Source organism: Rhopalosiphum maidis, chromosome 4 (assembly GCF_003676215.2).
Source record: "Rhopalosiphum maidis isolate BTI-1 chromosome 4, ASM367621v3, whole genome shotgun sequence".
Classification (NCBI taxonomy): domain Eukaryota; kingdom Metazoa; phylum Arthropoda; class Insecta; order Hemiptera; family Aphididae; genus Rhopalosiphum; species Rhopalosiphum maidis.
The window spans coordinates 53384710-53528888 of record NC_040880.1 but is presented as its reverse complement, the minus strand read 5'-3'; the positions used below and the strand labels follow the sequence as shown (position 1 = coordinate 53528888).

The 144179-nt window shown below is 28.4% G+C and overlaps 4 protein-coding genes across 6 annotated transcripts; 2 read left to right on the top strand and 2 right to left on the bottom strand.

The window, feature by feature from the left end:
* Positions 1 to 6152: 6152 nt before the first annotated feature.
* Positions 6153 to 13312, top strand: LOC113558475 (SH3 domain-containing kinase-binding protein 1). Its single transcript, XM_026963934.1, has 11 exons — positions 6153 to 6295; positions 6405 to 6559; positions 6638 to 6674; positions 6745 to 6881; positions 8940 to 9054; positions 9188 to 9265; positions 9879 to 10066; positions 10158 to 10589; positions 10668 to 10935; positions 11026 to 11297; positions 11365 to 13312. Exons 1-11 carry the CDS (start codon positions 6292 to 6294, stop codon positions 11503 to 11505), a joined length of 1827 nt encoding a protein of 608 aa, XP_026819735.1. The 5' UTR covers positions 6153 to 6291; the 3' UTR covers positions 11506 to 13312.
* A 13685-nt stretch (positions 13313 to 26997) lies between these two features.
* LOC113559346 lies at positions 26998 to 74896 on the bottom strand. The gene is made up of 6 exons (XM_026965047.1): positions 74200 to 74896; positions 45569 to 45707; positions 41060 to 42463; positions 37776 to 37874; positions 36865 to 37683; positions 26998 to 27417 (listed from the first exon to the last, which is right to left on the bottom strand). Exons 2-6 carry the CDS (start codon positions 45677 to 45679, stop codon positions 27133 to 27135), a joined length of 2718 nt encoding a protein of 905 aa, XP_026820848.1. The 5' UTR covers positions 45680 to 45707; positions 74200 to 74896; the 3' UTR covers positions 26998 to 27132.
* Positions 74897 to 88157: 13261 nt separating this feature from the next.
* LOC113555552 (translation initiation factor eIF-2B subunit gamma) lies at positions 88158 to 93162 on the bottom strand. 3 transcript variants are annotated; one of them, XM_026959974.1, is made up of 9 exons: positions 92753 to 93162; positions 92505 to 92700; positions 91433 to 91587; positions 91124 to 91292; positions 90516 to 90711; positions 90142 to 90433; positions 89855 to 90081; positions 89148 to 89251; positions 88158 to 88303 (listed from the first exon to the last, which is right to left on the bottom strand). In XM_026959974.1, exons 2-9 carry the CDS (start codon positions 92662 to 92664, stop codon positions 88251 to 88253), a joined length of 1356 nt encoding a protein of 451 aa, XP_026815775.1. In that variant the 5' UTR covers positions 92665 to 92700; positions 92753 to 93162; the 3' UTR covers positions 88158 to 88250. The 3 variants fall into 3 exon arrangements, with proteins under 3 accessions (XP_026815775.1, XP_026815776.1, XP_026815774.1); XM_026959975.1 differs by having other exon boundaries at positions 92505 to 92680; XM_026959973.1 differs by having other exon boundaries at positions 92505 to 92683; positions 92753 to 93159.
* Positions 93163 to 93274: 112 nt separating this feature from the next.
* On the top strand, positions 93275 to 108229 carry LOC113555551 (zinc finger SWIM domain-containing protein 8-like). The gene is made up of 23 exons (XM_026959972.1): positions 93275 to 93619; positions 93828 to 94081; positions 100265 to 100680; positions 100824 to 100997; positions 101080 to 101216; positions 101298 to 101493; positions 101563 to 101796; positions 101861 to 102115; positions 102238 to 102383; positions 102453 to 102601; positions 102665 to 103137; positions 103221 to 103391; positions 104443 to 104762; positions 104843 to 105045; positions 105118 to 105262; positions 105330 to 105816; positions 105888 to 106016; positions 106081 to 106404; positions 106526 to 106648; positions 106723 to 106906; positions 107060 to 107225; positions 107336 to 107485; positions 107562 to 108229. The coding sequence occupies exons 2-23, from the start codon at positions 93928 to 93930 to the stop codon at positions 107620 to 107622; spliced, it is 4797 nt and encodes a 1598-aa protein (XP_026815773.1). The 5' UTR covers positions 93275 to 93619; positions 93828 to 93927; the 3' UTR covers positions 107623 to 108229.
* The last annotated feature ends 35950 nt before the right edge of the window (positions 108230 to 144179 follow it).

Genomic DNA, 144179 nt, shown 5'->3' with positions numbered 1-144179 from the left:
TTTTAGATCTGCATATTTATTTTGCATAGATTTGCATATTTGACTTTGTTGAGCGTATATATTGTATACATAATTATAGTTTCTAAATTTAGAATAGCATATTTCTAATTTTTCTATATTTTGTATATTTATGAGAACGCGATTAAGATAATATTAATATTATTATCGTTATTTTCGTTTACAGGTATGATATAATACAACGCGTAAAATCATTTTTGCGAATTTATATTTAAAACCCAGCGGATCTCAGCCACGAGTATATATAGGTACTATGATTAAATGTTTTTTAGTTACGCAATGCATTTTTCACATTTTAATATATTGTATATTTCCATTATTTATTTAAAAAAATTTAATATATACAATGCATTATTTTTAATTTGAAATAATATTTACATTTTTTTTACACAGATTTGTAGTAAAATAATCAATAATCATTAATAGTATTTAATACATTTAAAAAAAAATTGGATTAATATAATTAATATTTTAAAATGCATATTTTAATGAATTATTTAGTCATAAAATCTGAATTATGTTATTGATACAATTACGTTTTGGTTAACTTGAAAAATATTTATAAGTTGGAAAACCTATTTAATATACATTTTTTTCAGATGGAATTATTAGATGATAAACTTGAACAACAGTGAGTTTTTTTTTGTGTAATATATGCTTTGTATAAAATGAATGAAAAAACAAGAAACTTATAATAATACGTTATTGGGTACAGCGCTACTAAATTTAAGAAGACTCATCGTTGAAGGGCTATTGCAAACTTATTTTACAACTTGAGTGTGATGTCAATAATAAGGTTTCTTTCTTCGATAAGATTGATAGTTTTATTTTCTTAGCACATATATTTATTGTTATATTTTTGTATAGACAAATTAGTCTTGCAACCAGCATTTTTTTTTTTTTTAAAAAGGCTTATAACGGTTTAAAATTTGTTGGTTATATAATACGAAAAAGATATAGTTCCTCGAGTTTCCAATCTACACAGGTAAAGGTTGTGAATAAAATTCTAAACTTATAAAGCTGATGTTAATCTACATTCTACACCAATACATATAGTATACATTCAAGTTTTGTTTATAATAGAAGACAATTTTTTAATATTTTCACTTTTTTAATAGTACTTAAATTTCCGAAAAATTTATTTTTATACGTAAGTACACTTTATATTTATTATTTAATAGTTACTACCAATATTTGTTTATTCATGGCTCACAAAAGTGTTTATTTTATAAAATGTTGAAAACAACAAGAAAAAAAATTCTAGTATTTTTAGGTAGCTCTACAATTTCTGAAGAATTCAAATATACTAAATAATATTTCTTATTTAGATTCGCTAGGTAAGTGCTGATTCTGATTTCTGGTAAATATAGCAATTTAATTAGCAACCATACAAACTTTCGAACCTTAAATAAATATTTAATTATTTTTTCAATATTCTATTATATGTATAGATCCAAGACATAGATTAACACATCTATAACGCATAAGATTTTTTTATACTCGTAAATCATTAATCTAATAATTTTTTAAAAAAATATTTTGATAATATAAATCAAAAACACTGAGTTTAACATGTTATAAATTCGTTTAATTTTAATTTAAAAAAATTAATTCTTACAGGTTTCATAGTCTGATAATAGCTAGGTTAACATTATAAAAAGTCGCACTATATATACAACAGCACCTAACTTAACCTAAATATATTATTTGTGTATAGAAGTAAAATATAAAATATATTTTAAACCACCACGTATTGTGACGTACATGCAGTATATGAGTTATATTATTTAGTAATTAGTATGAAAGGATTTTCTTTCGACATTTTTTCTGCTGTTGTTAACAAACGGTCAAGGTTAATTCAATTGACCTAATAAACACATATATAGGCAAAGTGACAACAGGACGTTTACAAACAACATAATTATAATAAATTCAAAATATTAATAAATTAATTAATAAATCACCCAAATAGTCAACACAATTATTTGAATGATCAATATTACACAATATACGGTGAGGTTACATACATAAAATAACATAGGTTTAACACAGGGCGTATAGATATTATTAAAATAGATAATTTACATTATAAGCACTCCATAAATTTTGTATACATAGATTTAAGTCATAAGTATATGATAAATGGTATATTTAAAAGAAACAGTTTCATAAATTTGCCAAAACCTTTTTCTTATAAGTTTAAAAATACACCACGGGGAAAAGATATTTACTATTTAATATATATTATTTATACGAACACCTCCCAATGTGAACAAAGGTAGGAATTTCAATAATTAAAAAAAAAATATAATTGATAAACTCACAAATTAAAATCAAAAGCCGCTGCCATCACAGCACTAGACCAAGTCGAAATTATGCTTGCAAAAAAATACTGCAATATATTTACCAACTTTCGAAGTACCATTCGCAGAATACAAAATAATTAACATTTCAACGAATCCACAATAATAATAATTAACAAAATACAAAAATTAAAATCCATGAATATTAATAATAATATCCTAGTTTGGATAATAAACACTGAAATATCAGAAAAATTCAAAGAAACTGGCCGACAAACAACAAGTCAACAACCCCACATAACCTGTAATTTCAATTTCAAATATCAACAAAAATATAATTTTAAACGTACAAAACAATATTGAAAATAACTTAATTCGCTTAACACTCGGCAAAATCACTTAACGAATCCAACATCAAAACTAAATATAGTACCGTGGTACATTGGTACCTTTTACTGAAACATCTGGAAAAATAAGAACGATAATCAATAGATTGAGAATCGAATATATACTCGTACATTTACTTAATGATAAACAAAGAGCCGACAACTTGCACTTCGTGTTGAGTAACAATAACAGTCAAACACATTTTCACAAACTGCCAAGTTATCATCATATAAAGAACCAATACTAAAATGCAACATTCACTTAAACCTATATATGAAGCCACTAAGCCAGATATCTCGAACGACCTCATTCCTTCCTCAAAGATACCGGACTGGATAAAAAAAAATGTAACAATTACAATGAAACAATCTACTTAAATACTCCATTATATTATTTATTTAAACATATATAGTATATTTATGTCCTTAATTGCTGAAGTTGTAGATGATCAATAAAAAATAAGTAATATGTGTATGACTTTATGAGTATTGAGTATGTAATATATTGTATTGTGTAATGTATACCACGATGTAAATACCACATCACGCAGGTAAACACACACATAATATTATATAGTCATCATAATATATTAAAATAGGCATTCATATATTATGATAGTACTATATTATAGGTAGGACAGGTAAGTACATATTTTATATGTTTATTTTAATTTTTTACAATGAACGAGCCGTTTCTGCAATGAACAAGGTAATATTATAATAGTATTACGTATGTTGCTATTTCTTCTGCCGATGATGATGATGATATAGTCATATTTGAAAGCCGGAAAAAAAACCGTGAAAATCCTATAGTTTGTTAACACTGTATATTCATTATATGATATTAAAAATCATTTATGTATAATAATATCTTATTATTTAGTAAGTCGTAAGTGTTTTCCACGAATACAATATAAATTATTGTATTCTCCCAAACATTATTATTTGGTTTTATATATTTAAAATTTATATCATATCTAAAAAAATATTAATATATGAAGTATTGGCGATAATTTTAGGTTTACGATTTTTTTTCTCTAAATTACAATAAAAAAAAAAATTGATATGATCGAATAAAACTGGTATACTATAAATACTTCAGGTTTTTCATTTATCCATCGATAATTTATACCATTTACTTACAATTTTATATTTTCCTATTAATTTCTTAATGGTGAGATTACTTCTTAGTTCCCAATACATGTGTGTGACGTATACGTATCAATTAATACATTCTTAAAGTAGATGTACATATACAAAATATTACAGAATTGAACCATATTGATAAAAATTAAAAAGTATAAGTAGTACAACGTTCCCTAGGCTTGGACTATTTAGAGTGATGATAATAATATATTATAACTCACGTTACGTTTCTATATATCCCAGCACTGTAGCTGGACTCTATATAATATATAGGTATACGCACGATTTACTGTATAGGTATACCTATATTATATAGGTATTAAACATAATATAGACAACATAGTACGTCCCGTGAAGCAGTACTCGTATTCCAAGAAACGTGCAGCAGTAACCTATATAAATATACACCGGGCCGTCAACTGTGGCACACAAGAGACGGAACGTTCAAATTTTTTTCTCCCCTGTCGGTCCTGCGCAGTCATTCGAACGAATTACACATTTTTTACACCACATATTTATAATGTATATATATATATATATATATATACATTACACAATGATGCGCATGTAATTGTTATAATAGGTATACCTTCACACACACCCATTATAATTTATAATAGTATTTACGTAGAAAAAAGGGGTTGTCGTATGACATAATAATAAATGCGCATATTATATTGCGCTTAAATAATAAAAAAGAATGGAAGAAGCTCTTATATAACTCGATTTGAGAGCCTAACCTATATAGGTAAATAAATATCATAAGGAAATATAAAATAATAATAACATATATATATATATATATATGTACTCATATATAAGTAAGTACAATATCGACACACGACTTATACATACCCGGAATAGTGTAAATAAATTATGATATTCGAATATGTTGATAAGTATAATAACAGGTGAGTACGTCCTAAACGTATACTTCGATGGACACAAAATATAATAATAATACGAAACCGTACGGACGTGTCGATACTCAATAGTCTTGCACTTCAGCACTTGTGGTGAAAAACCATAGAATACTCTATGTGAAAAACGTAAGTAGGTGCGTTTCAATTTTATCAATTTATATTCATTTATTTAGGTTAATAATATACATTTTTTGAATATGTTTAAACATGTCAATTGTGCAGCACAATATTGCGCGATTATGTAGTATTCCGACTTGACGAACTTGAGTGATATAAATTTAAGCAATAGGTAACGCATTTTAACTTTTTTCCGGTAATGTGAACGAACGGAATACAGGAAAAAACAGCTGAAATATAAACCGAATATTATACGTATTATACGGGGATCACCTGTTCGGCAGGAGACGCGTGAGCAGCAGGTTGGAGCCGGTACACGACGTTTATTTATTGTATATGTATAGTATAATATTATTATATTATTTTTTTAGTCAAGACACGCGGCGGCGGCTTTACCGTTATCACGGAGAAAACGCGTTGCCATCGGTGTTGGTGGGGGGTGAGGGGGCGGGGAAAATTCGCGTCCTTGATGTGGCTACACGTCGCCGCCGCCGCAACAACAGCAGCTCCAGCGAGCGCAGAAGACGGGTGGATGGTCGGTGGGCGGGTGGTCCGCGTAAAATGGGAGTCGCGCGCGCCAGTCATTCGGTCGTCGTCGTCGGTCGTCAACGGCTCTAAACAGAAAAAAGAAAGAAGTCAAATCTTTATCATTATTCATTAATAATATTATCGTGGTTACGTCTTCAACGTGGACACGTCATTTCGTCACTCGTTCTTCGCTCGGTGCGCGAACATTATATTTTATTTATTATTACTGAATAACAATAATAATATTAGCTAATTGCGCTTGGCCGTTCGACGGAAACGAGTGAAACGATTTTTAAAACCCTAATTACTGACCACGACGATAAAGAGCGATTTGTCGATAAATTAAAAAACCCCGTGCGCAGTTTTGCATCGCGAATTCGATCGGCCAATGCCGTCGAGTGTCGATCGCCGTCGTCGTCGACTTCGCGGGAAAGTCGTATCGCCGGCGATTGCGCGTGGCGGCGCCGATAACGGGCGGTGATATAAACGCGCACGCACCTTGTACGATTGTAACACGACGGTGGCGGTTGTCGGTCGGTCGGACTGCGGCGACGACGGAAAGGCGAAAATCTTCTCAGAGTTATCACTACGATAACAATATAATATATATATATATAAGTAATAAAATAAACAAACGTAATAATAATAATAATATTTACGGATTATATTATGATCTCATCGCCGTAGGAAGACGTACCCATCGAATTGTAGAAACACCGCGCCACAAGCACCTTCCGAGAACGCACGTAGGTAGTCTTTCGCGTGCTCGTTCGTTCGGTCGACGTCATGACGTGCCATCGTCACCGCCACCGATGCGATAGATGAAAAACGCCATCGGCCGTTGCGTTTTACAGCAGCCGACGATCAAACATGGGTGAGTGATGTTGACATTTTGTTTGCTTGTTTCTATGTTGTGTCAGTTGTTTATTTTTCGTCTGACGTTGTTACTGCGTTATGTTTACCCGTTTGTTTTGGGTGCACAGAAGCCGTAGTCCAATTCGATTACGCTGCACGTGAACCCGACGAATTGACGTTGAAGAAGGGAGACGTCATCACCGATGTCAAACCCATGCCCGATGGTTGGATGGAAGGACACAAGGATGGAAAAAAAGGAATGTTCCCCGACAACTACGTTAAGGTGAGTACTATAAAACTGTTCATTGATTATAACCCAGAACCTTGCTCAAACTAACTGTGCTGTTACTGTACATTACAGATCGTTCATACTTCAGCCGGCGTTGTTTTGAGAAAAAGTGAGTTTACCTATAGAAGTTATTGATTTTATTGTATGATTTTTTTTTATAATACATTTCTTACTTTTAGAAAATGCAAGAAAGTGTAAGGTGTTGTTTAGTTACAAACCAGCAAACAGAGATGAACTGGAGTTGAACATAGACGATGTAATTGAAGTTCTTGGCGAAGTAGAGGAAGGTTGGTGGAAAGGAGAGCTTAGGAATGAAGTGAGTACTGAATTAATTATATCATTATATTACATTACACTCAAGTATTTTATCTTTATTCAAACTTGGAATACTTGTTGACCTCAATATCTCATTTTATTTTCCTTAAAAATCTGCTAAAAACCATTATCTAACTTAGCGGTTCCTAAACTGTGCTTCGCAGAGCCCTTGGTACTCTGCAATGGCTTATCAAGGGCTCCGTTTGTAATACCAAAATAAATGTACACAGAAGACAGACAGATAACAATTAACGTTAAATATTTCTTGGGGGACTTCACAACAAACTTCTACTTAAAAAAAGGCTCCGAGGCTAAGAAAGTTTGGGAACCGCTAATCTAACTTAACAAAAAAAAATAGCATTTTTTAAGTTGATATTAAAATTTAATGAGTGATATTATGTTTTTGGTATTATTAAAAATGGTCATCAGCAACATGTTTAATTTGTCAATCATTATACCTATAATTTGATATTAATTGTATTAGATGTAATTGTGTAAATAAATAATGTACATTGTACTATTGCAGTTTGAATACTATAAGGTTTAACAAGTGTTAATTGTTTTTAAACTAATAATTTACTGTATCAAACTATCAAACATTATGTAATCTTTTATCTTTAAAAAATTATACAGATATTAAATTTTTAACTTACGCCCAATATAATATTTACTGTTTTAAGGATTCAAATTTTATAACAATTATAGCTGCTAGATATTATTTGATAAATCACTTATTCAACTTTTTGAATTTGTTAGTGACTAAATAACATGTCTTCTATACATAGTTCTATACACTAAATTAATTTAATTCACATTAATTACATGTGAATAAATGAATAAATTGTTTCTTATTGTCTTGATAAATTAGTTTGGCAGAGTAATGGTACATTCTTTTCATTTAAAATTATTGATTAAGTTAGTCAATTTTTATTGAATTGTTTTAATTACTAATTATTACTTTCTTCCTAAAATATTAATATTGCTAGAATACTTTTTGATTAGTAATATTACTATCAAAGTTTTTATTTATCTAGTACAATAAAGAAAATTATTATATTTTTATTGCATAAATACATCTGTGTTTGTCAAGAATTAATAAATAAGTGACAAATACCGAATGATTAATATTTAGATAAATGATTATTTAGAAGGTGACACTGACATTTATATTCTTACTTTATTATGCTTTAATGGCTGTAGATAATAAGTATTATCTTTTTATATTTACCACAATTATTAAAATATATTCCCTAATAAACTAGTGTGAATAGTGAATATTATATCTAAAAACGATTCTTAAACATAGATTATCAAGAAAACAACTATAAACCTTAATATTAAATTTGTTCAACATTAATTATATTAAACTTGCCAGCTTATTAAATACTAGAAAAGAAAAATTAATTATTACATTTATGTAACAACTTTAACTTATAAATACCCCAAATATTTTAATATTATTTGACTGTAATTTAAATTTGAAAATTGAAAAATAATTTTTTTATCTATCCACATTTTGGACATTTTGGTTTTACTTTTTAATATATAATATATAAAAAATATTTGAGTTCCAATCTATGAGCAATGTTATTTGATTGTGTGCAGTAAATAAATAAATATATATATATATTTTAAATATGTATTATCATAATTTTTAATAGTTTCTCTTATGTTGCTTATTTGTTTAAAAGAAACATAAATAAACAATTCAAATGTTTATGTGTGCATATTTTAGTTAAAGCGTCTTTTATGTTACTTAACATTTTTACTAGATTAAAATATTATTATGCCCATGTAAAGTGCCTGACCCAATTAATGAATCTAGTTGTTATTTATAATTATTTGTGTGTGAAAGTCTAGGAAAGATATTCTTCAGACCTAATTTAAACAGTTTTGTATTTTGAAATCTTTGATAATTTCTTTTTGACTTTTAAGAAAAATAATTGTATTATTATCTAACTCTTATTCAAATATATATAATTATTTATTATTATTCATTATTCTAATATATCATAAATATTAAATGGATGTATACAATTATAAATTATTTTAAATTTAGATTGGTGTATTTCCATCTAACTATGTTACTGAAATATCAGACACTAAAAGTATCAGTAGAAGTGACTCCAAAACTTCTACTGGATCCCTTAAGAAAGAAGAAAACATTAAGAAAGGTAATTTTCATTATTTTTAATTATTTAATCTATGTAAATATTAACAACTTGAGTTTAAACTTTGAATTATTTTTCAATCTTAAAAAAATTATAAAAACACAATTTAAATTTTAATATAATTATTTGTATTTAGAAAAATCTGTTGTGGAACCAATCAAAATTGCTGATAATAATATAGAATCCAATGCTCCAGTTCTACCTCCAAAACCAGGTATGCTAATTCTACAATGCTAAATATAACAATTTTATTTTAATATATGTAACATATATGTGTTAAATACACATATATTTATGTAGTCTATAACATATTGAATTTAATAAATCATTATTTTACACCCACACAAATTGATAAAAATACATTAATGCAATACTGATTATTAATCACTTGAAAGATAAAGCATATGTCAATAACTCAAGTTTTAATTACATTATTTTAGTGATGTTTCAAACTTCAGTTATTCTTGTCATTAACAACTTTATTGATTTAAGTCCATTATTTATTAAATTGTGCATTTAATATTACTCGAGAATGTCCATAAATTATGAAATCGATCAAACAGAGATTGTCTCACTTATTTCATTGTAAGTGTTTTAAATATTTTAAATCCTATATGCATTAATCCATTTGTTGACATTATATTTAATCTAATTATGGACCAAATAATTATATTTAATCTAATTATGGACCAAATAATTTTAAAATACCAATTTTGTTAAGGTTAATACTCTCAATTCAATGTAAACATACTGCTAATTGCCATTCTTAATTTACGGCAATTACCCATTCTTATATTAATATTTTATCATTATTTGAATTTATACAGCTAAAGAAGTTTGTGTTGCACTTTTCCCCTATGAAGCTGTCAATAGTGATGAACTATCACTAGCTGAAGGCGATATAGTTACTATTTTATCACGTGAAGTAGAAGACAAGGGCTGGTGGAAAGGAGAGCTCAAAGGGAAAATTGGTGTGTTCCCTGATAATTTTGTTCAAATAATGAATCCAGATGAGGTATATATTATTGTTACTAATGTTATTAGTTTACCTATAGCTTACTTACCATAGTCACATGTTTTTTTTTTTTTTACTTTTGTTGACTCAGTTGGCAACTAAATCGGAAAAAACTGCCAGTAGTCCACGTAGCGGTACAACGGCTTCATTGCGCAAAGTTTTTCAGAGTCAAATGGAAAATAAATCTTTGGGACCAGTGGTGAGCAAAAAACCAGCTCTGCCACCACCACCACCTACGACCAAAAAACCACCCACTGCCAAAAGCTCTTCCACATCTTCCTTGTCAAAAACTATTAGTGGTATTAAATCCATGTTGAATTCCGAACAAAATTCTACGGATAAAATGAAACATATAACATCTGAAATTGGTGATTCTAAACAATACGGTTCTATAGCTGTAAAACGTTCAGAGTCTGTGGGTTCTATGAAGAAATCGTCTGATTCACCAGATGGATCAAGTATGAGTAGATCAATATACCATGTTACACCAGAATCGTCCCCTACATCATTAGTATTTACAAATGTATGTATATATTTAAAATATACTAAGTTTCCATATTATTCACTAATCTATTGTATAATAAATATTTTTTTTTCTTAGCATGATAATAGTTCTCCTGAGCCCAAGAGTCCTGATTTTGATCAAATAGAAAGAACTGCTATGCTTAGTCACCCAACAGCATCTCGAGCTAAAGCACCTAGAAGGAGACCACCATCTGCAGCGTTTAATGTATCCAGTGAGGATGATCCTTCATTGGATTCTCCGCCTATAAACGGAATACCGGGAGTGGATAAAGAAAAAGCCCCATGGGTTCAAGAGTTGAAAATGAATCAAGCAAAAAAATCATCAATTGCTAATTCTGTGATAGGTATGTTTTTTTTTGTAATTATTATACGTTGAACATTTAAATATTGATTGAAAAAAAAAACCAATTTTTTATTCAATGTTTGTAAATTAGGTGGTGGTAGAACACGAGTGATGATCAATCCGTCTACAACTACTATAACATCAGACAGTTCAGAAACCACAACAGTTACATCCAGATCAGGATTGACTTCAGTAGGCTTGGGCGGTGTTGTTTTTAAACCTCCTGGTTACGTGCCACCTCTTACCACACCCGAACCGGTAACAGTTAGCACACCAACCAGTCCTGTTGCATCTTTATCAACTGATTTTAATCTGTCAACGCCATCAGTAGAAGGAAATCTAATAGCAGTGTTAAATGAAAAAGTAATTATTGAATTGGTAAATAATTTATTTTTATTTTATTATAAATTGTTTAATATTTGGTAATTAGGTCAAACAATTGGAGTCCACTGTTCAACTGCAGAACAGTTTACTCGATAAGTTGTCAACAAAGTTGGAAGTGGAGATAGAAAAACGTACAGAGATGGAGAAGGAAATGAAAAAAATCATGGAACTCGTAACAAGAGTATGATTTGGACAACAGTATTTCCATATAAGTTAATAGTTATAATAATGAAAAGATAATCAAACAAGTACTTAAGACCATTACCAATTTGTTATTAATAATTTATTTATTTTACGTATAGCCATGCATTGAATATCATGATTATGTTAACTGTATGTACATTTTTAATCAATTAGTATTGATAATTGAAATTTATTCCAAGAGTCAATGCCAGAACTAATCTTGATACTGCGTTCTGTCTTATCGTAAAAAATTAGTATTAGTTATTATCTTATGTGTATACCTATACACATTAAACACATGTCCCTTGCACACAATTTATTTATTTTTTATTCTTCTAGTCTTTAGAGTCAAATTGTTCATCATCTTCATTAGTATTTTTAATTAAGTATTATTATTGTATTTTAATCATTCCTTGAATTTTAGTTCTTTTTGAACACTAAATGTGATAAACAGTTGTATTTCTGACAGTAAATAGTTAATTGAGTTTTCACACTATACTTATTTTACTACTAAATAGTACTAAATAAAAAAAATAACTTTAAAACAAAATTCTAAATCATTGGATAATCAATTAATTTTGTATTCTATTATAATATCTTAAAATAAACACATAAAAATAAGTTAAATTTTCAACTGTACTGGTGGCACCCAAGTTTATTTCCTAAATAAGAGGTTCCTAACCTTTTTTGACTGACGGCATCCTTAATCATTTTCTAAAAATCTGGAGACACCCTTTACCCTATGGCCTATATATTAAAAATATATTTCAAATAATTTCGCAGTACCCTATGGTGCTGCAACACCCTGGTTGGGAATCTATACTAAATCGATTGAAGTGATTTTTTATACCTACTTTTTTAACATTCCTTAGGGTTACATGTTATTATTCATTATAACTAAATAAAAAAATGTACTTACCCAGAATTGTTCTTAGTAATAGTATTCAATTAGTGTATTCTGTTAAGTTTCGTTATGTATATTTTTTAGACTGCCAGGAATGTGGTATCTATGGTGTTTGAAAATCAATGTATGGAAAAATTAATGTTGTTAATCGGATATTCAGTTGTAATTTTATAAAGAGGCTTACAAACTAATATTCATATACACACTCTATTATAATATAAATTATATTTTTATATATTTATTAATTTATTCCCTAGTCCAATTTTTATACTGCTAAATGTTTAATGTTCTAAAAAATTGATTTTTTTATTTTACACGTAAATTATTCAGTCGTGGCTAAACCATTTTCTACCATTATTATGTTAGACTATAATTTTATATTTTATATGAATCATATTAATTTTAATAGTTTTTATTTTATACTAATTTTTTTTTAGAAAATATTTAGTTTAATTCTTTTCCAACGAATCGTGTACATAAAATGTATTTGATTGTATGTTTTTAAGAAAAATTATGTGCTTAAAAAATAGGCAAATGACTGATTTTGCACACAATATGCTCTACACAACATAATGTCATGTTCTGCGAAATTAAACATATTATCCCCCTCCCAACGACTAACGCTCCAACGACCAGTAATATTTATTTAGTTAATTTTTTAATATATACCTATATTTTCATAAATAAAATCTTATAATAGTGATTATTCAAAAAAATAAAATCTATGAATATTTTGTTAACATTATTTTTCCAAAACGTGGAAAATGTGTAGTATCTGTTTAAGCTAATAACAATGTTATATAATTGTATATCATTGATTATTATTAATATTTTTATCATAGAAAAATGTTTAATTATCATTATTCAAATATTATTATTATTATTACTAATTATTGTAAGTTGTCCAACGGTGTCATATATATTTTATAAATTGTTAATTTTTATTTCCAATAAAAGTATTAAAAATATATTTGTATGTAATTATATTATGGTTATTATAATATAAATACCATATGGATTCTTTTTTTTTTATCTATAATCACTAAACGTATTATGGTAAACAAGCAGAAATAAGATTAAAAAAAAAAATGTTTTTACTTATAGCCTTATAGGCTACTTATTTTATATTTAGTGAACTATTATGGATTAGAGAAAGTGGTGCTATTTATAAATAATGTTTTTAATTATCGCAAATAGTAAAGGCCATCATGTATTCTTTCTACACATATTCTAAAAAAGTATACTATGCATCTTAAAAACAAGTTAGGTTATTATAATTATATTTAAAAGAGCTTAAGAACCAATCTCAATGTATTGATAATTAAAATTAAAGTAGCATAAATGAGAATCACCAATTTGTTTATTAACACAAATTTTTTAACTCAAATAATTCCAAAATGATTGTATCTTTTACTAAATTTATGAGGATTTACTAAAAAAAATGCCATTTACCTAGAAAATAAGTTTAATTTAAAAATATAAATCCTTCAGCCCATATATTTTGATACTAATATAAGTTTTAATAATAATAATGTAAACTTTTTAATAATCGGGCATTTTTTAAAGTGAATGCTCTACATATTTCGTAAAAATAAACAATAAATAATTGAATATTATTACTACCTACTTTATTTTACTAGCTAATATAGACAGATCTTTAATCGTGGTAATAAGTAACCATATTACATTGCATTATTGTCTACATTACTACATTGTATATTTTGTGTACACTCTTTTTATATCACCTATACGTCCTACCACTCGTGCCTGCGAGCTACAATAATAATATGTTTGGTACATGATAATAATACGAGTTCGGAGTTACCTCTTACCTATTTTAACGTACGATATTGTACAGGCACCTACACTTATAAAACTTTAAAGTGGGTATGTACATAATGTAAATAATAACTTTTTTTTTCTTTAATGTCATACAGTTATCGCGCATCTATACACAATTTTTTTTCCGTCCATCGATTTAACGGGATTTCGGTGATAATAAATTGGTAAACGTCAATAAACCATATAAACCGGTTCGTATAATCGTATAAATTTATACGCGTATAAAATGAGTAATATAAATATTGTAAGGTGCTAAATATATTTAACAGAAATTGTGATGATATCATTTAACATTACATTTTGCTGGTCTATCCGCGAGTAATGGGTATCGGGTAGGTAGTACCTAATTTTAAAAGAATTAAACGCGTGGGCCTATATACCCATATGCATGGAGTATTGCGTACATATTATTATAGACTCGTATGTAGTATCAACATTGTAGATATCCATTACACGGCGTTTGATTGCGGTAAGCGGAGGGAGGACGCTGGTGGACTGAGTATCTGGACCAAATGTTCAGATATGAGCTTATACCGTAGGTAACTCATCCTACTTTTTTTCTTCAATTAATCCGCATTGCATGGTATGGATTGCATTTAGATTTTTTTACGAAATGTACCTATATATTATTATTATCATAATAAACATTTAAAATAGAATATTATAATAATCAGTTGAATTAAAATATTTAAAGCTATATGTAGGTACCACGGTTATCTTTTAAACAGGCCAATTTTTAGAATATTAAAATTTAGCGGGCCAGAGTATTGAGAGCATAAAGTATAGGCGATTGACTTTGAAAGTGTGTGATGTAAATTTGAAAATGTAGCACGGGCCAGATAAAAAAAGGTTCGCGGGCCGCCAGTTGCCCACCCCTGGTCTATACCGCATAGGCAACCGTGGTAATTACTTTATTATTGATTCGTATTTTTAAAAATACCTATAATACTACCTCATTTGTTTGCAAGAATCTACCACACGCGGTCGTTTATGGTTGGAACTTTGAGTGCTTACAATAAATTTTAATAATGTCAGAGCCACCATTCGAAGATGTGTATTGGAAAGCCTATGGCCCGTGTAGGTGCAAAGTTCACTGCGGTTGTTACAGGTATTATACATGTCTTAGGTACGTATTAATCAGTCATGAATTATAATAATATAACAATTATCGTACTTAATGATATCATGATTTAAAAATTACACAGGAAGGGTTCACGCGTTCGCCGCAATGCTATAGCAGCGTTTAAATAATACAAATTTTAATGACGTCGTAAGTATATACAATGGTACGAATGTGGCATATTTTACATGCATAACACGCGTATATACACAGGTATTATGTGTGATAAATAATTTCGAGACTAATAAATATGCATATTAAATGTTATATTATTATATGGTCGTTTGCTAGTCTTAAAATATTGTATTATATACTTATATAGATCATATAATATATACTTACAACGTACCTACCAACGTATTTAAATATAATTATTGACGATCGGTCCGTGACTAGATAGTCTATGTTGGTATACTCATTCCAGCGACGAAGGCTAAAATATGTTATTTTAGTTTATACGCTAAAAGCAGATGAAAAAAAAAATTCACGGAATCCTATAATTTGTTTTGTTTTTTTCGGACCATAAATATATAGTATAATGCAATATAACCACGTTATACGTAAGTACGTACATATCTAATATAAATTAACGCCGTGCGCGACTCCCGACAGTGCGTTCCCAATAAGATAATGTATAATATATTGTATAGGTATATACTATAGTTTAACTACCCGGAACGGTCCTGCAAGTCGAGGTCGTAATAATTTTCATATTTTAATTGTTGCGGTCTGCGTCGTAAACATTTGAAACGTACCTATCGTAGGTACGGTCTATACGCATAAATATAATATGTCTAGGCGAGCATAAAATGCGTACTGTGTAGTTACGTAAAATACGTACATCCAGTGCCGCAACTTGGTATATATTGGTGGGTGTGCGAGCAAATATTATAGGGTCCATTTAGCCGAGGACCTAAATACCTAATAGATCCTTAAAAATATGACTTTCTGTTTGTAGCTATATACATTATTGTACATAGATGGATGAGGAATAAAATGACCAGTAGTTCCTAAAACAGTCTATTGGTTTTACAATTACATTAGGATAAAATCGGGAAATTGGGAAACATCAATAATGTTTTGTAAAAAACTATTGATATGAAAATATGTTTCTTGTACCATTATTTTTTTGTGCTTATTGTATTGTTGTTATAAATGTCACTACACAAAGTGATTTTTCAAATATGCTCAGTCCATTTCTATGCTTAAATTATACATATATTCAAATTTTGATTTTTTTTTTAAATTTTTAAATGTAATTATAGACGATATTTTCGAGTACTTATATTTTTCACAACATTTAAGGAGTATCCTGTATTCCTGTGGCGATACCAACTTTATTTTTTTAAATGAGAACATATTATATGTTTCATGTTTGAAAGCAAAGTGTGAATCAGGTAGTTTTTCTGAAAATGTTGACGTATTGTAATCGAAATTTGAACGAAAACTTTCGGAGTTATTTATTATACTTTAAATACTAAGGAATGAGGATAATAGTCCATGTTTTGAAAACTGTCAGGTGCAATATTAATCTATAAGCATTTAGTAATAAGTAGTAATTATTAACGAATAGTTTATATTGCATACCGAATTATAATTATCGAGCTCGTATCCATTTACAAATCATTTTTGTATAATAGATTATTATCCTTAATTCTTAGTATTTAAAGTAGAATAACTCCGGAAGTTTTCATTCAAATTTCGATTATAATACGTCAACATTTTCAGAAAAATCACTTAATTCACATTTTGCTTTAAAACATTATATATGTTCTCATTTGAAAAGCCAATGTTGTTATCGCCACAGAATACTTCTAAAATGTTGTTAAAAATCTAAGTACTCGAAACTATCGTCTTTAATTACATTTAAAAATTGCATAACTTAGAATTTGAAAGTGTACATAATTTAAGCATAAAAACGGGGTGATCATGCTTAAAAAATTACCTTATAATATATAGTATACTTTTATAAAACGTGTTGTGTCGGGTGGCGCGGTGCGATAAACTATTCGACATACATTAATTTTATACAAAACCCTTCTATTTTTAGATAATAAAAAATTAATTTAATTTCTAAATACACATAATTGTTATTATTAGCATTATTGAATAATAATGCTCCTATAGTCTAAACATTTTCTGATCAGACGTATAATAAATTGTAAATTTGTAACCATAATAATATTTAGAAAAAAAGTTCCAAATAGTTCAGCCATAGGCCTATTATTATGGATTAATTTAGGGCCCGGGGGTTTTGTGCACCCCTAGCACCCCTGGTAGTTGCGGCACTGCGTACATCGTTCTGTTTCTATAATCTTATTGTCGGAGATGTACAACGCAATACGCATAGATCGGGTATATTGAGTTTTAGCTATACGGGCCTTATGCCTATTATAGTAAAATAGATATACACTGTATATAAGGTATATATATATATATATACGGTCTATGACAGTATATGAATATTATTATTATTATTATTATTATTATTATTATATAGATAGTCAATAATCAATAAGGCTTGTACACTGCCCACTACCCTATGCGGTTCTCAAACTTTTTCTTTCTTTCTTTTTTTTTTTTTACTCAAAAAGGTTACAATCAAGTCACATCATCAAGATACATAATTTCCAATATATTACTCAATCTAAGTAAACAGATAAGAATAAAATATTTACGAGGCATGAAGGACGTGTGTAGAGAAGGAGAGTGTAATTTGTCATACCTCTTTAGAACATAATTCTTTTTATCTTTGCTCACACTAATAGCACAAGAATTGTTCACGAAGAGTACTTAACGCACATGATATTTATTATTTATATAATATGATTTCTTTATTCAAAATATTTTATCGCAGTAATCAGGTTATGGGACAATCACGTATAAATCGGCGATGAGTGTTGTAATGCATTGCTAAAAAGGATAATATGTTTTGGATTATAGACTATATATATATATCATTTATAGTCAACTCTAAGTTGAGGTGGTGGATTAGGGGTACTTTAACATAAACTAATTCATAATGTATCGATATAAATTTGACGACAGTTTAATCAGTTTATTATTGAAATTTGGACGCTATTTTATGTAAGGACGTGTTCTCTATGTTCCAAAGAGCGTCAGTGATAATTCTTAATGTGATAGATAGGAATTTGGAATGCTTGGAGAGAAAATCGTACCGATTATATATATACATTGTATCTGCTAGAGACTAAAAGCAAATTGATTAATACATTCTTGATATTCCGATCGTACAATGAAATTGTATACTATTTGAAGTATACGTTTAAGTATGTTTTTTTTTCTAAGATTTTTATGCATTATTGCCGAATAAATATGAACTGTTGAATAAATAAAGTTATTTGTTAACAAGAATAACTATTCCAGTTAAATTAAAATAAAATATTATATCACTCACACAGTCAGCGACTCGGCAATATGCCGATATAATTGGCAATTATTGAAAACAAATTCTGTCAAAAAAATAAAATGCTATTACAACATTCCGTTCCACTATTAATAGTCAACCGTACTGTTCGTACTGGCGTACTGCATCCTTCTGTGCACTGTTAACCTAATAATTTCAATTTTAAGAAAAAAATAAGAGATTTGCACCAAATTATGTACGTTATAACATTATTTAAATAATGAACGTTTTATAGTTACGTTAAATAACAGAAAAAATGATTGATATAATATATCTGCAGTAGTGCAGTGAATACTTAAAGGTTCAATGCAATGTATATAGGTGATTAATAAGACAATACGTAGCAAAAGTTAAGTTCCGACCGGAAATTAAAAACCTAACCCGTTCCAGCATCGTTATTCGTTTCGTATATTAAAATGAAAGTGTATATTATAATGTTATTTGAAATAGATTATTTAGCTATTATATTGCATATGTATTATATTAATATATTATGTTACGTTTGTGGCAGTTAAATGGTTTATATTAAGCTTGTTGGATTTCGTGAACGTAACTTATCTATGTCACAGTAGAAAAACCACTAAAACTGACTTCGCAGTTCACTGTGACTGATTACATCTTTAAATGGTTTTGGTGAACATTATGACAGAATTCACAAAGGTTGGTAAAAGTTCAAAGTTTTCGAGAAAATAAAAACATAAGCATATAATATAGGCAATAACTAATAAGTATACAGCATAGTATACAACACAAAAATCGTCTGTATCGTGCAAGTATATAATAAATCTGGTGCACATAAAATAAAAGGGGCAAATAAATGGGAGGAGACTTGACAAATGTCTATTATTTAAAATAATAACAAAGGCTTACAACACGCCTCTATAAATAGGTACCCACTACCCGATAAGTATAGACGTGGCTTGTTATGTGTTCGCGCCATATAAAGTTTATATTCATCGAAAGCGATTATGTTTATACAGAGCGATTCACCTATTAATTATTTTACAACGAACTCCTAATTTCTTATTTAATAACAAATTTATTCAAATTATGACATTTGGAATTTTTAAAAACACCTACTTAAAGACCAGAAAAAATTTTAAAATTCTTGAGATTGTTTTTATTATCAAAGAAGTGTTATGTAGTGAAACAAACTTATTCATCCTCCTCCCTCTTTTACTATAAATTATTTAGTGTATATTTTTTTTTGTGAAAATGTTGATTTACCAAGTTCAGAATTCAAATAAATAGTTTATAAGTTATTACAATTCTTAAATTAGGTGTTAAAGTTCTTTAAAAATTGGTTAGTATACAAAAATATAAATAGATATAATATCGAATCGTATGCCTATTATACTCGAACCTTTTTACAAATTTGAATTGTTGATAAATTATTAATTAATAATAGGTAGAGGTACTTACTACAATTTTTAAATGACTATATAGCCATAGATTCATAGAAATTTAGCATATATTGTCCCTGTATTTTCCAAAACTCATTATCATTGAATTATTACACACATTTTTTTTTGGTGGTGGGGGGGGGGGTGTTTTTGAAAATCAGTTATTGAAAAGTAGAATTTTTTTTGAATAAATACACAAAAAAAAATTCATGAAAATTATGTATACTTTCAATATTTCTTTTAAATACAACCGATGATATAACAAAATTAACATTAAAATTGAATAAGTAAATAACCATAAAAAAACCCAAATATTTTGGGGGTGTTTGAATACTCGAAACACTCCGCTGTGTACACGTGCCTGGTAATGAGCATACTTGGTGAATCACGCTGTATAACAAATAATATCACGCGCATGGAAGTAAAAAAAAAAAAAAATAAAATACGATATACATTTGTTTATAGAACTAAACTCACACGCATTATAATATTGTAAATATATAGTATATTATACTACCCAAACCTATTTACCCCCTGTTGTATTATTATCCATAAATAACGTATTTTTTTTAAATTTAGGCTTCTTTTACTTAAAAAGTAGAGTGGAAAGGATAGTTCTAATTTGAAAAAAATATTTTTTACTACTTGTCCACTTATAATAAGACATACTTGAAGTTTAAAAAATAAATTATTTGAAAAAAAAAACGTTCTTATATGTATTATACTTCAAAAATCCAAAAGTCAGAATTCGAATAAACTCGTAATTAAAGGAATAATGGGGATGAGCATACTTGGTGAATTACACTGTGCACAGTGATTGTCATACCGACTACCTGAACTTTAAAACGTATACAATAGTTCTACACGTATAAAAATAATAAATTATGTGCGATTTAGATTGATGATATTCCATACCCACTTAAGTAAATTATAATTTATAACCTTGTAATAAACCAGAAATTAAATTGCTTAGTCTATCCAAAACGAAAAAGTTAAACAAAGCAAAGTCCTCATAAATATAATTATAAATATATGATAGTACTATTATTGGCATATAATTTATACATAATATTATGTAGGCACGTGTTCGTAATCATACCTAAAAGTTTTCGATCTCTATTACTTGAGAAAGCATAAATATTCATGTTGATACCATTCCTATAGTAAATAAATAAAATATCTTCATAAACCGTGTTTTATATAACATTACCCGCGGTAAACCCAGTGACGTTGCGCATTACTTACTAAAGGGTTGAAAGTTTAATGTTTTCGACTGTCGTAGTCGTCACCTGTGTTAAAAATGGCAGGTAGACTATCGATATATCGGAAAGTTATTTATTTTACATCTTGATGTCTAAAATTATTATTGACTATTGCTATTGCTACATAGTTATTAGTTATATCGTAACACGCGTTTATATTAAGTCGACCGGAAATATTTGCAGCAGGAAGCGTGCTCCGCGCTTATTACCAGTTTTCGGTACGAAGGACGGACACGACAACAACAATATGCATATATAGATTAGTTAAGTATGCTATAATACAAATAGGTATAGGTATTTATCATAACACGATGACGACGCCGTGTTCGTCCGGTGCGTGTTTATCGGATTCGACGAAAAATTTTAAGCCAATTTGACGCGTTCGTGGGTTTTGCGTGCACCTCGAAAGCTAATACGACGACGGCCGACAGGGGCCTCCCGGAAAAATGTAATACACACAACAACGAATTCATTGTAAAGTGTGAATTCAAAAAATTTATATTGCACATGATTTGTACACTATACAATATTATTCTCACGTGTATAATATAATATTAGAATAGTATTACTGCAGTAACTATTATAAAGTTAGCCATGATTATTGTGGGAAATATTTTTTTTCTCATTAAATCATTATGTTATCGTAATTTATACGTTCTACACAATTTAAAACAAAATAATCAAACATTTAATCAATACAAATTATAGTCCACGACATTTAACGCGTAGTATAAATAATTCTATCCTTGAATTGGAAAAAAACCTATCTCGTTATGGTAAAATTTAGTTTTAACTCAAAATCTAAAAATAATATATAATTAGTTTGTGTTTATTTTACGTAAGTAACTTAGAAAAAATCGTTCTCATATAATTTTCAATCGCGTTTTCTATAGTACGAGTATACAAATTACAACTACTGAACTACAATATAATTATATAAAAATACGGGTTAACGTAATACTGATTATTACAAAAACTGTTACAATGTTTGAAAATATTATTTTTCGTCATTTCAGGTCATTATAAAATAATTATTTTTTAAATTTTTCACTTGTTTTACTAAAATTTGACAACATGCCTTTTTAATTCCTTGTTGCGAAACAAAACATTTTTTTGAAGTACTTCAAGAAATAAAAATCGAATTTATCGAACAATTTATGTACAAGTATACCCTAAAAAATGTTGATCCATTAATCCGCTCATAAAAACTTTAAATACTTATAGGTTACGTATAACTAATGAACTATAGATACTGGTTTGAGATTTTTTTAGATCAAAATACTCCGAATAATATATTCTGCTTCAGAATATGATGACCATTTACGAATATGCAACTTTAGGTGTCGCGTTGTTGGACAACAAAGAGTTTGATTATAATAAGCGGCCGGTAGGTATGTTCATTAAGTATTGGCATCGGCAAAGTATGTTAGAATGCCAAGAATTATAATATAACATCGACAATTTGCTAGTAAATTGTTAGATCCAAGAAGGAATGTTGTAGGTTTTAGTGGTTTTACTATAGGACCTCGGTTGTCTCCTCCAGAATGTTATAGTACCCACAACTATTTTTCGATATTCTAATTTATTTTATTTTGCTAAAACATATATACACGAAATTCGTATATTTATTCCTTCGTATTTTTGCACGAACAGAGTTTGCATCAATATTTAGAAGTATAATTCGTTTACTTATTGTGTTAAATGTTAAAACTTAATATTATTAATAGCTAAAATTGTTGAAGCGAGTATGTCTGACCTCGGTCGTATAGGTGTTCGCACAATAATATTAAAAACGTCATTGATATATTTTTCATTCAAAAAAGTATAATGTATTTATTTTCAGTACTTTTCTCTTTAGCATTAACAATATAAAACACAATATAACTATATGCGTAAATGTTTTGACTATTTGATAGTTTGAAAAGGCGTGCCTACCGTTCAACACAATGCATACCATTACTATATTACATAATAATAAGCCAGCTGTTTAACCCACCCGACCTTGTCCGGGTAAAAATGAACAGATATCAAATACGGTGCTATATCGGTGTACGTCGGTTTTGGTTGTCCGCCATCAAAAAATCCTTGTATGATTAGATATAAGTGATATAACGGTCGGCATAATATCGTATTCTCGAACACGGTACAAGCTAAACATACCTACTCTAAATGCATTCTCCTGGTTATCTTTAAAAACACGTGTTCTTTACCAACCTCTGCGACATTTTCGGCAAGACCAGTCGAGTTAGTAGTTTTTCAGTATGATTTAGTATTCGTTTTCCCGCAAACCCATACGTAAATCTACGGACAAAATCATTTTTTTCGAGTTCCGAGAGTCTAAAAGAAATTCACGCGTGAGCCACCCTACGAAGCTATACATATATTATAACCATTGAAATACAACAACAGCATAGTCTTTCGCAGATCGTATGTGATCTCTGTCACAGACACATGTTGGATCCGCGGCACTGCGTGCGGCCTCGATGAGCTGCGGTTGTCCCCCCGCGGGTGTACAGATTTACGCGGTCGGGCCGAAGGACGATTAGGACTCATTTATAATTATAGCCGAGTGCAGTAACGTTTTACACAGCTATGTTTATATGCATATAATATATAGTATATGATATTGTAGTGGTATGTGTACACTTGGGATAAATGACGTCGTAATGATGTTGTGTTATAATAATTAGGTCCGCGGCCGACACGAATCTAATCGTTAGGTCGTATTAACGTTATAATCGTATTATTACACATCACGCGGTTCTTCTACGGCTGTTGTTATCACCAAAGCCGTCCCGGACGGCCGTGGCCCCTCGCACATCGAGTCATCGCGGCGGCCACGCGATCATACGTGCTATGTACCCAGCTCGTCGACGAATTTTATGGATATACATTTATACGTATTTTTTTGAATATAATACAATCGGACGCACTCGCGCGGTATATTGTGCAGCGCACACGCATATATATATAATATTATCGTAAACGTTTCAATCGCGATCCGTGACCTAAACGCACATAATATGTGCACACGTATATCATACACATTGCACATACCCGCTACAGCACCTATAATAGCCGCACCGCTGCAGGGAGTGTCCTACTGCAATCACCGCGTGTGCAGTGCGATATAATAATAATAACGCATTATAAAACAACATTATATACGTAATATTTGTATTGCGCGCGCGGTTGACCTTTGGCGAATCAATCATCACGCCGCTGCCGCCGTCGCGACCGGACACAACGCGCGGCGGCCTCGGATTTTATTATTATTATTATTTTTTTTTAATTTCGTGCCAGGACACCACCGTCGCCGAATCGTGCGGGCACGGTGTCGCTGCGGTTCGCAGTGCGTACAATATATATATATATATAATCACAATATAATACAATAGTAATAGGTTCCCCTTGGACCGAATACAAATTTGCCAGTTCTAAAAACAAACATAATATCCCAATCAAAGTATACTGTACAATACTTAGCCCGCGCGCGACGTCTATATTGTACACAAGTATTACGACAAAAAACGCGTGCCATCGGGTCACACGAACAAATCGCCGTAAACGTTTAACGAATCAATAATATCGATAATATACACGTATATTATATAGCTTGAGCTGATAATGGTCCTCCTCCCTTAAACACGATTTAATAGCCCGCGTGATTGATCTATAAAATCGATACATGTGCCCGAGTAAGTCAGCTCTTTTTAGTTTAGCCCCCCCCCCTCTATGACCTAACGCACTAGTTTTTTCGGCTGTTAACCGACGGTGGCTTGGCCCGTACAGATTCCACTCCCACACCCTTGCGGCTGGACCGCAAACACGGTACATGTAGCGACTCCAGTGTGACGGACGGTGCGAGTCGGATTTTATTCGATTTTCATCAGGATTTCACTAGAAAATGCATTTTTTTTTCTCCGACAAATATCGACCGTTGACCATAACATACGCGATCAGTTCAATATAAATATAAATATACTATGTAGTCACGACCGTGGCGAGACGCGAATCTCATATACACAATATAATATGTAACAAATATCTTACACAGTTATACACAATATTATACTATCATATATACGTTATAAAATTATTATAAACAACACGTTGGAGGAAAATAAAACTTCACAATATTGACTAAGATCACGAGTTTATTGTACAGTTCTTTTAAAAACATACACATATAATATCAGCTGTTTTATAACACACATGTGTATTTACTTTTTTTCACACAAAAATATTATATCTATAATAACACTACATAAAAAAAGAAAAGAAAAAATACATATACAACATAAATAACATATATATATATATAGGTACAATAACAATAATAATTATAATATTAGATGTAAATTTCTTTTTAAAAATAAATATTTTTTATGTGGTTATACAAAATTACGCAATAATAATAATAATAATTTATGATTCAATGTTTTTTTTTAAAATAATAATAATAAATGTGACACTTATATATACATTATATAAGTATTATATCATCAGTGAGCTTTGTTTTTATTCATTAAACCTAAGTATATAATAAACTTTTGTATTGGAGAAAAAGGGCGGTAGGGTGGACTAAGGATGATGGTTATATTGCACAGTGAATGGGAGATAAACGACCCCATACCGTGGATTTATGCGTTGTAATTTTATTTTCAATGCGTGTAAACAATAAAATGGAACACTGTTTTCCGCGTAAAGTTTGCAATGAAAACAAACCCACGGGTTTAAAAACAAATGTATTAGAAAATGTATAATCAATTCTCGATGGCGCGGGGTGAGAGGATCGACTAACGAGAAAAACGACGGGGTTGGAATTCAGATTATACAATTACTACGCAATAATCAGTCTAAATTTATAACATAAATATGATTTATGGAAAACAATAATATAAATAAAAATAATATGCAATATGTTAATGTCTGGAATGTGGAGACTCGGACGGAAAAAAATACTTACATTTTATTCCGATTACATAATACTCGTAATATTATATATGGGTAGGTACTGCAGTAAACACGCGTATTGTATAATAATAATATGTATTACACTTCAATTTCTCCAACCGTAATAGAGCACCACAAAACTAATTAAACAAAAAATAATAATATAACAAAAAGTATGACGATATAGATATAGTATAATATTATATAGACGTATAATCTCATATTAATATATAGATAAATTATCGTGTAACGATGGCAAACGAATGATTTATTGTCAAAACATTGATTTGAAACATTAAAACACTAAAAAAAAATTATACATACATAGATATATTATACTCGTTCTGATAATATCGTGTACATTATATATATATATATGCGCGTGTGCTATGGCAATAATCATCGTCAAGTCCAAAATATCGTATCAGGATGTGGAGTAATATAATAGGTACATAATGTACAATAGATGATGTGACGAGGACGCGAAAAAGATTGAATTTTGTGATGTTTTCGATGGTGTCAATGATGATGATATGTGTGTTGTGTTACATATGAGGATGACGATTTAAATTTTATATATGCGGTAGACGAAAGTAAAAAAAAAAAAATGCCAAAATACAATATTTTTTTTTCTATTTCATCGTCGTATAGGCAAAGTATCTACGTTTTTTTGTGTATAATAATAATTATATTATTGTGACGGAAAACCGTCATCGGTCAAGTGGCTGTCAACGATGAGTCTGGTTGCGACAGATCGATGGAATCGCATTCGGGCGGAGGCGGTCTAGAGCTGCAGGCGCTCGTGGCCAGACTACTTTCAATGCTGTCGAAGAAAAACTCGTCGTCCTCCCCGTCGTCCAAGTCGCGAGGTCGGACGGCCATGGAGTCTGGCGGCTCTTGTACTTCATCGACGGCTGGCAGGACAGGTTTCTTGCAGGATTCCATCAAGCCACGACTCTGTCGTACGAGGTTACGGCGCCGGAAGAGTTTCTTGGCAGCGGGCTGTGTGCAAAAATTGAGAAACAATACGTAAAAATCGAGGACCGCAATCATAAAATAGTTATATTATGGGTTATATATTATATACATGCGAGTAAAGCGTTTGTTAGATTTTTGATGAGAAAAAAAAATTAAAACCGAAAGTAAGACCAATAACCGTCATATAAACGTAATAGGATGGTAGTAGGGGAGTGCACGCTGAAATAAAGACTATTAATTACTTTCAAGTCTCAACATATATTATAAGTCTTAAAAACGAGTGCCGGTTAAGCTCAATCGATTTAAAAATATACACTAAATATGGGTACCTACATAATATGTACATCATTTTATTACATAATAACATGCGCAATACAAAAAATATTATTATAGGAACAGATGAGTCACCAGGCACTACAATGAAGTCATTGGCGAGCGTATTATAATAGCGATCAGCTTTGGTATAAGCGCAAACACTTTTGCAATTGACCCTCCCTCCACTACTGGGCCCCTCGTATAGAATATACTAAAATATTATACACGAATACACGTCGCGGAAGTCTTTGCACGCGATCGTTACCACGTTGCAATTTTTTTTTTGAATTACATATAAATTATATGATAGTATAATGCATGTTAAAATCTCGTTATTACACTAAAATACTAACTGCTACTGTACAGTTTGTCACGATTTTAAGATTTTTTTTTTCTTAAAATTATTTGTTTTTTGGTTATGTAATGCATAAAAACCTAACACCTGCAACGAGGTAACGAGTATGATCAGTCGTCCTATTATTATTTAAGTACGTATTTAGACATTTAGTTATGCAACTATATATAATATGTATGCTAAGTTTAGCCGGCGTCGGCTAAGAAAATTGTGTTGTATCGAACAGGCAAATGCACGTTGTATATTATTTAGAAGTTAATAGACGGTCGGCCAATTTTAGAAGTATATGCGTACAACCATCTTATCGTATTAGAATTAAATTATTATGAGCAATAAGATTGTACGTATACTGCATTACGCGTAATCAATTGCGATGAGCGCTAGCGCGAGAGAGAGCAACTACGCGATTTTCTTTTTCGACGGTTTTATATTATGTTACGTTTCGTGGAGAGATTTTGTTTATTCTGTCGTTAAATCATTTTTACTCGATCACGTGGAATGTGCGTGTGTGCACGCGAGCGAATGCTTTTGATTGGAAAAAATACCAAAATCGTACCAGTATATATGATATCACTTTACATTATTATATACTTCTGTAATATTACGTTATATATTACAAGACAGTATACATAACACGGTCGAAAAAATACGAAGTAAATTTTTGGCCGGTGAATCGTGATCGTCGAGGGAAATCTTATGCTGCAGAAACATCATTCTATGCGTGCGCCCTGTATGCCACAAGTGCTTGGCAGATATTTATTTCTTTCCGCGGTACACACGGTACATGCACGTTGGGGCCGATTTATCCGCGAAAAAGAAAACAACGTCTGGGAAGCGAATTCCGCGGAGCTAACGGTACACGCACTGCAAAAAAATATAACATTAAACGCACACACAACGGTTAATAACGCGTAGAGACGGAATATAATATTATATGTATATTTTTGTCTTTTTGAACTGTCAACTGTGAAACTCGAAAACACTGGAACTCGCTATATCTGTATACATTACACATATACACTTATTATGAGCGTATCTCGTAACGGCGTTTTGTCCCCTCGCTCGTCCATCCACCATCTAATAAATACTACATAAATAGCGCAAGTATATTATTTATTACGTTCATCTGCAGGTTAGGTTATATCTAAATATACCAACCCGCTTTGTACACCCATTATGTGAAGTATAAGGTATAACGCACACACGAATAGAGAAATCGATAATTCAACTCTGCCGTCTCGCGAGTAAAGTGGTGCGAATAAGATGAGAATTTTTATTTTCTCGTGTTAAGTTAACGGTAGGTACTCGACGTGTTTTTATCAGACCGACCTTTAAAAACGTTTTCAAAAATATTACGATCAGAATAAAATGTTAAACACACATCAGCTGAATGTATGATATTACTACGCTTATGTGGTGCACCGGCGCACGTCGTTGAATAAGATATGAATGAGGAGATTAGCAACGCGACATACAAACACCTATGCGGAAATCGACTAACGTCTCAAAGGAAGCCAAATTAATTTTTTTCCGGCTGGTTCCGGCGAATTAAATGTGGATGCGCACACGCGCATATATAATAACTAATAAGCACACCGAAGCATAGGTATCGCGTTCATATGTATAAGCACACGCCGGCCGCACACGCGCGAAGTTTTAGACGGCTATAGATTATTTTGATAAACGTTTTACGCTGTACTGCACATATTACACGTTTTATTTCTATGTAAGGTGAATGTATTTACGCGTACATAGGGTGTGTGTTTCCTCGTCATGCTGTTCACCCTGTTCGAAATTATTATCGAAACGTTAATGCAACAGATTTGTAAAGAATTAGAAAATGTATGTATTTTCCTGATAATCATGATAATTACTTCTAACGATAAAAACTTGAAAATTATACAAACTCGGCATATATTAACATAATATCAACACGTGAATTAAGAGAAGAATTAAATATAATGTTCGGAGAAATAAAAACAATAGAAAAAATTTTCGATTAACAATAACACAAGGTTTTTTTTTAGGCATACCAAAATAATATTTAACTATTACCGGTACAAGTATAAATCGTTAACGGGGTCAAGCACGACAATGCACCCTGTACATAAGTTTGGTTAGGTTACCTACGCGTTTACGAGCAGCATTATATTGTTGTACGTACCTACACACAAGTGCAGACCTGCACAGGAAGACACGGTCGGCTAAACGCGCGCGTTTGTTATTATAAATTGGTGTCGCAATCCGAAAGCGACAGCGACGGCATATATATAATACATGCGAGTTTCCTATATAAATTATAATATTTACAGCTTACAGTCCGTATAACCTGTTGACGTGTGTACCCGCGTACCTATATTATATTATCATTATATCGTTTATATACACGTCGTCATTATTGACCGTCCAGTGGATATAAGTGGGGTGAATTTTCCGGAGTTTTATTTGTTACGATGGATGGTTTGTTATATTGTAAATTAATACTATCATATTTCATACCAACCAAAAAATTCTCTCTTCTTCGTCACAATAAAAAAAAAGAAAAATCACGACAAGTTTATTATTTACAACTAATTTATTATTAGATATATGTTTATTACCGCATCTAGGATACGGTCCTGTCGCCGAGCGCGATGACCTCAGCAACGACGTTTGGCAATCGGCTAATATGATTAACGATTTCTCTCCTGCGAATTTTTAACGACATTTTACAACGTGTATGCATAACACCTCCTTCCCCGTCACTATACTACTCGCGTCATACTATAGTATATATATACCTTTATAACAATTCAAAACATGCGCTTATACAACCACTGCAAAAACAATGTCATTCGGTTATATTCCGTCGGATTTTTTAACGGATTCGATTTATTCCGCGGTAATTATAAGTACATAACCCTATCGCATGGCATGTACGTCGCGAAATTGCGAGTAGGGATACTATTGTACAGTGTTTGGAATTTACACATATAGGCTTATGCATACCCTACGTAAACATTCTGTATACTATAACTGTGTCGTCACGCGAATTCAAAATCAAATAAGATCTTGCAGCCATTTACAGGGTGCGTTACATATATATCTATATGAGAAACATGAAAGATACAGCCACGATGCGCGCACGACATAAAATAACACGCATGCAGTACATAAGCAACGTATGAGTATGCCAAAATTATATGATATAATATATCACGTCTATTGGTCCTATATAGGTTTAGAATGTTTATATATTATAGTAGGTATATACGTTTGGGAAATCTGTGACGGACCGAGTGTGAAACGCCTAGAAAAAACCGACCGCTTTGTAGTAGTTGGTATTATTAGTATTATTATTTATAATTGAACAACGCCATTGATTTGACGAAACTGTTTACGGTACGTGCTGTGGTGTTATATATAAATATATATATATATTAATGAACCAACAAAAAAAAAATAATAAAAAATCGGAAGAAGATTATTTGTTATACCATGTATATACGCGTACGTCAAGTAGGTTAACACAAGCCGCAGAAAAAAAACGGATACGTTTTTTTTGCGGTCCTCAATGCATCTCGCTATAATATTATACAAAATATACTATGGCAAATTAAAATATTAATAATATAGTTTTATACTTATGGGTGAACCTATTATAATATTTAACACTGTTCTCGAAATGATCATATTTTACATTAATATAATAAAATATACCGAATAATATCATATTGCAATACCCGAAATCTATTATTGTGTAAAGGCTATATACAAGTCGTATATATTTACAAATACTACGATCTTTAGGTATGTAATATAAATTATAATTGAAAATTTATTAAAAAATTTTTAATACGCTTATAATATATATTAGATGTTATATTAAGTATACCATTATATATATTACATAGAATTTTATATACTATGATAAATCTTTTCATTTTTTCCGAAGATGAAGTATACAGTTAAGAAAATCACTAGAAAGATACATTGAAATTCCTTCGAAAATTATTGTATTACCTAGTATATTACATATGAATATATATAAAAAAAGTTTTTTTCAATCAAAAATCAATGAAACAAGTAATAATTTTTTCCTCTGTATATACACCTACTACAACACTATAATATGTTGATGTAGTTGATTTAGTTGTATAGATAAGTGATAAACTATCATAAATGAAATTATATGTTCCGAACGCAGGAAAATTTCATTTATCTCGTCGGAATAGAAAATTCCTATGTATACAAGCGATTACCGTTTATTCGTATAATTGTTTGTGGCTTAAAACATTATGAACACTGACAACCGTGACTTTCTACGCGAATTAAAAAAATATCAGAATATAATATATAGTATATAAATATATACAAACAATACATTATAGACACCGGCGGAATTGCAATTTTATATCAAGAAAACATACACACACACACACAAATTATATATATAGGTATGTATATAAATATTATATATTAATCTGCTGCAACTATGTATTTGTCCAAAATTAACGGCTTTAACGTTTCGACTTTCGTTTTTTTGTATATTATAATCTTACTAGTGAATAATAATAGAAAAAAAAACATTAATCGAACGCGATAACTGAGTATGAACCAGCGAGAGTTTATTAATATAAATAATATACGATTTAGGTACAAGCGATCATTATTATTATTGTAATTTAATAATACATCATTGCGGTACACAGCATAGGTATGTCGTATATGGTATATAACGTATAGATGAACGGCTAATCTGATAGTATATTTTTATAAAAAAAATTTATTACGCGCGATGCGGGCCAATGGACGAGCGGAACGTGCGCTATTGTAATGTGCATAGCAATCAGGAAGTGACAATTTCCGGTCGTATACGGACGGGCTACTATTCCTCCGACCTTATATATTTAGGTAAAAAAAACTGAGAGGAACCGAAACGCGAATATTATGGATGACCTGCCGGTTTTCGGACAACGACGCGACGCAATTAGCAACGATTTCAATTTATTCCGCACAGACGCTGTGTGATTCGTCAGTCTAGACAAAAATGTTGTGGGTATTAATGGTATATATATTATAATATAATGTAACGGAGCATCGCGTCACAAAAATCCATAACAAGTTATTATTATTTCCGAAATGATTTCGCAAAGAAATCGTGTTATATTATTATCATATACTCGAGAAGCTGCAACAGTAATAATAATAATATACTAATATAATAAGAAATCTCGTTCGCGCCGAATGAACAAAAAGTATTTATTTTCATAGTTAATAACATTGTACATTTTATATATATATATGTAATAACCAACTGATGACGACACGTATATAGTAACATAATGTACCTACAACAACAACAATCGATGCGAAAACGTATTTTCTCTCAGACCATATAATATAATAATATATATATCTTTTGGCGCGCGTACCTATTTGTTGATTACAATCGTTACTACTACTAGGTACAAATAATACGAATATATAGTACGCGATCACATATTATGTACAGGATGTACGGTGTAACTAGCTACACTAATTATTCGGTCAGTCATTACCTATATGATTTCGAAAAGTGAAAATGTTTTTCTGCGGTTTGAAGTAATTTATTACTTGGAGCGCTACATTTTTACAAAATAAAATCATGTATTTTGATATTTTCTAATTATTTATTAATATTATTTTATTTATTTAATAATATTATTCTAAATTTATTTCTAAGCGGTTTTTTTTTATATTTATGTTACCAATGTTACCAAATAAGTATTTACTTTTAAGCAAGGAGGATTAAAGTATAGTGAGGATACTTCCCCGCGAGTTTTTGATGGACTACTTCGCTAATCTCTAAACTTTATTAGGAATATCGAAGTGTTTTAAAAATGTAGAAACATATTAATAATTAAAATTATACTCGGAAAACAGAAAATTTTTTTTTTCAATCACACAAATCATAGAGAATTAGTGCGCTATACAGCCACCGCTATCATTCCTAATAACTATACTATCAGTATAATACTGCATGATGCTATGCGTACCGCAGTCTGTACATCATATTATAGTGTTAGGATTTTCGACTATATAAAGGTCAGTCAGTGTACAGCCGGAAATCGAACGGAAGTAGAAAGTACGGAGCTATTATATATTATATACACCTACATAAAGGTACTAAACACCGGACAACAGAATAAATTGCGCGGACGGACGGACATTGTCGAAAACCGACGCCGAGTACAATTATTATTGTACAATGATGACGAACTGCAATTTAAACTCCACGAGCGATTTTGTATCGAATTGTTTTTCGTTTTTCTGATAATTACAAATCAATTTCGAGACATATACCTACAGCGCGTTTTAAAAAAATGGCGGCGGCATCGTTTGTACGCTATATAATATAAATAATAAATATAATATTAATAAAATTTTCTTTCGGCGGCGACAGCGGCGCGTGTTCGAGTCGAAACGGGTGATATCAGTATATATATATATATATACACACACGCGCGCGCGATATAGTATATAATATTATGTTATAGTCGTTGTCATCATCGTCACGCAGGAACACGCAGGAAGTGATGGAGAGCAAAGGAGGGAAACGAATCGTTTTATGTGAAAAGATTTAAATTAAAAATTAATGCTGCAGACGTTGCGGTCTGCATCTAAACACATCGTAAGTATGACAGAAAATTGTTATAAGCGTCGGGCACGCGTGGACGCAGAGACTATACATATACGAGCATTACATAGGTGTATAAACTGCTGCAGTGGGTACCATTTTTGTCCTTGATTACGAGTTGGGAAAAAAATAATAAAGAACCAAATGAAAAAAAAGAACAAACAAATTATTGTAATAATTATACGGCTGCAACGCGCGGGGAGATGAGACGGTGGTGGACGACGAATATGGGCCTTGAATCTCTCGATTACTGCTCTCTCTTACTGTCTCACTCGCGTCCGTATATAAACTACACGCATGCGCGAGTATATTGTACATGCACACGATATATATATATATATAAATATTATATATATCCTTTGTATATTATTTTATATAGTTATATTACTAAACCAGACGCTAAAAAGAATTAACGGACCGTGGCGCATCGAAATATCGTTATATTATTATTTTTATTGTCCATCATATACGTATTATACAACGCAGTTTTCATTATTATAATCGGACCGGCAAGCGGAAAAAAATATCCCATTAAAAGTTCGAAAAATACGTGACGATCGCCATCGACCTCGCGACGAACAACGAATTTATATTACGGCGGACGGATGGCGACCGCGGTAGATGATCCTGTACAGCAGCCGCCGACACCGCCGTCGTTTTCCAGATTTACACGATTTCAAGGCAAATCGAAAATCGGTTATTTGGCAACGATATATACCTATCATTTATATTAGATCGTGCGGATCGAACAAGTGCAGCGCGATGTATACGCTTAAATATATTGCTGTTTGAGGGGACTGGAGCGAGACCAATTTTTGCTCAAAAATACACCTCCTTATTCGATTATAAATGACAATATTGTGGTCATATTTTAGAGCGTATTCAAATTTGGCTTCACTATGACAATTGCCACGTTTCGACTTTCGCGTGTACTATGTGAAAATTTAACAATTCGAACGATCCTAAAATTATCAATACATAAATTGAATTCAAATGATCAGTAATCCATAATTATAGTAACATATGGCGATACAATGAGATTCTATTACCCATTTATTAACTAAAAAAGTATTTTGCCACGTCTGTTTACGTGTGTGCGATATTACGCATAAGTAAGTTTAAGCGACCATAGAAGAACAAGTATACATCACAGAACAATAAGATTATAACGATCAGTAATACAATGCCTAAATATTGCCAAAGTATATCCATAACACGCGTGTAAGTAGGAAATTTAAAAATAATAACGTGTTACACACAGAGGGATATTATGCGTGAGTGGAGACCTAAACATCATGCAATAAGCTACAACTCTATAAAATAACATGTAAATAAAAAAAGGGCAAGAAGACGGTTATGCAAATTTGAAACTTAGTAAAAAAAAATAAAAATAAAAAAAAAGACAAAAAAAAATTATCAGACTTACGGGTTTCGGCCGACTTGAGTCGTCGAGTGTGAATGTGTGTAGTAATCGCGGGGACACGTTATGCGTATATATGCATGAATATGTACTATAATATGTATATTTGTTTTACTGCGTAATGTCCAAAGAAGCAACCAAGCACACGTTGAAAAGCTAATCCTTTTTCGTATATTATATTATATAACAGATTTTTTGGTGACTGCGATGTGTGATTGGTGATCGGAACAGCGTGGTGCGACAATATAATATATACGGTATGTACCTATATATATATATATATATATATATACAAGGTAAAACACGCACACACGCACGTAAACGTGTAAGAATACCATGTATATATATATATTTATGTATGTATATAACGATGATATAATATATTCGTCGACTTCGCAGTAGGTTCTGCACACACACACACACACACACACACACATCATATTATATATACATACACTATTTCGACATAAATTGGCGCGTGCGTGTGTGTATGTGTGTGAGTGTGTGACTAAGTAGTATACGATGTGTGTGTATGTGTATGTATTTGAAAACGTGCGCATGCGCACACGTCGTGGAATCGGACGAGTCGTGGGCATATATTATGATATTATAATATATATAATATAATATATATACGGCCGAGCGTGTGTGTTTTAAAGCCTTCCGTTAGGATTTCCGTATCCAATTGTTAATTATGTTGGCGAATCTCTTGGACGGCCGTACCTTGTTGGTATCGTCGGCCGCCGGCTGTTGCAGTTGCTGCAGCTGATGACCCGCGGTCACCGTCGCCGACGCGGTCCTGTTGAAGTCTTTGGCCGCGCCGCCAGTCGCCGCACTGGTGCGTTGGTGCGCATGATGGTTTTGCGATCTAGCTCGCGTCAGCGACGCTCCGCCGCCGGCCGAATCTCTTCGGGATCTGTGCTGTTGCAAGTGGTGATTCTGCGACGAATCGACTTTGCTACCGCGCTGTTTGACACCGCTGCCTACGCCACTGCCGATGGACGAACCGCCGTTGCTCTTGTTGTTGATGGACTCCCAGTTGCGTGGCAACGATTGGTCCGACTTGCACTTGGTCCACGACTGACATTGTTGCGCGTCACCGCCACGATACGACGACGTCGGCCTGGGCTGCACCGGACACGACGACGGCTTGACCACCGGTATCTTGCTGGGCTGATGTTGCGCGCCGTGTCTGCCGCCGCTGCGGGTCTGATGGGTCGACTCAGTGCTGCTGCTGCCGCCGTTTTCGTCCTGGCTGTGATTGAGGTGATGATGGTGGTGGTGGTGGTGTTGTTGCAGGTGGTTGTTGTTCGCGTGCGGTGTGGAGACCATCGCCGACGGCGTTCCTGGCAGTGCAATCTGAGGTAGAATCGGATTCGATGGTACCAGGTCCAGCCACTGGTTGTTTGTAGCGGCGGTGGATGCGGTGCCGGCTGATTGTGATCCCGCGACGACGGGACCGTGTTGCTGCTGTTCCTGGTGCAACTGCAACAACCTCACTCGGGCCATGGTCCCTTCCAGCTCGATGCGCTTCTCCTCCAGCTAAAACAAACAAGCATGACGTCATCGTTAAAGTATATACAGTCAACCCCTCCACCAAAACGCCACTAGCGTCACCGCGGTATGGCACTCACTTGGAATTTCAGTTCTTCGTTGTCCTCTTTGCTCTTATTCAGTTCGTTGGAAACGTTGCTCTTTGAAATGTTCAACATCTCCATCTGACGGACGAGATTCTGAAAAACAAAACGAGTTAACGATATTTTCAAGTTTCCCACATTGCCTAGTAAAGTACAATATAATATACAATATATGCCATGTGAAGCTTATCGAGTTATTAAAGACTGTAGTGAGGTTTGAATGCCCCAAGTTAAGTTTGATAGATTATTAAATCAAGTGACATTATAATATACATTACATAATATGATATTCGATACATACTAAGTAATATTAATAACCATTAGTAGTAATTCTATAATAGTTAAATACGTTTTCGAAAACCAATAGATTTGTATGATTAGCGCGTGTGTGTCATACTTAAATGCAATCGTATGTTTTATTCGTACCTATTAAATATTATTGTATACAAGTATACAATGCTTAAATACGTATGTAGACGCGTATCGCGAAACCCATCATGGTCAATGTCATCGAAACCCCATAAATCTAATACGCGTCGATCGAACATACAACAATATAGTTATATACTCATATCATAAAACCCGAACTAGATTAGTTATAGTTATATATATTATTATAGTGTTTTTTCCCTCTCATTCATTTGCGTCAAACGTTGTGAGTCCCGCTTTAATCTCGTCGAAGGGCGTTGGCCAGTTTTCATTCTTCGTACTATATACAGGTACACAAAGATTTATTATAACGTTAATTCGTCAATATTGCGAAAGTGTACACACACACGCACGCACGCACACACACACACACAAGTACGAGCTGAGGTCAGTTAATTATCGTCGGGCCAGCGACTCTACGAATGTTCGATACTAATAGTTACTACTGCATCACCACCGCGGTGTCCCAGATGACCAAGACTGTGTTTCTAATTGGCTCGGTTTCCGAATACCCAGTGGCTGGTACAATAGTATATGACGTATCATATATAATGTGCTTAATGCTTGATAGCCAGGTAGGTAACGCTCTATACTATATTTTACGGTTAGGATTTTCGTTCTGCGTTCAGGAATCACGGTTACATAACTATATACCAATTGTATGCCTATTTTCCTACGAGACCTAAAGCTTATTGTTTCTTGAACAAAAACGTATTCGAATTCAGAAATCATCTGCAATCGCTGTACGGGTAAAACGGCGTTTATAAAAACAACATCGGCCGTTGTACGAATTCATTACGGTAATAATAATCTATTATGCAGGAATAATAATATTGTCGTCGTCACCGCCACGGGATAATTAATTATTATCGGTTCTACGCAGCGATTTATTACTATTGCATTTCGATGACAAAGTATATATACATATAAATCATGCGTTGTAGAGATAAATAAACGTTGTATCCTTGAAAAGTGCATAATCATATTCGTATGCGTGTTTAAAGATGAAATATTAAAACAGCAATACGGTCCGCCTACCGAAAAAATTAAAAGTCGAAACAATGAAGACCTTTACTATACACACTACAATAATAGGTTTGGTGTAATAAATTGAAAACGCGTGGGTTTACCCACCACTCGCAGTGCACGTATATGGTCAACTTGTGACGAACTTGAAACTTCAATGTAAATATATGTCAATGTGGGTTCAGAAACAAAATTTGTATAGTGCATAATAATAATAATGACAATAATACGAACGTACGCTACACGACAAAAGGGGTTCTACAAACCGGTGGGCGGTCGATTAATATTACCGAACCGTCTTTCTATTTTGAATGTAGTTTTTAAATTTTTTTTAATCAGACACCCCCATATGTCTATCACTCTATCACAATCACTAGAAATTATATTATATTATGTTTATAGACGTCGTAGCATCACTTCAATCATTTATCTTCTATTTATAACACTTAACTGCGCCCGCAATTATTGCACTCTAACGACACTCAACGCGTATTTATCGGAAGTGTTTAATGCGGGTTTGGGAGCGTGTCCAGAAAAAGTCTACAGCAATTAAAATAAATAATCATAAATCATCTTTAACTCTTTAATAAAGTGTTACTTTATTGAAGCGAACTGATAGATATACTAATGTAAAAGCAATGAAATATAAATTATATACGATTTGTTATTGCCTATTGGAATAAAATATAATACGACGTACGGTAGGATAAGAGAAAAATTTCAACATATTTTCTTATTGACCGCAAATCTTATAGTGAAAACTAAAAATTCATATCACGTACCATTGTGGCAATATCCTCTAAAGAAAATTTTATCAGCTCATTGAGGGCGAACACGCCGCGATATTAGAGTTACATTATGGTCAGAGCAAAACACGTGATTTAAATGTAAACATAATTTCGGATAGATTATCTACATACTTAAATCCCTCATAACACTCGCTCATATAAATTGCGTTTTGATCTTATTCTAGATTTCTCTATTACCTACAGATTATCCGTGGTTTCCGAATTGAACTACGTGTTCGCAAATAGAAAACTTTTAGCATGCCTCTTTACCGCAAAGAAAGTATCTAAATAAATATTTGTTGTAAATTGAAAGAGTATATGTTTATTGCTACACAAGGGAATTCGTATTAGAGATAATGTATATATATATATATATAATACATTATTCATAGGAAGAACGAGAGCATACTTACAAAGTTTGTCAACTGGAACCATTTGAAAACGTTCATTACTATTATGATAACATAATATATGTATTGCTCTTTTAGCTGTATCATTTTGTAAAGGGAAAAACAGATTTACGAGTCGTATATTCTGGACATACTAGAAGGTGCGAAAGTAAAAAATAAACCTAAATAAGATGACGAGTGATGACTCATCAGAAACAGTAATAATATTATAAGTGAGCGATGTGAAAAGAAAAAACACACAAAAACAATGTAAACCCGAAGTGTAATGCACGAAAGTGGTAAAAAAGACAATTCCACGGAATATCAAAATTAAGAATATTTGTACCTAGTTCTTGCATTATTATCGATATTCCCACTTGACGGAGTTTTTCGTAATAGAACGGCATCAGTGCCGGATTTATGTCACAAAAGATTGAGGTGCAACAACTGTTATTTACAAGTCAAATGATGCATTAATTATATTTATTTTGAGTATTTGATAAAAATTAAAATTAATTTAAAAAAAATACATTTCTATTACGTGCGGGTTAAAAACTTTTTTTCTGACTTTTACTATTACCATATCACTACTAATTTCGATAAATATTCATTTTTTATTTTATAAATAATCTATAGTATTATAACTCACCTTGTTTTCATAGGATACGGTGATGAGGTGACGCTGGAGTTCGATTGGATTGAACGTTTTGAGTATGGCGGCCAGCGTTCGTTTGGGTAACGGCGTGCTGAATCCCGGTGCGGAGGGTTTGCCAATCCTGTCGCTAGGACTGCTGACGACGCCGTCCAGGGTACCCAACCGCTTGGCGAACGTGGGCGAGCCAACGTCCAACGCCGGCGACTGAGCGCGGCCCTCCAGGTTCCGAGATATAGGGTCGGATGGTCGGACCAGCAGGACCCTCCTGGACCGGTGACGGTCCCGATCCCGGTTGTCGTCGTCGTCATTGATGGCGGACGACGAAGACAACGACGCACAGGACGCGGACGACGAACCGTCGTGGAGTTTGCCGCACTGCAGTTCGATGGACGACAGGTTGCAGGCCGAATGTTGGCTGGGCGTGTAGAACGCGTCGCGGCCGGCCGACGACGAACTGGGTCCCGTCGACGATTCGGGCTGAACCGGAGCGAAGCCGCCGCCGTTATGACTAGATGACGATTTTCTCGCCGCGATCGTCGCAGCAGCTATGGCCGCGGCAGCCGATGGCGACTTTCCACCGCACAGCCGTTCTTCGAGCTCCCTGTTCTCGCACACGACGGCCTTGAGTTCGGCGAGCAACCGGTGGATCTGCGCCGCGTTCGACAGGCTCTCCGCTTCCATTTCCGTGACCCGGTCGAGCAACGCGTCCCGTTCGCGTTTCACGTTGGCCACGTGCACTCGGAACACGTCGTAATCTGCGCCGCTGCAGCAGGTGCGTAGGTCGTCTCCGTCGCGCGGTCCCGGCTGCAGGTCGTCCAGGCTACGGCACGGCCGCAACCGTAACCGGCGCCGGCGTCGCCGCAGCCGCTCGTCGTCCACCAGCAATCGGTTCTGCAGCGACTCCACCTCCAGCTTGAGCTTGGTGCCCTTGTCTTGGATCATCTCCAGTAGGCTCCACAACTCGTCCTCGTCGTCGTCCTTGCCGCAGTTCTTGGTGGTCATCGTAGTCCGCGAACTGGTCGAGCTGCTGTCTTTGCTCTCCGTGCAGAAGCCGCTGTCCTGCACGGTGCCCACCGACGAAGTGGCCGCCGGTTCGCCGCTTTTCGGGCCCTTCCCGTGACTGTTGCTCCGGCTCCGCGGTGCCGTCCCAGCCGCGGCCACCAGTCCGACGCCACCGGATCCACCACCCCCGCTGCTGCCGGCGATCCATCCCGACGACGGGCCCTGCAACTTCCGGCGGACCCGCACCCCGGGCTCCCAGCGGCTCTCCCCGGAACCGACGCCCTGTGATCCCGAGCTCGGCTCCGGGCTGGACGCCTGCTTGTGACGCAGGTGCGGGAACGTGTCCATGACCAGGTCCCTAAACTCCAATAGCGCGCCGACCTCATTCTGTAATTCCTAAAACATTCCAAACGATACATGCGTCAGCCGATAAATACATAAATACATATTATATGTATTATATTATGATAATAATATAGTCGGTTATACTTTATTAGAGGCTGCGAGAATGAACTTATTATATTATTATAGCCAAGCGATAAATACTGCTAAAACGTGTTAGAGCAAGCTATAAAACATGGGTATATACGGTGTAATATATGCGGTATATATTATTAGTTCAACGAGTATAATTTTTACATTTTTCAACAACAAACTGCACAGTTTAAATTATTATTATATACGTCCCACATTTGTTTCTTCGTAATACATATATAAACATATGCGCACGTCGAACGCGGCAAATCGTTAGCGATATCTTACTGAACAAAACCATAGTTGGTCTTGAGATTCGGTCAAAAATAATAATAATTCATTATTATAGTACGCATAATGTACTTCTATTCCAAAACGCATCAAACGAATAAGTTTTATTTATTCAATTGATGGGATTCAAACCGTGAACATATTATACCTGCGAACCATATATAGAATTATAGACAAATGTTGAATCGCGTGTACCATATCTGCAGATACATTTTTTTTAAACCAAATTAAAAATGATTCCATTAAGCATTTAAAAACGCACTATAATATACACCTACATTTTGTTTCTCTATCGATTACACATTCACACGCAAAACATACGAGTTCTCACGTGCAATCCAATCTATACAAAGAAACATTTTTTAGGTATAACGTTTGCTAATCATTTGGGCACAACATATAACTTAAAACGAATATATTGTTTAATTGTTTAGTATTTAAAATAAATATTTGTAATTGACACTCGAACAAATATTATCCTAGATATTAACGAAGAAATTATAATTGTGTATTTTAAAATAAATGCCAAACCCACCATAATGATTGTACATTTTGACTTATTAAAAATAATAGTACCCAATAGTCATAATAACAATAATACCTATAATTATTTACGAAAAATAATAATAAATCGTTCATGAAGCCATTGAATTAAAACTTATTAATAGTAATAATACATTTCAAGGTCCATTAAAATTAAAAGAACAATACAAATTTAAAATATAACTCTCACTATGACTGTTATAAGTGACCACATAATGAAAAAAATAGAAAACCTTGCAGATAAAATAATGAACATAAATTTCTCGATTTTTTTAATGAATAAAATCTTAATAATATATTTTTATTATATATATATATTATAGTTATTTTATGAACCCTCACTTCTGTGGTATCATAAATATACCTATTACCAAGTGCATGTAAAAACATAGTATATACTGTATTTAGGTAAAGAAATAAGTACATTAATATGTTAAAATGAAAAAGATAAACGACATGAAATATATTTTGTAATTTATTGAAGAATAATTCAAATAATTTGATATTATGTAGTTTAGTAGTACAATTAATAATGTATTAATTACTATATAAAATTATAGTTCATAGACAAATTTGTACGATACAATACGTTCATTTTTCAATACTGGGAAATAATATATATATACGTATATTCCATATAGTTAAGTGCAAAATATTTATTTTACTCGTAATATAATTTTTTATAAAAATGGAATAATGATAAGCGTAATAAAAATTGCATTGTTAAATATTATCTTAACAATACGCGACGTAATACTCTTGCAAACATTATTATTAAAAAAAAAATACTCTTGGTCTTAATGAATTTTTATATATTTTAGACAAAGTTTAATTAATTTAAAAAGTAATTACTATTTAGCTTATTAACCACGAAAAATTACAATATTTGGCCTATTTTTGTACAAAAAAAATATATATATATATAACAAATACCTGCAATTATTTTTTATGACTATTTTGTTTTATTTATATATTTTATTGTAAGAACACTAATTAAAAATAACATGCAAAAGAAATTGAAAATTTTAACTTGCTGTAATCCCTGTATGCCCGTATACGTACATCATAGATTTTACTTTCGAAACACGAAATTCATTTATGATCATGACGATTTTGGCTTTAATCAACAGGAAATCGAAAGCTAAAACTTTTGTTTTACCTCATTTGTCGAAAATATACAAACCGGTTGAATGGGTCATATATGCAAGTCACGTGTTAGATTACCATAGCCAAATAAAAATAATAATCGTAGGTACGATAAGTTAATTTTTAATATTATAGCCCAAGGAAATAAATTTCAATAATTTTTCCCTAACAGCAAGTAATTTATATGAAAGTGGAATTGCAAATAAACCACGAATAATAATAATAAGTGAGTTTTCCGATTCATTTTCGACTTTTTTAATAATTAATATTTATTTTATACATATTATAACACAATTTAATAGCATATAAGTAGATCAAAACAATATTTTCAATCAGGATGTTTTAAAAAATATAGTTAAAGTATTTTTTATTTAAATTTAAAGAATCTCCGATTACATTATAACAACCTATTATTATTTCATATATAAATATTATTGTTAATTATCAATATTCAAAGGAACGTATGGTAAGAAGACATTACAATTATTCTTTTACTGATTCAACTTAGTAGTTAATATGTATTGTTATCAAAATACTAAGGTAATCAAATACGTAGAAAAACACAGTGATGTTTCAATCTTTTTAATTTTTAATATCAAAAGCATTCTCAGATTTTTATTATTACTATAAAAGATTAAATGCATATTATATAGTTCGCATTAACATAATAAAATAACATAATTCAAAATTACGAAACTGCCTTTCCATTAGAAAGAATTATTTACGACATTTTTAGTATTTTAAATTATCTTGCATTATATAATATAAGCAACATATCTACTGAAATTAAACCTAACCTTTAATAATTGGGAATAGTATAATATAATTAATATTAACAACAAATTTAGAAATACTCTAATAGTATTAGGTATATCTTCTTTATAATTAATTATTGTTTTATATACCGACATACATATAGGTACGTGAATATTTACAGTTATATAAGCAACTATAACGAGATGATAATTATCAATTTCAAAACACGTCTTGTGTAACACATTAGTTGGTAAAAAACAAAAAAAAGATTGAAATAATGTTTACACCGACCTGTAGAGCAAGGATAGACTTTGCCTGTTCGTTGATAAGGTATTGAAAAGGCACAGCTTGTGCCGCCGTTCTGTTATTGTGTTGGATGAGCTCGTCGCCACGGCAGTCCATCCCACGGGGGCTCGAGGCCCCTCAAAGTCTGTAAACAAAAAATCAGACATCTTTAGTTCATCCTAACAGAAACTTTATTGTGATACATAAGCAAACGTAAACTGTATTTTCGAAAAACATTATTTGTTATTACGTACATTACGTATAAAAGAAATACACGTTAACCGATTTGACAAAAACTCGTTTGCACAGAGTAGCATATAATATACTATTTTAAGTACATAACGACGTAACATAATGCATAATACATAAATCCTATTTTATCGAATCGTCCGATTCCGGTTATCGTAATAATCACATATATTACCTATATTGACATTAAAATTCGCAAAAGAAATAACAATATATTCAAAGCGATCCTCCGTGGGTTTTGAGCGAGATTTCAAATATTGTACATAATTTTTTTTTCGTAGACGTCCATTAGACACATACTCACATTAGTCGCATTACAAACACACAAACTACGTATATACGTCAATATAGTATTATTTTAGATTTCAGTACAAATCAGTGCGGGTCCACCGAACGCGGTAACATACACAATGAATATATTATTATAATATAAGCATAATACTTTCCAGTTATTTTAAAATAAATATACAATATGTGTGCATTACACGTTATGGACCGTTCAATAACAGTCCTGCATTTCGAACACAACTGTTTTCTGTATTTCACGCATTATTAGCTACTGTCGTCCGCATGTACGAATAATATAATATTATGTTCTTTTACGCGTACCAAGACCAATCGTCCGTGGACATTATTTTTTAGCTTGTCGTCCGGAGTCACGGCATAACCCCTCTCGAACATAAGGACGTGGAGAACCTCTCGCACTCTGTATAAGAATATAAATAATGAAAAAATAAAATTTCGAAAAAAATCACAAATCATTTTAGTATATACAATATATACTTTACCGAGAAAATATAATATAATAACTGTGCATGTACGGACGGACACAAACGATATCATTTGTATTGTATCCGGTACACACGAAAAATTATTTCGAGTCATCGGAACCTGTGGTCAATTTCCAGCTCGCAGAAACCGCTAGTCGATCACACGCTAGCGCACACATAAGGACGCACGCACATACCGCCAACGACCTGATTTCGTGCGATATCATAGAATATACTATTATATAGTTTTATAGATGGAATAGGTATACAGGTATACCCATCGACAGCCGCATAGCGCGTACGAAAGGCGTCGTCGTCTCATCGATCGATCATTTATCGCTAAAATAAAAAAAAATGTTCGCATGTACCAGACAGTTTTCTATACGATGACCTTCTGCAGTTCTGTGCAAAATAAAAAAATACTATATTTAATTAACTGGTTTCGTAATGCTGCTTCTACTGATCTGCACCCACTCTCTTCAGATTTATAAATAAAACGAACGAAATCGAACCAGTCTGAAAACCCCGAAATAATGGCACACTGCGGCCGTGAAAGTCGTATGTTACGCTGTGGTAACCTATAAATGAATACCATCGCCGTTATGTTATATGTATATCGAATAGTCAGAAACGTATCTATAGTCGTACACGCAGTCGAATTTTTTATAATACTACATTATAAATCTATCAGCTATTGTAGCGCGTCTATCTGGTAGAATTTTAATCGTAATCGAAAGAGTATTCCATAATAGGAAAAAAAAATAAACGAAAAATAGTAGAATAATAATAATAAACTCAATTTTTAACTAATTAGACCATGTGAACGGACGATTAACGTCATGTCCGCGCACGCTTTAAAACGTACCTATTACTCGTACACTAATTACCACGTCATCGAGATGGCCTAGATCAAGATTTTTAAACACACAATAGCCAGCCGTACACGTATATACACACACATATATATATATATATTATATTAAAGCATTAAAAGTGAACGTCTCTCAAAAATACGGAACAAATGTAGAAAAAACATCATTATTGTTCACGGACTCTGTCCGATTTAGATTAAGCAACGCGGAAAACATGGAAATTCTAACAAATATAATAATAATTAATAACATAAATGACCGTTTTGCGCGCAACAGGATTATGAGTAGATACTAGGTAGACAACACAAGATATTGAACAATAATGCTGCATGTAACACCAATGTGAATATTATTGAAATAATGGCAAATGCCGAAATGCTACGTGTTAGGTAATCGCTCTGTATTAAATGATAAATTATAATAAAATGTATATTACGCTTACGCGTGAGTATAATATGCGTGACGCATTTAATCGTTATCGAAATGAACGCGTGTTTTAATACGATTTATACAAATGAACATTGCTGAATTGCGACACTCAAATAGGCGGTTAGGTGTATGGTATTCTACAAACGTAATATATTATGCGCAAATTGATGAGTTGTGCGTTCTTTGTTGGGCGATAGAAAATAAATAGATTGGTTAAAAAAAAATCAATGTCATATAATAACGATAAATGTTAATATAAATCTTTATAGAATAAGAATGGTGAAAACTTCAGTGCAGACTGCAGTTTATAGTCGATATTATATTATAATATTAAGTACAATTGCAGTTTATAATACGTTAATTATTATTACCGATAATAAACCTACATCTGCAGGGTAGATAGTAGCCGCAGACAATATTCTGGTCATTTCCGTTGCTTTTATTATTGGTAAGTGTACGTGGTGATTGAAAATATGGTAACAACTATAGGCGCCATGTACATGAGTACCCGGGGAGTTAAGGCACCCATTAGAATATTGGATATTTATAACGTGTATTTATATTCAAGTTTCAATAATTTTCAAAGAATATCTTTAAGTTTTCAAGAAGCACAATTAAAAATTGAAAATATAATCATATATTTTTTTGTTTAACTTATTATTAATTATAAAGAAGCTATCAATTTGATATACATTTTTGTATGATTATTATTTATTAATTAATATAATATTTTATAATTAATGATGAAATTGCATTTTTCAGTGTACAACGTGGTTAATATTATTATATTGTATAATTAAATATTTTTATATACTAATAAAATCCATAAGAAAATGTTAACGTTTTTAGTTAAGTAGTAAAATCATAACACTAATAGGCGTAATTTAGGGAGCCAAAATTAAAATATTAGAAAATTGAATTGTAACTAGCCCCCAAGTTAATTCCGTGCATTTTTTTAAATTTTACAGGGAAATTGTTATTGACCAGGGGCTAAGCCACATCTCCCAAATTGTGCATTTATGTCTATGATACCAAGACTTGACTTGGCGCCTATGGTAACAACGCCCAGGATACAAATCGTTAAAATTACAAATATATATATTTTACAAGTATATCCATCATCATGTATTTATATGATATCATATAAAATATTATGCGATAAATAATATGCATTTTTTAAGAAATAATAGTAAACACGAAAGCACAATATTGCATGTTACAACAAAATTGTTTAAATTACATCGATAAGGTTCAGAGATAATATTTTATAGCCCTTCAAAACCTAGAACTATATGCAATAAAAAATAAATGTATAAAAAAACCAATTGACAAGACGAGCCATCTACATAACACTGATAATAAATAATTTCGAGAATTAAAAAGAAAAAAGTATAAAAATAAAGCAGATAGTCAACTGAAAAACAGGATATAGAATATTAATGGATACATTTAAAATAGATAAAAAGATTATACGAATGATTCAATGACAAATGACCGATTAATAAATGAAAAAAATTGTTATTACTTATAAGTTTGGTATAACTTGTTGGTTATTAATACTTATTATTAATAAATAAATCAAATAAATAAGATAAAATCAAATTTTAAATTTCACTCCTATTTGTACCTATTAAACAAAACAATTTTACTTACATTATGTTTCTATTAATTTCATAAAAATATGTGAATGATAATGAATTAATTTACTGAACCAAACAGTTTGTGGTCTAGTGGTTATTATATTAATTAAATAGAGAAAAATAATTAAAGTAAAACGATTAAAAACATCGTTTGAAACGAAGCGATTCGCCGCCCACTACTATTCTACGGTATATAATTTAAATATAAATATATTTAAAAATGTATTAAATATACTACAATCGTAAACAACAAAATAAAATATTATTATTATCACCAAAACCAACCGATTTAAGAATAGTCATCGGCCATCGTCATCTGTATAATATAAATATAATATATATAATATGCGCACATCGCGAGCATTTCCATTTATTAACGGAAAGTAGGACACGCTGGCACAGTCTTCGTTCTCGTGTAATAAAATTAATATTTATCATACTATAATTTATTTTATCTGTAATAATACGGGTAGTGAAGAGATTATTAATTATGCTGTGGTGTGACTATCGAATATCCACCGATAGATCATGACTACCCCTACTGAGTTAACAGGATTAACATAATTACTTTAGTGAAATTATACACTTAAATAGAAGTCTCAACGTTGTTGGAAAAATATATTTTAGTCCGCTTCAGCAGACTAAGCTGAAAATCATTTAAGAAATTGTAGAAATATAATTCTTATTCTATATATGTTATGGACCATCCTTGATCCCTGTCTTGCAAATATGTATTATGTACTCGTTATGGGTGAATACATGGAAAATTATTCATCTTATCCACAAATGAGCTTTACAAATCGTAATCTTATTCATAATTTTCAAAAAAATGAATAAATGTAATAAATAAACAGATTTAATACATTTTTTTTTCATTCTTTAAAACCTATTATATGATATAATAATAATAATACATTCCGACTCTTCTTTCTGATCCTTCCTCAATCAAAATCGTGACAATATAGGTAGAAATATATATTTTGTATACATATAGATTTGCAGAAAGACGAAATTACACTTACGTCTAACAATGAAGAGAGTTTAAAAGAAACGTAATGTAAAAGAAATGGAAGAAGTATTTTCCATAATGTCATCTATATTTATATCCAATTAGTAAGTATAATAAAAAAAGATTTGATTATTTTAGATTTGTATCATAAAAATCTAAAAAAGAGCGCAGGGGAAAATTACCGTGGAGATGGTCGTATATTAATGTTTATGGTAGTCGACAACAAAAGGAATTTTTTTACATAATAATTTTTTAAGATTTTATCATACTTCGTCCGCAGATTTCTAGGCGTTAAAAACGGTAACGCCGCGCCGTGACATCGTCGCAACGTGCATGAGCCAAGGACACTGGAAGGGAAACGATGACAGCCAGACAGCCTTATGTCACATGTTCGTCATTTACTTATTATTTTCAACCCGTTGTTTACAAACTTAGGCCAGCTGCCAAACGTAAGACAAACGGACCTAGTATAATTTTAATAAACCGAGAATGTTGATTATGATGAAGACAGTGACAACAGGTGATACAAATGTAGCAGAAGAGTACATTTTTAAACTTACAATATCACATATTAAGAGTTAGTTTCTGAATAAGCGAAGAAGCACGAATAATTAAATAAACCCTTTTAAACCTATTTTTAAACAATAAATACTTCTATGACCCATCATTTCACAGCATTGCTAAAAATAACTATAAGGACTAAGCCACTAAGGAGACATTTCTTGTAGCCGCTCTTTAAGTGTCTCTATTTAACACTGACTTGACAAAGGTTATGAGTGTTATAAGGAGATTACGTTATCCGACTATTTAAACTATGCGTAATATAAAATCGAAATAATTGTAAGTTATTTCATAATACTATATCATCATAATGTCAACTTTAGCAAAATGTAACTTAATATCTATTTCCATGATATGACATCTGAGAATTATTTAAATCAGTAGGTAATATTGAAATACTCAACTCATATTACATAAATATCTTAATTTAAGGACACTTTTATGAATCATATAATACTAGTATATCTATTTTTATTCTATTTGTCACCAGTGTATTTAATTATTAATATTTTAAAATAAAATCCATTAATGTATATATTTTATCATACTATTATATATATATAACGTGAACGATATTAATCCTATTAAATATTTGAATTACCTAATATCTTACTTTATAATAAATTGATTGTTAGTTTTAAAATATTACACTTTCTTAACAATGGGCCAAGTTTGGCCTATATTCAAGTTATTGATTTACACTTGAGTTATGACACATTCAAATTAATAAAACGTTATCTTTTTAATATAATCATATGCAAAATGCTTAAAATATTTAAACAAGATATCCCTATACAAACCAACGTGTCAAACACATATACTGTTTTTAATACTAACACATTTTTTTTTATAATTATGTCACTTCGATAATTACAAATACTCAAAGCATATATCAAATGAATTCAATAAATATATAACTGATATATCATAAGCTAGGTACTAATATACATAAACAATATACTAAACTAACTATCAAAAAGTATTAATTTTTCTTATAAGTATAATATTATGATAAATCTGTTTTAAAATACCCGAAAGCAGTATATAATATGTATTCTATAGTTAAATCGATGTGCAATATAAACATTCTTTTAAACAGGTTTAACACATGAATTGTGTGACCGGGTTAAAGAAATGCATACATGGCATATATATATAATAATATTACATGCTTGTATAAGTTATGTTATGTTTTTTTTTTATATTTAGTCAACACATAAGATTTTTTTTTTTACAAGTAGAAATATTTTTATTTTATACATCTATATTCAAGATATATTGTGTGCGTGTGTGTAAAGGACTATAATCTACTATTATCTACGTTAGTAGAAAATAGCATTATTTTTACAATATCGTTAAACACGACTTGTAGTAAATAGAAATGTATATAACATATATATTTTAAGGGAGATTCGCCGTGTGTGACATCGAACGTTAACAGTAAATTCAATGGATACTTGGTAGCGGCATTTATCTGTTATTTATTCTTCCACTGTATTATTATACCTAACTCTACAACCAATTTATCGTACTTATCATAATTTTATAATATAGTAGATTGCCGCTTATAAGATTCACGGATAAAAGGTTCAGTCGCTTATTAGACTCAAAATCGTCCGGACGTATCAAAATACATTAAAAAAAAAAATCGGTTATAAGACACAAATTTCATAAAATAAATAGTAAAAAATTAACTAATTTGTTATAATTTATTAATTTAGAAATAAATTGGTATTAAAAATTAAATAATATTCGTGTTGATTATTTCTAGTTTTTATTGGTACCTTATAACGTATAATAATTTTTATCGCAACGATTATCGTTATTATATTTTTGGAATATTAGAACAAAATAAAAAACAAACTAAAATTACAAATTTTTTTCAAAATAAATAATAAATACATTATACATATATCCTTTATAATTTTTTATTAATGTATAATTTTTATAATATTTTTATATGTAATATTTACCTATTATAATTTTAGTTTTTTTTTTTTTTATCAGGATTATTAAATGTATTCAATAATAAGTATGTAATATGTGTTAAAGTATTAAAATTAAAGCAAAATATGTAACAAAATAAAATTTATAAATACGTAATTAATTTTTTTTTCTACTTCACGTATAAGATTCAGTCGGTTTTCGGTTATAAGACTCACTTTGTGTTGGTCCCAAAATGAGTCTTATAAACGGTGTCTACTGTACCTACCATTTGACAATAATTACATTAATAACCAGAAAACTCGAAATATTATTAAAAAGTCGAATTCAATTTCGTGTACACCGTACACGCACAGTCGTTTATAGAATAGTACTTAAATATATTATATTATTTATATATTATTATATTAGTAACTAATTGGAAAATAATTTAATTGCTTTATTGTACAAGGACATACATTTTATCTAACGGCATCTTTGCGCGTATACGCAACGCGTTTTGTACATACTATAGAATACAACTAGTATTAATATTATACACTATATATTTATATATATACACATTTATAATTAAATATATCAGGTGGTATATACGTATATAAAATATAGGAGAGTACTTATGATAATGATAAATGCGCAAGACCAAAACAGTTTACCTAAAAGATTTGATCGAGAATTAAAAACATCATGTGCACGGGTTTTAAAATTCGTTCGTAAAGATAATGCATCGGAAACTCAATTCTACGTGAATAGAAAGCGAATGAAATACTGCAGCAGCGGTGATTATATTTTAATTATCAGCGATCTACAATAATGAACTTCGGCAGGTGAATTGTCTACTTTTTTTTGTCTGTTTCCTACACGTCAGTTTGCTTTTTCAGTGGCATAAAGGCCACTAGCATATCTTATTAAATATAATATAATATATGCGTGTACCGAATGTAACATCATTACGCGCATAGTATACAGTTTTTTTACAGTAATTTGTCTTCCTTTTCTGATCAGTAAATAACTTTATACGCGATGCATACGATGATTCCCGGATGACCGCGAGTCAGAGAAAGTTATATACACGTATGTATGTGTTATTATATGGTATTTTAAAGGAAAAAAAAATAAAAATGAAAGTCGATATATTAATATAGCCGGATATCATGATGGTCATTTATGTGGATTCATACGGCAGGTATGGTATAGGCGCATATAAAATTGTATCCGCACGCATTGGCATTGATGACCTTTAAAACAATAGAATGTCAAAATATCCAAAACGAGCTAAATTTGTAAGTGAAAGAAGATTCGCAAAAAAAACTATTGAGGTTTAGAAAAAAAATGTATGATGAAATATCGAGAATAAGCCCATATTTTTCCCCATCGTCTTATTTATATAAATATTATCATTTCAGCTTATTGTACCAAGTAGTGTTATATAGATTGTTGAATTTCCAAATAAAAATTATAAAAAAAAATCTTATTATAAATACGTAAAATACGTGCAGCAATTTCTAGTGAATTGTAATTTTAAAAATGGTATTAGCTTTAGATGAACAGTGTGATTTATTGCAGTGATAATCAATGTACCGATGTACAATATAAGAGGGAGGGGTATACCATTAATGGAAGTAGGTATAGAAAAACTTTACTAGTGGTTAGAGTCCCTCTTAAAAATATAGCATGTATATTAGAATTTTTCTGAATTATCTGTATCAGGCATTAGGGCTTTAATTATCCATATTTAATTTAAACTTCATATTACTATAATGTTTAAATAATTACATTACAATATAAAAGAGTTTTTATCTATGTACTATATATATAATAGCTATCATTATGATTATAATTGCAAAATCAAATCTAGAATATTCAATCAATTAAAATCGGGACGCAAAATAGTTGAAAAAAGAGTAATAAAAAATAAGGAATCCGTTCATCGAAAAACGCGTAACTGTATATACCATCGAGGTGCTACCTACGTTTATATTATAAAACGACTACAGTTATTACGAGGTCTTTTTTATTACGACTCGGTCTGTATAATGTAATATAATATTATACAGATTTTATTGGACAACCATACGACAACAGAAAACCGTAATACAATTTAATATAATATAGGACCAATTTTTAGGATTTCGGACAATCCGACGATATTAATATAGCATATGCAACGAGAAATTATAATAAATGACCTACCCCCACTCCATTTACTATCGTTCAAACCAAGTTACAAACGTAAGTACAACGTATAACCGCCGACTATAATTTGTACTTATAGATATACCAATACATTACCAACGCCCTTCCGCTGTTGCCTCGTCACCAACTACAACAGTGCTGTAGCAGAATCGATAATGTCCCGACTCCCGACACGTTCCATTGACGTTAAAAATACGGAACCCACATTATAAATAATTACTTAAGGAACGTAAAACTAAACAGAAAAAAAAAATCTGAAACGAAAATACACGGGTGCGTACTAGATAATATTATCTTATACGTATATAATATTAATATAGCCGCCTACAAGTGTACATTGTATATGTCCGTAATAGATGACTGATCGAACAGATTTCAGTCAACGGCGTTGTAAACTAAACAGACTATCTTAGACCGATAACACAGCAGTAGATACAGGTATATAATAACTATAATAATATATACCTATGGTCGGCCGTGTAAAAACGAGTGAAAGCTTTGGGTTGTCACGGTTTTGAGTTGAATAAAAAAATAGCCTACCGATTAAGCGGTTATATATAGCGCAACCACTATATGCTATTGGGTTGTTGCCCCGTTCAGATGTGAAGTCACGGTTATCAAAAACTCGTCGGCGAGTAATTCGGAAGGCACACCGCGCGCGTTTTGAAAATTCAATAGAAATACATAATGCTCTACCTATCCAATAATATTGCGTAATAAGTATTTTAACAATATTTTCGTCAGTCCACACACACGATGACGCGTGGCCTCGGCGCAGCTGCAACCGTCTATAGACTATAGTGGCTACATACACATGTATATGTTTAAGCGAGAGTGTGCGTATGCATTTGCATTATCCATTTTACAATAGGTAAAAAATAATAATAAAACCTACGTGATGGTAATATTATGTGGAACCTATTGCAATAGAAGTTGATTATAATTATTTTTTCAGTTTTACATTTCCTGTACGAATTTATTTAAAGGCTATACACACACACACACACACACGCTCATACATACACACAACCATAACGTAATAATCGGCATCAACTTATTGGATAGCTGACAACCGTGACGGGACGGACAGCCCGCTATACATTAATACATTACAACAACAATACGCGGTTTATACAATTTTAAGCCAGTATTCTTAATAAGTATATGATTTTTTTTTTAAATTTTTAAAATGAAAATCGAACTTTTTGTTATTTTTTACTATTCCAGCGAGATAAAGATAATTTCAAATCAAGGAAATTCGAACATTCGTGACAGTGTCACACTAATAACGCCGATCCAACGTCAACCGCCGGTGCCTGGTACCAACAATTGGATTTATTACGTCATTGCAGCGTTGCTAGTCAAACTTATTCCTTCATGTATACGTCTGAATATACAATGTTTCGACAACCTGACTATTAAAGTTTTAAATTTAACTATGATAATTTAATATAAATATTATAATATAGAATACATCTACTTAACCCACTTACTTACTTTTCCGTGTAAAATTATTTTTAATAAAACATACGATCAAATATACGGATTATATAATGTTTCGTAATATATAATTAAAATCTTTGGTATCAATAGTGTATAATTATAGTATCAGTCAAATAACAATTTCACCGATATAAAATATTAACAACACTGCTCAAACAGAAAGATAATAATTTTAAAAAACACTTATGGGTAATGTATATAGTATGTATAAATATTAAGTATATACGTTAATTGTGTATACTAAACATTGTTGCAATAATTTATATAAACTATGTGGTAATGTGTATTACTGTATTGGTTTCTATACCTGGTCAAACGTTTAAAGTTAAAACCACAAACTACTAAATGTTACATAATTAATAATCCTATTATTAAATACTGTTTAAAATGCTTATCATATAAAATGAAGAAATTATCTTTAATAGGTACTTAAAAAAATGTCAACACCACGCGCGTTATAATTAATATATGGTAGACTGTTTTAACATTTGAGCTTTTCTCGTTCATATAAATTCTTCTGCGATGATCTACTCATTACTACATTATAACTATGAATTACTGCAAGGTAATATATTATATTTAGTATATATTCAATAGAAACCAGCAATCAGCAGGACCTATCACCTATATATAGTTATTCGACCATTGAAAATGTAGTTACACACGCATTACGCGATATGTCGAAATATTTTGTCAAACCACTGTGATTGTACTGTGTGTATATATACGTATATATAGGTGTTAGTATATTACATAGATATACGTATAGTAGCTACCCAGCTGTTGTCAAACCTATATAGACGTTAAGTATAAGTTTGTCCGCTGTAACTGCGAATACGGGACAGTATACCAGAATATAGTATATACATATAGTAGTACCCACATTAATATTATAATATACTGTATTGAAATCACACTGTAATTTTATCTTGCCAGCCACGGCGTACGCCACAATGTAATAATACTATGTAATGTAATATGTTTAACGAGATTCCGCCATCGCGAAAAAAACAGGCTCGCGGAGCACGGGCGCCACCTCGGTCACGATCGTACATTCGTACTGAGCGGGTACTTCGTCTACATTCGACGAGCCGCCGTCAAAAAAAGCGCAACATGCCGGGACAAGATTTTATTTTTAAAACGAAACGACTTGTGAGTGTTTTCGTGGTCTCGGCATAACCGGTTCTACCGGCTGGTTGTTCGCGGATGTAATAATATAATAACTAATACATTTAATGTATTTAAGAAAAATTATGCCGAGAATCATATATGTACACGCCTACGTAAATGGCCATCTGCGTACAGTTGTTTCCATTGCCGGTATATCACGGGTTTACGCTAATACAAAGACAAAAAATTAATCCGATGCGTGAAAAAATTAGTGTACAAAACACAGTGACACACTCAAAAAAGAAGACGTGAAACGCTCTCCATCGAATGAGTTGTCGCGGCAAATATGAATCGTATACCACGTACAACTTTTACTCGTACGCATAATGAATTTCACTATTGACTGTCCGAAATAAGACCAAAAACTGCGATCTAACGGGATGAACAGATAGTATGTTACAGTTTCCGATTTTTTCCACACTCTACAAACGCATAGACACAACTATGTATTTTATTAATACTTTAGGTGTGGGTAGAACCGCAACCACTCAGTGGTGATGCCAATGAGAGCGTGTTATTGAGAAAAACATTTTCGTCTCCCTCCGCAGGTCGCACATTGTCTGCAAACTTGTCGACTTTCTATGGCGGTGGTCTTGGAATGGAAATGCTGAAAAACTTCTATATACATATAGGATCAGAGTGCTACGTCAAAATAACATTGAAAAAAACGATAATTATAAATAATTATAAATATATAGCTATAGCTGCTTAATATAATATTGTGTATTATTATTTCGCAAGAAGAATACACGGTATTATAGAAGACATAAAATGCAACAAACTATATGTATATTGACTGCAGTTATATACACAAAAGATTAAGTAAGAAGTATAAGTTCGTATTTTTTTAGCGCACCATAGTAGTCCAAAAACACCTGTTCCTTTATGGACGCGACTGCTGCTGCAATCAACTGATCAAGCCTCCATAACAAATATTCTAAATATAATAAAATAAAGATAATAAAAGATATAAAATTCAAATCCGATTATGATCGAAAAATAATTAAACGTAAACTTTCTCGTTCTTGATATAAACTTAATATTTTGTTTATGAATTCAATTATACAAATTTATATATTGGGATATCAATTTACATACTTTGCATGTATTCAAGAAATAATATATATTATAATTACCGCCGGACATTTGTTATAATAAGTAATTTAATACATTAAATTAATTTATAAGACAAGACAATGTACTTCTTGGTAAATCCTCTATAGATGGAATTATATAAAGGAGACGATACGATTTTAATTTATAATTTGAATACATTCGTGTTTTTATTTATCTTGGAAACAGTTATGTTCTATCTATAAACTTCTTTAGTAAAATATGCATAGTTCTGGTATTTTATAAGTACATGCATTATAATTAGTAATTACTACTTTTAGAACTATTGAATATAAAGAATTTTCCCACAGAAAATTTAGAACGCAGCTTTAATAATATTTCAATACCAAATTGAAAACATTTTTTAAATACTTCATGCATTCAATACATAACGGAAACACTTGGACTTAGTAAATTTCAATTTAACTCAAATAAACTTCAATTATACTTATTTCATATAAAAATTACATATTAATTGATAAAAAAGAAATATTGTATGTTAACATCATGAGATAATGTAACATAAGTGTCTTAAACGACAGTGAATGAGTATGGTTCCCATCGGTAGCTCAACAATGCAATAACTTAATAACGTTTTATTGCAAGATACTAAATTGCATTCAAAATTATTTTATATTTCTACTATTATACATTTATATCGTTCAACAATGTATATTCGTAGGTACACACAAAAAATAAAATACAATTTTTTACAGTTATTAGATATTAGTTATTATTTCATACTGACCACTCGCTTCGCTCGATCAAACGTCACACGGTCAATTTTATATAGTTCAACTAACTGATTTTCTTATGTTTATTGATACTAAAAATCTACTATATTAATAAAAAAACAAAATTCAAATTGATTGGGTTATTACAAAATATAAATTAAGTATTGTGGTAACATTAAATTAAAATAAAACGTGTGTATTAATTGAATACCACATTACCACCTAATGTTAAACTTTAGTTAAAAGATAAGATAATATTATGTGTATATAAAAAGATAATATTATATAGTCAATATATTGACTTATTTGAGACTTCAAATGTGGTTGTTGAAGTAATTAGAGGTAAATACCTAACTCATTTATAATATTTAATACAAGCAGTTTTAGTTATTATTAGACCGCTTAAAATTTAACAAAATATATAATACCATTGATTATAAATAGTATTATTTAGCATTGTTTAACAGCCATTATTTAATTGTAAGTGTTCACATATTATATTATATGTACCTATTAATATTATATTATGAATTTACACTCTATAAACTTAAAACATAAACGTACGTTTCTACATACATTATATTGACGTACAATATTTTTACTATTACAATAGAAAAAATAAAAATGATGAGTAAGTATTAAATTATCATATGTAACCATGGAAGTATTTTTCAATACGTTTATTATTATAACAAAAAAATATAATAACGTTGAAAGTAAGTGCTGCAGAGGAAAACTTTGATATTATAATATAGTGATAGATAACCTAAGAAACATTTATAATATAATACGTATTTATTTTATTCTATTTAGACAAAAGATTTTCCCAATTACAGTAAATAATATCTAACTTTTTTTTTTAAATAAAGAAAAAATAAGAGTGTTAAGGTTATTAAAATAATTTAAATGAGAAATATTCAATTAAAAAAAAAAAATTAAATCTTAAAATTCTTTTTATAGTAACTTATATAATCATAAATCATAATCGTTACCCAAGTTAAACAATATTTTATAACTTAAGATAATAAACATTTATGAAAATAGCTTGGGTCAAAATATGCGATAATATCACGTTTAAATCAACATATTTAGTAACATATTACACGTGATTTAAAATAAGAAACCCAGTTATTAAACGATTATGTGATTAAAATAAAGTTTAAAAGTTAAATCCGTAATTATTTATTACATGGAGTTTTAAATGTACCTATATAATTTCTATTTAAAAAAATACATCCACGATCCTATAACTGAACAGTCTCAAATCGATACATAGTTATTATTATAGGTAAAATTAATTGTATACCCTTTGCCCTATAAAAATGCTTTATACGCCCTAAAAATTTTAAGTTTTTAAATTTTTACTTATAAAAAAATTCACTTAAAATTAAAAACCATAAATTAAAAAAAAAGATATGAAACAGATTTGTACCAAAACAAACATAGAAAAAAATACAATTGCATTAAAATTTAACCCTAAGTAATTACTATAATTACACATTATTTGTTTTGAAAATCATATAATTATTTTTTTTGTAACTTCTTCACTGGTGTGGTATCTATTTATAAAAAACTTCACTTTTCTATAGACAAGTGTGCTGCGTGCGTCTTCTTCGATACTATTGTTTTAAAACGTGTCACATCCCACTTGCCTCCTGCCACGTACATACGTATTTTATTCTCTGAAAACCTTCATAGTTATGCTTTTTTTTTAACTTCTTAATTTAATTTTTTATGAAATATTTATTCTCTTGCTCACAATCGAATGCGTCTATGGTCTATACTATCTATTCGTCTACAACAAAAAAAACCTCCTCCGCCAACTGTATTGTATGCTATATAGGATGTATATAATAAATTATATTCAGTAGCTTCGATAAATATACGCTTCATCAGAGAACAAGGTTATAATCTTGTCGGCGCAGATGACACAAGTTCTACAGTAATCTCAACATTAACCAATACATATTATATACTATATTTTATAGTATGTCTAACCGGACGATAATCCGCTAAATAAATCATTTGCAATTTATTTCGTTGTTACACGCGTGTGTACGCTATTTGCGAAGGTAGTTTTAGCTACAACAATAGGCGTGATAATAATCCTACTACTAGAATCAGCAACAGGGACGTGTAGGAATAGATTAAATAAAATAGACGGTATGAGGTACTTAACTTTGTTTAAATCCTTAATTTCAATAATCACAAGACCTTTACTAGTACTACGTCAATATTGTTTAAGTTATCAAAAACCAATAAGGTCAACGTATGATGGTTTTAAAATAATTTGAAGATCCAATTTGTGTATCTTATAAATGTATAAATAATAATTAAATATAATGCAAACAACACATACATATACATTCAGTTCAATCCTATTAACTTTAAAGCCTATTCTAAAGTAAAAAAATTACTAAAAATGTTCTAACATTTATATAACCACTTAAAAAAAATATACGTTTTTTAGTTATTGTAATAAATAATAATCATTTTAATTTCTCAAACAGTCAATTTCATTACACAAGAAAAAATGAACATACTATATGTTTAACAATGTGATTACCACCAAATTGCATAACATTGGTTATTACACATAGGTATAATCTAGTTAATAATAATAACATAACTTTATAAGGATACTCGAATACCGTAATTTTAATTTCGACTTCAACATAGTAAGGATAATAACAATCAACAGACATCTATAATGACATTAAATAAATATGTTATAATTTGTTTTATTTATTTTACAGACAAAACAATTGCGTAATTTATTACATAACCAAATTCATGTTTCTCCTTAGATCAGGTTTTAAATAAATCATAATCTTTATTAACGTCTAAATTATACAATTATCAAAATTTGATTCACCGACTTCCTTAACATAAAAAAAATATAGGTAGGTATATATTTATATCAAGATATATGTATTATAAATCTTAAATGGAAGAAACTACTTTACTTTTTTCATTTTCTTCCTTAGTTAACTCATCCATAAGAATAATATATTAATGGCATCTATACTCAATTTAACGATCTATAAGCCCAACATAAATATATCTTAAAATAATCCTATACAAAAAAAAAACCAACGAGTGCGTATACATTTTTAAATAAATTATAATTAAATAGGACCACTAACATTATGTTAACATACTTTTAATTATACATTAAATTAAAATTTATATATTTAGTTTACCAACTATGTATTTACTTTTAAATTATAAAATATTAAAACCTACCATAAATTGTAAAAACAAAAATTAATTATTTATAACTTCTTTAGGTATCAATCATTAGTTTATAATATGCGATAATGTAAAATACATTATTCGATTATTAACTTTCAGTTATGTTTATTATTTTGTAGAAAATAACAAATGACTCATAATATTTGATAGTAATAAAAGGTATGCAATTATAAAATAATATGTTTTCTTGATGCGAATTTCAAAATTAAAAAGTTTTATTATTTTTATAACATTATAGTACCTGCCTATATCACATATTTATTATTATAATACTTAAAAAACATTTAATATTATACTGCTAAAATAAAATCAATACAAATTTTAAATTATGTACTACATTAAAAAAAATGTAATGATAGTTTTATACTCATGTACAATATATAATTTTATATACAGTGTATAATAACCATATACAATAATAATACACACAATCTCACATCATTAAAAATATAATATTTATATATGTATATATAATAAAGTACAACTAAATTCACAAAAAAGAAAGACAAATACATATACAATATAAATAAATTTCTATCAGTGAATTTGAATGAAAATTTGTCCAGAAACAATCGTAAGATATCTACACATAATATTAGTCTGCAAAAGTACCTACTATGCTTGTATAGTTACATACATTATGTTAATTAATATACTAGGTATTTTATATTTTAATATTATATTATCAATATATTGTTATTATACATTTATACGTGTATATATACAATAACAGAGTAAAGTGATATTCATCGTCGCCGCAAAGTGTGCCTATTTAGTATTTATATGTATATAATATAGTTGTGCTCAACATATTTATCACACGAACGTTATATATACTTAATATATAATGGGCTAGAGGCAGGGTAAGGGAAAATATATGATGTAACTCCTTTGGATAAAATCCATCTGATCACGTATATTCACATATAATAATAATATTATCACCCGGAGATCATAATATTATTTTGTTTCAGGCAGCAATAGCGACCACACGCGCGTTTAACTGATATGCATTATGTATTAGAGTGGCGGCAGCTTGTGTAGTGTATGATGTCTATTGTCGGTGTACACAATATAAGCGGGCGAAAAAAACAAATTTTTTTCGAACGGTGAAAAAACTGTATAATATGATTGAATTCGTATATGCTTGTTATATGAAAACCATTTGAAAAATATGATCATGGTGTTTTGGGTGAATATAAGGACTGACCGTGGTAAAAGATCATTTGTCACGGTTTCTCGGATCCAACTGACATCAAACAGTATAGGATGATGGTACATATAATATACAGTAAGTATACACACATACGCGCGACCTCATACATATACACTATAAACTTACACTACTTACACTACACACATGCATACACACTATACAGGCCGTTAACCTCGTTCCATGTTCGAACACATATGGTATAACTGACCAGAGGTTTACATAATAGTGTATTATTGTTATATATATATATACAAGGATTTTAATTGAAATACACATAATAATGTGCTGGAAAAATAATGAACAATCATTTTTTTTTCATATAATATTATGCTGTCAGCTTTTACTGTATGGTATAAGTGATTGTGTTATTTTTGTACATACCTATAGAATATTGTAATATTATAATTTAAAATCCATGATACGAGAAAATTAAATTAAATTTATATAAAATAATAAACTATTATATAATATTATATGATCCAAGCACGTGGCCACTACCCTATAAAGATATTTTACGTCAAATTTATGCGGTAAATAATATAGGTAAGCGAAGATACAACAATAGACGATGAACACACGAATTTGACATGGATTTTTTTATAACAGCTAGACAACATGTTTAAATGCAAATAAATTGCACGACGAATAATGACCAACAAATGGGTGAGACAGCTAGGACTTCAAACGGATAACATACGAAGTATATCCTTTCTCTTAAGATAGGTATATGATATAATAATATAATACATTTATTATACATTTTAAATTCATATCAAAATTTTTAATATTATGAATAATTTTTGAGTACCTAAATAATATACGTAATTTTAGTTAAAAGAAATTATTACAATTTAAATGTATTTTACATGATTGACTGTTAAGTCTACAAAGACTACAATACTCAATATATTATTATATTCACTCAAAAAATATTATTTAAGTAGATAAACACACTATAGTATTATCATAGAAGCAAACTTTGAAATACTGATTTACCTATAATAATATGTAGTGTCTAATATGTACAAAAATAATATAAATTAAATTATTTATTATATTACAATGATTTATTATCTATTGAATTGGATTCTGAACTTTTTCAAATAAACTTGAATAGACATATGCAGTACAGGTAGAGGTAGTATCAATGATACAATGAATACTGGTAGGGATTTATTGATGACATATTTTTTTTTTATATTGTAGTAGAAAGCATGTAATTCGCTAGGATGAATGCTTTGGTCGCATTGTTCTGATACCTATCTAACGGAACCGTGTCGTTATATTGCTTTTGTTATAACATTTTTTATACAATTCCTAATCGCAATTGTTATTATGTCGTATATAGGTACATATTATGTGATATGATAATATGTTGCATGATGATAATTATTTAAAAAAATATTTAATTATATTCAACGGCAATAGTGTTAACGCACTTTAGTGAATAATTAGAATAGTTTGCGACTTAAGTATACTACCTACATAATTACCTACTGTAGATTTTTACAGCGATAAATTACAAAATATTATTAGTGGTTTAATAAAAAAAAAAATTAAATCCCATTGGATATCTACATATAGGTATAGATCCAATAAATATAGATCTAATAAATAATTTTAATTTAACAAATAGATTCTTTCAGTGTAGATTTATTGTATATTATAACATAAAATTGACGCATAACGGTATATATTTTGGTATAATGTTTTCTAAATAAAAAGAAGAACAATTCAGTTACATCTCTTGTGAACTGGAATTTTAATATTTTTTTTACTTCTTTACACACATCTATACAAGAGATTGTAATTAATGAGATGTACCAAATGCCAGCTGGTCTCCGATGTCTAAAAATGTTCTCAGCACAGCTGCACATATTTAAGTTCAATTGTACCAAAAACAAGTAGACCATTTATGTAAAGAAAGTATTAAACGTGTTAGATTAGATAAAATATATACATAGTAAAGGGTAAAAAATAATGAAAAAATATAAACAGATGAGGTTATTGCCGTCATTGTATGACATCGAATTCGTTGTGCATGTTGAAATTTTATTTTACGATAGAACACATGATGTCATTGACCACGTGTATTTGAAGAACACCGTATCAAAAACCGTGGAAACTATTTGATATTGTGCGGGCAAATAGCTACAAATGTATTGAAAAAACAGAAAATATTGCAAACAAAGCATGCTAGTGCTAGTATAACAAAATGTTACTTTTTCAATTTGGCCCTTGCTGAGAAGGTGCACACTATGATAGCCTAGGGCGCACATTTCTTAAGCTTTGTTTACGCCTCCCAATTGGTGATTTAAACATTGTATATACTTAAGTATTATTGCCACTTATCAGAGAAGCAATCAAATTTTTGAACAAAGCAAGGTCATTTAACTGATTTTAAAAAATAAAAATATATCAGTTGTATATTAGTACAGAACTATCTTGAATAAAATCAATAGAAAAGTGGAAATAATGTGAAATTAAAAAAGTCCGATTAATGATTATTATTAATCTATAGATAGAGAAAAAAATCAAAATATGATACAAGAAGTTTGGGTTCAAACTTTTTAGTAATTAGAAAACATCAAAATATAAGTCATAAACTATAATGGTATACAATCAGCGTTATTTTACTATTAATATCATTATAAGACATCTCTATACTTTGAATTAAAACTATTTTTGTATAATTCAGTTCAAAGATATTTCTTTAAAAAGAAAATCTTTTCATAAATGTTTAATTATATCTATACTGAATTTGAAATAGTCGATACTTAAGTAAGCATTAATTTATCCATCTTGTAGCGATTTCTAATATAATTTCAATTGATTTGTACAGACATAAATACATTTGTTATTTTAAAATGATTCTTGATGAAGAGTAACTTCAATGGATGTCAAAATGAGGAAAAAATACAAAATGAAGACGCAAAATACGGAGAAAGTATTCGATATTGGACGTTCGATGCACTATTTTGTAGTGTTGTGACCAATGTTCACTGTTCCGTAGTATCAATTCTAATTGATCGAATGTTAAATAAATTATTAGGTAATCTAATGAACTATTAACAAAATATCTGTCTGTATAATGACTAGTGAGTATATTATATTATTATTTTATTATATTTTTATAATAGGTTATAGGTATAGGTTACATTATAGGTACATTATAATTATAATTTATATTTTATAATAAATAATAATATATAACAAAAATTACGTGATATTGTTAACAACCAATCCTAACATTGTCTGAGTATGTATTTATTTAATATACAAGTATTTTCATATTCGAAACTTCTCTGTGGTTGTTCTTTAATAAAAAAACTTACCTACTCTGCATTTTCAATTGTTAAAAGCTTGTTATATGATTCACTCTGTATATGTGATTTGCCTATTATTATATCTGAATATACAGAGTGATTATTTTATTAAACACTCATTGTTTCAAGATTTATTTAAGTTTTTGAAAAAAAATTAGTGTACATAATTTCCAATTGAAATGAAACAAATTTTTTTTAATATTATTGCTATAATTTTTTAATTATACATTTTTAAATTCATGTTTTAAAGCAGAATATTTATCAGTATATTATTTCGATACATAAAAAACGAAAATGAGTTGAGATGAGTCATAATTATTTAAAATTTAGGTAAGCAGAGTAGTAAACCAACATTTTGAGAATTTTCCTTATACCATTCCACTCCTCTAGTTATATTAAATACATATATAACTCATAAACTAGTAGTCCAAATTTCGATTTTTATATCAAAATACTCCAAAAAATATTCCGCTTCAGGACATGAAATTAAAAATTTACATTGTCATTCAAAAAAATGTTATTTTATTTTGACTGGAAATTATGTAAAAGAAAATGTTTTTAAAAACGTTAAATTAAATTCAATTAATGAGTGTTTTTCAACAAAAGAATCACTCATCAGTATACATTACATTAAATAAGTGGCTTTACAGTATATATGTACATTTTTTACTTATATCATATTTTATACGGTCTAATATACTATTGTAAGATGAATAACCGTAGTTAAGGAGACCATAAAGTAATATTAGTATTACAATAGTATTAACGGACAATTAGATTGCTTGTAACCAAACACAAGAGAGCACGACTAATTTGATAATTATCGCGTTGGTAAAACTTTTTAAAGAGCAACACAAACACTAATTCGTATCTATTGATAAGAATCATTTTAGTTACGAACGTATAGAAGTAAAAAATATAAAAATCTACATGATAATTATTCATTTATTTAGCTATATTATTTAGTTCATTCTCAAAGTAGATATATACATGGTACCTACTTTATTTTACATCAATTATATTGTGTCTAGGAAATTAAAAATTTCAATATAGAAGTAATTATCCTTGGTACATACTTCTTAGGGCCGAAATTATAATCAGAAGAGAAGTTGCGTCTTAGTACAAATTGTTAAGAAAAATTCATAAGAAATTTGAGTCCTGCCGTACTTTTTTGGGGCAACTGTAAGCTCTCCCAATTTTAATAAACTGTAAATAGGATAGAAGATAAAAATATATGTCATTTTTAAAGGAAAATATCCAACGTTAAAGTATCTACTTCCCTATCTATTACTACATTTATAAATTACTTTCACTGCGGTTAATCTTTGTTAAAATGTTGTTTTATTTCGACTGGAAATTATGTAAAAAATATATTTTCAAAAACGTTATTAGATACCTAAGGTAAACGCAATTCGAAATTAAACATCAAATAAAATATTTACATTAATGATTACTAATCATAGCATTATCGTGTTATTAATGTAATTCTCTTAAAATGTATTAAAAGTATAAAAACTTTTAGTTGATCACAAATTATTAAATTATTAGAAATTAAATGAACATTCATAAATATTATGAATGTCAGTTTTAAAAGTTTAAATAAATTATATTAATTTAACATATTCCTAAACAATATTATTTGTTTTATTTATCTATATAGATAGAAAAACAATTATTATTACTCTTTATTTTATACATATTATAAAATTCAAATACAGTTTAATAAATATGTAGAAATGAATATGTATTATGCATATTGGACACGGGTAAATGTACCAAATTAATATACGGTTGGATACTTAGGTAAACTCATTAAACATACGCCAATAACGGAATTACCGACTCGGTTATTTGTATACTAAATAATAACAAATTTATGAAAATTTCCTATGCACATATAGTGTGATGTCGAAATTAAATCTGTCATTTTCAAAACGTAGAACATTCAGAAATACAAGTGTGAGTATAAATACTATAAAATTGTACATACAATACTACAATATAACGTATAAACAAAAAGTAGTCAAATTTAAATCTACTTTTTGTCTTTAAAAGTACATCAAAAAATATAATAACAGTAACAAGGAAAAATTACTTAAATATTTGAAGCTTTAAATTAAATATACAATTGCATGTATATTCATTTTTGAACATCTCTTTTCAAGCGAAATAATATGCTAAAAAGGACCGAAACAAAAAATATAGAAGTATAACATTATAAATCATGTAGCAATTCTCAATTTATTTCTACATAAAATATAAAAATGAAACATTAATGATTTTATAAGATTTTAAAATGATAGTATAAACCAAACACCGAAACAAATTTAAACTGTAATATTTTACATACTCAACCTCACTTTAAAATTTAAAAAACCACACATAGGTTGATGAAAAATTGATAAATAACAATCATAATACAATGTATGTAATACTCATACAAAAGCATTTTATTATCAAAATTATAATCAATATTTTATTAGTAGGTCACACAAAAGACTAACACAATTAGCGATGTAGATCATAATAATAGACACTTATGGATGATTTAGAAGACACTGGTCTATAAGTTTAATAGTTTTTAGTGTTTGATAATAAAAAATATATTTGTTTAATAAAAGATGAATATTTTATTTTGATTATACCTACAGTTATTGTAAGTCAAAAACTTAAAATGAATAATATAGATCTAAACACGTATTGTACACTTGTACTCTAAACTTCTAATACTAATCACAACAGAGGATCTTTGATAAATTAAAAAATATATCATGATACAATAGTTTAAACATTTATGACTACGTAGGTATATTGAACCTTTTCGTCCCAATAATATTTTGAGTCCCTTGCGCACAATACCATTACCTATTAATATTATGTCGAGATTTTGTTCACTGAACAATTATTAATTTTGTACATATAACACTATATACTTCAACCTACACTTCAATTATTATAAAACCATTCTACAAAATTATTTTATAATTTTTAAAGAATAAGTTAGATGTAAGTAAAACAATATTGTAATAATGTTCAATTGTTGAAACTATTATTAACGAACGGCCTCAAAGATTAATGCACTTGTCACTTATATATAAATTATTATAAGAAAATAAAATTAGGCATAGCTTAATAAAAGTAAGACTATGGTAGTATGATACCAAAGGCCAAGGTCGACCTTTTTTAAAGTCTAGAACGATTTGGCATCAACTTGTTCAACAAAGAGAAATATATATATAGAACTTAATCGAGCAAACTAAATTTTTACTTATTGTTCATATATCCAACCAAAATGATCATTCAAATAAATACGTTACAGCTGATTAATCTAATGAATATAATTAGTTTATAATATTAATAGATTATACACATTAAGATAAATATGGATATAAATATTTATACATTTTAGCTTACAAGTTGTATTACTATTACAACATAATGTATAAAAAATGTATAAATAAAAGGATAGCGACCCTTTCGAGTAACGAATTCCAGATGTTATAGAAATAACTCATAAAAGATTTTAATCGTGAAATCGTTCTCAAGGGTTAATTCAGTACATAGTTACTCTCTGCGATACAGACAATTGATATTGACATGAAACGCTTCTGCTTTTCATCGAATTTCGTATATAACATTTCAAAGAACAATCAGGTAAACACTAAAAACAAGAGTGTGTGCATTCTATCGACTGGAAATCATAAAACTTTCATGACTTCCGTTTTAATAGTCCAGCATATACTCTTGAAGTGAAACACACTAAAATTAATGGGTATAATATACATGTATTGCTATATCAAGAAGAAATTTGCATATTTGAAATATACATAAACAATTTAACATAAAATAAAATAATTTAAGTAAGTATTATATTAAGTTAATGCCAATACGTTAATCAAATTATACATAAAATATTTCATATATTATGTTACACATATCTAATAACTTAGATGTGATTCTACTATACAACTATTCACAATTATTTTAAAATTAATAATCTTCAAGATATTTTTTTTTAACTGAAATAATATTATATATCCATCGTGTCTATTCACAAAATACATATTTTTCCGTTTTTTTTTTCATTCCACATAAGTGTAAGTACATAAGTACTTGATGTGATCATTGCAAAAATGCTAATATTAAATCATAAGTTGTATGCTTACCTACTAGCAGTACTAGCTATTATATTTGATACAGTATAAATAAACAATGTATCAACGAGAACCAGCACGTTGGAAAAAAACTAATAGAGCATTACATAGTCGGTGCTGGACAAGGCGGCAATTTTAGTTAAACAACCCATATGGTGGTAGTGGTAATAATCGCATGAGGCGGCCGTATTCATTTAAATACAATTGTAATCACGATTTGATGAGTCACACACAAGTGCGACCGGAAACCGATTACATTATTATAACTTATAAGCATGACCTTCATAGGCTTGTAACAGAGAATTCAACTTTTTTAGTTTAGATATAATATTATATTACTTTTAACCATTTCAATAAGGCAATTTTCAAAACTGAAATTATACATAATGTGCATATGTCATATACGATGTAGGTATCAGGAACCCATATACAACACTGAGCAAGTCAGATAACATATAATAGTCATAAATACACATGTGATAAATGATACTGCAAAACCAATAAAATATAATAATAATAATAATAATAATAATAAAACATTTTCCATCGAATAACTGAACAATTTCGTAAATGTAAATAAATATAATATCAAGACCATAGCCAGCAAAAATTTCGGGGGGAGGGGGTCTGAATCCTTACCCCCCCTGACTATGTGTGTAATTTACAACACATTGTAGATAGTTCGGAATCAATGTCCAGTTAGTGTGGCTTTAATATTTTATATAATATTATTATTAGGCAAAATACATGTGAGGAAACCGAAATAAACCGTTATAATTTATCGTCTTACTACACTACACACCTATACATACATTATACATGGCTAGATGGACCGACTAATTCATTTTTGAAACAATGTATTTTTATTGGTTTTGAGAAGTAATAACAATTGGATTTTTACAAGGCATCAAGAATGAAACACACGAGAAAAAACTAAACAAAACGTGACCATATTATAATACGGTTGTGATACCGTTAAAATTATGTTTATTTTCTACGATATGAACAGACCACAACTAAGAGTCCAATATCCAAAACCTACTTAAAGTATTGCAAATATCAAATTTATGCCACGATACAACTTACAAATAATAACGATATTACCATATATGTATACATTTCATATAAGCTATTAGTATAATTCGTAGATCAAACATTCAATAATTTTATCTTGTATTTTAAGTATTTTAAAATAAATATTAAATAGGTACTTTGAATTAATTTTTACCGACATTTATACACACAGCAAAACAAATATAATTTAATATTAAATAGTAAATATATATATATAGAGTAACAATATAAATATTAAATATATAATAAATATGTAAATTATTATTAAAAAGGTTTCGTAAATGCAAAGGGTTTGCTATGGAAACATTATTAGAGTAGCCCGTATTTCTTTGAATACACTATAAAAAAAAATAATCATAAATACCCTTATGATATAATATATTATCATTTCTTAAAAAAAAAACTCAAAGATAATACGTAAATGTTGGTTTTCCAACACATACAACATAGAATAATTTAATTGTAATAAGCCTAACAAGTAACAAGGGCATAAAGGGTTATATTTCACTCATTTCACTCAACGCATCAAATACAGAAGTGTAATTGTTTTACGTCAACAAATAATAATTTGATATGTGTATATTATGATTTATATAATTTAATAATATAATACTATATTCATGTTTTCTACGCTGTCCTAGCTATAGAAACTAGCGATTTTAAGTAAAAATATAGTAATCACGCAGTGTTGTTAATTAAATAGTGAAATTAATGTCGACACAATGATATCTTTTATCAACAATATTAAAACATTAAAATCTGTAAAAATCACGTTTTCTTAAAAAAAAATATAGTATACAGTATACGCATTATATATCCAAATACTGAATATTATCAATTATCACAAATGTATATATCCTTGGCCTAGTTATCTGCAGTAGCTCCAAATATTTTTCTACTATTATTATTAAAAATTACAACCATTCGTTTTGTTCAAATATTACACCCAATTTAAAACGACGGTGGAGATATGGTTGGTATGAAATGCACGATATATGATAATGCAACAATAATAGATAGGTACAGACTACACACACACACATAGCTTTCACAAAACGGCGGTGAAGATTAAAATAATATTATTATTTATTAGACAATTCGAATGATTCAAACTATAATCGGTCTTCGATCATGCCTATACCAAGCCAGAAAAAACGGCTAATAACGCGTATATACAACCGACTACTGTCTATAACACCTACAGCAGTCGGCTAAGATTCTGAACAACTATTATAAGTACCATTAGGTCATCAATATTAGTTTCCTTATCGTCGTCTGTACTTTACATTACAAACTTCTATGTCCCGCAGAAAAACCCACGGAAAAGACAAATCATTCCGAAAATAAATAAACAACTACATGACCTTACAAGGGTAAGGCGCAGTCCGGGTAAATGAAAATATGAACGAATTAAATGTTTACCTTATTCGCACCAGTCGCGTTGTCGGTGCTGTCCGATGCGTTTGCAGTGTCATTTGCGAAAACCGACAGATACACCTTATTGATTTATGATTGCCACCGCTGTGATTTCCACTTAAGTTGCACTTCTAAAGCTACTAGGCAGCGAGTTGTCATATTTACTTTTGGGAAATATATATGAATTTATTCATACGCACGAATTAAATTTATTATACTATATAGGTATGTTACCACCGGTCGAACGATCAAAATTTGCACACACTTAACACGTATCGTTTCACTTCGTCACAATAATAATAACAACAACAATAATAAAACATAACGATAATAACAAAAAGAAATTGAGCAACTACTGACGACGGCGGATTTCGACACTATATCACGGGCACTGAACTCGCGAATTTATATTAATATACCATTTTCACCAATCGGCAAACACACAGGAGCACTCGACACAGACGGTCGCGATCGTTTTCGGACGATTACGATATAATAATATGAGTGAAGGAACGAACGACTAACGTAAATTGAACGGACCACACGCGCTGTAATTTACGTCGGTTTTATCTTTCAATTTTTATTTCACGATACCCACGACGAGACGGTCGAACTTTGCACTACCATATCGTTCTGATAACAATATCGTTTTTGATTAATGCACACTACACAGACGGACCACGCACACGCACACAACGTTCACGAGCACTATACTGCTGTGGAACAGGCTGTGGCAGTGACTGTTAGGCGAGTAGTGGGGACCGTGCAGTTCCAGTGTCAACACGATACGGTCGAACAAAATGTCTCGGACCGACAAACGCGCGTAGTTGGCAACGCTGCGACCTCACGGCGGTGAATACGATAAGTCAATAAAAATATTACTTTCTTTGCAATTTGTGAATTTAAAATTCAGAATTAAAATTACAGGTATCAAGGTTTCTATAAGACTATAAAAAATATAAAAAATTGGTGAGCTGTCAAAAGTCCAAAGCCTTCCTCAAAAGTCAAAAATACCTATTTATGTAAACTTAAAAAAGTTAAAAATGTACATATATTGAAGTTTTTTAATTTTTCTTAATCAATTTAACAGGTCTTATTGTAGATATTAATTACTTATTAATGTTTTAATTAATAATATTCCATTGAAATATATTTTTTTTATTATTATTATTATTATTATTATTATAAAGCATTAAAGAAACAGTATGAAAATACAAAATGTAATGTTAATAGTATTCTTTTAAATTCTGAGTAAAACTAACAATGATGAATGTATTGGTTTTACAATCGCCAATAGGTATTGTTTTATTAAAAAAAGTGTATTGATTTTAAAGTAATAGCTTTTCAATCTTCTACAAGGTTGTATTTTCAGGATTCAAGATGAATCTTAATCTAATTGGTACTCAGAGGGTCAATAGAAAACAAAATTCAGAAAAATTGCTCAACATCAGTTGTATTATATACTGTAATCAAAAAAATAAAAAATATTCAACCTTCATAGACAAGACTTGAAATTTTAATACAAGATTCTTTACCTATACTAACTATAGTTCTTATTAAAACTAAGCTTTCGATAAAATTAATTTTGTTTTTCTAACGTAACTCAAAAATGAATGAGTGTAGGTAGGTACTATATACTTGAAATGTTCAAATAAGTTTATAAATTTCATTTACTAAAATGATCTCCCTATTACAAAAATTTAACACGTATCTCAAACTTTCTATAAACGTTTCTACTCAAATCTATATAATCACTGCAATTCGGAAAACGGTCACTTTGTAGTTTGTACAATCTATTGTTTAAACTGCTTAACGTGGACACATTGTATGGTTGGGTAATAATGTTTATTTCAGAACGCAGACACTTGTACTATCATATACAATAGGGATTGTCAACTGAAAGTATTAGAGGGCCAATTTTCAGAAAATTCAAATTTAGCGGGCCAGAGTATAGAGAGCAAAAAAAAGGTTATTAAAAATATATATTTTAATTTAGCATAGACGTAGCATAGAGTATAGATGTTTGACTTTGAAATTGTATGATGTAATTTGAAAATTTAACGTGGGTCATTTAAAAAAGGTTCGCGGGTCGCCAGTTGCCCACCCCTGATATACAATATAAAGAAGACATTATTGTAAATATAAGTTATATACCTAATTAATAAATATATATAATGTCAATAAATAAAATGTAAAAAATAAATTAAATACATAAAAAAAATATAGAATATTAACAAATCAAAATTATCAGTTTTTTTAATTTATTATTACTATAGTAATAATACATTATCAAAAATTATGTTAAAAATAAATTAAAAATGTGTACAATATAAACTTAAATAAATAATAACATTGAAAAAAAATCGTTAAGAACTACATATCGTGTATAGTATATAAAGAGAATATAAAAATTCTAAATTTATTATTTCTCTTTTTTGATGCTAGTTTATTATTGTCACCAAAATTGGATTTTTGTCTCTTATAAATTCTTCACGGGAATTGCGATTCGAACAGATGCTATAACGACTTGTTTATATTTTATCTATACTTTATATATATAAGTGTCTGCGTTTCGCACTTTTAATGCTCGACCGTACAAAGTATTGAAAGTGACCCTTCAATCTTCTTATCTCAAATTTATCTATATTCAACATTACACGGGATGTTGTTCCAAGTGACCTCAGAAGACATTTAAAACGCAAATGGTGCCGATTCCTTCTAAATTATTAAGAACCTTCGGGCCTCGACACTAATGACTAATCATGACTACCAGTACTACCACGAAGCTTAATCAATGGATGGGTCTTCGCTCAAATCTATAGTCACTATTACCCCCATTCATCAATAATTATATGCCTATCTGTAAACATATTATATAGATACATTTTAACAAAAAAATAACATTTACTAAACATTATATAATTTTCAAAATACCTATTTTGTTTCTTTTTGTGTTATACATAAAATATAGACATTTTTTTTTCATTGTGTATATTTCCTACGTATACAATAAAATTTTCAAAACATTTAGCTTAATTTCAAACCATTATTATACCATTAGCCTACTCAAACTGTTTTGTTGTGGTACGAACATATTAACTTATAAAGACCTAAGACTAAGACCTAGTAATATTATATTAAATCGTATTATATACGCTAATATCAAAATAAATTACTAATATCAATATAAATATTAAATATATAATAAATTAATAAAGTAACTTTGAGAAATACACATTGACATATCGTCTTCGGCGTCTTCGCTCAGAATCATTTTTCTTGGTATACTGCGATAACGATTTACCATTGCATACAAATCAAACATATTTATTATATTATAGTAACCTAATCAATGACGAGGTAACTAGGTATATTCGACCCTAACAGCAAAGCTATTTCCCGGTTTTTTTTATACTAAATTTATAAATAATAATCGTTAAAAAATAGACTTTTGACTATTTTACAATAGTTTTGAAAAAATCTATTGTGTTGATAAATTTAAATAAAAATAATAAAAAAAATATTATTAGCTTACTAATATTAATAATATTATACTTTATACTGTAGTACTACAATATACTTTTATAACTTCTAGTATATATTATAATACCCGTATTTTAACTATATAGCATATTTTGTTATAGTCAATTCGTATATCTATTATCTACTATTTGCTCAAATTACCAACAGTGATTAGTATGATATTATAATTAATGTAAGCTTAAATTGGTATCGCGAAGTAAAATTTATTCATTTGGAAATTTTGATGATGAATTTACAGTTTATAAATGAATTTTTTATTTACTTTTATGAGTTTATAACATAATTTATAATTTTGTATCATATAATAGGTTAATCAACTTAATCGTATAAAAATATATAATAATATATTACATAAAATATTTTACAAAACCTTTATTTAAAAACAAAAAGTTTTATAAAGTATTTCATAGATGTTTTATTATATCTGAAACAAACTATGCAACATAATATTGTCATATAATATGACACATTGACACATTGCCTATGCAACGCGCTGTCTTGTGTAATAATAACGTACCTAGTCGATTGTATTTCTGGCCTTCTGGGTAATCAAAAAATATAGCTATGTTTACTGTATAGGTATCATTTTTCAATTTTTGTAATATATCAGGATTAGACTATAGCTTATATTATAAAAATAAGTGGCCAATGGACGATGGTTTCTAAATGTTTAGCGAATAATTATTTGTTGATATTTACAGTAGTTAGAAAATACCTTTGAAGGTAGTCAGAAGTGGCGTTTTTAACATGATAACATAGGTATACCATATTATATATACCTACAAGCATATACATTTTTACATTTTTTTATGATCAATTATCAGTGATCACTATTTAAAGAACCATCTTTATATTATAAAACTAATATTATTTTTAAAAGTGTAAAATAAATACATACATATAATATTTATATATCGTTAACTATGTACTTTTTGCAAGCAGGCTAGAGTATTATAAACCAATATCTGTTGGTACCTATACTACATAAAGTATACTTATACATTCGTTTTTATGTTTAATTTATTAACAAATATAATTTATCATGGTGTACACATTCGGCCACTTTATATTATTTGTATAATTACCAATTACTTACCTAAAATATAAATGTTAAACGTATCTATAACAAAAAAACAAATTAATATAAAATCATAAAGTATATGAATATATGACAATATAACATGATACTCCATCAATACAAAATTGGCTAATGTAAACACGATAATGTTTATATAAATTGTTCTTTATAGAAGTATATATTTGTTACAAACACATGGTACACTACTACGTTAAGGGCAAAATACAGAATGTCTACGATTTAGTATGTTATATACTTATATACCTAATGGATTTCCAACTATTGTCAGATATAAATTTATAATAATATATATTAATATAGGTAAGTACTACATATAACTAATAATAGTTATTAATTATATTATTTTTGTAACTTTGTAGACTTCCATTTGGGTTTTTAATGTTATTTTCGCATGTTCAACTATAGTAATGTAATGTGTCTATAATGGATTTATTAAGAAATGCACTTAAACAGATACTTTTTTTATTTTTATAATATTCTACTTATGTCAACATTTGTTGATGGCCATTGGCCATTGACTTTGATTATATACAACGATCGAAACATTTATTTTTGTAGTAATAGGTAACTAATGGTTATTATTTAGTATTTATTAATCCATTTAATTTACACTAGATATTGATGTATTATTATAGTTATGTATGTTATAATAAAGTATAATTGGATAATAATATAATATATTAGGTAAATTAATAGAGTAAATATAAATTACAGTTCTAGTCTTCTAGATCAAATAATATAAAGCAATGAAAGTCAATTAACAATAATAGATAAATTGTATTATATATATGTGTGTGTGTGTTATAATATTTTATAAACAGTTTACTTGAATTTACAAATCAAGTCTTACACTCCTACAAACCCTACATAAATACATACCTATGAATTATGACTTATAACGTGTGTCTATTTACTCAGTTACCTACTCAATTCCTTGTAAATATGATATAAGAAGTGGCAATGTTGTATAAAAGTATTAGTGCACCTTATACTCAGAGCTTATAAAGTGACCCGAAGAAATAGGAAAAAGTATTTAAATATTGTAATAGTGTAATTCGGATGGGTCCATTTTCCTCAAAAAACGAGATACCGTTTTTCTCTACTGTCCATTTTCCTCCAAAAAAATAAAAAATAATTCTTGATTATTTTCCTCTAATAAATAAAATAACGAAATCGTCATTCGTTGTCAGAATGTTAAATTAAAAATAAAAGACAAATTAAATATTTCAAGTATAATTATAATATAATAGTACGCGCTGAACTTGGCGGGTAACTAAAAAGAGAATGAATATAATAAAAAGGTACATACGTCGATAAAGATGCACCAATCAATAGGTAAAATAATAATAAAAAAATAGATAATTATAAGTAGGTTGGTGATAACGCATCCAGATAATAATATGTAAAATATAATATAAGATATAAAATATAAAATATAATAAAATCACTACAGTATATATTAATATATTTTTTTTATAATTATAGGATATTTCAGCTACAAATTAATACCTACCTGTTTAAGGAAAATAAAATTAGACATAATATAAATAATTATTTTACTTTTTGTAATTACATATCTAGAAATTAAGCGACCAGAATTTAATCAACACATACACGCAAAATGTTATCCTACTATCCTAGTTATACTCTATATTTATAATATGGAACGCAACACTAGCTAAAATATTGGAAGAAAATAGCATAATTTTAGTCAATAATAATGTGGAGGAAGATGGAAACCAACCTTTTTTTTTTTGAGGAAAATGGATAGTGGAGGAAAACGGTATCTTGTTTTTGGAGGAAAATAGCTACAGCCGTAATCTCTATGTAATAAACATTCTGTGTAAACATAAATAATTCTGATTATTACTTAATTTCTTTTAACTAAATAATACATTACCCATCATCACCCATAAACAATAAAAATATATGATATATTGATATATTACATAAAATATATACAATATATAAATTTGAATAGAATTAATAATAACAATAGATAATAAAATTGGTTATAAATAATAATATTATGTAGTAACAATAATAGATAAAGGTGAAAAGGGAGAGGAGTACCGAGTAAGGACAAGTTAGGTAGAGTTTGTTAGTGAAAATTGGTCTATTGGTACACAGTCACATATCCAATGTATCTATTCAGTATTATTTAAATTTCCAGCATTGCATTTATAATTTATGAACGCTTCAACTTAACCTTCAAATTTGGTTTGAGGAAGCTCTAAAACTATGTATTTCACTGTTTGTTCGGCTCCGCAAGTGCAGGCAGTCGGAGAATCCTCATTTGTGCAGCAAGTAATTTCATTTTCCCTGGTAATTTTGGTTCCTGTCTATATAGCGTTGTCCAAATTTATCAAAGTAACTTGAAACTAAGATGTTTTATGTCTAGATAACTGTTTTTAACGCTGTTTTTTTATCAATGCTTTTTCCCGCAGTTTGTAAATGATACTAGGTTTGTATTACAGATTTGTAGGTTGTAGCTCAATCGCATTACTTACATAAACATTTTAATTTTATTAAGTACATTGTTTTAGATGAGAATTTTAGTGTTCATTCTTCATTAGTACTTTTAATCTTTAAATTAATATCCTATATTTTTATTAATTTATTTGATAAGTAAATTAATCCAAAATTTAAACTGTATAATGATTAGACAACAAATTGTTTAATTTGAAGTAGATATATATTAAAAAAAAAAAATAATATTTAATACAAAAAAAAACAATTTATATTAGGCAATTAACATTACACCTATTATAGTTTTTTATACCTACAAAATATACAACAATAAAAAGTATATTATAAATTATAATTAATAATCAAACATTTAATCTATGTTGAATATAGTAAAATATAGATAATGAGATTTATTTGAATACGCATTTTACTCAATAATATATTTTTAAACTGAACAATATTTATTAAAATAATATTATAATATTTAAATGATAACATTACAAAAATATAGTTTATTGATATTTTGATCTAAAATAGTTTTATATCAGATGACACGATGACGGTCGTGGAGAAAATTGCTGGCGCAGGTATAGGTAACCATTTTCCTAAGACGATAAATATCTGGGTTATCCGCTTCGCTCATGTGTAAGTGTCATGAACTTTATAAAAAACATGCTCTAAATATGAAAACATAGATATTTTTTTATAAACTTTAAAGTAAACTTAATAATTAATATAATTACGTTATATTCATTATTATAATTTTTTTAATATAGTAAATGAGTACTTTAAAAGTATAATAACGAGTTAACGCACGGAAACAAATTTTTTCATGACTGTATTTAAGTTATATGTTGTATTTATGAAAAATTACCTGAGTAGTTATTTAGTTTTATTTTTAAGTATATAATATATATATATTAGTGTTGAAAGGACAAATTCATTAGTCTTATTTTTTTACAATATCTCAAGGTTTCAATTACTTATGTAGTTATTATGTGTAAATACGTATTTTTTAGTTTAACAATGTTAAACAATTATATTTCATAATTATATATATAAGTATATAATATGTGTACAAGTGTATATTACGCATATTATGTACCTATACAATATTATGCGTACCTATATACTGAACCTATTGAATATTTGATAAAAATTATACACGGATAATTCACCAGATTATATGAATAAGTATCTCCATTTTTATTCTTTAGTTAATAATTAATTCGAATTTTGGAGTTTGGAATTTATATTTTGTAAATATACTAAAATATGATAGATATATTAGATATATTATTTTATTTTACATAAATATAATGTGATATTCAATCTAATTTTTGCAAATGAGAAAACCCATTTTACTGAAAATTGTTAAGCAGATGATTTTTTTTTTATGTGTTGTAGGTTTACAATAATTGATATTATAAATCAAAAGTCAATGAATTGTTTTTAAATTATCAAATTGTTATGTTATCCTACCCACTTAGGATAACAATAGACCAAAAAAGTAGTATAATTTCAAATACCTATATTATATAGTTTATATTTAGAAGGCAGAGAATATAAGGCTATGATGAATTAAAAATTAAATTAGTATATTATAACTTTTAAAAATTAATTTAAAATACTGAATACTGAGTATAGGGTAACTAGATTAAGATATTTCATATATGTATAAAAATAAATTGTAATATATTATGTTATTTAATAAGTGATATACTGATATGTATAATAATGATTAATGGGTCGAAAATACTTCGGCGCGAGTAATGTTGGCGAGGCTTATTATTTAGTTATAGGTATTGGATATTCTTTTTACTTATCGATTACCATTATCAAAGAGATATTGAATACTCCTTTAGTTCATAGGTTCTTAACTGGTAATCCATGGACTCATTGGACGTAGATGGTTACTCTTAGGTCCACGGGTAGCTGTGAGTTTTTTTTAAATAACCCAAAAATAAATTTATTGATTTTCTACAGTTTTATACTTCAAAGGAGTTCATAACTCAGAAAAGGTTAAGAACCTTTGCTCTAGGTTAAGCAATTAAGATAAATCAATAAGCCCTATTTATGTATAATCCGACAGATTACCACGAGACACAACTTACAACTACACAAGTTGTTATTTTGTAACTGGTATTTAAAATGTCGTGTTCGTCCGAATAAAAAGTCCAATTTACTAATAAATCGTGATTGTGAAATTTTCGTACAAGATAGTTTTATGCACATATTTGACAAATTTAATTTTAATCATACAAAACGTTTTTGAAGGTGTCGTACTCGTACTATCATGTCATCATGATAAAGATATGTGTTATGTGTAAAACTCGAATATTTAAAACACTCGTCGAAATAAATTCGCGCTGAAACGGCCTCGCCGAAACGTCCGTGCCGAAATGTCCCATTCTCTATAATAAATGAAATAATGGTTTATGAAAAATTATAATCTACACTTATTACTTTATTAGTTTATTACTTATTATTAATTATAGCCTTATAGATAAGCTGTTGAAATATTATTTGGAATGTTATTAAATTTGATTTGCTTAAAAATTAATATACAAATTGGTAATTTTCATTTGAAAAAAAATTAATTAGTATCGCCATTTGTATTCTTCTTGAATGTTTAATTATAATCCTAAATACAATTTAAATACAAACAGGCTGGATTTAGAAATGTAGAGGCCTATCCTTCGACCATTATAATAATAGCTATTAATTTTCAATTCCGCGAATAGTATATTAAAATGTTTGCAAAAAAAAGTCTAATCAGAAGTTTAGTTAAAATAATTAATATAAATAACAATAAAAATATATAGTTATATTTAATTATATTAATATTTTTCGAGATTTCGTTGTTGCACAGTTTTCAAGCATTTGAGATAAATCTAACAGTTATACCACAGTACCTGTGTCACTTTCGATAGGTATCTAAAAGAACAAAGCCGAATAGTCGACTTTGTGTCATCGAAGTTCGTAATTATCGTTTTTTTTATTAATTTCACTGTTTAACAATTATATATATAAGTTATATGTGTTTATTTATAACTAGTTTTGTTAATACCAAATTAAATTACCAATTTTATTCAGTAAGGTTTATCCAGTAATACCTACTTACTCTACAAGTTCCTAACTGCAGTCAGTTATACATTTTTATTTGTTTTCTTGCTTTTATACCAATAATTGTACATTTTTATTGAAAAATTATTAAATTAATATTTAAATTGTGTTTTGTTTTTGTATTTGGATGATTAAATGTAAAAAATATCACTTTATGTGGAAGCTTTTTAGACCCCAAAAATTTGACTCGAAATATAAGCATATATAAAAATAATAAAAATCAAACTTTCAATGAAGGCACTATAAAAGAATATGATTAAGAGGACGTCTCACCAGTATGTGATGTCTCCGTCTTAAAGACGTACGACATGTAAGTTTTCGTTTACTAATTTCAATAGTGTGATTTTAGTTTTAATATTAGAGTGAATTGACCTACTATCAAACTTTTAGGTAAGAACATTATCTGTGTTTTCTCGTTGGATTTTTACGATATTTTAATTTTTTGGTAAATTATGATCATTTTAAAATATTTAATAATATCATACTCATAAACTCACCTTTAAAAATTAAAATATCGTAAAAAGCCAATGAGAGAACACAGATAATGTTCTTACCTAAAAGTTTGATAGTAGGTCAAATCACTTTAATATTAAAACTAAAAGCACACTATTGAAACTTGTGAACGAAAATTTACTATGTCGTATAATACGTGTGTAAGACGGAGACAATATATGCGGGTGAGACGTCCTCTTAACCCAAGAACTTATTAGTACATTAGTACAAACATTTAATATATGTATTTTTTATTACATAGATAATAAGTAATAACACTAACATAATATACTCATATATTTTATTTTAAATATAAGGAATACTGAAAATATAAACCATTTTAACGTTTTATTTAAAAAATGTGAAGGAAACAAATTATTTTTATAATGAATAAGCAATATTGTGTGTTAGTGTTTGGTTGTTTTTTAAAATGTCATATTTTTATTTATGTTATAAATTCTACTTTTACAATAATTAATACTACATATATAAGGTCAATTAAAAAAAATACTATTGGTACCTACCTAGATACATATTGCATTAAAGAGTGGATAGTTTTTAATGTTTTTATTAATTCTGCATAAAAATGTGTAACTTATAAATAATTTTAATGACTTGTGCCTTGTATCTACAACGCTCTAATTATCAAAATTAAATAAACTTATCTAGTTACCAGTAGTCTACATGTTTCGTATACCTACTTAATATGTATATTATAAACATTATATTATTTAATGATTTATGTTATAGATAGAGCGTTGCGTACAAAGTGTAGACTTGCTAGTCCACATTTATAGCATAAATACATAATCTGTCAATTTTATATCTTACTCCGCAACTCCATGGAAACGAAAGTTATGTCAATGAAGAATTCAGCAGACGCCTATATAAACGTAGATCGATTGCCTACACTATACAGATGTGATCATAAAAAACCAGCTAGGGCATCAACGCTGTCACCGCGCAAATTTGCAATCGGAAATCTTATTTATTCAGCTGGGCTATTTGGCATAAAAGTTACCAGCTATATGAACAACAGACCATCAGCATAGCAAGTCCGTATAGTGTATACAGAGAGGGTTTAGAGATTTACTCCTCCCCCGAAATTATAGTTAATTATTATGTATTTATTAAAAATATTGAATAGGTAGCATAGAGAACGCTAGATATTCGTCTACCGAGTACCGAGTACCAACGCGTTTTATTTAGTCATGGTGACATTGTTGGCTTGATAGAACAATAAACAGGTAACTTATTTCCCCAATTAATGACATAATATGAAAAATAATAAATGAAAAGTATGCTAGGTGAAAATAATGTAGGTATTATTTGGATATTATCAGGTTATAACCGTTAAAGTTTTTTTTTTTTTTTATAAGTCCCGATATAACATTTACGAATGGGCAAAAATTTCTTGAAATCACATTACAAAGCTCTTAGCGATTCATTTCCCAATAAAAAATGTAAAATTTAATTAATTTATACTTAGAAAATTTTAAAAAATTTCTATTTATACTCAAAATGTTCAAATGAAATACAAAGTTCTTTATATGTTTTGCAATCTACATTTAAAAATTATTTTTATTGGTCAAATTAATTTTTTATGATCGTTTAAAGTTCAAATTTTAATAACATTGAATATTCACCCGTATACAACAATTTCCGATTTTTTGTGATAATTATTCGAAAACAAATTATCGTAGATAATAATATTTTGATACTTTTTGAGCTAAATAGGAATGTGGAATTTTCGTTTTTTTTCTATTAATGTCAATAAAAAAAATATTTGATGGCTTAACATTTTTGAATATTTAATATAATATCTTAAATAGATTCTTCTTATATCTTAATGTATAAAATTATTAGAAAAACAAAGGTATATATTATTTTTTTTTTTATAAGCGTTTGAAGAAGCTAAATAGCACTTATATAAAATTTCGTATTTGAACGAAAAATAACGATGGTAATTACATATAAATCCAAAACCATTTTTCACAATGATATTAAGGAACATAACATTTATGTACTTACATTATTCTAAAATTATTTTTTCACTCTTAATGTGTATCTCCCCCCCAAAATCAGCCATGATTTAATTAGTTATAGTAGATATTTATCTACAATCTACCATTTGAAGTTTAGGTGGACGAAGTGGAGTAGTATAATAAACACTTATCCATGTTCAGATATTCTATTAGTAAAATTTTAAAATATTTTAATTAATGTATATACCTTTATTTTGGATTTTGAGATTACAATGATGAATAACTTGATCTTTAAATAAGGTTTTTTTTAATTTTTAATTTTTGTGTTAAGACAGTAGCTCTCAACCTTTTTGAGTCTGCGACTCCTTATAATGTCATTAAAATGTCTAATGACTGTTTGGTAATGTAAGCATTAAAAAGTGTTAACAAACTACCTATTATTATTGTATTTATTTGAGTATGGATTTAACAAAATAAAAACGGTTAGATTATATACATTTGAATATTTTTTAAATTTAATGTCTATTTTACTGTTGTTGATTAGAAATTCTAAAGTGAAATGATTTTTTTTTATTATTACATTTTACGTGAATTGACGACCCTAAAATATTTGTTGAAGACCCCTAAAGGAATGTTGAAATTGTTAAAATTGTTGTGTTATCACATTTTAAAATTATTATTAACTATATGTCTATATAGTATATCATATAACAATGCTTTGATCTTCAATTTCAGTGGTAGTTTCAGAAGAACATTGGATCTAGTTGATACTACAGTAAAAAAACGGACTTGAACATTTCACAAAATATTTCAAATATTTGAAATTTTAATTTGTTTTAAATTATTTATTATATTATAACAGTAAATCACTGTTAACTAATAGAAAGAAGATAATATCTTATGAAGTTATGAAGATAGTTAGAGTAGCCTTATTGTTTTACCATTACTATAGACAAGATTAAGTCAGTTGTAACTGTTGTGAAACATTTGATTCTTTATTGACGCATTAAGATTATTTAAAATAATTAATATGAATTATTTGTGTATGAAAGAAATTTAATACTTTTTTGTAAATTTTGATTTAGCAGAATTCTATAACACTATTAAGTATTAAGTACAATTTTATTAAAATTAAGAATAGTGTAATATAACTTATAAGTAATATGGCAATATGATGACTGTTTAATATTTATACATAATACTTTTATTTTTATTGTACATCCTAGATAGTCGATAATAATAAATAAACATTATGATTACAAAAAATATTTATATTATACAGGAAAACATGTATATTATACAATATCATAAAATAAGCATTAAGAGAATTCACTCTATATATTTCATATTTCCATCAGTCTCTCCATAGCAGTAAGTACTTCACTATAATGCTTTCCTAAAACACATAAATAATAATAAATTATTTTTTGGTTTAATACTTCAATTTATATGACTTTAATCATAATCCATAACATTTGAAAATGAATATCAAAGCGCATACAGACAAGAGTTTTTTATTTTAATTAATTAAAACATTTAATAATAAATATAATTAATATTAAGCACCTTCAAAAATTAATAAATAATTATGATATCATAAGCATTAGATTTTAATAATTATGATCATTATTGTTTAAATTATATCTTTATCCAGGACAACTAGTTTAAAGTCTTTTGTAACTGGGAGTTTCTATTTTAAGCTTTGACATCTTATTGGTCTTTTACTTTATAGTATAGTAACTTGTAGTTTACATATAAACAAGCTTTATTTTCACCTCAAGTGGCTAGCCAAAAAGAGTTGCTTTCTTTTAATGTAATTTACTATCACTATTATATTGGGTTTTTGATTTTAATCTGCCCAATATTTTTGGCCCTCCTATTCTATGTATTTACATCAATGCAATGAGTAAAAATTGACAACACAATGTTTCTTTAAAAAGCTAAAAGGTTATTCTATTGTACATTATAGAGGACCCAAGTTGTGCATCAATGAATCATCACACACCAAATAAGAGTTTTAAACAGCTTCCTCTCTCCCGACTTATTTTAATTATGTTGTTACTTGGATAGCTATTAATACAGAGTTTCCTTCCATTACTTTTAATACAGTATGCCTTTATAATGTTGATTAATTTTTGAGGGTTTTTCTCATATAAGCAGAGTACAATTATTATAAATTATCATTATTTATTAACTATTAGATATAAATATATATATATATTTAACAAGTAAATAGTTACCTCCAGAAGGGACCTTAAAATTACCGCTTATCAAACAATCTTTAAGTTCACAGCCAGCACTGATTACAGCATCATGACATACTATACAATTGTGAAGTACACATCTGAAAATTCCAACATTTTTCATAATTTAATTGCATATTGTTTTACAATTATAAAAGTTCTGGTTAATATATAATAAATATTATGTAACATTTATGCTTGTTCAACATAGAGGCAAAAACATGGCTAACACTAATTTAATACAACAACTATTCTTAACTTCCATTTAAATGATTATCAGAAACAAAAAAAAACTAACAACAAAAATATTGTCAAGCTTTAATTCGGCAAGACAAGATAAAATTTAATAACTTAATAAGACAGAGTATACTATCATGTGTAATATGATAATAATTTATAATATCAGTTCATTATGAGAAGTCACTAAAGCAAATAATTTTAATTTGTACAGGGACTACAAAAAAAAATTATTATATTTTCATCTTTGAGGTTAACAGTAAAATAATTAATGTTGACATATTTTCAAGTAAATTATATGATATTCTAATAAATAAACAGTATAAACACTCAACCATCAATTTAATCAACAACCACAATCTTGACATTGATAGCGAGTCTAGTTTCTACTGTATATAAAAACTAATAAACTACTTGCTATTAATAACTTTTGGGAACAATCTAACATTATTGATAAATAAAATTACCTCTCTTCAATAGTAACACCATTCATTAAAATACAATCAGTTATTCTCGTTTTTGAATTAATTGTACACCTTGAACCAATAGTGCTATTTTTAATGGATGTTTTTTCCATTATTTTAGTATTAGGTCCAACAAAACAAGTTTCCTTGTCAAATTGATTTGATAAAATTTCAGCTTCAGGTGAAATTTTATCTTTTTCATCTCCTAAATTTATGTTTAACTTGTGTATCTACAAATAAATGAGAAATGAAATAAAAAATTAATAAAGTTATTTTTACTAATTACTTACAATTTTATTGATTCTACAATAATCATACAAAGTGTTTGCACGTATTCCAATATTTGAATCAATCACACAAGCATAACATTTAATTATCTCTTCAACGTTAGATATATTACCAAAACAAGACATTGAACGAATATTAGTTTCAATATCAGATTCTTTTGATATGTTGAATATATCAGGTTTTTCTTCTTCATCTTCAATACATTTTTCATTTGGTTCAATATTTTTACTATATTTTGATAATTGTTTTTTCACCACAAATGGAAGTAGCTCTCCCTTAAGAGTTGAAATATTACTAAAATAAATAATTAACAATTGTAATTAGCAATTGCACTCGCATAAGTGAAATAAGTATAATAAATACAAATTTAACTTACATATCTTTAACGAGATAGTTAACTAGCCAACGTTTCATAATATACATATGGGAATCTAATAATTTTGAGCAAAGAGTCAAATTTGAACACTTATTTAGTAATGCACTACTAATTGGCATAGTTTCTTCATAATCTGAAGCGGAAGCCATTAATAAAAGTCTAGATGTTTTTGAATCATATCCAATAATATCCTTTTCTATAAAATTTAAAATTAATTGTAAATTCAGAATATTAATTTGAAAAATAATAAAAATACAAATTAAACACCAATTAAATTGGTGTCTTATTGTTTTAATTAATTTATTAATTTTTTGAAAATAAAAATTGTATAATTATTTTTATTATAATGTTTTTAAGTATTTTGATGTTATATCAATCTAATGACTTGTTTATACTTAATTATAATAATTTAATTAATTTAATTATAGAGTATTATTGAGTATACTGTATATATAAGTAATATTCATTATTTTGAAATGTAAAAATTAAATTATAGGTTGGCTACATGAAAATAAATAATAAGATATATATGATAAAATTTTGAAGAAATATAAAATTAAACAAAGATTAGTTAGAATAAAATAAGTAATAATGAATTATGACTTTACCAAACTTATTCTTTGATTTAGGTCCAGGTACAGTAAAAACACATTGTTCATCCCGTAATGGTGAAAAATACAAAGACACTAATGATGCATTATTATTTCTGTAGATATTTAAAACTTGGTGTAAATCAATATCAGTTATTAAATCACAACTAAGAACGATTACATCAGTCTAAAAAATAAACAAATATATACTGTAATATAGCAAATAATTATTAATTAATACATACTACCATTGGTTATAAATAGTACTATTTATAATCAATGATAATGCATGCATTTACTAATTTACTTTTATTAATAATAAATTACTAAGATATTATCAGAAATATGTCGGAGAGAATCAGCTGTACCCCAATCTTCATCAGATGGAATCGGAACAAAACTCAAATTAATTTCAAAACCAAGTTGATCTACTTCTTCTTGTATATCACTAGCATAGTTATCAGCTACTATTATTTTTGTATCTAAAACATGATAACAAAACATAATATGACTCTTAAAAAAAAAAACAACACAAGTTTAGATAGATAATTTAATCATTCATTCATTAAGTAATTTTGTGATATTTTTAATTTAAATTGTCACAGAGAATTCAATACATATCTACATATCTACAATCATTATCAATTATACTTTTCTATTTTCATTTTGTTGTTGTTAAACATTTATTATTATTTAATAATCTAAACAGATAGATAATTTATATTCATTGAATCATATCTTAGGTATATTAATATATATTATTTTGATGACATTTCAATACTTGAGAAAATAATATATCCAGTGTGTATGCATAATAATAATAATAACTTCTAAAAAATAACAATTATTCTCATATTTACAAGACCTAAAAACATGTGTTAATAAACATGTTGAATCACACTAATCAATGATTAAATAACTTTTAGATTTTAGTAAAAATAATAAATAATTTATTTATAATGTAAATTTGAGAACAAATGGTGTTTATCACATTCCTGAACTTCTGGGTCATAAGCAACAATCTTAACATTTTTTTAAATAAACTACTTTAAAAAATTGTTTTAGGGAACTGCATGATGAGTAATTACAAGATTTTATTTAATTAACAACTTAAATTATTGAGTTAATGGGTATATTATTATTTTTCCTTATGTCAGGATTTAGCATTTTCTTTGAATATAACTAATAAATGAAAAGCTTTAACTTTATATTACTGTATACAATTACATACCAATATAAAATTTTTTTATTACAACAACTCAATTTATAAAAATGTGGACATAGATACTCAGTTTACAATAATATTATGAGATTGTAAAATATTCTTTTTATAAACAGGTTTAGTCAACATGTAATGTATACACACAATAGCCTACAGGCTACAATACCATCTACTCACCTCTGAACCCAGCGTTTTCGAGCAACTTGAGAGGATAGTATATTATTGGTTTGTTTCCGACTGGCAACAGACACTTTGGTTTTGTAGCAGTCATCTCGGGTATTCGAGATCCTTTTCCGGCGGCCATGACGACCGCTTGGAATTCCAACCAATTTTGCATAGCGAATAGAAATCGGCTACTGTAAAAAAGAGGGTTCTATACAGTCGGAGGTTAATCCCAGTATAAACAAGTCACAATTCACACTCACTTATCGATGAAGATGAAGTTATAAAAGCCGCGCGATATGTCAAATGTCAATATCGAAACTCGCAAAACGCTAGCGAATCGAACTCGTCTGATCGTCGGCCCACCACCGAGAATGTATGATAAACTGATAATGTACAACGCACACTGAGATGATAACCGTTATCAGCCACAAAGGGTAACTACTCACGGGGTAATTTATAGCGCTGCGAAACGCGATCGAAAAGAAGCAGTCAGCAGCTGACGACTGGAACATATATATATATACTTATCTATGACTGGCGTACTGGACAACGGTTCCGATCCACGATCCAGCCATCAGTCAGTCACCTCAGCAGCGGCCAGTGCGGCCACGGGACTGGAATGGGGAAACGCGATTTGTGCGTTCTCCATACGGTCCAGCAAGCGTAGAACACGATTTATGTTCTACGGTATGGCACGGGAAGAAATAACCGGGCGGCCGGCAACACTGCACACAATTGCACCTTTCGGGAACAATAGACTTGTAGTAGTGGTCTGACTAGAGAAGAGAGAAAGCCCTACCAAGTACCAGTTCCACCTCCGACCTCCATAGATATCCGATATCCATTATTTTTATTATTGTTTGGTATATAGTAGGTTTTTTGCCCCTTTGTACCTACTTATTACAACTCTTCTGACCGATAACAAAGGACAGCTAAAATACCAAATGGATCCCAAGCGTTCGTGATAATCGTCTTGTGCCGTCTAGGGACGCTCCGAACAGACAGCCAGCGGTCCGTCGCTCATCGTTCGTCGACGTCGTCATCGCCGCCGCCGCCGCCACCACCACTGTCATGATTGTCGTCGCAGGGTGATCGGGGTCAAAAACCTCTAGTTCCAAGGGTTCAAGGTTGTTATCGTTCCTGACCGAGAAAAAGACTACGATGCGTTAGCCTGCATAGGCCCACTGCATAGTACACACACACATACACACACACACACACACACACACATTCACTATTATAGTCTTATTCACTCACATCACACTCTCCCACGGTGCACAGCACTGTCTGCACATTGGAAAGTCGAATCGGTGTATATCCTTTGTGTTTCTGAAGGCGCAGTACGCACTACCCATTCAAACTGGCGCATCCTGTATTGCCCAGACGTTCCGGCAACGTCCATCACGATGGGGGTCGACCACTGATTGACGATAATATGCTGGCTTTATGGCACGAAAACGACCGTTATTCATTTGAGGACTCTGACCGGTTTGAAGAAGATTCCCTGTGTACATGGAGCAGCGAACCTGAATCTGCATGCATAAATTGGAGAGGATGGAGGAAACCGACCGAACAGAACGCTGAAGACGGTTAGTACACACTTTAAAATTAATTATTTTGTATTTTAAATAGATATACTAGTTGGTCATTTATTTTATTATTGAAAAGGTTATTTGACTACCAGTTATCTTTATTGTGTATCTATTTATTTACTTATTTGATCAATATCCTGATTTAGTTGAGTTTGTATTGATTTATTTATGAGAAATTTGTTTAAAAAAACTTCCAATTAGTAGTTTCAATAAGTATGTTGATAGAACCAAGTACTACAATTTAAATACCCTCAATTATTTAATTTATAATATAATAAATTAAATAAAAAGATAGATATTCTAATAATATTATTAAATTATCTATTTTGTAGCCATCTATTACCTACAGTTTTATTTTTTAATTCATAATAAAAACATTTATACTACATTTTTAAAGTTTTAACATTTAATTTATCTTATATCTACCTATTCAAATAGGTTAATAGTTATTACTGTATATTATGCTAATATAAAGGCTAATATACAAAATATTATCTATCTTATCAAATTATATTTTTCTAAGATGACACCAGCATGCATTGTCTCTGTCTTTCTAACACATAATATATCAAATTGTATGTTCTAAAGAACCCATTTAATTGTTTTGTAATCAATGTTACAGTCAATTTACCTATTATCTAATTTTAAGGTAATAATTTTATCTGGTAAATTTTATAGATTTTTAGCAAGTTATGAACATTTTAAAATTCTTAGTATAAATGAGTTAAATGTTAAATGAATACTTCAGCATGTATTTATGTGCCATATTATGCATTTTTTTGATAAAACAATGCATATGGGTGTAGTGACCTCTTAATTACTATAATATAAGCAATTTCTATATTGTGTTCAATGAGAAAACATGATACAGTGGAACTTATATCTGTGGTAGGGTGTCTTGTAGAGATGCGCTGAAGAATTGTTTTTTATGGTGCTGTAACATGTTTTCTCTCATAATGGTAGTATGTATTCAAATGATATTTTTGTTATTTAAAACGATTACATTTAAACAATATAAATAGTTTGGGCAGTTATGAAAAATTAATGTTTGTACTTTAAACTGTAAAAATAAAATTTAACCTATATTAGTATAGATTGAAAGCCAATTTTCCGAAAAATTAGCATAAGCTGGTTTTTATTTAATGTGATACAGTACAATCTGTAATCACCCAATGTGCCATTTATATTATATGTGTTGTATGTATTACTCTATTTTTCTAGAATCTGTATATATCAATAATCTGGCATCATAGAAATAGTAATTGTTTACACAGAGCCTTCTCAGCTGTCAGCTAAACAGGGAAAATATGGTTTTTATTTGATATGTTGTTATTTAAGTCTGATATTAAGTAATTTAATAATTATTTTATAATAGTTTTAGGTTTAATCTCAAAAAATGATGGAGACCTAACATCATTTATTTCTAATTTAGATTACCCTCTTTTCATCAATATAGGTATTATAATTAATAATAGGATTAAGATAGGGACATTAGTTTTCAGAAAAATATTCTCTAAAAATTATAATTTAAAATTCTAAGTAAAATAATTATAAGTTACTATTTGAAAGTTTAACTATGTTATTTATCATTGAATTTTAAAATTTTCACAATAAAAAATAAATAGGGTTCCGACATTTTATAATAGTGTCTATACCTTTACTTTATCTACCTGTTAGACAATTTATTATATTATTATTAATTATTACATTTTGATGTAGTAAGTTTAAAGCTATTGAAATTCCAAAGCTTTGGCTATTTGGCAAGTACTAAGTTAAATAAATGTTGTAATTATTTATTTGTTACTTAACTTTTATAATTATTTCATTTCCAAAAGTTATTCAAATTGTAAATTTTTCTAAAAAAATTGGTTAGAATACTAGGCAATTATAAAATATATAATAATATGTAGGTACATGATGAATATTAAATAATGCATAGATATTCAATAATTATTGTTAGAAAAGAAAAAATGTGTAATAGTTTTTATAGGTACATTTTATTTAGTTCTTACCAATTAATGACCTAGTTACTGTTTTCCATGGTTCTAGTATACATAATGAGAATACTTGCAATTTAAATGTGGTTTTTCAAGTTCTAGAGAATTAAAATCTTTTCTTGTATAATCTGTAGGTAGTTGAAAATATTGTAACTATTGGTCCTATTGATCTTTTAAAAATTCTAAAGCACACATAAAAACCAACTAATTAGTTGATTTTTTTTAAACGATTAAAATAATAATATTTTTATTAATAAGATAAGCGAACCCTGATTTGCATTTGTGACCTAATTAATTTATGCAGTTATGAAATTTCTCAAATTAAGAAAATATTTTTTCTAAAACTTACGGTTATTTTGTTTCTTAATTTATATTATTAATCTTATTATTTATTTATTAACTATTGTCATTGATTATAAATTATAAAATCCTTATTTATAATCAATGGTTAAATGGAATATATAACTTATATGATATAAGTTATACAATTATATTTTAGCCATTGTTTTGAACAGTGGATCTCAATCAGGACCATGACCAAAATTTTTCCCTGAAAATCTATTGTGACCTACATGGTTTCACTTTCACAGGATCAATAAGTAGTCCTAAATAATCAAAATTTGTTTATTACTTTATACTATAAAGCTTATAATTAATAATTAATATTATTTTACAAATGTATATTTAATAATGAGGCATATACAAAATGTGCCTTTGTTTCCCTGCTGTGTTTGATAACAGTGCCTAATAATTTATATGGCTGATGTTTATACAGTATACAATAACATAAATATCTTAGAATCTCTATAGTTAAAAAAAAATCTAATAACCCATTAAAAATTGACTCGATCCATAGTTAGAGAAACATTGGTTTTGAAGACCTATCCTGAGTTCTAACTACCTGCAAAAGTGTAGTTTTAGACATTTTAGTAATAAGAAACATTTTCTTTTCATTTTTATTTTATGTGCAATTATTATAAATGATATAAATTCAGCATCTGAATATTGATAATCCAATATACTGGAGCATATATTTTTTCAAATTTGTAATTCTTATAAATATAATGATACAGAATGAGTCAATTGATAATCACACATCTGTTTTATTTATTTATTCTATTATAATTAGGTATGTAATTATAATATACATAAAAATGCCCAACACTGAGATAACATGTCCACATATATAAATGTTAAAAAATATAATTTAATATCTAAAATATTCAATACATTTTTAGTTTTATTATTTTATTATTAGAAGATAGGTGTTCCAAATATATTCTATGAAATATTTAGTGTTAAATTATGTGTCTTATTTATTTAGAATCTAAATTTTAGATAATAAAAAATTTTTTGTTATATTTTATTTCTTATATAATTAATATTAATATTTTTATTAAAAAAATACTTATTTGCATTCTGTAATATATTTTTTTGTACTACGTAAATTTGATCACATTTTTTTTTCAGAATATACTGTATTTTTTTATTTAGAAATCAGTCTTCATAATATAACTATCTTATTGTCTTATTAATTAGTTTGTAAGGGAGAGCCGGGAGAGGTGTCAGGGTTATGGATTCACTGGCTATCGGACTATTCGCTAGTGCAGCGATTCTCAAACTTTTTTAGTTCACGCCATCCTAAAAATTAAAACAACTAATTGCGCCTCCCATAAAAAATTAAATTACAAATGTATAGTATTATTTAAATATACAAACATTTTGATTTATATGACAATATAAGTTAACAGTAAATATTTACCACACGGCTCGCGCCTCCCTGTCAAAAGCTCGCGCCTCCCAAGGGACTAGAGAGGCGCGCCTCACAGTTTGGGAACCGCTGCGCTAGTAGATATGTGTGATTGTTTAATTTTTTGTAATAATTATTAGTTACGATAGAAATTGTTTCGATTTTTATTTTTTTTAAGTGTTTGTGAAATGTAAGTATTTGGAAGCGAGTTGATAAGAAATTGCCGTGAGGGACCAAAAATATACGGTTTAGATGGTTATATTAAATTAACAACTGTAGTAGAATTGAAAAGAACATTGTTAATTTAAAGAGCAGGTTAGTGTGATTTACAGTCAAAAGCTTGAAAAACGTGAAAGAATACATCCAGAAAATTATTTTTGCTTTCAAACAAGGAGGCTATTTTATCGGTAATTTGTTGAATCTGATGGATTGAGAGGTAGTTTGTTCAATTAGTCATCCAGTTAGTACTAGCATGGCAATTTATTGGTCTGAATGAGGAAGCTTCGTTTTTTTTTAAATTTTTGGGTTTACGTATTAATTACAGATAAATTCCATGTTGAAGGGAAATAGAACTATGTTAGATACGCAGTACGAGTTATAAACGTGTATGAAAAGCATGATTAATTTTTTTTTGGAAAGGTATTTTATTCGTTGTCACATCGTACCCAGGTGAAAATTCACTATAAAATAAATAACTGAAAATAATTGTATACCATCATGGTATAAAATGTACTAACAATTAAACTTTTCTCAACTTCTTATTATTATTAAAAGTTTATTTTTATATTTTTTGAAACACCTTTTGCTCCTTGGCATTTTAATTACTTTGTTGCGGCCCGCGTAACAAAAATATATATGTGGCACATACCTAAAAGATTGAGATTATGGTTATTTCTTATTATATTCAATAATTGTAGTAAAATAGTAAAAATATGTGGATACCCATATAATAGTTATTATAAGAAGTAATAGTGGTTTTATCGTTACTAAACTCTCATTATATATTATTATAAATTTATAACATAATAATATAAAATATTAATTTTATTTAAAATTATTGGAATATTTATCATTTATCACCCCAATATATGAAATATATTATTAAATAGGAATCATTTTCGTATTAAAGTGTACGGCGTCCTGATAATTAAATGTATTCCAAACAATTCTAGAGGCAGAGGGACATATTCTTTCTCTCACTCTCTTACCATTTCTCTAAATAGTTACCTGGCGGCTGGCCCCATTGCACATTGACTATATCTGAACAGTGGAGCACAGTTGGTGGAGGGGATCAATAAATATCGTACCTACATGGTGTGTGTACTTCTTTCATTTTTGTTATTATTTAATAAAAAATAACCTCGGCTGCGTCATCACCATTTCTAGGTCTAACTTAATAATATTACGAAATTAAAATTAATTTTATTTGCTTTCTTCTTATTATTTGCATTTCTTAATGTAAATAATAATAATGCCGCACTGTCTATAAACGTATTTTTTGAATAGGGATAATACGTACTCTGCAAACTCAAGTTTTTAATTTTTAACTTTGAGTTAGGTATTGAAAAATCGATAAATGCCTTGACGGCGTCGGTTTGTTTAAATTATTAATACCTTCATTTTGTACGGGGACATTATTTTAATTACTTAGAAAATAAAGTTACTAGCTGTTAAACAATGAAAATTATTTGATTGGTTTTGCCCACAATTATTTATTTTAAATTTATAATAGTTTAAAATAGATCAGCTGGTATTTATTTAATTTTTGTAAATTAAAAGAATCGACGAACCTAATTATAATAACAATTAACAATTTAATCATAATTTTTAACTATACTAAAATATTAAATAATTATCCATTTTATTTATTTTTTTATAATTACGAGTGTCTAGTTGAGAACTAAAGTTTAGCCTTTATTTTAAAATTAGTTTTTCAGCAATCATGTGTGTTGTCTTGATGTATTATTATAAACATAAATCATACCCAATTTGTGTTTGTTATAACCTCCGTATTTGTACATAGGTTATTTTTTTGATATTTGGATTTCTAAGTGAGTTTATTTGGGCATTTTTAAATATATTAGGTAGTGGTACTCATATTCGCTTAAAAGTTAAAACATCGTAAAAAAATATGTACATAAACACAGATAATATTCATAATTCTCTTTACCTATTATATGTTTCAACACTCTCAGTATATTTTCTCAATAATTATACTTCCACCATAACTAAAATCATGTTTCTGTAGCTTGAATATAGTGTATTATATATTATTTATGTATAGCTGTAGTTATTTTAAATAAATGCTAATTTAGTTCTTTCTTTTCTTAATCAATTAATTTAATTTGAAATAAGAATACAATTCTTGTTTTTAATTTTATTACTGGTGAATGATGATCATTAATTATAAACATACTTATGTTTATTTTTCAGAGCCTAAAAAAGTAGTTAAAGCATTAGTTGAATTAGCTGCTCAATGTGTCGCTCTATTCATACCTTATGAACTTGTTGAACAAGAATTTCCACCTGTACCAGAAGAACTTCAGCTCCGCATCGCCTTTTGGAGCTTTCCTGATAGTGAAGATGACATTCGCTTGTATTCATGTCTGGCCAACTCAAACTCTGACGAATTTTTACGTGGTCAGAATTTGTACACATCAAACGCAGTAAAAGACTCTGTACAAATAGGATTTCATTTGAGTGCTAATGTTCATCATGGCGGCCGCAGCGTGTTCAACGTGGCAATTACATTTGACCGAAAGAAAATAACAACATGTAATTGCACTTGTGAACCTATGTCATATTGGTGTTCTCATGTTGTTGCTGTCTGTTTACATAGAATATATTGTGTAAGAAATTTGTTATTACTTTAAGCAAAAATAATATATCATATATGGCATATATTTTGAATACACTACCTGATGTAGTTAATTTCATCAATGTTTGTATATATAATTAAAATATTTATATTTTATTTATTTTTTGCATTTAGTCTGAACAAGTTTGTTTAAGAGCTCCTGTTAGTGAAAGCCTTTCCAGATTAGAACGAGATCAATTACAAAAATTTGCACAATATCTGATAAGTGAGTTACCTCAACAGATATTACCTGCTGCACAACGATTATTGGATTCACTGTTGTCTTCACAACCAACTGCTATTAATTCTGTAAGATTTATGATAACTTAAAAAATAAACATTATACTAAATTCTAGATTTTTATTACCTACTGATTATTATTGGATTTTAGACGAGCGGAGCACCAGATCCAACTGCAGGTGCATCTGTAAATGAACAAACAACATGGTTTTTAGACGAAAAAACATTGCACAACAATATTAAAAAAAGTTTGATCAAATTTTGTGTTCCTTCACCCTTAGTTATTAGGTAATGTTAAACGTTTTATATATACTTTTTTTTTTCATTTTAATAAACTTCAGAATTAATTAATTTAAGTTTTATTTATAGTGACGTAAACATTTTATCACAATCTGTACCACCTGCTACTGCAGAATGGGCAAATCTATTGCGTCCATTACGTGGTCGTGAACCTGAAGGCTTATGGAATTTACTATCAATTGTAAGAGAAATGTTTCGTAGAAATGATGAAAATGCTCTACATTTATTGGAAGTGCTAACAGAAGAAGCTATTGCATGTGATCAAGTAGGGATGAATATTGACTGTTATTATTATTTCTTTTTTTTCTAAACAATATTAAATTATTATTTATAGATTATGGTTTGGTGGTTTAACACAAGAGTTGCATTACATGGCGGAGGAAGTGGAGGAACTAAGCATACTGGCCCCGCTGGTAATACCAACACAGCATCTCATGCTTGTGCTTTACTTTGTGATGAAATGGTAACTCTATGGCGCTTGGCCGCTTTAAATCCAAGTATTTCGCCTGATCATAAAACTTCATTGAAAATTAAATTTAAAGATTGGCAAGAAAAAATATTCACAAGAGTATGAATTCAGTTTATAAAATTTAACAATATTATTTAATACATTTATTTATTTAAAATTGTAGGTGATGAAACACAGAAATTTGTCTAACACAAAATCGCTAAATAATTTTCGTCAAGATACAGAAATTTTTGTGGGTTTTAAACCGGCTTGTGAAGCTTGTGATCTAGACTGGGGAGATTATCCATTAGCTGGAATTACTTATGGGACTAATTGCTGTTGTGATGATGGTACTTGTGTACACATTAAGCGAACAGGAACTGCTACACATTTTATTGGAGACCATGTAAACTGGAATGAATGCAGTTCATCTGCAAGAGTAAGTTTGACAAAAAAAAAATACACAAAATATATTTAATATTGATGTTTTTAAAAAGTTATTATTTTTAAACTACTTGCAACAATAAATATTACTTATTCAGAATTTCATAATTGTTTTAGGGAAATTCTACTCAAATATGTTTAGATGAATGTTTCTTGGATTTAAGAAATAATCGACATTTGCACTTTGGAAATAGAACACATCGATCTGAATATCGTAATAGATCTAACATGCCTATGATTCGCAATCATTTGCCAAATAATGAGTATGTATATTGTATAATTTAAATAATACTAATTTTATGATATATATATAAATAATTATAATACTATAGAAATAGAGCAATGACAAATGTTTATTGGGTGCATATGCCAAGAAATATATCATTACCTCCACCTGATGATGAAAACGCAAGCAGTAATATTACTAGTCCTGAGGAATTTTCAACTAATGAGTCTTTAAGTGCATCGGCGAGTTGTACAAGTAATTAATTTTATTTTATACTCTAAATTTCAAAATATATGATTTATTTTTGTTTAATTTTAGACTTTAATGCATCTACAAGTTCCTCATCCAGTACCCTACCTAGTACTCCTCACCAAATCAATAGTACATGTAACACGTCATCTGAAAGCCAGAGTAGTGATGAAGGCGACCGAACAGCTGCACAAAAGTCTACTTCTTCTCAGACTACCCCTCCACCAGATTTAGATGAATACAATTTCCTTTATTATTATGATCCAAAACATTTGGCATCAACATCATCAGACTCAGTTAAGAAAACATCTGATGATCAAATACCGTCAACATCTAAAACATCTGCTGCACCTATTACTCCCTTGGTTAAATTAGATGCAGAGTGGGAAACAATGTTTGCAAGAGCAGAAGGATTGTATGGTTATGGTCATACAAATGAAGCTTGTGTACTTTGTGTAAAACTTGTTGACCAGTTTTTAAAAAATCCACCTAATTTTATTATTGAAATCCCACCATCTATGATAAAAGGAAAAAGAAAAAAAGTATGTACTCTAAATAATTAAAATTGATAGGAATATTTTCTCGTTATCTTGATAAATTAATCTATTATTATTTTATATTTTAGATTAATCCAGTCAGTCATCATTTGTCTACATTAGCATCAGAAATTCTACAAAAATGCTATTTTTTGTGTTCCGTTTTAGCTGAAAGAAAAGAATATTATTTACAAGCGTTTAAAATTGGTTTGTACGGATTGGAGATGCCAAGACTACCGGCTAGCACAAAACCTTTAGAAGTAAGCTTTTTCATTAATAATAAGATTTAAATTTACTATTTTTTTTACTGATCTATTGTATTGTATGCTATACTATTCTATTTGAAGTTTATCCATTTTTGTGCATGCATACTGAGCTGCCTAAAAATTCAAATTCTTCGTATTTAATGTCAGGTGCTCTATAACTGGTTAGCAATTTCCTCTTTAGATAAAGATAATTATAAAACTGTAATAATTATACCTACAAAACATTATATTGTAATAAGATTTATATGACTGTCATACATATAAAAATATAAATATGTATGGTTAGTATGGTGGAAATATTGTGATAACATAGTTCTCTATATTTAACACCAGCGTACTTAGTTATTAAAACCAGTTTCCCATGACTGTTGTACTTTCCAAGTACACTAATAACCAAATTGGCAAGTTATATGCGTATAAAGTTTTTCGATGGCTATTATATGTACTATATAATAGATCTAACAGCCTATAGTGTCACATTTACCAACTATCATTAGGAAGGATAATACCAATGATCAATAATTATACAAGTATTTTGTTTGATGGTATGATAAGTAACTACCTGTAACAAATATTAACCAACTCCGTCAATCCGGGGAATGCGGCTTAACATTCATGACAGTTTTTAGAGCATATTTGTTCAATTTTGATGCAAAAAAGATTTTTTTTTTATAACATTTCGTATTCTTTTTTATTTACATAAATCTGAGTCATTGTATGGTACTCTTTATATTATTTAATGAATTGTACAATTTATATTAACACAATGGATTCTGCTTATTGTGGGCTTGTCGGGACCAGCCTTGTTTGCCCACATTAAGCAGTTGCCCATAAAAATCGAAATTAGTTGTATTAATTATTTGTATTGGGACCAGACCATTTTTCCCATTTTGCCCATATTAAGCGGATGCCCATATTAACCTGTGCTCTCATTAGGCGGAATCCACTGTATTAAACAATATATGTACATTATAAATATATATATCACAGTATATATGTAAAATGAACAAACAAAAAATAGCTGATGTAAAAAATGATTTTTTAGGTAAAAATGGCTCATCAAGAAGGAGAAATATTAAATCATTTAAAACGCATGTTGCCATTAGGTAAGGAACAAGTGAGTATTCTCCAAAATAGAGCAAAACTTTTACGTGAAGGACAATACAAAACACGTGGTGAATCATTATTGCCATTAAATCTGGCTTCATTAATCTTTGAGTGCTTGGCAATGTGTCAGTCACCTATGCAAGATAAAATTGCTGACGAAACTTTAGGTTTTGAAGCATCTGTAGCCGCTCTAGGTATGAAAGCCAACATTAGTGAAGCGGATCATCCATTACTCTGTGAAGGAATTCGCAGACAAAGGTGTGTGCAAGTATTTTTTAATTATTCTCATATATTATTGTTTTCAATTTTAACTAAATTAAATGAATACATTATTTTAGGGGTGATTTAGCAACAAACATATTAATCCGTTATAAAAATAATCCTACACGTTTGGCTCTTGCTATGGATAAACTATTAGATAGAGAAGTTCATCCATTTTTACAGTCAGCAATGGATGCTTGTTGGTATCAAATAAGAGATCCTAGGAATTTACCATTAATTGCTATGAAGAATGTTGCAAACAGCAATATTCATAATCAACGTTAGTACATATTTATCCAAGTCATTAGTTTAAAATTAATCTATTAAAATTGTTTTTTGTTTGAATTTTTAGCATTACAGTGTTACAATCCAAATGTGACCAGTGTACCTGGAGAGTTAGATACAAACATAGCTGTTATGACATTAAATCCCATACCACCCCAAACGTCTAGTAGTTGTAATATAGGATTGTCCTCTCATAGAAAAGACAATAACAGGTATACTATTAATTTACATTTTTTTGATAAATTAATATTATTGTTAATTTTAATAACTTTTTTTTAGATATAAAAGTAGTAAACGTTTATATCCAAGTCAACCAAACCAAGCTTCCGAAGCAAATGCTCACTACTTATTTGAATTGGGTAAAACCATTCTGAGCAAAGTAGGCGGACCGATACAAACTACAGTATTTTCACAGCCTCCATTACCTACCCAACCACATCGTGCTCTACACATGTGTGCATTCCAATTGGCCTTATATTCTTTGGGACTACTCAATCGTGTTACACCAAACTGGCGAAGTCGTAATTATTCATCTCAGGTTACATGGATTGCTGATCATGCAATGGAAGTAGGTGCACCAGCTACACTTTTCTTACTAGGTACATGGGATGGACATTTGACTCCAACCGAAATAGCAAATATTGCTGATAGAATGTCTAGAAGCCACGAACGTAATACCGTTGAGGCAGCAGCACAATTAGCATTGTCATGTTTAAAACATTCAGTTGCTCTTAATCCAAATGAAATAACACGAGCTATAATACAGGTAACATATCATTTTATCATTACTAAGAGTTTCAGATTTTTAATAAATGTTCATTGATTTTTGTTATTTAGTGTAAAGAACAGTCTGATCACATGATGGAAATTGCTTGTTTGACTGTAGAAATGGCAGCCAAAGGGGGAGGAGTTTTTCCGGAAGTTTTATTTAGTGTAGCAAAACACTGGTTTGACTTATATATGAGGGTATGTGTCATTGATTTACTTGAATAAAAGTCTGTTTCAACTTATGTGCCTTTTATTCATACAGAATTCCAATCCAGATGAGGACAATTACATGTTACAAGTTGATCCCAGAGAGGAATTCAAATGCCCTTATGTTTATCAAGCCAATTATTCAATGTCAGTTGACACATCTCAACAACCACCACCTCCTCTTTATGCCCATCAGTTGATGGTGCCACCACAGACATCTCCAGCTCATCTGTACCAATTATCATACTTTCCTAACCAATCAATGCCTCAAAATTCACCACCACTCAATACCCAACAGCCCAATACAGTAATGTACTATCCATATCCATCTGCGCCTACATCAAACCAATACTCTCAGTACTATTCCCCATATATACAAGTAATTAAACAATTTTTCATGTAAAATTAATTAATTAATAAAAAAAATGTATGTAAACAATACTTAAGGCTATTGATTGACTTCTGTGTAAATTAAATAGTAAACTGTTTTTCTATTTAAGAGTCCTGTACAGTATCAGAATGCAAATCCTCAAAGTCAACCACAGCAAGGACCACCACAATATTTTGTTCAGCCAATCAATCAAAATAGTAATCAAATTAGAAGCCCACCGCAACAAGCACAAGTATACATATAGTTAGATTTAAAAAAAGCACAACACAATTACTAAAATTGTTATAATTTAATTTATTCATGTAGGCAAACCATTGTCCACCACCAAATTTCAGACAAATTCATCATTTGACATCAGCATACCGTGTTGGGCTATTGGCTCTAGATACGTTGGCTAGAAGAGTTCATGAACCTAATCAAGCAAAATACTCTAGAAATCCACCTTTCAGAGAAGATATACAATGGTTATTGCGTTTGTCGAAGAAACTAGGTATATATTACATTACAAATTAAATTATGACTCATCATACAAAAAAAGATCTTGACGGTTGATTTATGTATTATATATATATTGTTATTTATTAAATAAAATTGATTATTTAATTTTTATTTATATGATTATTATATTTCATTATTTTTTTAGGACCTAATTACACTCAACAGTTTTGTTTGGCTGTCACCAATAGTGTAGTGAATCCTTTCACACTACATGATGTTGCAATGGAGGCTGTTATGTACATGGGACATTTTAATCCCAATCCTACCATGTGCCCCACCTTGAGTCCCTTGGTAGAAAAGTGTCATTCTATGTACGTATTATTATTACATCATTATTTATTTTGTATAAATATTGTTTTATGTTTATATTTGTTGTTTCAAACTGATTTGTTATTAACTATTTATTATTTATATAATTTAGGTATATTCAATTATTACATCAAAAGTTATATCAGTTATCATCAGCAGACTACGAAGAGTATGTCGGAATACTCTACTCTGCTTATGGTGCATTTGCGATGACACCAGAAGGTGGTACCATGTTTAAAGATTGGTTGCAGTCTGTTAGAAGGTGAACTATATTTAAATTGATTTGGTAAATAAATGAAATTTTACACTTAATTTCTGATTTTCTATTTTTCTTTCAGATCTAAATCATGTAAAAAAGAACTATGGACAATGATAACAAATATGCTACCTACTACATGACATTGGTGTTCTGAAGTAGTTATATTCTCCGAGGGCCACGTTTCGCCCTAAACAACGATAACATATAGCGATTTTAGATTTTTATTTTTCTTATTTTACTATTTTTAAACAATTATACACAGTTTAAACAAAACGAAAATCTCCTATGATTTTCTATATTCGTACTGCGTTGACCTAAACCTATAAAATAACAAATTTTTCAAATGTGTTAGTTAATTTTTTTAATTTTTTTTTTTTTTTTGTTCACCTAGCAAATTTTTGTGAATTATATTTGTATATTATTATCATTAATATTGCGTTTACTCACATTTGTCTTTTTCTTACATTTTTTCTTTTATTTTTAATTATTATTATGTTGATTTTAATTTCTTATGTTTTATTTAACTGTGCGCGCATTAAGTCCGATACACTGTATAAGCATAAGCTAAATATTATAATAAGACTGTTTTTTTATGTACTCAACACGTTCAAGTATTATTAACATCTTAGACTAGCTTATGTTTAAGGCTTAAATTAAATTTAAAAAAAAAAAAAAAAAAACAAAGACTTACTTAGGTAATTTAATTTGCAAAGAAAAGTTTTTGTTTGCCTTTCATTCCTCCCTTATTCAGGACTACTTACATAAACAATATATGAGATCTCTAGGCTATTTACACGACTGGTGGCAACACAAACGTAGCTAATTGTGTAATATATTTTCTGTGTTGCTGTCGCCGTAGTTAATTTTGTCAAAAAAACATTCGCTCTTAATCTATTCAATGAATTTTTTAGTACTAGTGCATTTTATTAAAATAAATAATTATATTATTTTAGTATATATATATATAAATATATACATTTTTTTGCGTTTTAATTTTTTTCTATTTAATATAAACATTGATAGGTGTGTGTAACTTAAAATTAAAATGCTGGAATGAAATATTTTAGATAAAATATATGAACAAAATTTGTATTTTTGTGCTTATTGTTAGGATAAAAATACTAAAGAATTTAGGTTACATGATTATTAATAATCAAATCTAGGGCCATGATTTATTGTATTAGTTATATAAATTAAAGTATGATGTGTGCTCTCAATATTTATTACTAATATCTTATCGTTTTGATTACGCTTTCAATTATTTGATTTTAAAACTTCTTTTATTTGAATTGTATTTAGAATGTAAGCAACATCCGATCGCTCACTCACCTGTGCTCACCTTAGTACTTAACTAATTACAAAATTTATAAGCTAATGAATTATAGAGGGTATTAAGAATAAAGTATATTATATTTCTTCAAAATAAATTATAATCCCACCATGCAGTGTAATTGGATTAAAAATATTAAAACAAAAAATAAAAAAAAACATATTTATTTGTATATATATATATATATACACTTCTACTACTAAACTTCCCATAATATTTTTAAGAATTAATTGTAAACAATATATTATAATATATATAAAATCATTAGTTATTGAATGTTTTATTTTGTAAGATCAATCAATTTTAATTTTATTCTATTTTTTTTTTTTTGTGATTTGTGGAATTATATCAAATACATAATATTACAGTATGTGTTAATCATATATTTTTAATTTATATATATTATATTATATTATATATATGAATATTAAAAAAAATATATATATATATAATTAATAAAAATAAATTTATATATTAGCCTTTCATCATAATATAGGCAAAAGTAATATTTAATATTGTTTTTTATTGTTATTTTTTATTTTTGACCTTATTGATTGGTTCTTGAATTTATTTATAGGTATCTATAGATATTAAATATTATTATATAAACTTTTAAATTTTCTGTAGATTTTAATTGGGTTTATATATACTTATAAAGCTAGAAATTGTATAGTTGAAAACATCATTGATATTAAATGCAATTTCATTACTGGTTATTTAAATATTGAAAGCTAATTGTATAAAATTAATGAATCATACAAGTATAATATTTTCGAATACTACAACATTGTGAAATTAATTTAAATCTAAAATTTTGCAATGTTTCATATTCATAGTATAATTTATTCAAATCTCGAGAATCTTCTATTTTTTACGTTAGTCCATACTCAAAACCTATTCATAGGTGATGAAGTATTCAAATATTGCAAATTTAATATATGCTCTTCTACAAAACAGAGTGTCCTTCCTTGTCCTTCTTTTATTGAATAAATGTCGATGGTGTTTTCTTGTTTGGTTATAAAAAGGGGGTGGTAATAGGACTATCATTGAAAAGTTTGAAAGCACAGTGGTAGATTGCACTACTGTTACTATCCTCACAAATGGTTTTCACTCGACAGGTCGCCAAAACAGGCACGCGTTACGATAAATTATAATACCTAGCTTATTATCTATTGCCTATTAAATATTAAGTAATTTTTATTTTTAACTTGTCATGAATTGCCAATTTATTGATTTATTGCACCTAACCAGTGCAGTTTATCGTGGCACTCGACAATCGTTAAAATTTGAAAAAAAACAATGGCCCAAACAATATATCGAGAAAAAAATAAAATCCTATTTTCCATTTTATTTTGTATTATTTTTTTTCAATATAATATAGCTTTCGGACCACTGGTTTTTTTTTCAAATCATACTGGTAGTCCAGCGTCAAGATAAACTAAACGAGTTGCTGTTATTTGTTTGTAAGTAGGAACATTACGAACTATGTAATATATAATTATAGTGACTTAGTGTCATCAAATGAATATTTCTATTTTATTTAGATATTTAGTAGGTGCAAGACTACAGAAGAGGGCTATAAAATATCTGAATAAATGTCAGCCAAAATGTATGTGAATAGACACGTATTTCATCCAGATATAAGTTGATAGATAAAATTTTAGATACAAATATACAGGGGCGGCTTGTTATAAGAATACTAGGAGCGACTGCTCCTGCCCCGAAAATTGGAAAACAAAATATTTCAAGTTTAACAGGTTTATTCTGTTATTCATAACAGAAGATTGATCATTCAAGTAAAAAATAAGTGTATCTATATCATAAATTGTAAAAATTAATGAAAAATTTAATTAAAGAAGAACCTAAAAATATTACATTGGTCCTACTGTCCTAATAAATGTAGTTGGTGGGTGAGAGGGTTGTTTAGAAACTTGCTCCTTGAGTTATGAAGACTCAAGCTGCCACTGTAGATATAAGTACTAGACGAGTGGATATCTAATTATCATCAACATGATGATTTGAAACTAAAGTCAGTGCCGTAACTAGAATTCTTGGGGCCTTGGACATAGTCAATGTATGTGGCCCTATGGTATATTGTATTTTTTTTATAGGTTACCTATACAAAAATAAATAACGATGGAGATTTTTTTTTAAAAAGCCTAAAAATATTAATTAGATAACTCGATTAGATAATAATAACTAAATAAATATTGGCTATAATGTTAATCTCAGATGAGATAGGTAATCATTAAACCATTACACAAATTTTAATATTTTGTGTAGATATTAAAGTGTATTCTAAAAAAATGTACTAACATATAATATAGTCGTATAATTTTGTATTTTTGTACATATTGTTAATTAAAATTAGCAATTTCAAGTTAATCAAGATTTTCAATGATTAATTTTGAATATAGATATGTATCTGTTCAATATTGAGCAATGAACATTCAAGAAATAACATGACTTTTTTCAGTGTTGTGTTTATATCAATGAAACATATTTGAGTAATTGAGTTAGATATAGCAGATAATTTTTCTGAAATTCTGATGTATCAAAATAAAAATTTAAACGAGTAGTTTTTTATTTAATAAACTTTATTTGCTATAAGGATAATATAGATCTATGACAATGGGTTCAGAACATATGATGGGGGCTATGAAAATTTTAAATTTTAGTAATAAATATTAATCTATCAATATTATGCCACTATTATAGTAGTGCCTATTATAGTACAATCGTTTTATTGTATGATTCTTTTTAGGTATTATGATAGCACACAGATTGATATTTAATCACATTTCATAATGATGTAAAAATTTAAAATTATAATTCATATTAGAATATAATATAATAAAAATTAAAATGACTAATGAGTACCACTATATTTATATTACTTTATCAACTATTTCGAGATTTGTATGAAAAGTAATACCATACCAAATCACCAAGTAATAATGACTTGAATGGTAATTATTTATATTATTATTATTATTAATTAACTTAATATAATAGAGATGTATATAATTAATGAGTTAATTAAATTAACTACATACCTAAAAAAACGATTATTGAAATATGTAGGAATAAATTAGATTTTAGCTGGTTTACCTACAACATAGGTCATAGCCTCATAAGTGATTGAATCATATTTTTAAAACATAATATTATTATTGTGTCTGTCAATGACTATCATAATATAATACTATATATTAGAAATATTAATTAAATTAACTAATTAGCATAATTACGATTGCGATTGTGTATATCTTTGTTCTGAAAATCCAGTCATAGTTATTGAAAAAGAATAAATAATATGTACCTATGTTGTATGTTTAAAAAAAATTTTCGGTTCTCGTTAATAACCATCTTTTTGGTTATCCGCCAAGGCTCTGGTCATGATACTAACGATTAATCGAGTCAATCGAGGGTCTATTGTATTAAAATTAAAATGTATTTCGGATACAAAAACTATGAACATCTATTGCTGGCTGCTGCTGCTATTGGAAATTATGTGTATAGCCGTATAGGTAGTGTTGAAATACATATTAATATTTGTTTCTGTCGTACAGTTTATTCATTATTACTGTAGTGTTATTGTTACGAAGAATAAGTACGCGTCTAACATATTAATCTTTCCTTCTAAAAGTATTAAACATACATTTTTCGTACAACTATAACTATTATATCAAAGGATATTATACTGCATAATTATATTCATTATCATGCAAAATAATACTATTACATCCGACGGCTAGACCCGATCGCCTTCTGCTCCGGCCGAGCATCTAGCGATGCTGCCGGTTTCAGCAGGACCACCCGCGAATGGTCGGCCAAACCGTAAACTAATATAAAAATAAAAATAAAGACTTCAAATAAGTTAACTGCCTGCTGTATAATAGGTGACTACTTATAGACTAGGCTAAGAATGTCACTATATCAAATTTGTTTAACTTTAATTCAATATATAACCATTGTGAACAATGTAAAATTATGCTGGTCGAAGTTGGTCTTGTTTTTAGTGAGAAAATATATCAAACAACTATTGAAATGATAAAATTATAATTTAACTATATATAAAATATCGGATGTACAATTATTATAATTTTACGTACTATGCAATTTATTAGATATCAAAAGTTTCGTATGTCAGACAGATGAAAAAATAAATCCTATAATATCACAAAGAGTTTTATAAAAAAAACATATGATGTATCATATTATTATAATATTTATCTTCTGTGGCAAATGACAATCGCTGTCATTCGTAGAAGGCTATCAATAATTCTAATAGTTTTATTGAACAGTCGTTAAAAGATAGCCTTTAGTATGACAAGTGCTCTCATTTTTATAGAGTATTTTAAAAATTTCATTACGAAGCGCAAAGAAGACGAATGAAGAAATAAGCTAGCTGTTTCTTCGGCGGTGGTGCACGTATTTGAACAGTAAATGTGGTATATCTCGATTTCGCCGAACAACGTCAAAGAATACTTACGTAAGTTTATTTTCCCATAATTTTGGAATATTAAATTTATCTTTTATACTCAAAATAAATATTTATTGACGTGTACAAGCTGCTATACTTTGATGACATACTTATATTTTATTTCCGATCGTCCAATGCAATGATCGGCAACCAGTGGACTTTTGTATACGGCCCGCTTTAAGTTGTAAAACAATGAATTTTTATTTTAAAGTTTTAGACAATATTTTTTTGCATAGTTAATTATTTAAGAATATAAAATTTTTATTTTTTTTCTAGCCCACAAACAGTTTTTAATTTGTAAATATGGTTTTATAATTCCTTAAAATCGTAATAACCCTTAAAAATCCATAAATTTCATTAAAATTCCTAAAAAATCCTTAAAAATCCATAAACCCCAAGTAGGTACTCGGCACAAACCCAAATGGAACCGTTATCATAGTGTTTTATTAATGTTAAAATAATATTTTAATAACGTTTTGATAATGCGTTAATAACGCTTTAATAATGTTTTAGTAACTCAAATTTAAAACTTAATATATTTCAATAAAAAAAGCCTTAAAAATTCATAAAAATCATTAATAACTCCATTAAAAAGCCTCCAAACTCATTAAATCCACAAAACTCCTCAATAATTACATATTAAACCGTAAAAATCGTTGAAAATCCTCAACAACTCCATTAAAAAGTCACCGAACTCATTGAAACCATTAAACTTCTCAACAATTCAATAAAACAGCCGTTAATAATTGTTAAGATTCTTTAAAAATCCATAATACTTCTCAATAATTCCATAGAAAGGAATAAAAATCCATAAAATTCTTTAAAAATCCTTGAAAACCCATAAATCCCAAGTATATGGCATAAACCCAAATGGTATCGTTTTAATAATGTATTAATAATCAAAACTACCGAGGGTAGTTATTTATACATATACATAGGTATATAAATAAAAAATGTCCGTTATTTTGAGTGTCCGGTATTTAGAGGTACTCGTTAAGGGAGGTTTTACTGTGTTAATGATTATACTCTGGTTAGGTTATTGATATTGTAGTCTATAGTAATATGACGTGTTATTAATGTTAAAATTCTATCAGTGCATAATGCAAGTATTATTTTGAATTTATAATAATAATAAAGATAGATAAGCCAAACATATCTTATTATTAATAAAAACCTTATACATAGTGCTCCAACCAGCTACAGAAAACCTATCAATAAAAAATGGAAAACCTTCTCTGGATAACTAATGTCGTAACATATTTATCCGACCATGTTACACTACATTAAAGGAATCATTATTTCCAAACTCAATGTTATATTTATTTTATTTATGAACATTGTAAATTTTCAGATGTGTAAAATAATTATGGTTGAAGCTGTCACTTTCAAATTTATAAAAATATAAATTTGTTAGTACTTCTTTTGCATGAAACATCTCGAGTAATATTTTTTTATTTAGTTAATATAAAGATGTATATTTTTTTTAATATATTGAAATATGACGTTATTGAGAGTATAAATAAATTGGAGTCATTACACACTAAACGTGTTAACCCAGTTTGCCGTATTTTATTGTAAATATAAGTTATAACCATGTAATTGTTTACATATGTATTAAAAATATAGGTTAGGTAGCTAACCGATTAACTTACGGGTTTCTCGTTGAGAGCTCAAAATTATAGATACAACCAAATCCGTGAATGAAATTTCTAATAATTACCACACCACAAACCTGAGGTGGTGAACCTACGGCATAGGTGATAAAGGTGGCACGTTGATAAAATTTCAATGGCATGTGAAAAATTGAAATTATTAAAAATGATGCTATTTATAAAGCTTTGATTATAACTGTTGTAAGAAATTCAAACAAATAAATAATATCAATTTTAAAAATTATAATTATAAAAAAATTGCGTGCCTACTTAACACGTTCAGGACCACGTGTCAACTATAGTTGACACGGCGCATCTTAGAAAAACCTGATGTCAAGTATAGTTGACACGCTGTATATTTAAATGTATAGGGTTTCCAAATACGTGAATTTTTCTAACAACCATAAAATTTGCACGGTTTTATTCAACACATTTTTCTTTATAATTTGGTATCATTGGTTTTTGAATATCTCCTCTAGATCGCATTGTATTTAATTTACAAATTTATAAAATGCAAGTAATTATTCTGGTTCCCGGGTTATTATAAGGATACCCAATTCGGTATGCGGTCGTGAACGTGTTAATAAAATAATTTATAATAAATCTGTAACTTTATTTTTTTCATAGAAAATATAATTTCTTTTGGGCACGTGAAAAATTTTCAAAAACTTTATTGGGAAAATTTGGCAATAGACCCTAAAAATGTTCGCCACCCCTGCTCTTAACCAACGAAACTTAACGGACGTATGTAATTTACGCCAAAAACAACCAAAAAAAAATATATATATGTCATTTGCGCCACATTTAAACATTTATTTTGATAATTTGCGCCACCTTTTAAGTTTGTAATTTGCGCCAAATAAAACTAAATAAAAAGGCATTATGTAATCTAGAATTTTAATTTACGCCATTGTTCACTTCATTAAGATTGTATGATTAGCGCCACTAATATAATAATTATAAATAAATGTATATAAGTAAAACAAACTCCGTGTATATTAAATAAGTAAATTTTCTTTAGTATGTACTATTTTTCTAATATAACATACCTATAATTTTTGAAATAAAATACCTAGCCACTTATAACACCTAGCTTACTCGCCTTTTTTTTATACTTATAGCTTAATGATGAAACTAAGCCTTTTCTATCAATTTTATTTTGTTTGTTGTAGTCTTCATATATTTATTGAAAAGTTTCCAAGCGATTTTTATTTTTAGTAGAATTTCGTTTGTTAAGATGTTTATTGTTTACTTTTAATTTTAGTCAAAGTTTCTGTTTTAAATCCTATCGCAGTACATCCAAAAAGTAGTATAGGATTTGGGTGATAAACTCAGAATTGAAACCACTCGTTGATCTGCAATGATTCAAGACAGACGGTCCAATATACTGCCATTCGGTATGGCCGCATACCCTAGACAAAACATAAACAAGACTTTTAAATTTTAACACGGAAAAAGAGATATAACAAGTTTTATTAAAATTTATTTCCAAAGAGCTTGCATTAAACCAATCTTTAATGGATAACATAATTTTTGTTGTCTTACGCATTAAATTCAATTTAGTTAAACGTGAATCAGGATCGTAGTGTCATCGGTGAACAGAAAATAGAGCAGTCAAGATCTAAATAATGAAGGTCATTTATGTATACAATAAACAATAAAAGTACTAAGACTGTGCCTAGTAGATCATTATTATATAAACTATTCAAATTACGTAGTATATCATTTACACGAACTTGACGATTTAGAAAAATTAATTGTTTTTATTTTTATAGATAAAATATATACTATTCTTAACACTTGTGTTAAAAGAATTTAAATTTTTTGGGCTATCGTGACCAATAGGTTTGGTATATTTTGCATTAGTTATATCAGCGGTTCCCAACCTTTTTAGTTGTGCGGACCACCAATTTTGTAAAAAAATCTTTGAGGTCCACCTATATACGTAAACACATATATGTATAAATACGGCAATTGTCTTCTATATACATAAAGAGACCGCCCCTATTCATTCATCAACACCTATTGCTAGGATACTAAAAATATAAAAAAAAAAATAACATATCTAAAATTACTTTAGATATGTTTTTTTTTAATATCCTAACAACCGCTCGGAAGAAATAAAAAATAATTATTTAAATAATTAAAAAAAATATATATCTATAGCTGTATAAAAAAAAACACCTTTACCTATTTAAAGGTCAAATTTTGAAAAATTCTTTCTTAGTGCGCCTTTACATTGCTCAAGGAATCTCTGTACAAAATGTCAAGTTTCTAGACCCAGTGGTTTGGTCTGGACGTTGATGAGTGAATTACTAAATAGATAAAAATAAAAATAAAAGAAAGTATCTAGATTATATTACTTTAGAGTCCAAGGGTGGCCTAACTTTTTGATAAAGTTATACTGAGAAATAAGAATATGCTTTTTTCTTTGTGGAGTCATAAAAATATATGCAACTATGTATTTCATAGGGTCAACTGAAATTTTTTATTAAACCAATAAATACAGTATATATATACTTCTATACACCGAAGTCAAATAAGCAACAAAAATAATTCGTAATATGGAGGTGTCACACTCAGTTTTACTGAAATTAGTAAAAACAATAATAATAACAATAATCACGCGTTGCCACGGCTACTAGAACATTTTTTTTTTTAATGCCATTGAAGATATTTTTGTCAATGGAATGATGATTAATATATTGAATATTTAAAAAATATGTCAGAAATATCATCTATAAGTACACCAAATCAGAAATCCAAAAATAGTTTTTATCCTTATGCTAAATGTTAGCATGTTAGCATTATAGGCAATCAAACTTAACACGGGTGAATTTTGTACGAGCGACGAAGTGCACTGTAGCGACAGGTAGTTATAAATAAAATAATAAAATATTATTATAACCAGAAATATTATTTGGTATATAATAAAAATATGTAATACTATACTTTTAAATACAAATTAGACACACTCGATTGAAGGCCTGTGTGACATCAAGGAAAGCTGCGGTACAATATTTTTTTTTCTCTAATGCTGAAGCAATTGGTTCTGTAATCCTATTTATTTAGTGGATTGTGGAATGCCGATTGCGGAAACCAAATTGAGTGTTAGTAATGATTTCGGAATTGTTTATAAAAGGATTTATTCTCCTGAGGACTAATTTTTCGAGGATTTTCGAGAAAAATGGAAGAAGACTAATTGGTCTTTATAACGAAGGAAATTCAGGAGGTTTGCTGGGTTTCAGAATTAATATTATAATAGAAGATTTCCGTTGGAGTGGAAAATAGATAAGGTGTAGAGTTGCGTTGAAAATATAAGTGAGGAGTATTATAGTCTTTTTGGGGAGCTTTTTGGCGTTTTTAAATGTTATGTGGTCAGATCCAGGAGCTTTCATTTTTGGAAAAGTGTAGATGTAGTGTTGGACTTCAGCAGAAGAAAACATTTTTGGAGGAAGGGACAATTGTAGAGGGGATGACAGAAATTCGTCAATTTGTTAAAGATGGTAGGATTGTTTGCGGTGACGTGTGTCGTGAAGATCTCGGTAAGGTGGGTTTTGAAAGTTTCTGCTTTATCTAGATCATCTATGGCCCATGAATTATCCCTTTTTTGAGAGGGGAGGATGAGAGTTTGTCTTTTAGGGATATTTGGTTGTGAGCCATCTTGTGATGTAAGGGACAATAAATAGTTGGAGAATGATTCGTTTCTAAGCTTTGAGAGTAGTCTTTTTAGACTGAGTGTGCGTAGAGAGAGTTTATGCGTCTTTTATCCGAAGGATATTTAGTAGTTTGCCATACGGCTCTTGTACGACGTTTCTCATTGATTAGAGAGCGTATGTGGGTAGGAAGATTTAAAGAGAGTGGAGGTATGGGTTTGGTAGGCGAAGTTGAGTTTTTTACGGCTGATTGTATTGAATTGGTTAAGTTAGATATGGCGATTTCGATGTCATTCTGGGTTTTTAGTTTTATGTTTAGATTGGTCTTCATTAGATTTTGAAATTTATTCCAGTCTGTGTTTTTGTTTTTAAGTGATGAGTTAGTTCAGTGTTTCCCAACCTTTTTTTACTCAACACCCCTTTTTGATTTTAAAAATCTCATATCACCCAACAAATCTATTTTTTCAAAAGATTAATGTTTTATTTTTTAATAAGCTATTTAATTAAAGAAAAAGGTTATTTTAATTAAATATTTTAACGCTACAATTTAATTGATTTTAAATTTAAATACCTACTTATTAGTAGAAATAATGCAAACAATATGTTATTAATTTGAATTATATAATTTGACTTTGAATTTGGTAATATAAAATAATAATACGAAAAATATTTATGTGACTAATGACTTTCCTGAGGTTGATGTTATTTAAGAGTCCATAAATATTATACCTACATAGTTCTGTATATTACATTTGGTATTTTAAATTAGTTTTATTCTACGCATTCAGTTATAAAAAATAAAAATGTAAATGAAAGATGAGCGCCCCCACCCGAGCTGATGTGATGTCTAATGATTGGTCGGGGGTAGGTGGGGGGATTTGGTTTAGTTCCTGAAGTGATATGAGCGTAGGTAGTCTTGATATTTTTGGCATTGTACGAATTCACAGCGTTTATGCGGTTCTTCGATCTTAATTTTTGTGTGGAGAATGGATGTAATGTCGAAAATTGTTTTGCAGTTTTCGTTCTTATAGCCAGGTCTACAAAGAAGAGAGGGAGAGCTATCTTTGTTAGACGTTGTTTTATGTTAACTACTTGCAATATTGAAAGGTTAAAGTTTTCCAAAGCGGATTTTATTTCTTCTAACTCTAGAAAATATTTCACTTTGTGGTTGGTACATATGCGATTGCGTATTTTTTTGGGCAGTCAAAAAATGAATTATTTGACGATAGCCACCAGAGGTGTTGGCTTGGACTTTGGTGTGTGTCTAAGTGGATTTACAATGAAAATCGTTTTCTCCAACAAGATTAATAAGTGATTTGCTTAATAGATTGTACTCGAGTTTTTGATTGGCAATGAAGGAAGTATCTGATTTTTTTGGGAGGTACTTTAGACGTGTCCAAGTTAGTGGATTCATTATGAGTTTGAGAAACTGTTACGGTTTCTTCTATTTTGTCTAAAATCAAAAATGTTTGATTCTTGAAGTGCGGTAAATCGATTTGGAGTAGAAAAAAATTGTGATTGTGTCGGGAAATTCTTTGTGTTGTTTTTTTTCCTCGAGGTGTTCTGGGAGAGCAGAAACCGTCTTCGTCTGATGAGGCCGGTACTATCGTGTTATTTTTTATTTTTTATTTAGAAATAGTTTTTTTTCGGGTTGTTCAAAATTATTTAATTATAAAATGATTATAAGTGCAATACGTATAAATGTGGTTTCACGTAGTTAAATTAATGTGGTTTATTAGCTGCTTGTATCTCTATTTCACCGTAAGCGGAATGGGACATAAGGTTGAAAATTACTAAATGCAATTTTTAATACCACCTATGGTGAATTTATACATTTCATTATTTAATTTATAACACCGAAATTAGTAGTTATGTCGTATACGGTATATTTTATTATATTTATTATATTATAAATTTATATTTTTCTGTCTACACTGATAGACTTAACATTTTACCGCTTTTCGTGTCTCATAAAGTGAACTTAATAGTTATTCTGTGGTCGAGCTAACAGCAGTAGCAGGCTGACTTTAAGCTCGCTGTGTTGTCACTGTTTATAAATTTTATTATTCGACAGCTTTAAAGTGCTTTTTACCACTTTACTGATCTCGCTGGTCGACGAAGTTAATATTTTTTACAACGCAAATAATACCTATTTTGTATGACATTCGTTCGTTCGTACTTTTCATTTTATAATTTAATCGTTTGTATTATAATCATAATACGCGCCTATCTCCACGTGTAAATGAAATCGTGTTTTGCGCCCCGATAACATCAATTATGCATTACGTAAACCAACGAAAACACAACAAGCAAAGCGTTTAGAGATCGATCTACGATTGTATTTTTCATATTTTTTTATTTCATTCACGTCTAACGTTAATTCCAAATTACTGCGATGTAAAAGTACGCGTCGCGATCATGCTTGCATCAAGCACCCAACCGATGTCTACCCGACATTAGGGTAATGATTTTGAATTTCCGATCTCACGACTCAGATAAATATTTACATATGAAACTAGACAAGCAAAAAGTGTTGAAGGGGCACACATATTTCTAAAGTTAAAAATATTCATTATTATCTTTATTTTTTTAGCTGCTTTAAGTATGTATTTTCTGTGATTTTTTTTTTTAATTAAGTCTTTTTTAATAATATTTTATAAATTTAGTTTTCTGCTTTTAATCTTAACTTCACTATCTAAGCTACTAAATATTAAATTCATCAATTGTGACAAATAACAAACCAGTAATCTTTAAACCGTTTCAGATGTCATTATATTTTTTAATTAAATATTAATATATTGTGTGTATTTTTTATGGTTGATAAAATTAATGTTTTTAATCCTAAATTATTTTCGATTTTTAATTAATATAAAATCACATACCCTATATTATTTAAAAAAATTAAAATTTTTGATATGTACTACAACGTTATTATTTGAATATTGGTAATGAATATGCGTATATAATACTCATAAGTGAATCGAACTTTTCAATGTCCGAAAATCGGTTTGAATTTGAGACGTTTAGATCAAGTGAATTGAAATAAGTGAATAAAACAAAAGTGTGAAACTTTATAATTAATCCACTTTATTCATTCTAAAATAGATCAAATTTCATAAGAAATTCTTACACGATAAATAATAAAAACATAAGAAAGGTTTTCTGCAGTCTTTTCCATTGCCTTTTTATTGTCAATAAATAAACTATTATTTTATGCTTGTTTATTATTATTAAATTCATCGTATTTGCATTATTGCTATTTTACAATGATGTGTGTTTTTTAGTATGATTATACATAATAACTAATAAGTATAGTTTTGACAGTATAATAATTAATAATACATGACTATTTTATTTGATAGCTAATGCATTTAGTAAGTATTTGTTTTTCAGATACATTTCATATCGAAATGTCTAATTAGTTTAAATTTATTGAATTTCAAGTTGTTTATTTAAGTTTTATAGACTTAAGGGGCTGATGTAACTCGATTCCGGAGTTGTAAAAGCCGTCTGCAGCGCCTTCGAGGTGATCGAGTGAAAATCATTTTACTGGAAATTCGGTTGGAAATGGTAATCTGGTGTCTAGAAATCGGTCACTGAAACATGTGATGAAATTGAGTAGCATGTTTGTCAGTAAAGTCCGTGTTTACGCTTGTCTGGTGCTTTTTTTAATTCAAAAATAATAAATGCATACCAAAAATTGGTAATCGAATGTCTAGCTATCAATCCTCAACGGGTTCACAACGATACCTGGCTGGACAATCCTACTTCGGTGGATTGGATACATAACGGATCGGTTGCCCGGTTCTTCTTTGTATATAAAAATAAAATAAATAAATACGAACAATTTTAATTGTAATTGAGTGTTTAGCTATCAGTCCACCTGACCACTAAACAGTGCAAATCGATACTTGGCTGGGCAATCCGCCTACGGTGGATTGTCATACCTCCCGACGTCGAAAGCCAGATGCTGTATTGTAGGAGAAAAAGTTAAATTCAAATGGTGTGTTAACACTTAATTAAAGATGACAGTTTACAGTTATCATCGAGGAAAATCGTTTTAAACGCAACTAAACCTCCCAGGTAGGCAATCAGCCTGCGTCGGATCGAGGAAAATGTTAAACATGAACTCGTAATAATTACAAAACATAATATCTAATATATAAAAATCTCGTCTCACAATATTGAAAATGTTTGTTACCAAACTCTTCTGAAACGGTTGGACCGATTTTCATGAAATTTTGTGTAAATTTAGAATATTTTTTTATGTGTGAATTTTATCGGCGTGTACCGATGAATTGTTCTGAGGCGTAAGACACCGACTAGCTCAACTATATTACCTCTTTATTATGTTTAAAGACCGTGCGATTATTTAATCGATTATTCGAATAATAGATAATTTTTAACAAATTATACATAATCGGTAATCGGTTAATCGAATGAAAAAATGCAACTCTTGATGGGACAGTAATGTAAAATTGATATGTTAGAGATATCATCTATACACCAAAAATAGTTTTATCCTTACGCTAAATGTTAGCATTATTATCAAACTTAACATGGGTGCATTTTGTATTTGCATAGACCGTTTACACTCGACAATTAATTATTTAAATTTTCGATAATAGTGATTAATATGTAATGATTTGCAATAATATCATTCGTATCTGTCACCAGGTTTTGCCTCGTATATTATATAGTATTTTATTTAATTGACACACATTTTTTTTTATAATGATCATTTTTAAAATGTATGAGATTTATTTGTTTGAATTTCTTATAACAGTTTATAATCAAAACTTTATAAATAGTATAATAGTATCATTTTTAATAATTTAAATTTTTACGGTGCGATTGAAATTTTATCAACGTTCCACTTTCGTCACCCGTGCTGTAGGTTTATCACCTCACGTTTAGGAGGAGGTAATTATTGGAAATTTCGTTCATGGATTTAGGTTGTATAATTTTGAGCTCTAGCGATAAAATTGTTAGTAAATCGGTTAGCTACCTAATCTATATTTTTTAACACATGTGTATTGTGTAAACAATTACGTGGTTATATTAGGCAAAAAAATGTTGCAGGTTAACACGTTTAGTATGTAATGACGCCGATTTATTTATACTCTTAATAAAATAATAACGTTATATTTTAATGTATTAAAATAATAAAAAGTCGTTTTTTTTTAAATCTACAGTGTACAAATATATATTTTTCAAAGGCAATATTTTCGTCAAAGTGTATTCAATTGACTCCGTATATTAATAGGTACTTTAAATTAATACACCAAATTAATAGCGATATTAAAATATTATACATATTAATTTAAGTTTATAAGACAGTCTTCTATCAAAATTTGTTTTTTGTAAACAATTAAATAAAATCGATTTAAAATTCAACATTTACAATGATCACGTACGTGTTCCCAGTCCCTCCCCACCCCACCACATGAAATACTTACAATTGCAAAAGTGTTTGAATGTATATTTTCATAACTATAATATGTACGTTTGGCCAGCCTTCCCCTTGTGGATTCACAAGCCTAGTTTCGAAATTCTCACGATACTCCTTCCCCAAAAAATTTTAAAAAATCATGGGGGGCTGCAACATGTCTTGTCAGCCTCCACATAGATAAAATTAACATTTTTCAACTTTTTTAAATTAAGAATATTTTTATGGAAATAAAATATTCTTAATAAAAATTTTCTGTTTATTTAGGATTTTTTATTCAACGAAGAATATTTTTTATGAATATACAAACTTATTAATATTACATTTTTTATTGATTTGAACTTTTTATAAAATAATGAATATTTTAATAATTTAGGATTTTTATTCCATAAAGTAAGTAGAAAGTTCTATTAATCAAATTTCATCAAATTTACTTATTGTATAACATGAGAATACAGATTATAAATATATAATTCAATTTTCTTCCAATTAAAAAAAAAAAAAAAACAATTAAATTAAATTAACTATCAATACGAAATAGTATTATTTAAAAACTATATTAAGATAACCTTATTGTAATAATTATAAAAACAATCAATTGTTATAACTTTTTTAACGGCATAAAAACGATAAATTCGCTAAAATAGGTTAATATAACATATGCGCATTATAATATCAACAATTAATAAGAAATAAAGAATTGTCGATGTCGTCATACCATATTTGTTGTTAAATATTTGTAAATTGTTTATTTATTTTGTACTGTATGGAGGGTTATGAAGGAATCGGTTATAATAAAACTCAAGAATTATTTTTAAAGTTTTCACATAATTTATATTATTTGTGGATTTTGCGTATAAAATAATTAAAATGCATTTTTCTAAGCATTATTTTATAACTATTACAATTGCGGTTCTTGCAATTTTGGTTATTTCGACAACTGCTTTTCCAAATCAAGAACAATATGATATATATGTCCAGGAATTTAGGAGTATGTTTTTATTTATTGATATTTAATAATTATTATTATATATGTACATAACTTATATAAATTCTTGGAATTTTAGATATTGTATTAACAACGTATTTAAATATTGACGTGAATTATGCTGGTATGGTTAAATTTATTTATTTATAATAATATATATATTTTTTTTAATTTGTATTTTATTGGTATTTAAACGCTGTATTATACAATGGAGTGAAGAACCGTTTATTAAATATATTATACATTGAGATCAAATATTGAAGTTTTACTATTGACTAGAGACAAAAATAACTTTTACCGATCATATGTTCACAATATTAATAAATAGAAATTTATAGTATTTATAATTTTAGAAGTAATACTAAATCTGCTCTTCATACGATTTTTGTATAGGTACTTAGTTAATATAGCTGTTATTTATAATTAAGTTATTTCAAATTGTATAAAATACAAATTTGTTTGATACGTCAAAATTGAATCTGGCTTTAGTCAAGCAATATAAACTATTATTTTAATATTGTTTTTTTACATAGGTTTAGAATAAAATTAATATAATTCAAAAAGTTTATCCATATTAATCGGATAGATAGTTGAATTATTTATGTGAAAAAATGTATATCATAATAATTATTAAACTACATATTATATTTTTTTTTTCAGCTGATTGTAAATGTAATATATTTTTAATTATTATTAGTTACCATATGTAACTTAAAATAGTCACGATATTAAATATTAAAACATTCATAATATATTATAATATTGTGTATCCTTAGATGATTGTCAAGATTTTATGACTGATATTTTAAATGAAAGGCTCACGAAATCAGAGTTCTCGGATTAATCGTGTTGTTCATTTACATTAATTTCTATTTTGAAGTTAATTTGTTGTATTCATGAATTTGTATAGCTATTAGTAAAATATATTAACATGCGTGTAAACTGTTTGAACCCAAAAAAAAAAAAATGTATTTTTAATAAGATAATTTAAACTATATATCTATCAGCTAAATCTATAATGTTCAAACACATACAATAATGTATGCTATTTTAGGTTCTGAGTGGATAGATGGATGTATAGATTTTAATAAGATATATTTATCTCTTTACACGTCTAGGTAGTATGTTTCTTTAAACATTAAATAGTTGAAAATGTGATTGGTTTTTCAACTTTAAGGGTATTTTCTGATAGTAAATTGAATCTAGATGAATAATGAATCATAAGTAAACTGCACTTTTTATTTATTATCGTTATTATGATCGTAATTATTGATAAAACAAGATTAGTTTGCTTAATACTTTTGCAGCATTATATTAATTCATTTTTCATGCTACTCGAATATAGTTTTGTATAATTATTAAATAAATATTATTTAAAAATTTAACAGATATGATAATAGATATTGCTGGATTTACAAGTAAGTAATTATATTATATGGGGTGGTTAATTTCATTATATTTATAACCTTTTTTAAAGGATATTAGACATAGTTAAAAACACGAACTTTAAATTTTCCTTAACATTTAAAACTATTTTAGTTCTAATTTTTTGGGTCAGGTCAGGTGTAGAGGATGACCTCCTTGAAAGGTTATTGAAAGAAATTGGAGCTGAATTTATTCTTATGGATTTGGTAGCTGAATGAAGGCTTACATAATTGAGGGGTGTAACAGAGAATGATCAATTTTTTATAAATGTAGCTCAATCATGCGTCGTCGCGGTGGTTCGATCTTATAATTTAATATCCACATGGAGAATTTAGATGATTTTACGATATTAATTTAGTTTCATTAAACACCGTTTACAAATAATCAGTTAGGGCAGCAGTTCCCAAACTGTGCTTCGCAATGGCTTATCTAGGGCTCCGTTCGTAATATTACAATAAATTTACACAGAACAGTTTTTCCCTAACTTCAGAACATAAAGGTAACTTTTATTTTATTATACCTTTCGGGATTTTGAACGTCGTATCTTGAGTCACTACGCGACGTTATCTCCATTGGATAATTGCATTACCACCTGCATCTGGCAACGTGTCAAGATCATTTATATCTCATATTCTGCTATCGTCGTCCACACCGATGCAAATAACTTAACCTACCTACCTTACTTTTAAGGCGAAAGGACTCACAAAGACACCTGTTATTTTCACGTGGTGCCCTTTCTTTGTCTATCCTGAATTGTTCAAGACGCACGAGTATTGATTAATTACTCATTTATATTTCTCAATATACCATCGAAACTCGATACTCCTCTCAAACCAGTATTGAAAGCCACTTCAAGTAATCGTTCAGATACCATAAATAAAGTACCACCTACTACAGATTTTATCTCTAATGCAAACCTAATGGCTGTTCTGACGACTGTTATTTGTGTTTTGTCTATCATGTTTGTATTAAAAATAAATGTTTAATACAAGGATTCAATTTTTATATTAATATTTTCTCAAATATAAATAAAATATCACTTATAACGGTGTATAATATAACTTTTTTTTTTATTAACTTTACACTCTTAACTCGCACGCAGCCAACTCTTTTGACTAACATTTGTTATATTGTTACAAGAGCATCACCATGTATTCTAAATACTTATTATTCAATGTTTAAGTACCTCTATCAATATTCAATAGTGTATTAGGTATATCAAAATGTACTAAATGTATAGGTTTCTGGTCTAAAATTATATTAGAGAACAGTTACAATATGCAATTTAAATTGACTAACGATTTTTATTACATTAATATAAAAAATTTACAGATGAAGCGAGTGTAGATCAATCCAGGGATTCGACAGGTAATTATTTGAAAATAACTAAATTCAATCATCTAAACCATTTGTGGTGGATTTATAGTTTTATACATTTGTTTAGTTAATGTTAAACACCAAAATTAGTTGTAATGTTTTATATGTTTGAAACTTCTTTGAAAAATGTAGCAACTATTTTCTATACATTTCAGAAGATTCTTAAACTTAATAGTTACCTAGAAACAACTTTTAGAAAATGTATTTTAAATTTAAAATTAAAATGTTTTACAATTAATTCTATTAATTTAAACTTTTTACACTTTTATGTAACTATTACATACCTACGTAGTTTATTTATTTTTAATTTTCATAATATAACATTTTTCTGCCTGCACTAATAGACCGAATATTTTACCGAGTTTTGTGTTTTCGTAAGGCGAACTTTCTGGTTATTCTGTGGCCGTGCTAGCAGCAGTAGGAAGCTGAACCATTGTATTTCAAATTGTTGAGTTGTCACTGTTTACAATTCGAATAATACTTTTCTTATATTATTATATTTGTTCTCATTATTTTATATTGTATTCGTTTTTATTATTGTCGTAATACGAACTTGTAAATAAAATCTCATTTTCGCGCCACTAAAATATTATGTATGCGTAACGTAAATCGACGACAACACAACAAGTAAGTGTTTCAGAAATCGACCCACGATTATATTTTAATCAGGCTTACGTCTGAATCCTAACCGACATTTAGATAATTGTTTGAAATGTCTGATCTTAGGACTCAAATAAATATTTATATTTATAACTTGATAAGTGAAAAGTGTTGAAGAGGGATACATATTTCCAGAGTTGGGTCGTAACATTACAGTAACCGCCAAATATCAGTTTTCGATATATATTTAATATTTTTTATTTTTATTTATGTTTATATTTTCATAAATATAAAAACAAATGTTTCTTTATTTTTATTATTATAAATAATCATTATTTATCTACATTTTTTTAGCTTACGCGAGTATGTATTGTCTGATATTTTTTTTTTTAATAACTTTTATTTATTAAACAAGTTTAATAAGATTTTTATAATTCTGTGTCGGTTTACCGATTGTAAGCATAAAATTTGTCGATGAAGTAGATTACCGAATTTTAGGTGATATTTCCTTTGAGAAATTATTATCTCAGCAGTTTTTTTTTATTCAAATATGTTATTTTTTCTGATCTAGAGCCCGTTGTAGATTATTATTATTATTATAAATGTTTCATCACGCTCAACACGCGTTTAACCAATGATCAAAAAAACCAAATGTTTCAAGTAATAAAGAAATTAGACAGTTCAAACAAATAATCACATCTATTCAATCAGCACTTTCTAACCTAACCTAACCTAACTCGTATACCACCAATTGAAGTTAAAAATTTTGTTTGGACTAAAGGTAATTTTCTAGTAATAAATACACATTTTCTTGGCAATTCGGGTTTACTTAATGATATATTTAAACTATAAACATCCTTTCAGATATTTAAATATTTTTTTATCTTTTTTTTTATTATATCATTTATGTGCTGAAATATATAAACATTATGTATAGAACAACTCTTGTACCAAATTAAAAATAAATAATGAAGATTTACAAAAATATATTGGTAATCTTATAATCATGTGTTTGGCAAATACATCAAATATTAGAAATTATTGGTCCCCAGTATTATTTGGTAATGGCTTAATAAAAAATACAATGCCTGTAAATATATTTGAAAAAATTAGAGCTTATCTTCATTTCAATGATCATTTGTTGACTTCTTCTGGTCCTGGCAGATATAAAATAAATAATATTAAGCCACTTATTGAAACTTTAAGAAAAAGATTTAGTATTATACCAATCGAAGTAAACTTGGCAGTTGATGAATAAATATACAGTATTAAAGCACGAAGTTCACTCAAAGTATACATGTCCAATAAACCTCATAAATGGGTCTATAAGATTTTTGTTCTTAGTGGTACTTCTGGTTTTGCATATATTTTTGAGTTTTGTTCAGGTCAAGAAAGTAATAGTGAAGATAACAAAGTAAGAGAGTCAGAGAATGCTACAAATACTAGTGTAAATGTTGTTGTGCGCCTAGTATAGAGTTATACCTAATAACCAAAATTTTAAATTATTTTTCGACAACTATTATACTACTTTGTCACTGTTAGTTTATTAAAAAAAAAAGATGTATACAATCTTTAGATACTTTAAGGAGGAACAGATTAAAAAAAACTAATGTTTCAAGATGATTCTCTTCTAATGAAACAACCTATAGGGGTACTACTGTCCATTGTATATCAAAAGTCATAGATACAGGCAAAGTTACTGCCGTATGGAAAGATACAAAAATTTTAAATTTGGTATCAAAATTTAATGCTATACACCCAGTTGTAAAATTAAGCAGGATTAGCTGTTAAATAGGGTTGTGGTTGATTTTCCAAATATAGTATACAACAAGTATACAACAGACAGATGGGTGGTGTTGATTTATTATATGGGTTACTTGGGCGTCATAAGATAAAGATGAGAAGTAGAAAATGGTACATAAGAGTTTTCCACCATTTATTGGATGTGACTGTGGTAAATTCTTGGCTTCTACATAAAACAATACAAAACCATAAAGAAAATAATAGTATGTTATCGTACGTAACGTAATCGTTATTATTTAATTATTATATATATAATCATTATATATCTATTATATTTTTTTTAGATTCTATAGGTATGTATTGTATGCAATTTGTATTTTTTTAAAAATAAGTTTTATTTATTAATCAATTTTTATAGGATTTTTATAATTCTGTAACGGTTTACAGATTTTAAGTCTTAGAATTTATCGGTGAAGTAGATTACTGAATTTTAGATAATATAAATCGACAAAAATTATAAAAATATCACATTTTATAAATTTAGAGTTTACTGCTTTCAATCTTAACTTTTCATTATCTAAACTACTAAATATTTAAATTCATGTATACAAATAACGAACCAGTAATTTTTAAACCATTTCGAATTTCATTTTATTTTTGAATTCAATTTTTATCTAATATTGTGTGTATTTTTCTATGGTTTATAAAAATAATGTTATCAACCATAAACTATTTTTGATTTGTAATTAATATAAAACCACATAACCTATATTATTTAAACAATCTAAAATTGTTGAAATTTACTAAAACCTTATTATATTATTTTAAAATTGGTTATGCACTTGAATACTTGATATTCTTTATGAATGAGTCGAACTCTTCGAAGTTCGAAAATCGGTCTGAAATTATGACGTTTAGTTCGAGTTTGATAGTCGAATCAAGTTTTGAATAAAACGAACTGAACTTAAATTGAATGAAACAACATTGTGAAAATTTTTAGTTAATCCATTCTAAAAGAGTTCTAATTTCATAAAAAATTATTACACGAAAAATGATAAAAAAAAGATAAGAAATGTTTTCTACAGTTTTTTCCTTTGCCTTTTTATTGTCAAGCAATACACTGTTATTTTATGCTAATTTAAATTCATTGTTTTTGCATTATTCCTATTTTACAATGATGTGTGTTTTTTTTTTTGTATGATTATACACAATAAGTAGTAGATAAAATGCTTCAATTATCAAAAATGTGGGAGGTTTTGGATGGCAGATTGGATGTAGTTTGTACATACTTGAAAATTGAATAGAAGATCTCAAGGGAGTGATTAATTTTGCAATTGAAAAATATCAACATTGTTTAGACAGAATATTTTTATCAGCATTTAATCTTAAAATTTAAAAAAATATATTGTAAATTCTAGGACAACATAAATTATAATTGTATAATTAGTATTACAAGAAAAATTCTGTTTATACATGTCATGTTTTACATTATATATATAAAATAAGAATCTATCTAATAGCCAAAATAAGTTTTATGAGTTTTTGAAATTCAAAAATATTAAAAGTACTTGGTTCGAGAAACCTTTGATATAATATGATCAAAATGTTCCGTTAGAGTTCAGTTCACGACTACACTTTTTGATTTCGACCCACTTTTTATTATTGTATACCCTTATAACGGCATAATGTTAATTTAGTTTCACTTTTAAAATTAATTTTTAACCAAATAATAATACATTGTTATTTATCTTATAGATTATTATTTTAGTAAGTATTTGTTTTTCGGATACATTTTATATCGACATGTCAAATCAGTTTAAATCTATTAAATTTAAAGTTTTTAATATAGTTCTACAGACTTACTATGTTTGTAAATCATGATTTATTTTTAGTGATCATGTAATATAGATCTTCAATGACAATTTAAATCCTGCGTAGTCGCAAATTATTATTTCTACTTTTGAGTAGGTAAAAAAAAATTAAAGCTGCATGAGGTAGAGATAGTTAAATAACTAATGACTATTGTGAGATTATAAGCTAGAATGTTGATACATTAATTTAGTTTTAAAAACAAAATAAAATCAATAGTAAAAAATTACTGGTGTAGTAGAATTGTTCTATTAATCGGAATTATATATTTGTTTTTATAGATAATGAAAATGGAGGAGGTAAATATTAAAGCGTTTTATACTTTGATTTATTGAAGTCAATTATAAATTGAAGGTATTAATTGCTGCTGTTGTGATGTCACTCTTGCACTCGGTAACAAAAATTGAAATAGAAATTTCAAATAAAGTTATTGTTGTTTGATTTCGTTACGTGAGAGTTAAAAATCTTGATAATATCTTGTACAGAAGTTTGGAACTTAGTGAACTGAAGTAATGTAGCTCCAAATAGTTTTATATTCCGTCTCATATCTTGATATTGTATTACTGATTAATATATTAATAACTTCTTTATACCTTTGATTGTATCTTGTGTATTTATGTCATCAATAAAATAATTTATTATTAATATTTTCTCTGCTAGATGACATGTTTCTATTCAATATATTACATATTATAATTAGTGTATATAATATGAATAATATGATAATTTATATTAGTAATATTTATTTAACAATATAATGTTTAACATTTTTTTTTTTATAGAGTTAGTAGGTATGAAAGTTAAATTTCAATAATATTATTTTATAAGGTTTATTTCAATAAATTATATTACCCGAAAGTATTAATATCGTATACCTTTTATTATGTATTTATTTTATTTAGTTGAACTATATGGTACGTGATTTGTTTGTTATGAATTGTATTGTATATTATACAATACTACTTTATACTTTTATATGATATATTTCTTGTAATACATTTTATACATTTTAAACAGAAAACTACATAAATGAAAAAAAAAATCAAATATGCTGCTCTTGTGTCATTATTTTTTTTTTTTTAAGTTCAAAATATTAATCTCACTATTTCAAGTTGTTTAAATCATTTTTATATATTTTCCATTATCATTTTTTTTCAGATAAGTTTAGTATGTATTATTTTTTATTTGTTTACTGTTCAGAATTTAGGTTTTCACATTGAACATTATTATTAATTTAATTTTGTATAATATTATAATTTTATAATACTACGATATTATATACATTATTTTTGTAGCACTTATTGGTAAATATGTATTTATTGTTTTTATATTTTTTGTTTCTCGTGATGTGTATCGTTTACAATGAAAATATATTTATAAGAAGTAAAACATAGAAAAGCTTTTAAATTAGAATTAGAATAAGAGATGTTTACTTCGAATATAATGCGCAAAATTATAAATGAATAAATTACAGTTATTAGTTTATTACTGCTAAAAATTATACTATAGATTTCATGCAAAATAAATGAGAATCTATCAAGATGCCTTGATATTCTAAATTCTTGACTAATCTGTCCGTAGTGACAATAAAATTAGGAATCACTGGCTCACCATATTCCAGCCCCATCAGGTTTATTTTATGTATAAGTAACTGCATGTGGCTGGACAAGATTACATTGCCTGTAAAATGTATATTTTATATTATAATTTGTACATAATCAAAATTAACCAAAATATTATTGTCCGCAGATGAGAAATGTACGTATTATTTCTGTATTTTATATATAATTAAAGTATTGTGTAAAGTAGGGCCTACAGTTTTAGATTCTAAGTGGAACATTTTGAAGAACGTATGTTTTATATATTTTTTGGAACAATGCAAATGATTCTAAGTGCATTATTGAGGGTTTTTCTTTGTATAAAAATGCTAATGTTCATTATTGTATTGAAGTTATACGATATAATTTGGGTGAAAATTAACGTTACAACAGTGAATAAATGGGTATATTCATGCTAAGCTGTTTCTCAACAAAAATGATTATTGATGTAAGCAAACAATAAATCATCTGATCTAAATTAACCTGTTGGATTCTAAACTACAATGTTAATTCATATAAGTTCTATTTATCTGTTAATATAAATTAGAGGACACCAAAAATTAATATCTTATATTTATTGAGTAAAGAATATTATACTAATTTTCCTAGTGAAATATTATTAGTTTGTTAAAATGCATATTATGGAGCACTATAGAAATATATTTAGGCCATGTGCTATGAAAAATGTTACAGACCAAGTAGTAAAAGTTTATACTACCTGTTGTTACACAACGAGAACTATGGTAGCCTTTCATAGGCAGTGTAAAATCTAAGATTTTCACGAATTACTATAATATATTAGTTTATGGTAGCCGCAATACATGCAAAAGGAATATGGGACTTATAATTGAAAATCATTAACAACAATTTCTTGGTCAGACCGTACACCTTAAACTTGTTGATAATTTTCAATATTTAGGAGTAAACATCAATTATTAAAACGATATGCACAATTATAACTAGGTAGATAATATTTATGATATATCTAATCTTATTTACCATGTATTGTACAATTTAACTTATTTTTTTTTTCAATTATTGCGTTATCACAATATCACTAATAATTATAATAACTTGTTTTTGTAGTTGATATAAGTAAGTATAAAATTATTATATTTTTAAGTTGAAATTAAATTCAGCTATTATTTAACTCTGATCTAAATATAAATGTTTGATTCTAAACTACAGTGTTAAATTCTATAGGTTTTACCTATATAGTAAAATAAATTAGATATTATCAAATAATGTCTTATTTTCGTTGTATTATAAATAATTTAATGCTTAAATTAAATACCTAAATTTATTTCTCTGGAAATATGAACTAAAAAAATATTTACTACGCAAAAAAAAATAACCAAATTACTCTTCCGAAGAACTTATTGATTCCAAAATGACAAAAGTCAATTTAGGAAAAGAGACTATAGTTTGAAGCTTAAGCAGCTTTGCTATACCAAATTACTGAATATTTTAAAATTCGGTAAATTCATAATTCTTAAGAAATTTAATAGTTATTGATCATTATAACTAATTTGTAACGATTATAATTAAATTCTTTTAGGGCAGATTTCTGGTACGTAGATATTATTAGTATTTTTTAATTTTATTTTTATGAAATTTCAAATTTGCATTAATAAAATGCGTGTGCTCTAAAATAAATATTACTAATATGATTTATTTTTTAATCCAGTTTTTTTTTTTTTGTATATGTTAAACTAAGAACCAATTTATTAATTATTTAACTGTTTGGTAGTCTTGTTGTAATAATTATTATCATTATGATTGCGATGTTGGTTTGTTGCGTGAAACAATATTGTTTCTGGCAACAATGTTTTCGTTTTTCACCATTTTCAGTTATCACTTATTGCTGAATTGTGCTTATCGGACACTAAATATTTTTTTTTGTCTTTAAGATTTTTAAAAACGTGGTATATATTGTATATTATTCATATTTTTTTGCTGTAGCTAATTGTAATTTTTGTAAGTTGCCTATTATGCGCCCTTCGTGGCTTCATAACCATTGACCTACATCATCTTCTCCATTAGTATTGTTTATTTTTACATGAGCCGATCGCCGTCACAAACTTACAGCATCTTCAATGTTTATGATTTATAATTTTAACTATGAAAAGAATATTGAATTAATAAATTATTTAATATAATTTGATAAGTCTTACATCCATTATTTATTTCTTATGTGGGACACTTAGTGCCGGATATAGAGGCGGGAGCAAGTGGGTATCCTTGCCTCAGACGCTAAGTATATGAAAAATACTGACCCCCGTAGCTAATACTATGTAAGGTCACTACATTTTTACTAGCGCCGGGCGTCAAATAACTTAAATCCGGCATCTTCAATGTTTATAATTTATAATTTTAATTGCGAAAAAATATTGAATTAAGAAACTATTTTAATATAATATGATAAGACTTTTATTCATTATTATTTCATTTGTGGGACATCCATATGAGTTGTTTCTGTTTTACAAACGCACAACATAGTTAATTTGTTTTTAGAAGAACTGATTTTGAGTTGTTAGCTTTAATTTAAGATGTAATTGAACAACGATTACATTTTATGGTAGCATCTTCATATTTCACTCTCGCAGGTTTTTTACAATATTTCAATTTATATATAGAGTTATAATATTTAAAATATTAAAATAAATAAATACTGATATCTCGCTTAAAAAAAAAATATGTTCCTAAACATCGAAAGAAGATAACAGATAATGTTCCTACCTTTAAATTTGTTCATTGGTAAATTAATCATGATATGTTTTAAGACGGATGAAACACATGTTGATATTTTTTTTAAAATATAAAACACGGTTGTGATCAATTAAATGCCAAATCGTAAGCAATTAAGATTTCTACACATTTTTAAACCCAACAATGATAATTATGTATTATGATTTAGTGTTTTCCAACGTTATTATTTAGTACAGACATTTTACTCATTGATTTTAATTAAATAGTACTTTTAAAACGTGTTAATGATTCACGGTAATTCGTTCATCTTTCAATAATTTGTTCTGTTCTATTAACTATGCAGTTATATATTCAGTAAAATTTATAGTCAACATTAGTAAAACAATAGTGGATAAATGGAAATATTTACACAACGCCAATTTTCGACAGAGTTGATTTTTTTTATTATCCAACAGGAAATTATTTGATTTAAATATAACTATTATGTTTATAATTACAATAATAAAATAATTAGGTTATAAAATTCATAAAAATTATTTTAAATTTATGCTTGAGTTGTTTTTTAATATCAGTAAAAAAAATTAAATGGGACGTTTTAAACATTTTCAAATTGTTGACTGATAGAATAATTTGTTATCAATATAAATATTTTCAAAAATAATTACACAAAACAAATTGTAACTGTCTATTTGTTTATTAATAAGTTAAAAATTGTTTTTTGTTTATTGATAATACTCGTTATTTATAAAAAATTAAATTATAAGCATTTAGTAAAACGTATGGTTATTCGTTATTAAATTACAACAAAATAAGCTAATCTATTCATCGAAAACTGGTTTAGAAGAAAAATGCTCGTCTTTCCTTGAATTGTTTATTAACTTGATCCAATTTTCTACTAAAAATTATCCATAAACATGTAAATTTAACCATTTTTAATATTATAAAAAGTAATTTTAGATACAAAAAATTATAAAATCAATGAAATATGTACACATCGCTGCAATATCAATACATTCATCGCTCGAATAAGATTTTAAATATATTATTGTCTCCACTTAGTTTGAAGAAAATTGATGTTGCTCTCCTAAGAAATTACTGAATATTTTGGAATTTAGATAACTCATAAATTCCAATACATCTCATAATACTACCTCAGTAGTTATTATTAATAAATTATTAGTAACAATTATAATTACTTTTTTTTTTAGAACATTTAATCTCAGTCAGTACGTACATTTTATTAGTATTTATTTTTAGTTTTATCTGTATACAATATATCTTTTTTGAAAATACTTTTTTACATTATGACATCCAGAGAAACAATATTTTTTTTAAAAAGTTTTATTTTCAAATAATTGTTATTACCTATTAGATATTTTCATGGTTCTGACTTTTTTTGAATGACGATATACATTTTTAATTTTATATTCAGATACTACAAAATATTTTTCGGAGTATTTCAACACATATTAAGATCGAAATTCATACGAGTAGTTTATAAATTATATCATAATACAATTTAATTTTCCTTATAAATTAAATTTAAAAATTATAGAACTAATAGAATAATAAATCATCTATTAAAAAATAGATATGTATCGAATCTTATTTCTCCTATCTAAATGTAATATGTATATACTAAGTTCCCAGTTCTCATAATAATATATGTATTTTAAGTTAAAATTTACCGAGCAGTATAACAAAATTTTACAGGGTACTCCGTACCACTTGACTCTACTCACCGAATACTCATCCGATTATCAATGTATTGAAATACTGTAAAAAATATTTTGCTTCACATTATAATGTACGACGTTATTCTAAAAATATAAATTTTAGATATGTTGTTTCATTTCAACAACGAATTATGTTTAATACATTTTAAATAATGAGTGATTGTTGATAAAATAATCACCCAGTATAAAGTTTATATATTTTTGTACATATTAAAAATTAACAAAAAAATTAATGCCGGAAGGTAAATGTTGTTTTTTATTTGTATATTACTATGGTATTTTTCGTGACATATGACTTACATTATTTGATTTTAATATGAGAATTGTGTGTAAGATGACGTGTTTTTATTTCATTGTTTGGAATAGTAAAAATGCTTCTTTTTCAATATTCTGTAAACTATATTGTAGTAAACCAAATCATCGGTTTCACTCTTTTATCATTCAGCGTTGACAACCGATAAAATTAGCTCTTATCATTTGTGATAATATATTTGTAAAACAACTGATTGATCCCAGGAAAGGTTGGTTTAGGTCATTAAACTCCTAAATGTACCTATTATTAATAATTAATATTTACAGTTTAATTAAAATCAATAAGTCACTAGTTTTTAAAAATTAATTCAAACTAAATAATTTGAAATCATGATAATTGATAATGTTAAAACACCTCTTTATTTATCGTAAATTTTTATAAAAATTATAATAACCTTTGTTTTTACAGCTATACCGGATAGTATGTATCATATTATTTATAATAATAAATATAGTTAATTTTATATTGTGATCTAATTATTTGGTTCTAAATTACAATATTAAAACCAATAGGTTCTATACATAAGATTAGATAAATTAGTTTACCATGAAATAATTTCTTATATTCATTGTGTAATATTTTAATACTTATTTGACGGTTTAATATTATTAGTTATTGCAATACCAAATTTGCATATTTCTCTTGAAACATACATTTAATGCTGGATATAAATGTTCTTACTGATTGAAAAAAATAATTTAATAACCAAATGTTTCTACTTTTTGATTAATAATTGATATTTTTGTATTTAATTTTAAAGAAGATATTCTAAAGTTTAATGTTGATGTAGTTTTCCTACGGAATCACTGAACATTATGAAATTCTGAAATATAATTCATAAATTGTATTAATACTGATGTCCTCGAATCTGGATTCGTATATATTATTAATTATTATTAAACACAATAATAACTTATCTTATAGTAAGGAAATCATGAATATTTTGCAACAATTATTTATTACTTTTCGTATATTATTACAGAAATAAGAAGTACGTATTTAGTTTTATTTTCTAACAAACAATTAAAATTAAGATTGGAGTATTGATCTTATACTTATGGATGTGGCATCGTATAAAAATATCTTAGCTAATATAATTGATAACAATATAATTAATAGTATTTTTAATCGAAACATCATTAAATCTCTAGAATAAAAAACCTTGTTTAAATGTTAGTTTCTTTGTCGTTTAAACGCAAATTTAGGTTTTCTCGGTACATTATTCTCGAGTAAAGCAGACTCTCCAAAGCTTCTTTATTAAGGTTAGGCTTTATTAAGTTCCTTATTTTTCTCAGTCATAAATTATGCTGCTCATGTTTCACATGAAAAAATGATCAGGATTGTTGATGTTTAACCATCTAACTCTTCCTTGTACAATATTTATTTTTTATTATTTAAAATGGTTTTTTTTTGTCTTCCATTTGGTTTGTTATTTTAAAATTGTATAATAGTCAATGATTTTGTTTATTTAAAAGTATACTTTAAGTGCCAATTATCTAATAAATAAATACTTTTACTCAGAATTTTTTGAAGGGTTAGGATATGTTATATTAATTTTTGTTAATAATTATTAACTATCATATTCTCACATACGTTCGTTCCCATTGGTTATAAATATTTGGAAATTCGGAAATATTGATATATTTGTTTAAAAAAAATATTAGGTATTTGCTATATTTCTAATATTGTGAGATAGTATCATAAAGTCTAACATATAGTCATATATTAATTAGTATGTATATGATTTTATTTCTAGCATTTACAAGTAAGTGCATTATATATATATATTTATTTTTATAAATTTAATATATTATGCATCTTTTATGAAATTTATTTTTCGTTACTTTTAAAATAATCAGCATTCTTTTAAATGTACAAATATTACTTACTGATAAACACGGATACAAACCCCTTCAATAAGAGATTGATAAACATAATTGTGTATGACGATTGACTATTATTATTATGAATATAGACCGTTTGGGCGAATAATTATAAAAATGCTTATAATATATACTCAACAAAATTAATTAAACAAAATCATATAAAATATACATAGTTAAAATATTGAGTCCTATTTTAGAAAAAAGAATTGGTATATTATACTAATATATATAATACTACATAATAATTGGTATATTAGTAATATTATCATATAGGTAGTCAAAAAATAATAAATAAAATTACATATACATAATATAATTAGTACATTTTAAAGTAATTCATTGGCATTGTATGAAAATAGTCATAATATATACTAAACCAGGACAAAATAATGTCTGAATCGTAATCTTGTTATCCTTATTAATAATGGTGATTAATAATGATTAGCAACGATATCTACGAATCTGTCACCAGGTTTTTACATCACATAGTTTTAATTTCAGTAATTTCTCTCGCCCAAACGGTACAAATGCTATAGTCACCCAAACGGACTATTATTTTTTTGGTAAAAATTATTACCTTCGCCGAACGACCACCGCCCGTTATCATTAACCCAGTATAAACATATCCGCATTAACAAAACATGATGAATCTTCACAAGTAGCATTATAACAGAAAATTTTAAAAGCATGTGTGTATATTTTGTTCATATTCTATACTTGATTTATGTTAGTCATACACAAATATCACATTAAAATGACAGTTTATAATTTTTATTTTTTTTTTAGGGATGGTAGTGAAGAGTACGTATGTTTTTAACTTAATTGTATATAAAATATATTTATAAATTTATAACCCTAAATTTATATAATATATTGTGCCTATTTATTTTAAGTATATTTTGGTACACCTATAGAACAACTTTTAGTGGGATATTGAATTACACTTTAAGCTTTTTGACTGTGGTAATTATTTTATCGACATTTATAGGAATAAATTGAAAAATTCTAATTTCACTAAGAGTTAAAATATTTATAAAATTATGCTATGTATAGGAATCGTTAGTAAAATTATTTTATAAAAATTTCAATTTATTTTTTTCTTTTTCAATTCGAAGTATTTAGATCATTATTAATCGGTAATTGGCATATTGTCAGTTTTTTTTATGAGATGAAATATTTAATATGTACTAAAATATATGAATTGTATTTAGCACGTGCAAAATTAAGTAGGCGTGAAATCTTATAAAATTATATTAATACAGGCTACAAATGCAATTAACTATAATACACTTTTATATACATGTATTGAAATAATTGTAAAATGTGTGATAATGATGTTATCTTTATATGAATAAATTCCATATATGCCACCTCATTTTTATCTAGATAATAATTTGCAACAAAAAATTTTTTTAGTTATGTTTTGTCATCACTATATTATACTAAATACTTGTAAAAACGAATTATACTATTAAAGATTATATATTTATTATAATGTAGTTTTATTTTTAACAGATATAATATCTCATTTCATATCATCGATCACCCAATTAGATAATGAACCACGTATGTATTATTGTGTACCTTTATTTACTTTAAATACCAAAATATTACCTATGTGGCTATATAAAGTAAATACTGTGATCATGTTAATTGCTGCAAAATAATAATTTGGTTCTGTTATAATTTAAGTTAATATTATATTATTATACAAATAATAATTAAGTGTATACAAGAAATTTGAATCAGTATTGGTCTCGGATTAATGTTGTGATCGGCGTTAGCGACAGTACCGAAATCATTGCTTGAATCAGTGGTGGATTTAAGGGGGGCCCGAAGGGCCTCGGCCCCCTCCCACCCATGGGCATAAGTTAAATACACATTTAAAATTATTGTATATTTGGATGTATTTGTTAATTATTGAAAAAATTTAAGAAATATTACGGGGTTTGAGGTAAAAACTTACCTTCATATTATTTGTATATATATATATATATAATTCTTATGGTAATTATACTACTAATCAAATCCAAATTAATTTTCTAGTATTACAACACATATCAGGCCTGGTGAACAAATACTGTATAATTAATAATTTTCAAAATAATTATCTTCTTAAATTATATTATAATAACCGCTTTGAGCAGTCTATTTTGAATTTGTCGTCGTACTGATTATATCGGATGTCAATGAAACTTTCTTTACAAGAAAAAGTTTTATTTCATGAAATAATCAAGATTTTTGTTTTTTTTTATAAATTATTAATTATTAATTTTAATTTATGTTCATCTATACCCATTATCTATATTTTTCAATATAATGACTTTAAATATTACATGTTTACAATCAAACAAAAATAAAATGTTACATTCAAATACATTACCTACCTAAGAATTATTTTTGTAAAAAAAATTTAATAAGCAATAAAATATATGTATGTACATTTAGATTTATATTGTATAATTAAATGAATAGAAAAGCAGAAATGAAAGATACTTTTTTTTACAATATAAAATTTGGTTTTTGTTGTTATTTATAAATACAAAATATTATGCGTGTTTAATTACCTTAAAAAATATCCGATTTTATAGCAATTAAAATATACTAGATGTATTACTAAGTATAAATTACAAAGATATATCAGCTTCCTAAGTGTAATACTTATATCTCAGATATACATTTTTATGTTCACCTTAGAAGAATTACAATAATATTAATAAAAAAAAGTCAAACTAAAGTCTAGAAATTAAACTTTGAAAACTATAGTTAATAATCGTTGTTTAAAATATCCTTGGTAGTTGGTATACATAATGAACATTAATACTTAATTGATCAGTTATTGTAATATCTCGAGTGGAATTCACTTCTAGAGAAAATTAAACAATGGTTTCATCGGAAATAGAGTACTGAATCTCTTAGCAGATTATTTTAATAATTGTATTAATAGTTAACTTTGACATAAAACCAACCAAACTTCCTCGTCCATGACTTACATTATTTGTTATCTATTTTTAAATATATTTTCAATGATGTATTTTGGAATGGATCATGTTTGGCCACATGTTAAGAAGTTGAGCTATTCCTAAAGAATTACCGTGATTATTTTTTTTTTTCATCAAGATCACTAATAGATTCATGTCTATGTCGACGAAAAACTAAGTCTCAACGATTATTATGCTTGTTATTCTATCAAGATCCATGTGACTTTTTTCTACTTCTTTATCATGAAAATTTTCAAATATTAAATCGTCATTTTGGTTAATACAAACGCTTATATATTATATAACTTTTCATATGCTCTTTTATCAAATATTTTTAATAGTAACTACTACACCACACAAATACATTTAATAAATCGACTGGAAATGCCATACAAGTACCACACTATATTTTATTAGTAAAATCACTATATGAAATCCAATTGCTTTCAATGATATTCTTATTTGCCATTTTTCGAAAATAAATTTTTCCAGGATCAAACCTAATTTTAGAATTATTTGCAAGAATTAGTTGAATAGGATTATGCCCGATTACGCTCTAAAATGTTTAATTAAACTACTATACCTGTCACTTTTATTTGGAGGAACAAATACAAAAGCATAAAAATGTGTTTCAAAATCAATTTTAATACTTTCATGTTCTATTCAAATGTCTACACATATTATTATTTCACATTTATAGTAGCTTAGTCATAGTATTCATGTAGTCATATACATTATCATAGTATTAGTCAATTGGTTTGGTGCTGACAATAAGGGAAAGAGTGGAAACCGCTCTAAAAGGTTCTTAACAATTTTTAAATTCCTCATAAAATCTTTCTTTTCCAATTACAGAAAATTGTTCATTGTCTTCGTTAATTCCTTCAGATGTACATGGTATT

What these genes read in the sequence shown, in the direction of transcription:
- LOC113558475 (XM_026963934.1), top strand. An exon ending in AAGGAGAGCTTAGGAATGAA is followed by an intron (nt 6,882 to 8,939) that starts GTGAGTACTGAA and finishes TTTTAAATTTAG; the next exon opens with ATTGGTGTATTTCCATCTAA. An exon ending in AGTTCTACCTCCAAAACCAG is followed by an intron (nt 9,266 to 9,878) that starts GTATGCTAATTC and finishes GAATTTATACAG; the next exon opens with CTAAAGAAGTTTGTGTTGCA.
- LOC113559346 (XM_026965047.1), bottom strand. Translation starts at nt 45,679, where the DNA reads ATGGACTGCCGTGGCGACGAGCTCATCCAACACAATAACAGAACGGCG. An exon ending in AGTCTATCCTTGCTCTACAG is followed by an intron (nt 42,464 to 45,568) that starts GTCGGTGTAAAC and finishes GGAATGTTTTAG; the next exon opens with GAATTACAGAATGAGGTCGG. An exon ending in ACGAAGAACTGAAATTCCAA is followed by an intron (nt 37,684 to 37,775) that starts GTGAGTGCCATA and finishes TGTTTGTTTTAG; the next exon opens with CTGGAGGAGAAGCGCATCGA.
- LOC113555552 (XM_026959974.1), bottom strand. Translation starts at nt 92,664, where the DNA reads ATGCAAAATTGGTTGGAATTCCAAGCGGTCGTCATGGCCGCCGGAAAA. An exon ending in CGAAAACGCTGGGTTCAGAG is followed by an intron (nt 91,588 to 92,504) that starts GTGAGTAGATGG and finishes ATCATGTTTTAG; the next exon opens with ATACAAAAATAATAGTAGCT. An exon ending in TAAATCAAAGAATAAGTTTG is followed by an intron (nt 90,712 to 91,123) that starts GTAAAGTCATAA and finishes TAAATTTTATAG; the next exon opens with AAAAGGATATTATTGGATAT.
- LOC113555551 (XM_026959972.1), top strand. Translation starts at nt 93,928, where the DNA reads ATGCTGGCTTTATGGCACGAAAACGACCGTTATTCATTTGAGGACTCT. An exon ending in GCCCACCGCAACAAGCACAA is followed by an intron (nt 106,649 to 106,722) that starts GTATACATATAG and finishes TTATTCATGTAG; the next exon opens with GCAAACCATTGTCCACCACC. An exon ending in GCGTTTGTCGAAGAAACTAG is followed by an intron (nt 106,907 to 107,059) that starts GTATATATTACA and finishes TTATTTTTTTAG; the next exon opens with GACCTAATTACACTCAACAG.